Source organism: Carassius gibelio, chromosome B6 (genome assembly GCF_023724105.1).
Source record: "Carassius gibelio isolate Cgi1373 ecotype wild population from Czech Republic chromosome B6, carGib1.2-hapl.c, whole genome shotgun sequence".
Lineage (NCBI taxonomy): Eukaryota > Metazoa > Chordata > Actinopteri > Cypriniformes > Cyprinidae > Carassius > Carassius gibelio.
This window is the reverse complement of record NC_068401.1, coordinates 20242242-20364137: the sequence shown is the minus strand read 5'-3', so window position 1 is coordinate 20364137 and position 121896 is coordinate 20242242. Positions and strand designations below refer to the sequence as shown.

Sequence of the window (121896 nt, the reverse complement as noted above, 5' to 3'; positions counted from 1 at the left end):
ACGCGGCCACTCAGCAGTGGTACAGCAGCTGTGTTACCTCATTTAGGGAATGAAGACGTTCCCTTTCAGTCGGTCACTTTAAATGCAATGTTGATACCTAACAAATTGGGGATCCCTACCAAAGCACTATGAATGATGCCACTTCCAGTGTCCTGTTTGAGCCTTCTGTACCCATTTGGATGTAAGCTAGGGCTCACGGCAGGAAGAACAGTCACTGTTGTCTTAGCAATACCCACTCAGTGAGATTGAATAACACTGGGAAAATGTCCCCATTCCATTGCAGAAGCCCCATCCTTTCCAAAGGAGCTTTGCTCTTACACATAGGGGTAACTGGATAGATACATATGGAAGACTAAGAGATGGTTGTAACTCTCTTATAACCCACTTCTGGTAGAGTGAGCACACAACCTGAGTGGGCAGGGAACACCCTGTGTCTGATAAGCCAAGGTGATGGCATCCACTATCCAGTGGGCCTTTATCTGATTGTAAATGGCATTGCCCTTTTGCAGGCCTCCGTAAAAGACAAAGAGCTGTTCTGAGGTACTGAAGTGTCTGGTCCACGTACCATCTTAAGTTGTGAACCATATAGATCAAAGCTAGGGTTGGGTCTGCCTCCTCCGGGCCAGCGCTTGTAGGTTTACTACCTAATCTCTGAAGGCGGTAGCAGGAACTTTGGGCACATAGCCGGGCTGGGAACTCAGGGTTAACTGGGAGTCAGCCAAATTTGTCGACCAAAAATGCATGCAGGTCCCCTACCCTCTTGATGGAGGCCAATGCAACCAGGAGCAGAGTTTTCATTGAAAGAACCTTTAGCTCGACTGACTGCAAAGACTGCAAAGAATGGGCCCTGCTTTAGTGCTCTCACTGGGGGAAGGCATATTTGTGCAGGCCCTGCAGCCAGCTGTGTGCCATTGTGTCCATGATGAGTGTTCTCTCGGTAGAACACCTGGCACTGGGATGTTTCTAGAGAGGCAAGCAGGTCTACCTGAGTGGCTACAAAATGTCTCCAAATCAGCTTGATCATCTGTGGATGGAGTATCCATTCTTCTCCATGATTCTGACTCCAAAGGAGGAGGTTGCTGGTGTGTTGCAAAATGCGACAGGAGTACAGACCACCTTTTCGGTTGGTGTATGCAATGGTTGCAGTGTTTTCTACTCAGACCACTGCATGCTTGCCTCATAATCACCCTTTGAGACTGTTCAAGGCATGGTGCACAATTAACAACTATAAGAAATTGATATGCCACTGCAGTTGGGGGACTATCCACACCCCTGAGACTGCCCACCTCGGGACTCGGCCATGGAGTCAGTGCTGAAGCCATCTCATAAGAAGCAGCCCCAGCAGCCTGACTGCTGCTGCAGCTGTCATATGCTCCAGGAGCCTCTGAAATTGTTTCAGTGGGATCACTGTCCTGCCTTTGAATGAATTCAGGCATTTCAACATCGATTTCTCGATGCATCAATTACAAACCCTGACGATTCATATGCATCGTTCGTGAAACATGTTTTTTGAATCGTGAATCGCCGATCTTGGACGTAATCGATTCAAAATGCTAAGAATCGAATGAATCGCGATTTCTATAGCGATTCAATGCTTTCAAAATGTATACACATTAAATTACTACACGCACAAATTAATGGAAACCTTGAAGAGTGTTCATGAATCGTGCCTCTTATCTGTCCTTCACCCACTCCACTGTTTACCGCCTGTGAGACTGTCACAGGATTGGGCTCGTGCTCCGTTCGTCTCTGACGCAGCTGACATGTGATCTATTGGACTCGTGGCCAGTAATGCTAACGTGAAGTAGTTTTACTTTTCTGTAGTTTGTCAATGGCTCTCTGCATCTTACCGACGGAGTTACCGAAACCATCGACAGCTGTATTTAATGCATGGACGGAGCAGAAATGTAAGCGTCTAAATCATACGCACAGATCCACTGAATGATAAATGTTTTTAAACAATGCGGATCAACCGAATATATGAAGGAAACTTTTAAAATTAACCACAGCATTAACAATGACCTTGAAATAAGAGCGCGAGATTTATCTGATAATCAGATGCATGAAAGTAGCGTTTGTTTCATTAGCAAACAGACATCTGGCGCGGTTTCTCTCAGAATCATTCGCTAAAGAAGAGGAAAAGTTAAATAGAGATGAAGACGTTTTCACACTGAAAGAGAAGCGATCTCACTCTCATAGACGTGCCAGGCTATATCTGCAGCTAAGCTGAAAAAAAGCAGAATGAACTGATGAAACTAAAAAAAAACCACAAACAATTTATGAATGATGCAGTGTTAATTGACATTTATTACAGTACAGAAACTATAAAGTATTTTTTCTACCTAATTCTGTGCAGAAAATTTAAATAATTGCTAATTAAATGTAGCCTAGTATATAAAACAATCATAAAATTGCCATTAGGGAAAAAATATCGATTACAAATGATTGATTATTGTCCAGCAGTGTGTTTGATTTAATTAAAAGTAATTAAAAAATAAGATAATTCCTTGTAAAAAATAATAATAATAATTATAACATATAATTATTATTATTATTATTATTATTATTATTATTATTATTCTTTTTATTATTATTATTATATAGGCTACATACATAAAATGATTGTATTTGACATTTCTGTCACTTCTGAAATTATGGCTATGCCCCTGGTGTGAAAAAATTTTAGCTTATACATAATACTCTTTAAGCTCTTTTTTAAAAACTTGGCTTACATACATTTTTACGTATGCCATGTCGCATCATTGAACTAGCATTTAACAATGGACAAAAGTTTTTTGTTTTTTTTTCTCTAACCTATGGTTCTCTAACCATAAATGCTACTGTAATTTGCCCCCTGACTAAGCATTTAAAGAATTTAGTAGAAGCATTTAAATAATCCCGTGAATGCACTTAAAGAATGCAGAATCGAATCGTTATAATCGAATCTAATCGAATTTAATTGTGAATCGAATCGTTCTAAATTTGCAAAAATCGTTTTTGAATCGAATCGAAAACCTATGAATCGTAATTGAATCGAATCGCTGCCTTGCCAAAGATTCACAGACCTAATAGGTTCCTCTGTGAGGTTTGCTGTCTGTTCAACCAAATCCAACTCCATACTGAGAAAAGAGATCCTCTGCATCGGGGAGAATTTGCTCTTTTTCCAGTTGACACCAACACCCAACACCCAACTGGCTGAGGTGCCTGAGCACCATGTCCCTGTGTTTGCACAACTGATCCCGAGACTGTGCCAGTATAAGCCAGTTAAGGAATGCAAACACCTTGCTTTCTCAGGGGAACAAGAGCCCCCTACTAAAATTTTGTGAAGACACAGGTAGACAGGGATAGCCCAAAGGGCAGGGCCTTTTACTGATATGCTCGTCCTTCAAGTGTGAACTGCAGAAATGGTCTGTGACACTGAAGGATCGAGACATGAAAGTACATGACTTCCAGGTGATCGCTGCAAACCAATCTCGGGGATGGATGCAAACGAAGATGCGTTTCTGCATTATCTTGAACGGTAGACTGTGAAGAGACCAGTTCAAGATACGCAGGTCCAACATTGGTCGTAACTCACCACCTTTCTTGAGTATAATGAGGAAGGTGCTTTAAAACCCCAACTTCATATCGGTTGGTGGGGCCGACTCTATCACATCCTTCGCCAGAAGGACTGCAATCTCTGAATGCAAGAGTTGAGCATCAGCTTCCTTTACTGATGTGAAGTGGGCGCCCCTGAACATGGGGGGATGCTGGGTGAACTGAATCGCATAGCTGAGTCTGATGATCCAAAGAAGCCTGTGATACATGCAGGGCAGTGCTAGGTTGGATCCCAGAAACTGTGCAAGCGGTATCAGCGGAAACACCAATGTACCTGCAGTGGGGCAGTGAGGTGGAACGCAGGGACCCGACTTGGGCGGCTCGTGGGCAATTCAAAGCGGGGTCTGAGTAACACTTACCAGGTTCCATGTTTGGGCAGAGGGTACATGATTAGGGCCTTTAACAGTGCTCTTGAACTGCCCACTGATGCCCGCTCCCCACTGTGGCCGGTGGACGAGTGAAGGCAGCAACTGTAACCTCAGAGGGGTAGTCATCACTGTGATCCTCAGACAGCCCAAGCTAGTGCCAGAAGTAGTCCTCCCCTGACTTCTGCCAGGAAGAGAACTAGATTGAGGCAAAGGCACCACAAATCTGAGATGGCCGTGTGTCCGCAATGAGAACACGACTCATCTACGAGCGCAACCTAAGCATGCTTAATGGCCACAGGGGAAATGCCTGCAACAAAAACAGGGAGTAGTGCAGCCTGATGTGGGCAATCCACTCAGGGAAAACAACCACCACTGTAGCGCTGTTCCAACAACACAAAAGAAGCTCCCTTACAGCTTTTCACAGAAGAGGCTTGTAAGAACAGAACGATTGACACCGCTCGGCTTCAAAGTGAAGGTTGAGCATGATCTGCACCTGCTGCCTATTTATACTCGTACTGCAATCAAGTGGCAGCCAGATGCAATCATTGCATGACAATATGCATTGACTTGTTTAGTTTAGACTCAAAGTTGATTCTAATTCATTGTACATTGATTTGACGTCGAAAGTGACCAACTTTTGTTTTGCACAAACAAAATCAATAACTCTCATTTCAGAACTAAACCAAATTGATTGAGTAAAACTGTAAATAATTATAAATGTATCATGTAACTGCAAACTGCATTTTTACACAGGAGTAATCCTGCGATTCAGACTGTCCTTCACATCTTTAGAAACACGGTTGTGAACTTGCAGAAAGGTGGGATGTTCAAAATCAGTGTTATAGGAGGCCAAAGCACCTGCCTTTAATGGATGTTCTCTCCCCACCGTATACATTAAAATGTCCCCTAAAGGCAGTGAGGAGCCGGTGATGCTCAGTGTGGCAAGGGAAGTGTTTTTAGATGGCTCTCTGGACTGTGAACAGGACTGGGACCGTTGTTGTCTGTAATGGTAACTTTGAATGCTTGTGTAGGGAGAGGATGTAGGGGAAGGGACAGTTTTAACAAACTCAAAGTGTTTGAAATGAGCCTCTTTGTTCTTTTCAATGTAGATGTTGACGACCAACACACCAATGACCTCGGCCACAATGAAGGAGAGTACACCTGAGTAGAAGGACCATCCATAGCTGTACAGGCTTTTCTTATCTTCTCCTTTCTTATCACTAGGGTCTCCAGCATTACTGGAGATGTAAACGATGATGCCGATGATATTGCTAAGACCTGATGAAAAGTAACAAATACATAAATAAGCTTACATACATACATATATATATATATGACAATATGAGAATCTTGACAGTTCTCATAGAATGCACGTTCATGATGTCTACCACAGTCATGCGACAATTCTTTTACTGAAAATCTAGCATTTTACAGTTGTAAATATAAGTGAATAAATGTCAAATATATGGGTTTTTCAGTTGATTGAGTGAATCATTAATGAATTAATCAAGTTAAAAAAGTCATGTATATATGTGTGTGTGTGCATTATTTCAAAGATACTTTTGCAGAAAATTTAATTAGCAAAATTTAATTAATCTTAAACATGTATAATATATTTATTGTCTTGTTTCTTTACCTCCATGTATGTATGGCAATCCTGCTTTTTTCAATTAAAAATACATTGATATGCTATCATTACGAAACTTGTGATTTGCGATTGAAGACTCCTCCTAAAAGGTAAGGATACTGTTAATGGCAATTGCTGTACCTGCAGATACAAATAGGATCCCTGCACTCAAGAGAATGTTATTACTGCTTCTATAGATTTGGCCCACCCCAACACAAAGTCCCCCCAAAAGAAGCAGGATGGTACTCAGGATGGGGAAGAGACTGGATGCTCGCACTAATCCTGCAACACACAAAGGCATAGGCAACCATTATAGGCATTATACTCACACATTAGCTAAGATTATTATACATCATATTGAAACAAATGGCCTATTCAAGTAAATAAATTAAACTGTTCTTTAATTCTTTCTTTTTTCATACAGACCAGTGGTGGAATACCATTTTGAATAGTTCTTTATGATAAAGAAAATGGACTCACGGAGGAGATACTCTGAGCTTTCTGTGTCATAGTCATCATCCACAGAAAAATGATTGATCCAATAGCAGGTTCCATTGTTGATTCCTGTGCCAAACAAGTGATGCTGAATTTTATGTACTGAAACTATGATGTTTTACTTGAGTGTTTCACTCTTCTATGTATTCATACATTTACTATTAAAAGAATATCAGACACATTTGTCCCAAAAGCAATAAAATTTGTTTAGTCATGTTCTGATGGAACTGCTCCACACCAATTTATTTAAATTAAATTAAATTTATGCATTTAGCAGACACTTTTATCCAAAGTGACTTACAGTGCATTCAGGCTATACATTTTCATAATTTATTTCATTTAAAGATTGCACTGCAAGATAAACATAATTCCAGTTGTTTAGACCCCGCTTTTCAGAAGGAACATTCAGAAGCTATCTTAGCTCATATATTTTTCTTTTTTATATTAATTTTGTGTGACCTTACTTCAAAATGTCTCTTAATTTATTATTAAACTTTTGTTTAATCTTAATTAATATTAATATTACTTTATGCAAATATATGGCATTTTGTTAAATATCTATGCCAAATGTATTTTCTTGTTTCCATTTTCTTTACACTTTCTTTAAAGTCACATCTAGAACAGAATAAATGATCAACTATTACCATTAATTATCTCAAATAAACAACCAATATTGTGTGTGAAATGCATTGTCAAAATAGTTTTTCGGTATTTCTACCTGAAAAGTCATTTGATGCAATGTTGCCTTTTGAAGCTAGACTCTCATTAATGCACAAGAGAAGAAAGAATAGTTTTGTAGGTATTTCTGACTGAAATTTGTTTTGAAAAGTAAAAGGACTGATTTTCTGCAGCATGTAGAACTTAAAGGTTTTTAACTGGACTGCACTATCAACATTACTAAATACATTTTAGTATATTATATAAATATGAACATATAGCTTTGAAATTTACACATTACCAGTATTTTGAGGGTTTAGAGAATCTGCGATAATATGTACACTGTTAAAAAGAAAGGTTCTTTATTGGCATCAATGGTTCTGTGAAGAACCTGGAACATCCACTGAACCTTGAAATACAGGGGGAAAAAAATATATATATTTTTTTTTATTTTTTTATTTAAGGTTCTTTAGATGTTAAAATTGTTCTTCAAAAGTTTTTTTTTTTTTTTTTATGAACTTTTCACTAATAGGTTCTTTTGGGAACCAAAAATGGTTCTAGACATCAGTGCAAAAAAATAAAATAAATAAATAAAAAAAACACCTTTTGGAACATTTATTTTTAAGAGTGTAGGCTGCATGATGTCTGACAGAATGTATTTATTCAACACATTTTTCCTTCTTCTGTTCGTTTCTTAAATTTACAAAGCTTTTTTAATGAATTTAATAAGACCACTGCATTATGATAGAAATCACAACTTTTATTTCTATTTGCAACTACTAGTCTACATATTAAAATGTAGCCCATCCATTTACCTTCTATACAACAGATCCTCCAAAGTCCAGAATGCGTGAGATCTCCTCGTGTTTTCTTTGACTGCTGCATGGTGTGGGGTTCATCTGTTGCGTTGGTCGTGTTACAGATGTGAGCTCTAGAGTAAAGCCAGAAGTCGGTTCCGATCGCAACAGTCATCAGGCTGATCGCTGCGAACGCGCCCAGGCTCGTCAAAACAATCTGAACGCCACGATCACACCAAGCCATGACAGCGCTGGACTGAACTGAGCGCGTCGAGACATCTTCACAGTACATTTCACATACCTCTTATGCGTGTCTAAATTCAACCACGCATGATGAGCTCTTAAGTCAAACTTTTTTTTGTTGTCGTTATTTCATCCGCTCAAATGAACGCAGGCTTTATCGGAAAACTAAATTGTGAAACTGTACTTTTTTATTCTTCGTTATAATTATGTTTCTATTTATATTACAAACATTCCAAGCTTCCAAAATAAACGATTATGTTTAGCAACGCTGTGTTGGAAAAAAAAACTCTCTTTTAAACAGTACTTGAGAATTAATAAATGAAGTATTATATAGGGGACTAATAATTTTGTCTTCAACTGTATATAAATATTAATCCAGAAGGGTTTACCCCAATAGGGATCATCTTAGCTTTTATCCCTTTCATTTTTTAAGAGACATAGAGAACGCCCCCAATTGTTATTTGCAGTTTTTGTGTGTGTTATAACCATTGTAAACTTGTACTGTTCAAATACACCTGCATTGCTTAAATTGGAAGGTTATGTTGTAGACCGATCTCTACAGAGCTTAATTAATAAATTAAACTACATTTCATGAAACTACATGATAAACATGGTCAGGCTAGATGCGCAGAACGGAAAAAATGGGTCTCCACCAAAGACGTAAACTGAAAATTGACAATGCATTCAGTGGTTACAACAGTGTGTGTGTGTGTGTGTGTATATATATATATACACACACACACTTTTTCTCTATTGGAAATACTTTTTAAGTTGTGGAATCAAATAAACAAACAAATCTAGCATTCTTTAATTAAAAATGTTTATAAAAAATAAAGTATTGTTTGAAATAATAATAAAAAATTTAATAACCTTAATCACCTTACCTTGATTTTCTCTGAATGGTAAATGAACAAACCAAGTATTATTTTCAAAAAAGTTTAATGTGGATGCTGGAGCAACATCAGAATAATATTGTGCATTTTTCAATAATGTTTAAATGTAATACAAGCCATTTACTTAATACAATAGGGAGGGAGAATGAGGAATGGGAGGCTTCATATGGAGTTTAGAGTGATTTTTTTTTTTTGGACAAACTACAGCCAGCGGTCACAAACACAAAACGTAAGGGAAAACCTTAAATGCAGTGTAAAACATCTTATGGAAACAGACTAGCATTGTTCTCAGTCTGAGTGCAGGCCACGTTGTTGTTAATAACAGAATTTAAACAGAAGCAAAAGTTTATTTAACATTTGTTTAATCAAATGTTACTCAGTGAAAAAAAAAAGGTGTACCAAAGACTCCCTGACCATCTCTACTGGAGGTTGTGGATCATCTCTTCCTTGGCAATGAGATGGGTAGTTTTGTTAACAAGAGACATTAGAGAATTCAGTTTTTGAGACCAGTCATTCAGAAGATCGTTAGGGTCCTTAGGCCGCTGGAAATTAATGATACCAGCGAGGCGGTCCACTTTTGCATAGATGGTCTTATTGACCACCAGGTTAGATAGGAACTCTTCTGATTCCTACAAGAAGAATAAATATTTAAAGTTGTTAACGTGTTGGAATTTCTTACATTTTGATTAGCTATTATTTAGATCAGCCTTGATCAACAGCTTTAAAAGAAAGAAAGAAAGAAAGAATAACATCAAGTAAGTTACATATTATTTCAGTACAGAACTCACATCAATAGAGAGGTCGAGCAGGGCTGCCATTCTCCCCATCGTGATGCTTGTGTAATACTTTGCCATTATTCTGATGTTCTGGTAATGGAGAGACAGACAGTTATCAGTGGAATTAAACTGAAAACACAAATCATAGCTCAAAATACAACTAGATTGGTACATTTCCAGTTTTATTTCCCTTTTTGCCAAAAATGTATAACACTGAGATTAAGATATTAAAGTATTAATATTATTCTAAAAACTATTTGCAAACTATACAACCTTTAAATGTGTTTAATATCATTATACAGCTCTAACATGATGATCTTATTTTTTGGTCTCATCCTTATACAAAGCTACTGTATGGCTTATATTTATATAAAGACTCCATTAGTCCAAACATAATGATGCTTTATGTCTATTTGGAAGCTTGAAAGCCCCAGTGTCCATTCTGTGAAAATGCATGGAAAAGAACAACCAGTACAACACTTTACAATCATCCTTTTGTGTCCCATGGAAGTCAGTCATGGGATTTGAATAACTACAATAATAATTCATGAGAATTTACATTTGATGTTGAATTATTCTTTTAAGAGTGTGACAGGCTAATAATAGATATAAACAATTAGGCTTCCCATTTCAGCAAGAAATAACACCAACTCACGTGTTCTACCACTCTGTTTTTCAGATCTTTCCATCTCTTTTCTCCCTCTTCTGAGCAGGTGAAGACATCAGTGTCCGGAGTTCCCATGGAACCCTCCCTCAGTTCCTTTCCATAATCCTCCACTACAGATGACCAGCGCATCAGCTCCATGGTGGTGAACTGTTTCAGGAGATCCCTGCAAGGGAGAGATGAGAAAGGTAAACTCTTCTACCCAACATCCCTGAACTCTCGCAGGAACTACCAGTATGTTTTGGATCTTTTACCTATATTTGGGTATTTCCTCCAGTTTCTTGTCAATGCTGATTCGATGAACTAAATCAGACTGTTCATTGTCATATGGTGCCAAAATCACATAGAGCACTACACTCTTCAGAGCCTGAAAGATACATGGGACATTTTCAGTTTTAAATAAAACTAAATTGCAAATGAAGTGACAATGCTTTTTGTATTACTAAAGTAAACAGCAAAGCTAAAAAGAATAAGCAAGACAATGATTGTAATGTCAATATAAAGGTACCTGATGCCATTTGGAGGTGTCTTCCAGAATACAGGGAGTGTCATATATGGCTCTGTAATGTTTACATATGGATAGGTAGGAGCCCTCGTGCTGATCAACTTGAATCAGCAGATTATAATACTTCAGTTTCAAATCCTAAACATTAAAGAAAATCAAACTGTTATAAAAATGCAATAACGAACACCCACAAATATTTTAAACTTTTATAATATTATTAATATTTTAACGACCTCAGTGCCCTCTTCCTGGAAGAATTTAGTGTTGATCTTTTTGCTAATGATCTGTGTTCGAATGTAGTCCTTGACAGCAATGCACAGTCTCATCTGCTCCAGAATGAACTCCGCCTTCTCCTTCTTCTCCATTGATCCATATGTCTCCACCTGCAGAGGGTTAGCATGTTAAGAAATGTCTATTCAAACCAAGTGTGAATGTGGCAGGTTAAAGGAAACAAATCAAGGCTGAGAGAAAGTAAAAGATACACCAAAAGCACACTTTTAACATTAACATGATGATTACATAACAAGGTAACATAATCAACACATGGCATGCTCTTGTTCTTAAAATAAAATAAAAAATAACTTTTTAGTTCAAGATTATATATAAAAACATTAAATATTGCACATAAAGAAAAACGACATCATACTTAAAAATTTAATACAAATATTAAATGAAAGATTTAATCCGAAAATGTAAACCAGAAACGTTCACTATATATTCACTATGTTCAATATAATGAATATTCATGTTTAGTTTGAATAGGTACTTAAGAGATAGTACACCCAAAAATGAAAATTTTATGTTTATCTGCTTACCCCCAGGGCATCCAAGATGTAGGTGATTTAGTTTTTTCAGTAGAACACAAATTATAATTTTTAGCTCCAGTTGTTGGAGTCTCTCAGTCGTACAATGCATGGCAATGGTAACAAAATCTATGAAAGTAAAAAACAAAACATGCACAATTACAAATTAAACCCTGCGGCTCGTGATGATACACTGATGTGTTAAGACACAAAATGATCGGTCGGTGCAAAGAAACTGAACAGTATTTATATAGGTTTTTTTTTATACCTCTGATTCACGCAATGTCCGAACTATTAGAACTCTTGTGAACAAACAAAAAAAAATGATATAAATACTGTTCAGTTTCTTGCAAAGACCGATCGTTTTGTGTATTTACACATCAGTGTATCATCACGAGTCGCAGGGATAATTTGGATTTGTCTGTGGACTTGTCTTTTTTACTCTCATAGATTCTGTTACCATTTGCCATGCATTGTACGGTTGAGAGACTGCAACGACTGGAGCTAAAAATAATAATTTGTATTCTACTAATGAAACAAAGTCACCTACATCTTGGATGCCCTGGGATCAAGCAAATAAATGTAAAATTTTCATTTTTGGGTGAACTATCCCTTTAATAGTACAAAGACGAGGCAGATGAGCAAATCTCTCCCTAACACTCACCTGCAGTTCCTGCAGAATGGATGCAGCCTCTTTCACATCTCCATTTTGCTCTTTGATATGAGCCAATGTTTTAGTCAGCCTGGCACGCTCAATCTCCACATATATCTAAAAATACATACAACATGAATAAAGTGTAAAGCTGGCCATTACAGCAGAAAAGTGAACAAGCTCATAAGAAATAGAACTGGTACACAGATAAAGCTATAAAACAGTGGAAGTGGAGACCTTTCCAGCAGTGACGGTGCGTAGCGTGTCAATGAGTCGGAGTTTGATTGACAGGTCAGTCGCAGCATCAACATATGTATAACATTCCTGTACCATCTTTGCGACGGCCTGTAAAGGAAAATTAGGAGAATGTTTTAACCATCTATGTCAACCAATGACAAAATATATTTTTACTTGTCAATTTTTCTTAGTTAACCAACTACTGCATGTGGTTAAAATAATGGCAAGGAGAACTTGATATCAGTAGAAATGGGCTAAACATTACTATGAAAATATCACTGAGATTCTACATTTTTTGCCATCTCCTTCATCTTCACTACATCACTTTACCAAAAATGTTAAGATATTATTTTATATTTAATTTATATAATGTAAGATGAAATATGTTGCTTAAATATTATAATAGTAATAATAAAATATGTCAGCACACTGTATGGTCCAACAACATCCCTGAATATTATCCATACTACACAAATAATAATACAACACATTTTGTAGATTTTAAACTGACAGGCTGGTACAGGTGGTCAAAAGGACATTTTTATTAGGCATTATGAGCTCCATCACTGGCTCCATGATATGTTCAGAACAGTATTTCTACCTGCTTCAGCTGGCTTCTTCTCTTAGACAGTAGCATGATGTTTTCATTCAAGGCATCCCAGTCTTTGGCTTCATAGCATAACTGAACTATAGCCACCAAGATCCTGGAGGTGGACACCATATCTGAAGCCTGGTCAAAATTAACACATGCAAACAATGCAGAGCATTTTAATGGACAATAAATTAAATCTAGATAAAATTATCACAGTGAGACACTTACGGTTCTTGTTTGCTTCTCTAGTGACAGCAGGCTTTCGATGGCCTCCTGGAGTCGGCCATCCTTAAAATCAAAACATTACGTTAGGGATTTTCTTCGCATGTTAAAGCTAAAATTCAAATCACTGTGCATTTCGCAGTAACTTAATGTTTATAAGAAGTTAAATACGAATGGTGAAGTATCTATGGCGAAAAACCCAGTCAAATGTCTATTTAATACATACTTAGTGTATGTATAGTATACGTAACAAAAACAACTTTGTTTTCAATAAAACGTGATATAGAGGTTTATAATTAATACATAATTCATATAGTTTAATTCTGTAATGATCTGATGAACGTTAGCTTTAGCACTCAGCATGACTCAGCCGCTCATTCACACTTACTCTGGCCATTTTCTCACACTCAGGCAGTCGCTGATCTACAGTAGCACTGTAGTCAATCTCCATCTTCATCATACGTCCATCTGATCGTTCAGCTCTGTCCTCAGACATTATTACTGCTTGTAATAGGAAGAATTCACTGTGAATGTAATAACTAAAACCCGGCAGCTTGGTGTTAATCTACTTCTTCTACGCCTTGTCCTCTTCTTCTTCTTCTTTGACGCTAGATTGGTTGACAAACCCGGTACATATTCCGCCACCTACTGGTATGGAGTGTGGTGCATTGACGCTGGTGGGAAAAAAAATACATGATCTCTCTAAAATATTGTTTATTGATCCTGTGTCTTTAGATATTTTAACAGTATAATGAACATTCTTGCACCTTTATTTAACAGATTTTCCTGATTAAAGCTGTATTTCTAAGATCTCTAATCTCTAAGATCTCTATTAGTTGTTGTCTTTCATTCTCATATCCTTTACTTTTTTTTTCATATAATTTTATAACTTTTTTCATATGGAGTTTGTTTGGAAGTGGGCAAACCAACTATTTATTAGTTTATGCATAAATTAGTTTATGCATAAATGTAGTTGCATACTACACTGAATAAAATATATCAGATTAACATTATTTATTGTTTAACTTTAATTGTTGGATACAGCCAAAAAGGTCAAGATGAGGTAGGAAGGACCAAAAACATTTAAAGGATGTAAAATGTGCTTATTTTAAGTTAGATACAAATTAATCTAATATTTCTTCTAAGGCAAGATTTGAGCCTCTGAATAAAGAAATAACTACCAAAGTGTACCACATTTGTTAAATGTGCCAGTATCGCCTTCTAGTGGTTGGTTATTTGAACCACATGTGTATGTTCTGTATGTTTCACAGGAAGGAGTGATACTTGTAAAAGACAGAGGAAATGGATAAAAAAAGGGCTTTGTTCAAAGGGGAAGATCGTAGACCTGTTTCTATAATGAGCGACCCTTCTATATCCATTTTCCAAGAAAATTATAGTACTCAGCCAACATCATTGCTCCTCCACCTACCAGCACCCAGCCAACAAGGCTATAAGTGAAGACTTTTATAGGCTGTGACCACAGCTGAGATGTTATTATATTTTAAACCTTATTTACAATAGTTTGGTGCCATTTTATACAATTTCCAGCCTATAAGGGCACCTACTTTAGAATACCCCCTGTTCTATTATATGCTTGTGGAGGATCAAATATATATATATTTTTTTCAGTGTGGAATGGGTCATAAATGCAGATGGTATACAGTGTAGAGGAGAGAGAGGAGCAATTATATTAAACATACACCAGCGGTGAAGACTAGTTCCTCTCAAGGTTATTTTCATCACTCCTATCATCCTTGAAGAGTTTTGGTTCCTTCCTTGCCATGTCAAATTGAAACTCTAATTGAAACTATTGCAGCACTTATTTCACTAAAACTGTATCATCCTCTCTAGAGCTGATTTATTATACTTGGACTTGAAGTTTTTTAGTTTTTGGTGGCCTTTGTATTCTGAGTAAAGACCGTGATGTCACTGCATTAAATGCTAAACTAAATAAATTTTAAAGGTGTCATAAATAACAATTGAACTTGAACCATAATGAAGTTGACTTAAAATAATTTAACTTAAAATGTTTTACCTCATTTTAAACCACCAAATATCATATTTTTTTCTTCCTATGTCACCATGCATGCTTGTATTTAATTTTTAATGATACATCATCTTTTGTCCTCCTGATATCTCAGAAGTTGAGAGGTTATATAATTTCACAACAGAAATTAGTTGCTATGTCTGATTTTGAAGCAATTGATAGCGAACCCCGGAAGGAACAGTATGGTGTCAGTAACAGTGCTTACTGCATTGACATATCAGCAGCTTATAGAGAATTTTGACCAGAACCAAAAAATCTGAGCATTTTACTCCAGTCCTAAGGTGTTTACATTTGCTACCAATTACATTTGTAATTGATTTTAAAGTATTCTTACTTGTTTATAAATCACCCAGTAGCCAATGACCTAAATAAAATATACAGCTCACTGAATATCGACCTATACGATTTAGTCTATCAGTTATTTAAATATTGAATCCTTTCTTTAAAATGAAAAGTAATAAAATACATATAAACAAATAAATAAATTATGTATTAGGCAATGAATATACTTTAATGCAATGGTTGTACTAAAATTACTGAAAAACATTTTAAGCAAGGCTCTCTTAGTCTTTTGCTTTTGCCATTTGCCATGACTTTTATTTTGACAAGGAAATTATTGGGTCTAGACGCTTCTGTACACCAAATTCGTCAGTACACGTTACGCCTAAAAGAATATTTAACTGTCAGGCCATTGTCCTGCGTTTGACTATGTATCTTTCTTAAACCCGAATGTCGCAAATCAGAGTATCATTGGTGTCTCATTTTAAAAGACGGGCATTCAAGCCTTTAACTGAATTTGGAGTTTGACTCCATTGGTGTGTGCTGATTTTTTCTTTTTCTTCGGAGTAACGTTACGGTTAGACACGTACAGTCTGTTTACTTTGATCGAATGAGATCTTCTAGAATTCAGACAGCAGGATCGATCTAACTGTACCGGACAGAGACATGTTCAAGAGAGCCTCTCGTGAACTCTTGGGTCTTCATGTGTATTTCAGGAGCAGGCTTTAGGTGTGTGTGGAGATTTTGGAATCTCGATCATGGGCTCTCTAAAAGCTTTGCAGGACTGGTGCAGGAACCAATGTGAAAGTTACAGTAATGTGGACATTAAAAACATGTCTTCATCCTTCAGAGATGGACTGGCATTCTGTGCCATCATCCACAGACACAGACCTGATCTCATGTGAGCATTTTATTTTTACTCTTCGTCTTTAATTTGTTTTGTATTTCCCACTTCTCTGAAGATAACATACCTTACATACCATATAAAATGTCATAATCTCAACGATCTTAATTCAGGACAGCTTTAACTTATGGAAACACTGTTTCCTTACGTAATTAATGGGAATGAAGGTTGTGTTGTTCTATTGTTAGAAGTGACTTTAGGTAAACAGGAAGTGACACGCAGTTTGATTCACATCGGGAATAGTTAAACCCAAATGGACGCTCAGTCATCATTTACAAACCTTCATGCCAGTCCAATTTATTTATCGATCGTGCGATGGAAAGATATTATGAACATAATGAAGAATTTCAACAATACCCAGACCACCTCTGCTTTATTTCAGTGTGTATGTGAATTTAAATATGTCCACAATGAGAAAATAAAGATATAGTAATTGTAATAAATGTAGCTTCATTTTAAAACGTAAACCAAAAGTTTCGTATAATTTAAGATTTAATGACTTGTTCTAGACTCCTCAGACTATCTGTCATTATCTGATTGTTAGATCACCTTTTCTATGTTGTGTTGGGCATGTGGAGTCATGCTGGAGACAGTCACACTCTGTCACTCTGTTGAGTTCAAGAAAATTAGTCAGTATGCTGAGGACATGAATCTTAATTGAAGTTTTGTTGTACTAGTTTATACATTAATTCAAACTGTTCATTTTAAGATAAGAAAAAATATATATGTGAATTGGGATCAGATTACACCTACAGTAACATACACTGTATGTGTTACTTAAATATAGATGCCAAACAGGTGATTTCTGTAACAGTTGTTCTTTTCTTATCTCACTCAAAAAACCAACTTGAGCATTCTTCAAACAAAACACACCAAACTTTGCACTCTATTGTATAGGCGTGAATTTGAGCTTCCTTAAGCCAACCACATAATTTGTTTCACTCTTGATGTGAATAGACCATTCAGCGCCATTTTGCTTCTCTGCTGGTTGCTAAACCTTAAAATGTTGGATTAGGTGATAAAAAAGGTGTTTTGTAAATTAACAAACATACACTTTTCTGATACATCAGAGCAGGTTGCCAAAAAACCATACCTCATTCTTTAAGCTTGCTTTTTTTTAGATAAATCGTTTGGGTTTATGCAGTGAACTAGTGATTTATAAATAGACAGCACATTAGAAAAGAACACACACCGAACTGACACGAAACTGATAAGTACCTTATTTTGATGGAAATAATACCATTATTAAAACGATTTAAGCATCAATGGCAGCGCTGCCTTTGTGTGATTTTGTTAATTATCTGATCTCTGATTCACTGACATTTTCCAAATTGCATATAAAATGAGATTCACAAAAGGCACACACACACAAAACAAAATGGTTTGTGTTATGTAAAGGGTTACTGAACCCGAAAATGATAATTTTGTCATTAATCACTTACCCCCATGTCGTTCCAAACCCGTAAAAGCTTCGTTCATCTTCGGAACACAATTTAAGATCTTTTGGATGAAAACCAGGAGGCTTGTGACTGTCCCATAGACTGCAAAGTAAATTACACTGTCAAGGTCCAGAAAAGTATCAAATGCATTGTCAAATTTGTTCCTTCTGCCAGTGGTTCAAATGTAATGCTATGAAGGGGCAAGACATTTTTTTTGTACGCGAATAAAACAAAAATAACAATATAAATTGTCTCCTCTTTGTCTCTCAACATCACCATAGCGCCAATGTGCAGAATAATAGCTGAACGCAAGCAGTTTATGCTCTTCTGTGTCAGCCGCGCAACAAGTACACATTTTCTACTTGTATTTACACTTGAAAGAAAAGATTAAAAAAAACATTGCATTTTTCATTATTTTTGTTTTATTCATATAAAAAAAGTATTGTCGCTTCATAACATTACGGTTGGAACCACTGATGGCAGATGGAGTATTCTGACGATGCTTCTCATTGTTTCTGGACCTTGACAGTGTAATTTACTTGTTAGTTTTTGGGACAGTCACAACCCTCACGGTTTTTATGCAAAATATCTTAAATTGTGTTTTGAAGACAAATTAAGCTTCGGAATGACATGGGGGTAAGGGATTGATGACAAAATTTTAATTTTGTGGTGGAGTATCCCTAATGGAGTGAATTGGAATATATTTATATATATATATATATATATATATATATATATATATATATGTATATGTATAATAAAATGATTTGATGCATGACTCAGCACTTTTGAAAATGCTAAACAGTTTCTTTGTCCTCTAGAGATTTTGACTCCCTCTCAAAAGAAAATGTCTTTGAGAACAACCGTCTGGTGAGTATGACACAAACCATTGACCAAAAACAATTAAATATATGGAGGGAATGATTATAATTTAGATTGTTAATATGTACTATTAGAATCAACAGTTAACTGCTGTTAGTTCTTAAATTGTCTTCTTTTTCAGTACTTCTCTTGAAAGAGGAAGTGTTTGCAGCAAAATTCCTATGTGTTTGTGTCAGTCGCTTTTTGTTGGTTGTGCTTAAATCATGAATCACAATTTTTTTTGTCTGTTTGTGACTGCATAAACAGCAGTGGAAATGTGTATACTGACTTAACTTAGATTTTATATATATATATATATATATATATATATATATATGTGTGTGTGTGTGTGTGTGTGTGTGTATATATTATGGGTTGCACGACTATGGATTTCTGCTAGTCGATTTCTTGTTTAAAAAATACTCTAGTTGCTCGACTACTCGTGGTTCATGGCATGCTACTGTAAATGAAAAGAAAATGAATAGTTCTTATCAATAAATGCTTATTAATTCAAAGCCTATTGCAACAACTATATATGTAAATTAATAATTATGACATTACATATTAAAATTTTTATGTAACAGCCAGTATTTGTATTCTGTATTTGTATCTGTAGCAATCACAAAATTATTCGTATCTGCATTAAGATAAAACCAGGTAGAACATTGTACAGTTACTTGATATGATGTAATGACTATCTTTTTTTTCATAGTTATCACTGAACAAGTATGCAGTGTTAAACTAAAATAATTATTAATTTCTCGTGCAATCAGAGATGTCATGACAAACATTTAGTGATCATTTGAACATGACTGAATTATTTAAATGCGCATATTTTCATTAGAAAAAGTTTTAGAGAGTTTAGAGGTTTGTGTGTAATATTATGCTGATCCGCTGGTTTAACTGTTATCTAGCATATGCCAGACTGTGCCAGCCTCAGCCGAATATCCAGGCAGAATTATTCCTTGTGCGTTGTTCGTTTTTGAAGCCATTATAGGTGCCATTACGAATAAGGTATTCGGCTTCCGGCACACCCCTAATTACTACATTACATATTTTAATTTTACATGCAATATAGATAAAGTCATATAATGTAACAGCTACTGTACACACAAAATTGTAAAATTGCAAACTGTTTATGCATTATGGTTAATGCATGCTCGAGTAGTCGATTGTTTCTGACAGTATCGACTAGTGGTTGAAGTAATCGATCACTATATATATATATATATATATATATATGAGAACTGGTTTTGTACAGATGTCTAGACGTTCATAAAACCATCTTAAATGTAAGTTGACATTGACTATAGCTCAAAAATTAAAACTCACCTGCCTGTAGCTTCTGTAGGTTAGCTTCTGTAGGTTCTGTAGGTTATGCATGTAGTTCTATGTATTTTTATGTATAATAATTTTCTATTTTTAACTGTTTTAAATAAATTTTAAATAAATTTTAAAGTTTTTAAATTCTTTGTTTTATTGTTTTGATTATTTTTTTATATGATTATTTTACTTTTATGTAAATCACTTTGAATTACCATTGTATATTAAATGTGCTATATAAATAAACTTACCTTGCCTAAAACCGTTAAGCCCTTGATTAGCTTGTTCAGGTGTGTTTGATTAGGGTTGAAGCAAAACTCTGCAGGGCTGTGGCTCTCAAAGTAGGTCTTGTAGCTAGTGTATTATTAATAATCATGGTGGTTGTTATAATTGATAAAATAGATATTGATCACTGTCATCTGCTATTTTAAAAACATATGGGCAGCATCATGATGAAATACAATATATTTTTATTTTTATTTCATTTTTAAAGGCGTTTGAGGTTGCTGAAAGTGAGTTGGGTATTCCAGCCCTGCTGGATCCAGAAGACATGGTGTCCATGAGTGTGCCTGACCGATTGAGCATCATCACATATGTATCTCAGTATTACAACTACTTCACCAACAAATCTCACAGTGAGTATTGAGCACTGCAAATAATATGCTGACTTAAACTAACATTTTATTTACAAACACAGAGAGACAACAGCAATGCATTAAGGTCCTTTTTATAATCTTCCTCAATGCTTAGTAAATCAAAAACTTCCAGCACATTCTGTGAGAAGTATCAGTCACATACAAATTACTCATGAGCCAATCCATTGAGATTATATTCATGTCCATTTTGTACAACTCTTAGTCGCAGATGGGAAATGACTTCAGTGCTGCAGTGTTTTTCTCTGCAGTATATTTCTCTGCAGTATATTTCTGTATGCAGGAAATGCATGTGATGTCACAGAACATTGCAAGTGTGACTGAAAGTACAAGTGATTGGCTGAGGTATTTTAACACTTGATTAATTTAAGCATTCTCACATTGCAGTGCATAACGTACATTGGAAAAATGAGAAAAGAAGAGATCCAGTAAATACATAAACAACTAGGTTCTTTTTGACATAAAATTTTCAAACCTGATTGATTTGGTTTGCACTATGCCTCACACTGGGTTGCAATTTTAGGATTCATGGACTTTCATTGTTTAGCATGGCGTGGTTTGGATTGATTTACACTGTATTAACCATTGGGTGGTGCAAGTAAATAAACCAGTTTTGCTGTTCTAGCAAATTACTTGTCCAGATTTGTTTTTTTTTTTATATTTAGGGTTATGAACCTATTAATTTTTTTTTTTTTTTTATCAAGTTTGAATTGCTTTTAGCTTAGCTATTGTTCTGGTGTAACTGACAGTATGTCCTCTATGATGTCAATAAAACTTGAATTGTATTGTATATTCTTTGAATTACATTCGTTTAATGTAGAAAATCCTGGACACGTGCTACAAATTTTTTTTTTTTATCCTCTATTTAGCTGTCTCCACAAACATAAAGAGCCCTGGTGGTCCAGGTCACATCAAACCAGCCATAAAAAGGCCATTTGCTTCTCCAGAGGGCTGTGACACTCAGACTGAGGTAAAGAAATTAGCATTGTTTTTTTTTAAAACAGACGTTTTCTTGTTCTGGTTATCTGGCAGGTTGTAGACCTAACAACAGTCTATATGTGCACAGAAAAATGTAAAGATTAAACCACATTTATGGATTTGCTGTTGCACCCATGAGTGGAGTGGAATTTATTACTACAACACAAGATGGAGAGCAGTGAGATCTCATTTTGGCCTAGTTCCATGTAAACAGAGCAAAATACTCTGCTGTTGCCATATTTTCTAATTAATTTATGAAATCAGCCGTCAGAGCCAAATCACATATTTGGTTTTTGGTAGATATTGTGAGCTCTCTGAGTTCAGAGAATGTCACTTCTCCAGAAATGTTCCCCTGTCCTCCTTATACCTCCCATTCAAATAATTCCCCTCCTTTTCTTTATTGTTTGCTTTGCATTCCTCTCTCGGACTATGTTTCTAGTTACTCAAATTGGTGGTTCAGTAAATGACATCAGTAAAATTAGTTTCCCATTGCATTACTTTTGACATAAGCATCTGTATTATCATACTGTATTTTCAAAGTAATTTTTTTTAATTGCTTGTTGAAGAAATTTGTGCAAATATTCTTATGCCATAATGTTAAGTATGTAGTTGGTCTTGTATACATATTTACACAGTCCAAAGTATTAGCAAAGTACAAAAAATATGAAATATGGTCCCAAATAAAAATCAGTAGTTCTTACCATTTTTTCCTCTACCTTTCCATGTTTTTTTTATTACCTTCCATTCTCAACCTGGTTTTTGGTGCTACGTAGTCTGGTGTAGATAACCAACCAAAACGCAGTATTCTGAGCAGCACCTGTTCAATCTGTGGAACGCATGTTCACTTGGTTCAGAGGATCCTTGTTGATGGCAAACTTTATCATCGGAACTGCTTCAGGTGACTGGTCAACTGCCTAGTGTAACATCTGTATCTGTATTGTTCTATTATTAAAAGCGTAAAAATAACATTACTTATTATTCCCTCTGCTGTTTTCAATGTTTTTGTGAGAATTTCTGATTTTATCTCAGATGTAGGGAATGCAGTAGAACTTTATTGCCTGGATCTTACAAGTTCACAGAGGATCCTGGATCATTAGTTTGCACACACCACTTCACCAGATCTGCCTCAGATGCCAATCAGAATTGTCATTCAGATATGAGCAATAAACTAGCCAAACTAACCTCAACAAGCCCAGAAGACCCAAACAATAGGAGTTTAGAATCTAAAGCATCACACAACAATGCTGAGATCACCGAGGAGAGAGATGAAGAGGAAATACCTGAAAAAGAAAAAGTAACAAATAAGCAGCCAGATAGCAGATCAGAAGTCGAGACAGAGCACAGAGCGCCTTGTCCTTCTAGTCCAGCAAATCCCTTTGATGAATCTGAAGAGGAGGATCAGGACACACAACAAGAAGACCACAAGCCAGCCACTGGTGGGGCCAATGGTGATGAGCCAACAATGCCAGTGAAGAGTACAGCACCAGAGGGTCGACCAGTTCCAGCACCTAGACGAGTAATTGAGCCCACCCCTGCTCCTCGCCCTGTCCCCAGACCACGCCCACCCAGACCCTCTGAAAGCCCTATTGTCAATGGTGAGCACTGATGCTGATCTCGTCTGCATTCATAACACTACACAGGCCATACTATTACATACTAAACATACATTTTTTTGCTAAATTTTTTAATCATCTGATAATTGTGGCTGTAGGAAATTCTGAAGCTCAAATTTCTCAAGTTCCTGTTCCAAGAGAAAGATTGCACTCACCTGCTCGGTAAGATAATTGCTGCCGTGTTCTCTACTAATCTGAACCCTAACCATAAAATAAGTACATGTAGATAATTGATATTACTCGGTGCTTAAATGTATAATTATAAATGTAACAAAGACACCTTAAAATAAAGTATAACTGATTTTCTTCCTAAAAACCCTCAAGCTATATCTTAACTTTTGATCAGTCTTTGATCTCTTTGTGAATTCCTCTCAGTGGTTGTAATGTATTCCTTTCCCAGCTCTAACAAGGCCAATGGCACTCCTAAACCAAAAGACCCACCCTGGCTGGCTCTTGTCCAATCAGAAACCAAGAAGAAACCAGCACCTCGCCCACCCACAGGTATAACCATACCTCCCTGCACTGGTTCATCTCCTTCTCGCAAGGAGGAGGAATCAAGACCATCCTCTCCTCCAAATCCCTTTGATGATGAGGAAGAGGAGCCAGAAACGGCTCCTGAAGATCCCCCTGATCCTGTGGTGGCTAGTCACCCTTGGTATAGGATTACCCAGGCTGCTGAAATCACAGCTGAGGACACAAAAAGACAAAGTCCTGCCCCTTCTGAAAGTCCTGTAAGTGTCCGAAGGAAGAAGCGACCAGCACCCAAAGCCCCAAATTCTTCTCTATCAGGTTAGTTGCTTACATTGTCTAATACATTGATTGCTTTACACAACTGAAGAGCTGGTGAAGACTGAATTTGAATTGTCCAACCTAATATTCAAAGGTGCCCCCCCACTAATATTATTGACTACAGTACTTCCTATATTTCTGCTATATGTGCACATTCAGATGTGTTTTAATTAACAGGAATTTGGAGTATTTCTATATTAAATTATTGAATGGTAAAAATATTAAATTATGCAGCCACACTGGTGGAAACATATTTCTTATTAATTTAGAGTTATAATATTGTAATATATTAATAATAATTTAGTCCTCTCGAATGTTTGGGGCTCCATTGTGTTGTGTTACACTACGTTGTATTTGTGCAACTACTCACATGTCTCACATATTTTTGTTATACATTTTTTTCTGGGTTGTCTCTTTCCTGCTGTTCTTTAGCTTTTCCTTCATCTCAGACTTCCTCTCCTGCTTCATCTTTAGCTCTGAGCACAGAGAGCCTGTCCTCCTCTTCCTCAGACCACAGCGCAGTCCCCCAGCAACCTGCTGCTAATGAACAGGACCATTTGTTCACCAAGAGTGTGTCTGAACCATCAATCAACGCTCCTGCACTGTCCCCCCAAAAAAAGCTTCAACCTCACTCTTCTCCAAACCTGCCTCCTCCACCACCACCTACCAATACCAGCTCAGCACCAGCTACTCCCCAAACCAACCGCAGTGTGAGACCACCAATGTTCCCCTCTTCACAGACACCCAGCACTCCAGGCAAGGTTAGACTCACTGTCAAGATCACACTGCTGTTCAAAAGGTTGAATCAGTCAAGACATTTTTGTTGTTTTGTGTTGTCTGTTCTGTTCACCAACAATGTACAGTATATCTACTTGATCAAAATTAGTCAAAAATTATTTTAATTAAAATAACTTATATTATAATTAAAATGGTAAATTCTTCCACTGATACCAGTTACCACATCAAAACATTATTTCTCCTAAAAATGTGGCTCTTATCCAAACTCCTATTAATAATTCAAAGGCTAATTCATAAGTGGTGTTGTAGGACTAATAACGGATACTGGGCATGTTTTATGCAGTTATTAGACTATGCCAAAGAAAGGAAGTGTAATTAACTTTGTATAATTACCTTCTTAAAGTGCTTTTAGTAGCAAAATATTTAAAGAGGCCATGACATGGAGAATCAAAATGTGTATGTACACATAAAAGAGGTTACTCTACTATAAAACATTCTTATAAATAATAATAATAAAAAAAAGAAAAAAAAAAAAAAAATATATATATATATATATATATATATATATATATATATATATATATATATATATATATATATATATATATATATATATATAATTTTTTTTTTGTTTGTTTGGTTTTTTTTTTTTTTTTTTACAAAGATTGGACCTTTATTTCTGCAAAAACCTCTGAAACTGCAGTTCATTAAGTAAGGGTAGCAGTAACATCAAGAGTGTTTGTGAGAGATTTCATTTAAAGTTTCCACATCTTTGTTCCAGGAAATCATCCCGAGTCCGGGAGCTTTCTTTTATTAATCTTTATTCAGTATCTTTGATTAATGCTCTTTCATCACTGTCATCTTCAGCGCACTTGTAAAGAGAATCCATTTAATCGGAAGACAACCACCTCTGCCGGCTCTTCTGTATCCAGACCCCCAAAAGGGTCCCGTCCTGCACGACCTCCTGCTCCTGGATATGGATTTCCTCTCATTAAGCGAAAAGTGAGGCACAGAAACATCCTCTTGCTGCTTTGATTTTTCTTTTTTCTTTTTTTAAATCATGAATATTGTTGTTTTGATTGCTTTTAGAAAGGAACTGTAACTATGGCACATTTGTTGTCTTAATGTAATGTCTCACATGAAAAGTAGTAATAGGATTTGAAAATGTTATTTAATCTATATACAAGGTCATAAATTTGTTTGGTTGTAGCCATTCAGCTTCATCATCAGACATTTGTCTTTTACCACCAATATATTAGTGAGAGCATGCTTATAATTCCATGTCCTGACATTGTATTTGGTAGGTACAGTCAGACCAGTATATCCCAGTTGAAGACATCCATGTAGAAATGAGTGATCTGGAGAAACGGTTGGATGAATTAGAGCATAGAGGGGTGGATCTGGAAAAGAGCTTACGAGAATGTTCAAATGGTAAGAGAACTACATGCTACAGAAGAACTGCCAAGATTGTCTCTGCTGATAAGATATTAATTAGTCAGGGATCAGATGTTTCCACAAGTAGCTCATGATCCAGTTTCCTCGAGTGGCTCAATTTACAGTAAATGCTGTTTCACACAAATGTATTGTCTGCAAACACAGCGAGTTTGGCTCACTTACATTTACTTTTATCCAAAGCGACTTACAAATGACGACAATGGAAGCAATCAATATCAACAAAAGACCAATGATATGCAATTCTGTAACAAGTATCAGTTTAGCTTAATGCAGTACACATAGCAAGGTTTTTTTAAATATATAATCAAAAAATAATAATACAAATAAATAAAATAAAATGATCAGATTAGGAAAAGAATAAAGCTTCTGTTAGAGGCATTTTTTTGCTTTTGTTAATTGTATAATAAATGAAAAATAAAATAAATAGAATACAAAAAGATTAGAGAAGCTAGTGTTAGTTTTGTTTTATTTTTTTATAACCAGGGTTATAGCTCACTTGTACATAAATATTTAAATTTTACTTTTGTTCTATAACATTCAATTATTAAATTAATCTTAATTTTTCTTTATTGATTTGTTTTTAATCATGTAAATAATAATAAAATATTATTTTTTTTTTTAATAATGATTCAAATGATTATTATTTTGGCCATTTATATATTAAATGGTGGGAAAAAAAACGTTTTTCCTTTGTTTTCAGTGAAATTGTTTCTTGGTGTATTATTACCATTTGTCATCTTGTGAACAGTAATTTCACTCAGCCAGGTAAACTAAAGTTTTCTTACTTTTGACTCCCCTGAAGAGAGAAGAAGATTGTGTAGTTTGTAGAGGTTGATTAATATGAGACTGAGCCACAAACTAAAACCTCTAAATTTGGGCTAAGCTTCATAAAATAGACGATGTTATAACAGACTGTCCCATTTCTGGTTAGAATAAAACAATGTGTGCGATCTTGGGCATGGCTGCGTTTGAAATACTGGATTGAGTGACTCAGTGTTTTGTCATTTTAGATGATGAGGAAGAACATCTACTTGTTGACTGGTTCACTCTGATTCATGAAAAGCACTTACTGGTACGGAGAGAGGCTGAACTGGTCTACACGTAAGTGCGCTATTACATTTGAAATGCTGTAACGTCTGTAACAACTACATTGCCCCCCCCCCCCCCCAAAAAAAAAAACCTTTCATTTATAGTTGAATAATACATATCATTAAAGAATGTTGGAACGTCAATTTAATGATACTACAAATGCTCACAGCTGGTCCTAGAGAGAAGCTTGAGACTCTCTTTACCTTATTTGCACACCCTAGATGAGATATTATTGAGTTTGCATGGTTTTTAATAGCTTACAGGTTAGGCTCTTCTGCTATTTATTTATTTTGTAATCTATTGAGTGTATCTATATATATATCTATATATATCTGTATAGAGTGTATCTATCAGTATATCTGATATCTGTTTAATGAAGTTTCCGTTTAGGCTTGTTTTGAAATATAGTTCATAAGTTGTCACCTTAGACAGAATGCATGAGCGTCAAGTGAACGTTTAAATTTTTGGCACCATTATTAATAGATCCAAGTAGCATTAAGAAGCATCCAGTACCAAAGCAGCAGTATGCACTTTAAGTTTCGGCATTCACACAGAAGTCGGCAGCTCTGACCACTCTAGAAAATAAAAATGGCATGAGACTAGAAAAAAAAACTTTGAACTCTGAATGTATTCAATTCAACTGAAACAACCAACACTCTGCTGGTTGCAGATTCAGGAAAACCATTATAAGTTAATTCAATCCTCATTTTTGTGTACATAAGATTCCACAACAGTCATGTTTCAAATAGTTATGTACATGTATAATTTTTGTGCAGCCACACTGGTGCCAGATTTGCTGCCCATAATTTAACAGTCAGCCTCTTGCCAGTTTCTGTTCATCGAGCAGTCAATATAATAATATACAGTATGTCAACCTGATATTTTCAGGATCTCTGCACAGAACAATGGGGGTCAGTTGCATTAAAGTTAAATATGAAACAGGAATAAATCTGTCTGATTATCATCTGGATTTTAGAGCCAAGCAGCAGAACCTGGAGGAGAGGCAGGCTGATGTGGAATATGAGCTTAGATGTTTACTTAACAAGCCAGGTATGAAACAACACAAAAGCCTTTTCTTTTGACTAAATCCTCTTCCTTTCTTTTAAATGACAGCCAATTTTATGCCATCTCTCCTTTTATACCTCTCCCAATTGCTTACATCTCTGATAGAGAAAGAATGGACAGCTGAAGACAAAGACAGGGAAAAGCAATTGATGGCAGAACTTGTCACGATAATTGAGCAGAGGAACCAGATTGTTAACAGCATGGATCTGGACAGACAGAGGTAATCACTCATTGTAAATGCACTCTGATTCAGAGCTTGAGTGTGTCTGCTAAAATGGGTTTCTGTAAATTTAATACGAAATGGGAAGTAATCGTGTCATTAGTATCAAGTATAGATTCTTTCTTTTTTTTAAATTCATCAATTTCTTCTTTAGGGAGGAGGAGGAAGACAAACTAGTAGCTGCTATGCTAAAGAAAAAAGGTCAGTGTTATTTCTCTTTTTACTGACTCTCACACTTTACACCTCATTCATGTTTTGATTCTTGAATTTCTTTTCAGAGTTTCATGGCCATGGTGAGCAGAAGAAGAAAGCAGGGAAGTTTAAGCCCATGAAGGTTTTGAAGAGACTGAGCACCAAGAATGAAGGAGTAAAGGACAACAGTCCCAGAAAAGAGAACAGCTGAAGCGTAAACTTACTGAAGGAAAAAGAAACAAAAAAGATACTAAAAAGATTTACTAAATGTTTTCAGTCTAATTGACGCTTTTGAATATATTGCTATTCAACAGAGCCATTTGAGTTAAATTTGCCTTTGAGGTACCTGTAGTAGCAGCTGAACTGATATAAAAGTAAAAAAAGTAACACTGTCTTAGTCAGATATGAAAAAAATATAAATAAATATATATATATATATATATAAGTATATATATATATATATATATATATATATATATATATATATATATATATATATATATATATATATATATATATAGATAGATAGATAGATAGATAGATAGATAGAAAAAAACATTTCGAAAGGACTAATATATATTCTCACTTTAATCTCTACATTTTTAAGTGAAAGAAAACTGTGTTTTGAGCAAATTTTAACACAAACCTTTCTTTTAAACTCATTATTAGTCATAGGAAGTGCTCAACAGGAAGCCCATTAGATGGTATGACATTTATTCAATCATTTTTGCCAAACTTAATTTAATCCTGTTCTCTTGAGTTTTTTTTTTTTTTTTTTTTTTTTTTATAAATGGCATGGCGGAATTGTTTCTGTTCACACTGAAAAGTGAACAAAAAGCACTTTTAGTGAATCTTTTCAGGCCACAAATCAGAAATTAATAACACTTATCACAGTATATAATATTGGTAAGAGAATAAATGTAAAGCATTTATATCTCATGAATGCTTTGTGATTTTCTTGAGTAACAGGGATTTGGTGTTTTGTCTGCCTGGGTTTGGTTACACCAGCTGTTCTTAATAATAAAAAAATAAAAAAAGAAGTATTAGCAGAAGTAGCAGCCTTGTTTAAAATGGACATTGAGTTACAGTTTACGCAGTATTATATATTCGAAAATTGCACCATTAAACTTGGTTCAAACATAACTGAACATACAGATAGAATATACACTGAATAATGATGGAAGCATTCGACTACGTAGCAGATTTTTATGTTGCATCAATAAGCTCATGTTTTATCTGACAAAATACAATGCTTTAGACATGTTTGTGTTGACATTTACATTTGTTTTCTTATTTAAAAAAAAGATAATGTTATGTGAATAACTGACTTGCAGCCCTCCAGCACTTAACCAGATCTAAACAGCGCAACTGTGTGCATTGCTCTGTGCCAAAAAAACAGTATTGCCTCCATATTTATTTATTGCTTCTTATTTTGTCATTTACAGTGTTACGTACAATGTTATTTACAGACTAGTCTTAGAAACATAATTTAAGCATTAGGTACACGAGGCAAAAGAAGTTGGAATCAGTCTTAAGACGATAAACTGAAGTTGACGCAGACAGCCTTGTGGGCAGCACGCCAACATTTAGCGCTATTGTGTTACTGGCATCCCGAGTTCAAATCCCAGCTCGAGGACCTTTTCAGATCCCGCCCCCTTCATTGTCCCCCACTTAACTTCCTGTCACTTCTGCACTGTCCTATAGTAATAAAGTAAAAAACTCACTTCTGCTCTGATGTTGATTAATTTAAGGTAAACAATGTATTACTTTTTTGGATAGTTTAAAATTTACTAGCATCTGCTTTAAGAACCAAAGTACAAAGAGAGTGTGGACTTTATGTTCCAGTTTAATCAAGAACACATGAACAGCTGGTGCAACCCTACCCTGGACAACATTTTAATATAAAAATAAATTTTAATATGATTAATATTGGTTTTATACACCACCTGGCTTTGATTACTGTGTGCATTCGTTGTGGCATTGTTTCAACAACCTTATGCAACATTCCAATTTTGGCAGGCAATTTATTATTATTTAGTAGCATTATTCATATAAAAATTAAACTTCTAAAATATTGTTAAATTATATCATTATAACCCTATGATGAGAAATGTTTTTTACTGACAGTGTATTATTTCATAGAATTACTTCATACTAGCAAAATCTTAGTGTCAAATTGAGGTTAACCTAAGTGTAAGAAACCATCAGACTTGTAAACTGCTTGTAGACAGCTGTTCAGTCTGAAGAACTGATGACAGATATACAAAAAAAAAAAAAAAATATATATATATATATATATATATATATATATATATATATATATATATATATATATATATATAAACTATAACTCAATGCAAACGCAAAATGTTAACTGTAAGGTTTTTCATGTTAAGCAGTAATAGATATCAGTCACACTTCAGACACCCTGGAAGAAGATTATGCAATATTACGTTTTAATTTAAAAACGGTCTATTTTCACTGTAGAATGTCACATGTTGTGTGTTGGGCCTTAATCTCTGTAAAACCAAGCAGGAGTGTATTTCTGAAGGAGTGCCTTTTATCTGTTTAATTTATGCATACGTCTTAGCATTGGCTGTTAAGTGTCTTTGTTTGTTTTTGTTGATATTTTAGTTTGTGTCTTCTCCAAGTATTTGGGTGTTTAATTGTATTTATCAGATTTCAGTATTGTGCTTGTTCTGTCAGGGTTTATGTGTGCATGATCAACTCCAAGGGCTTTCTGTTTTCTCTAAAACAGTCTGTGCTTTTAGGATGGAGGACACATTAAAAATAAACCTACTTAATAAAAGAAAACCCTCTGAAGTTTTGACCTTTTTTGAAAGTAATTTTAATACTCATTGATGTCTAACAACTCATATTTTCACCTTCTCTATCCCTCGCTTTGTTTTGTTCCTTTTTTCCATCTAGCTTGAATGTGGTTAGTTCTTCACTGCGTTTCTTGTCAATCTTTTCAAGTTCACGGATTTTCTGTAAAAAATAAAAAATATCACACAGTTATTCCAAATGTTGTGTGAGAAAATCAGCAATCCTAAGGCTTTGAAAATCAGGCAGTGTGTTCCCGGGATTAGAAACATCTTATGACCACACAAAAATATAAAGATAAAATAAAAAATGTGGACATTTAAGTGTGGTACCATAAAACATTAATGAATAACTTGCAAATTTCTCAGGTTTTTAAACTGAAAAAGCAGGTGCATGTAAAAACTGATGAAGGTTGATGTTGCATGATAGTATTGACTTCTACTGGTTAGCGTATGTGTTTGTATCTTCACCTGGGAAATCTCTGTGTTGATGAGTTGTTGGTATTGGTGACCTTTTCCCAATGCCGTCATGTCCTCTAAAAACTGCTTCCTCTCCTCAATCTCATCCAGGACTGTTGGTAAGAAATTACATCATTATAGTTTCCATGTTACCATGATATGCTTATACTGAGCTCCCTTTAAAATGTCTTCATAAACACAACTCTCTCCAAACCCCTCTAAATTATAATAAACTGAAAGCACATCAATTTGTGGCCACCACAAAAAGGAAAGGAGAACATAAGAACATTACTTACAAAATTATTTAAATATTCAATCACTATAAGTAAAATATATACATTTAGGTCCCTTAGATGAGATGCATTCGAAAGAACTACATCTACTATATACTGTCTCACCCTCTTGGAATCGATCATCTATCTGTTTCTCTTTTCTCTCTGTGGAATCTCTTTGGGAGTGAGTTGGCCCAACATCCTTTTGACCAGTAGAAAAAAGATTTTGTAGCTGTCTCTTCTCTTTCTCTTGATCTCCTAAAAATATAGACAAATCATCAGAGATGAATAGAAAAGTATGTCCTGTTACATTTAAAAACACTTGCATAAAACACAAGTGAAATGGACAAGGCACACTTGATAGCTCACACTGATGATGACCATGGATACATTTTAATATACTGTAATACAAAGGGACTGTTGTTTTCTATTTAGTTCTTATGTTGTTGGTGAATATGGGTAAAGTAGGACATATTTATACAAATGTACTTAAATAGTTATGTCATTATTACTAAATTTATCTTTGGGAAGTATTTTGTTACATTGCTATGTTTGTATGTTAATGATCTCATATCTAGATGCTGTGGCAAAGCTAACCACAGACAGCAAAAGCAATAGTACAAAAATGGACAACCTCTCACACACCTAAGAATAAAAGACGTTGTTGTTTTTAAACTAATGAAATGTGTTACATGCTGATTTAAGTAAATATATTCATAATTATTTAAGCCTGTTGCAAACAAAAACAAAATCAACTACATTTTTAAGAACAGGCCCCCATCTAACTTAAGAGAGAGAGAGAGAAAAAACACCCCACTTTGACACTAAATGTGTTGTAAATTATTGTATTGTCTTAAAAGAAATGCAGGTTTTGATCAATGGAGATCTTTCAAAGTTTTTTTCCCCCCAGTTACTATAATTTATAAATGTTTACCTTTGATAAGGTAATAACATTTTCCATTTATCTATATTCACATTTTTTTTTTTTTTTTATGGAAATAATTGTTGTTGTTTTTTTTTTTTTGTTTTTTTATTGCACTTACGTATAGCTCTAGGCTTGAACTGTTCTCGTTTATAATTATCTCCAGCACTGCATTTCTCTGCACTGCGTCTCTTCTGGTGACCAATCAGCGCGGCCACTTTATTGACTCTTGGCTCTGACTGAACACTGGGCTCGAGCGGCTTGAGATTAAATGTTAGTGGAAGAGCGCCGCCATCTGCTCGATAAGGAAAATATTGTACTAGGCATTAAATATGAAGTCAGCTGTCATGACATTTGTATATTATAAAATCTGTCACCTAAACTCACTTTTCAGCTGATTATTGATCTGCCTCTGCTGAAAGTCTGTTAGACGAGACTCCTGCATCATCACTGCAATGAAACAAAACAAACCCACAGGTGGAGCCACAGAAAAGATAAGCTAAAAGAAGACATGCATTAGTGCTGACATGCATTACCACACACACACACACACACACACACACACACACTTTGTATTAATTGTCGTGTCTCTGTTCTGTAGTGATTGACTCTGTCCTCCCTATATTTGGATCCGCTGGCCATCATTCCTGCAAAACAAAATTAAATTTTATGTATTATAGACAAAGAAATCTGACGTTGGTATTTTGGGCATCAATATAGTACAAGCGGATTATTCACGTTAACGTTACCTCACTTAAACGAGAAGTAAGCAGTGAACGCAAAAGAAGCCGAGTAATTTAGTTGCTATGGTAACACAAGCGAAACATACAAAACAATCAATCCAGTAAAGTAGTCTCACAAAAACAAAAACCCACAAATGCTTAGAGTGTTTAGAGTTGCTTTTGAGTTGAGAAATTAAAATAGATTTCGATTTGGTGCAGCAGTTTTGTAAGGCTCCATATGTTCTCTGTTAACTCATGTTGGTTTCGATCAGGTTTCGATCCTGTGATGTTCTTCTTCGCTTTATAATCCATGGTTGGGGACGTGTGCACAAAAGTGTGACGATTCCGGCAAACATCCAATCACGTGAAACGGTGACAGAGAGCAAGAACTATTTAAAAATATATAAACTGTAAATAAATTCTATTTTACTCATTCAAAATATTAAAACAGAAAAAGTTGTCAAAATCCGTTTGTGGCATGGGCTCTGGGCTAAAAGGCACACACACACACACACACACACACACACACACAAAAAACTAAATTCTTTTATTATTCACTTACTCTCATGTCCTTCCAAACCTATGATTCCATTTTCCAGTAGTATAATCATGTACCTGTTTATTTATTTACATAAGTTAAGTTTTTCCCTTTATTAAATCTAATATAGTAAACTCAAAAAGTAAATTTAAAATCAATAGCGTAAACACTTATAATTGAATATAGTCCTATGAATTAGTATAAACTGCAATTTCATACAAAAACTATGGTTCTGAAAAAAATTTTTACAGCAATGTTTCTTGGGCACTTTTCCATTAAGAAAGGGTAACACATTTTTATCTGGATACTATAGATCGGTTGTGGGTCCTGTGTCTCTCCTGTTTGCCCATTGACAGTAACATTGCCTAAAGCTGTACACAAAAGGTTGCCCCCATGTATCATCACATTTAGGAGTTGAGGGAAGGATGTAAGGAAAGGGGGAATAGAAGGAAAAAAATTGTAGTCTATATTGGTATATTCTTGATTGCTCAAGCACCACTTCAAAGCTTCATCATATGTTATTATGTTATATTGAGGGAACATTTATTTATTTACAATAAAGTTTGGCCTAAGCAGCTTCACAGAAAAAAAGAAGAAAAAAAAAACAGGAAACTATCAGAATCAATTTTGGAAACTCAACTATAGAGACAATTCCAATTATGCTGGAAAGCAGCTGTAAAAGAGACAATGCACTCATTCAACTCATGCAAGTCAGTGTTGGTTCGGTTCAGTTCAGATCAATAACAGTGTGAAGTTTATTCATTTGAAACAAATTCAGTTTAGCTATAAGCAGTTCTTCAAAAGCAGTAATGTTGCAATGCAATTCAGCTATAAAGAAATTCTACAGTAGACAATAGTACCATCATCCAGTTTATTACAGTTTTAGTTCAGTTTTGTCCTCATCCGATGGTGTCAGTCTCTGCGGTCATATTGATAAATTACTGAACCTGAAGTGTCTTTCAGACCCCAACTTAACAAGCTTGTTCAGTTCAGTGTTGGTTCAGTTAAGATCAAAAACTATGTGAAGTTCTTCAGTTTGAAGCGAGTTTAATTCAGCTATAAGTGGGGCACTTTTAATGAGAAGCGTGTGATGGGTGCTAAGGCCATAGTATCTGGCTATCTTCATGCACAAACACTCAGGGGTGCTGGACTGGGGGTAAAACCACTGATCTATAATACAGAACATATATATATATATATAGATCAGTGGGTAAAACCAGTACTAATTACCAGGGCCCCAAAGGAAGAGAGGGCCCTTGAAAAGTCTGGAATATATATTTTCAAGGGGAGGGGTGACCATTAGAACTGCCTATGCATAGGGCCTTGGATCTTGTGCAGCGCCCCTGCAAACACTGCCTGCATAATCATTAGCTGATAGGGCAGCAAGGCAACTATTCAGCTAGCTTTCACATGCAGCCTAAATATAAATAAACCAATTCCCGCTGCCAAAGGGATGTTTAAGAAGAGCTTCAAGAACACTTACTAGAGGGTGCAACTTGAATTGTCTTTCCCTCAGAGAAATAAGGTTACAGTGGGTAACATGATATTTTTTTATAATGTGCTGTAGAAATAATTATGATTGATTGATCCCTAATCAAATATACCTACCTTAAATCATCACCTTGTTAGTAGAAGCTCCCTGATTTAAAATGGGCACATCAAAATGCAATTATAAATGCCATTTTGCACCCTTAAAGAGCACTGTGGGAAGGGAATAAATTGAACTTACAAATAAAAGTGAACAAATTTACACTTTTATAAGGCCCCTCCCACAAGGCCATATAAGTAATGGTCACTTCAAAAAAGTAATTTTATTATTTATGTGCACGTTGTTTTTAAAAGATTAATTTAACAATTAATCCAGAGCGCGGCAGCATGATACATTCTTAATGAGCCAAAAAGAATGCACGTCACACCTCCGTTTTTCAATTTGCACTGGCTACCAATACCTGCTCACATAAAATTCAAGGCATTGATGTTTGCCTACAAAACCACCACTGGCTCTGCACCCCTTTACCTAAATTCATTACTTCAGACTTATCTCTGCCCTTTAGAAGCTTGCGTTCTGAAAGTGAACGTCGCTTGATTGTGCCATCCCAAAGAAGCACAGTCACTTTACGGACTTTGAAATGAAATGTTCCCTCCTGGTGGAATGACCTGCTCAACTCAATCCGAGCAGCTAAGTCCTTAGCCAGCAGCTGGTTCTTGACTCGTGAACGAGTCCTTATCTGGCTCGGCTCGGTGTTCATCTTCAGTTCTCTCTTCACAGCAGGTCCTTAAAATAAAGTGTTTAAAAAAAACTTTATTGCAAAATATTTATTTGCAACAACATTAACAGACATTAACTGGCCTAGGAAAAGCTAATGTAGTAACTGAGACTGCATTATACTCATGACATTCAAACCGGTGAGATAACTCAATGATGTGGTCAGCATGTCACATTATGAGACACAATTCCCACCTTCTCTCAAGAGTTCTCATTTCATGTGCTCTGACTTTTGGAGTGAGTAGGGCATACTCATGCATTATTGTCACTTCACATATTAATGCTCACTTCCGATTGGAATTGACCTAAAATGTGTACTGTCAGGGGTACTCTAGGACCGTGGCTGGGATACACTTTGCAAAGTGAACCTAAAAAGTGACAAATTGTCATTTAAAATATTTTTATATTAATATTACATTTACAGTGTACAGTTTTTATATAGTAAATGTTGAAAATAAATATCTATAATGAGCTACTGTGTATACAAATTATTGTCTGTTAAATCAGTTCAGTCCAAAACATTCTAAAAGTAATAAGAGCCAATAAATAAATCCACTAATAATGTGTGTAGATTACCATGTTATAGTTTAACTGGAGGACAGGTAAAATGTCTTCAGAATATATTATTTAATTTTACCATTCATTTCTTTACAATAAAAATATATTTGACATCTAAGAATCAAACAGAAACTAGAAAAACACCATTAGCCATATTTTAAGTTTGTAATAGAACTCGGTAAAGACTGGCATTTTCCTGTGATGTTACCCAGGTGGAAATGTTATGAATTAAACTCTTTTGTCAACTTCTTATGTTTCATTTAATTTTCCTACCACTGCCAATAATGGGAAATCAGACCAGGAAATAATTATATCTAGCAAGACATTATTTATTTATGCAAGAGATAAAAGCACTTGTGCACAGATTGCTTTAATGGTTGTTTCCCAACCATTTGCAATGATCTTTATTGGTCAGAGAGAATAACTGACTCAATATTTTTAACAAAGCAACAGAGACATATTCTATCTATCTATCTATCTATCTATCTATCTATCTATCTATCTATCTATCTATCTATCTATCTATCTATCTATCTATCTATCTATCTATCTATCTATCTATCTATCTATCTATCTATCTATCTAAATATATATAGAAAGGCACATTTTTTTTGGCAAAATACACTTGCTGGATGAACAAATGCCTAAGTCCTGTAAGCAATAATTTTAGAGAAAAAAACACACACAAATAAACAGTGGTAAACCTTTAAAAGCTTTGACCTATGGCACCAGTTTGGTTTAGGACAAAACTCATAGTCACAGTAAAAAAGAAAAACTTGTGTGTCTCTTTATAATAAAAAAAAAAAAATTACACCACTGGCAAAACACATCAGCATAAAAATTCATCATATATAATATATTCATAAATATGCAATGATAGAGAAATATATCCATACTAATGCCTGTTTGGTCCAAAGAACAGTAGTCAGCTAAAGTACAGTGTTAATCCAGATACATAATGAGAAAGAGACACATTACCCCAAGACCTTCTACTGTCTCACTAAGAGACCCCTGAGCATGCCGTTACAGTTTGGCACATTTGTTCTTACTTTTTTTGCTTACCATTTCAAGAAATATTACAATAATTTTTTAAGCTAAAATTATAATGACATTGCCATGGCATTAAAAAGCACAATTTAAATATTAAGTCTGCAATTTCAATATACACTGCAATTTCAGTAATAAGCTTTAAACAAATATTAGATACTTCTTAACAGTGCTTTATGTACATTCAAATATGAACGTAGATGAAAATATATTAAAACTTAATTTCTATTTCAACGTACATTAACCCTGTTCTGTTAACACTGCATATCTATGATCTGTGATATATCATTTTTGTTATTAATGAACAATATTCTATATTCTGTATATTATATAATCTTAATTGATCTATTTTGCAGGTTTCTAGAGGTACCTGCTGAAAGGCAAAGATTGCAATAGTAGCTGTCTTTAAGTGAAACTGAACAGTGAATCTGAACTGAAACTTCAAATTACTCAAAATTCTCATAAGTGCAGCACAGTCTAGGGCTTAATAAGGGCATTAACTAAGTGAATTTTAAGGAACATTAAAGCTATAAGCCTTATCTGTGCTATAAAAAAAAAAAAAAAAAAAAAAACAGTAAGCACACTGCGCAAAAGAAATTACAAAGGTTACAAGAGCACCCTGAATCAGAGCTGAACACAATAATCTAGAGCAGCTGAACAGCAGATGGATTTGAGTTGTGTCATCGGAAATTACAGTTTTGATGAGTCTAGAGTGGCAGCTAAACAAGGCCTTACATATGTACATATCCTTTTAAACAACAGTAGTTTATCCACCCCAGGCATGGGGCATATGTCCCAGAGATGAGAGAGGGAAAGAAACATGCTGTGCAGTTCTTTGGGCAGAAAATGGGACGGCAACTTTCCCTAGGAATTCAGGGGGAAAAAAATCCAAAGAACCCAGAGATTCATTTAGACAGCTTACTAATGACACGAATGAGAGCTGCATTTTCATCTTTCAGTCTCTGGTTGTCAGCACGCAAATCCACAAGCACCTAGGAGGAGGACGATACACAGTGAGATGAACAGGGCCACATGGAACCGATTCCATGCATATGCATGGAAATTTGTAGAAAGTTTTGCAGATCTCACATTTCCATCATACACAATGTTCTAAACAACTCTTACTTCTTACATGTTTACTAATTTGTATTTTCAGTTATCAAAAGAGTAGTAATCACAGCTCTGTTTAACTAATTTAACTTCATTTAAATCTATTCTGAAATTCTAAACAGTTCTAAATACTGTAAAGCACAAGCTCTTACTTTGAGTTCATCTTCTAACTCAGAAGCTCTCCGCTGAAGAAGTTTCTTTTCCTGAAGAAAAACAGAGCAGAATTACAGAAACAACAACAACAACAACATTTTACAATAGGGTTCAATTTGTTAACATGATAACTAGGTGAAATAACATTTATTAATCTAGGTTATATTACAGGGATGTTGAATGCTTGCTTCTGATTGGTTGATGAACATTCTATGGTGAGCAATTTTTTTCAGGAAGGTCTTGTCTGCATTGCAGCTAAATATGCAATGAAAATGATTCCAGTTGAGGTCCAGAATGTGAAGGCAAAAGAACCAAGCAATTAAATACATTACTTAACATTAAAAAAAAGTCAATAAAAATAAACCATTTTCTCAAAATAAATTTTTAGATTTCAGTTTTGCGATAAGTAGACACTGTTGTTGAGATGATACTGGTCAAAGACACCTCCATTATTAGCCTAAATGTTTATATTATTAGCTAAAATTATCTAAAACAGGTGCTTGAGAATTTTGGTCCTACGTACAAGAGTGTTTAGTCTACTAAATCTGACAAAGACTGTTGAATTGTAAACAAATTGCAGAATTGTTACCACTAAAACCTAAAACACACAAACCGTGACGAGGCATGAAAATGTGGCAACTTACAAATCTCTCCAACTCTAGCAGGGCTGGTCTGTTTGATCCATTCTCCTGATTCTGTGTGCATGCAAACAAATACAACGATATGTAAATAAATCTAACTTACTTTAATGGTTCAACATTGTTTTCCTATACCAAGGTCTCAGGACAAGAAAACAACACTTCCCACCTGTTTGAGTTTCTCCAGCTGAACTTTACTCTCATTTAACTGCATCTGAGTTTCTTGAAGTTTCTCTTTTAGATCTCCATTCTCTTGCAACACCTGCAGATACAACTGAGAAAACACATATTACATAAGAGTGTGAACAAGCTGAATGTTCAATGTTTGTTAAAAAAAAAAAAAAAAACAATGATTACCTTACTATAATCCGGAGAAGAGTGTCTGGAATAGTTCAACTGGGGATCACTACAAAAACAAAGAATACTCTTTAAAAAAATAACATTACAAAAGTCTCAATATTACTCTCTCAACATGAGCTTATAAGCAGCTAATTTAAAATATTTCTCAAATTAATCCCTTGATTAGAGACAGGCAAATGTGAATGCATCCATATCTACAGAGAAAGGCAACAAAGAACAAAAACACAAGACAGTGACACAAAGAAATGTTGAACCACTAAGTACATATTGGATATACCTCTCAAACAAAGTGCCACACCAGGCGATGTACAAAACCTTGATAAAACAGACACAAACCTGGTTCTGTTGTCTTGTTCAGCATCTTCATTTGCATCCATATCATCCATCTGAACAAAAGAAACATTAATTGTCAATAACTGTCCATTTCAAAGTCAGCCATTTAAAATTCCTGAATTATGTAATTTCTTTACTACTACTTGGTACTAAACACAACTGCAAAAATAAGTAGAAATTAGAGGTAATAAAAAACATTAATATAATTAGCCTACATATTTTAGTTGCTGGTTCATTAAAATGTCCCTAACAATGTGCAAATCTATGATGTATATTCAACAGTCCACTACAAAACATGTTTTATTTCTAATAGTGCCAATGTATGATTTGATTCATTATTTTGCCATTATTTGACTACAGTGCAAACTGTCTCTCGTATTAAAGAGCCACACAGATGGGAAATCAAAAATTACCTGTATTACAGTGTATGATGTAGCTGTCCTTCAGTATAAACAATGTGCAAAGTAATTAAACCAAAAAGAACACGATTTATAAAGTTATTGGCTTCTAAAGTAAGGAGTCGACTCTGAATCGCTGAAACGAGTCGTTATAGATTTCAAATCTTTTGCCCATCTCTATGTACGTCACTAGAACACTTTGCATAATAATCTCCGCCTACCGTCTTGGGAGAAACGGAACTCTGACCTGCCCCACCCCCCGCACAGACGCTCTGCGGCTCTGGTGGGTGTGATAGCATCATGTCGAGGAGACCGTTTGTTTTATTTTCACTGCCAAAGAATGAAGATCAGAAGAACCAATGGCTAAAATTCATTTTCACCACAATACCAGAGCAGTACAACAAATCCCTTTTGTTGTGTTCTCAACATTTCACTGATGACTGCTTTTCAAAGTACAGCGGGATTTTCCAAGCGTTTGGCCATAAAAGATGGTTCATTACCAACTTAATTTAGAACAACGAACATCTCCGAATCACAACGCGAAGTATGATTAAGTTTTGTGTCTGTTTTCTCCCGAGCGTCTTATCAGTATGTGTGCTGTCTGCAGCCTGTCTGCCCTGATCGTCATGTACAAACACGTCATTAAAATGAAGTGTAACTCCGTGAATACTCAACGAAGAGACATGACAGAGATATCTATAGAAAGCTTGACATGTCTACTTTAAAACTAAACCATTGCTGCCGAAAACAGATATTCTGTGATAAAGTAATCATGTCTCCCTTCGTTATATGTAATGTGACCACGCCACCGCGCTGAACGCGCTATTCAGATTCAAACTGAAGCGTGCGGCTTGAATACACCCACACAGAAGAAAAAGCAGCAAGACTGTTCAAGTTTTTTATTTTACTGTTTGCTTCGCGGTGAGAGGAATAAGACATAATTCACCCCAAACAGATGCTAACACATAGTTTACCATGGAGGTGTGTGCGGAACAATCAATCAAACCTGACTATGTTAGTTGACCAATCAGAACACAGTATGCTACCGAAAGGTGGGGTTTAAGGAAACTCAATCTTTTGAACAGCTTCGCGCGAACCGTTTGGGGATCTCTGAGAATTGAGGTAATTTTAAAATGATATTTTGACAAATTGACAATGTTTTTTAACCTTGGATGGATTTAAACATAATGTACAGGACTTATAAACTGTGGTAGGAAGCTTAGAATTTTCATCTTACTGGCTCTTTAAATTAATGCCTTTTTTGGAAACAGTTATGAATTGTACACTGAATCATGACCCAATTTCATGATGCATCACATCACCCTGATTAATATGTAAGAAAGAAAAAAAAAATGTAGAGATGATTTTTCCAAAGTACTAGGTGATGCATATTTTAAAGAAGTCTGTCAAGGAAATATTGTAAAACAAATCACATGCCAGTTTTGGGACAAATATCTCATTATAGTGTTAAGGTCTACTTTATTGAACCTTTGTCATGTACTGTATGTGTCTGCATATGAATGTTGCTAAATTCATTATCATAAAATAGGGAACCTCCACAAACTCCCCCGTTCTACTGTGGAAACCTGGTTTTGGGCAACATTTGCTTAAAATGTAAATTCATGTGCATCATCATCCTTTATTATTCTTTGTAATATACAGGTGTGAAGCTGCAAAGAAGTGTACTTCCAAAAGTCAGTTTGTAATGAAAATGCCTAGTGTGAACGAGAATGCCCTGGGTTTTTTAAGAATGCTTGTAGCACACCTCTCCAGCCAGCTGAACGATACCAGTTGAGCGTCTCTCTTTCCTCCCTTTCCTGCGATCTCTCACTCCCAGTCTTGTCTCTGCATCTCCCAATTCCTTCACAGGCTCTGTGTCTAGTGCAGAGAGAAAACTCTCAATAACTATACAGAATTCACGCTGAATTAAAAACACCAAAGAATAATTAGCGTCAACTGAAACAAAAGTATCAACTCCAGGTGCTTCAGACACACTGGATGTTAATGAGACTCACCTCTCTCAGCTGGAGTTAGTGTGATGTTGGGGCTCACAGGCTGAACACTGAGGTGCTGAGGTTCATTGCTCTTAACAATAATCCGTTCTGCTTCCTTAAGATCTGTCAATGTTACTCCCTGACAATCAAAATCCCAAAGAAAAATGTAATAATAATAATGATTTTTAATATTTATTAATATTATTTTAATAGTAATAATCATACATTTTTTGGGCACGTTATTAACATGTTGTTAAAAAAATATTAAGCAAAACTATTTTTTTTTTTTTTCTTTGAATGAGTTTTATTCAGGGTTGTGAATACACACCTGTGTTGATCGCCGTGACTGCCGCATGAGACGCGAGCGAGCTTTCCTCTGAAACTCTGACTCCTCGTCTCTCACTGGAGCCTGATACCTGTAAAACACAATTTCAGCAACAGATCTTAAATCTAGTTTATAAAATAGATAGTCCTTCATTATGTATGGAGTCAATAAAACATTCTGAATTATGTAACTTCTTTACTACTACTGGCACCAAACACAACTGCAAAAATTATTAGTCATTAGGTGTAAAAAATATTCTCAAATGTACAAAACAATTCAGCCTAGCAAACAAAACAAATACTGCAACAATACTACAAAAACGGAATGTCATTACTGACAGATCAGAACCAGTAACAATGTTATAAATGGCATTAATGTATAGTTAATAATTAATTTATAATATACACATACAGCTGTGACCTCATAACATTAGTATTACTGCACTAAAGAAACTGTTTCGAAATGTGAGACTTCATTGTAGCCGTGGTTTACAATGTATATATACTGTATAGCTAAGGGGGTTTAGGCACTCCACTCCGCTTTGTGACTAGCGAGTAGGCTTATTTCATTAAACCGTAACATTTATATATATATATATATATATATATATATATATATATATATATATATATATATATATATATATATATATATTACTTTACATACTGCTTAGAAATATAATAATAGTAATATATTATTATATATTAAAATTTAATAAATTATTATAAATTATTATATATATTATAATAAATTATTCTCAATACAAACTTCAATACCAAAAGACAGTAAAACACTCCTTTATAAGTTTACCTGCTGTAGAGATTTAATTAATAGTTTTAATTATAAAATTACCATTGAATAATAAACTAAAACTATGTTCTATGTAGTTCACTCGCCAGGTGTTTGTGTTAGAGTTTAGCACGGATATGTTTTCACTCATTTGGAATTATACAGCCTTTAAAACAAGTCTAAGTCTAGCAAATAAACAAAAGAAATGACTTGCCAATGGCAATTCTAGTGCCAAGGCATCCATAGAGGGTTGTGATATTTTTGTTATAAATTTTTATTTCAGTATTAAAAAGTCTTTACTTGGTAATACTGCTACGTTATGCCATCACTAATACTTCCTAATCATGGAGACTTACATAAAATAACATAAGATGAGTACAACAGTAACATAAAATCAATAAAATAAATAAAAGTGTAATTTTTTAAGCATTTAATACTTGGGATCAAACTTACTTCCTTCCATCACTAGAGGCGTTAGTGGGGCTCTCAGCAGGTGACTCTTGCCTCTGAGGGGTGGGCTGCACAACTGCTGTGCGACTCGCTCTCTCCTGATCATTCACCTTGACTTCTTTATCCTCTATGGTCTGAAGAACACAAACATACAGTGATTAAATCACATGTACCAGCAGAGAGATTCTGACATTAAAAGCTGAGGCAGAAGACTGTGTGTCTGACCCCTGAAGAGGGAACAATGCTCTCTGGTGTCGACACTGTTGAACTTTCTAGAACAGACAACAAAACAAACATCATCAAACAGACTGTAATCTTGTACATGTATGTTTCATATATGTGAATATTTTGAATGCTGCTGTATAAGAGAGAGAGAGAGAGAGAGAGAGAGAGAGAGAGAGAGAGAAATATACAAAGACAAACCTGAGCTGCTTTCTCTCTTATCGTTGAGTGCCAGGCCTCCTGAGATCCCTCGTTCCTTAGACTGGTCCTGTACATATATTTTGTCCCTGCTGCTCATTCGGCACACAGAGCTCCTTAAGAGAAAGAAAATTATGAGTGAAGATGTTTGTGACTGCAAAGACTGAAAGACTAATAACTTTTCTAACCTGTGTTTCTTGTTTGCAGTGTTGGCATTTGAAATCTGTGAATTTTGTTGCTCAATAAGTGCCTGTTCAGTCCTCCACTAAAATAAACAGATCCAAAAAAATTATTTAATCATCATACTTCATTTAGAATGGATCTAAATAGCCCAGATTTAATTATTGTGCTGATTAATAGTTAAAACAGTATAGTATGAACTAAATGGTTAATATTAGTATCTTTAAGGTACATATTATTGTTTAAAAGTAAATATTAGCACATAAAGTGTACATATTGGTACCCTTTTGAAAGAGAACCTCCACATTGTCAGTTCCCAGATAGGCACAGGTATGTCTCTATTTTGTCTGCTAACTAGTGAGTAAAAACATCTGATTAAAGACATCTACATAATGTATGTCTGCTTTCAAGGTTTGTCTTTTTTCTGAGAGTGTGTGTTTATAGGTTAAAGGCCTTGAACACTGAATTAACTTCATATTTTCAAATTCAGCAAACATTTACAGATAATAGAGTACTGAATGGACGACATATTTTTGTAGGCCAAAACCTAGGAAAAAGATGGCATTTTAACACTTCCATTTCCAGCATCCCGAAGTCAATGGGTTTTGTGTTAAATGCCTGAAATAAGATCTGTGGTTAACACAAGAACAAGATATAAGTTTTATTCTATGACATAAAATTGGTAATACCCCTTGGGATTGTTTTATTTTATTGCGTTTGCTAACAAATGACTAAATGAGACCACAGAGGTTGTTGTTTGAGAGCATGTTAAACATCATAACACCAAACTTAAAAACTCATCTACTCACTAGTCCATTTTTTACAGCCTCATTTTGTTATTAATTACACTCAGATAATAATTATAATTTTTTTAAATATAGACTGAAAGAGTTCCAGGAAACTTGGTGATGTTGATGCTGAAATCAGGTGACTGTGGTGTAGTTATAGCCTTTGTTTAGCAATTGTTAATACCCAAATACACAGACGTCTGTGTATTTGGGTATTAACAATTGCTAAACAAAGGCTATAACTACACCACAGTCACCTGATTTCAGCTGTATGTATTCTACAACTGTATGTAGGCTTCAGAAATTCACAAATGTTCTGTCCATTTGAGAAGAATATAATGATGTTCATGATGAACAAATTTTTATGAATCATACATTTTGGTCATAGAGAGGATTTTCCCCCGCAATGATCCAAAAGAACTAAATGGTTTCCCTTTGCTAAGGTATGTGTTTAAGGGATTATATGCAACAACCTTAAGTCATTCCCTTTGGTAAGGGGAAATCACGCCTTCAGTCTCATTCTTAAGGCAAAAGCTAATTCTTACGGTGCATTATGCAACCGGGCACTGGATCGTTGCTCAGTTGTCCAAAGTCCTCTTTTCAGATAAAAGTCCATTTGCATTTCATTTGCAAATCAAGGTGTGGAGTCTGGAGGAAGACTGGAGAGGCACAGAATCCAAGCTGCTTGAAATCCAGTGAGAAGTTTCCAAAGTCAGTGATGAATTGGGGGTGCCATGACATCTGCTGGTGTTTTATCAAGTCTAAAGCCAATGCAGCCATCTACCAGGAGATTTTGGAGCACTCTATGCTTCCATCTGCTGACAAGCTTATATCATGGAAGATGCTGATTTCCTTTTCCAGTAGGACTTTAGCCCGCAGTGCCAAAACCACTTCTAAATGGTTTGCTGACTATGATATTACTATGCTTGATCAGCCAGCCAACATACCCGACCTGAAACCCATATGGAATCTATGGGATATTTTCAAGAGAAAAATGAGAAACAGTCGATCCAACAATAGAGACGAGCTGAAGGCTCAATAGTGCCTCAGCAGTTCCACAGGCTGATCGCTTCCATTCTATACCTCACTGATGTTGGAATTTTACTAAAGGAGCCCCGACCAAGCATTGAGTGCATAAATAAATATACTTTAAAGAACTTGAACTTGATACTGGATTTTTGACTTTCATGAACTGTAAGCTCTAATCATGAAAATTAAAACAAAAAATCTTTTGAAATATTTTACTTTACATGTACTGAATCTAGAATATATGAATGTTTCACTTTTTGAAATGGGTTACAAAAAATGAATTTTTAAATTTTTTTGAGATGCACCTGTCTGTGTGTGTGTGTGTGTGTGCGTGCGTGTGTGTGTGTGTGTGTGTATGTATATATATATATATATATATATATATATATATATATATATATATAAATCACTTAAAAAAAAGTTATTTGAGAAATAACTGACAACCTTTTTCAAAATGTCTAGATTCAGCCTGCAGGCCACTAGTTAAATAGGTCGGCTTCATTACATACAGTAAGCAGTGAATTTCTTCCTTGTGTGGCTAAAATGACAGATTGGTTTAGATAAAGGTGTGTGTTTTCTCACATTAGCCTGTCTTTGAGACAGTTCTTCCAGTAAAGACGCAACACTGTCATCCGCCACATCAAATGGAGTCTGACCCTTAAAAAAAAAAAAAAACAACAGTTTCAGTTATTATAATTTCCCAAACATGCACGCAAACACACATCCACCCACCCACATTGAAAGAGCTATGGCTAACTGCAGTGCTGCTGTTGGCTGCAGAACTGTGGTGCATTTTGACACAGAACAGAAGCTCCACACTTCCTCTTGCTTTAAGAGTGCATGACTCCTGCTGTGCACTTATTCCTCTAACATATCAGGCCTCATCTTTTGCCTTTATATTCCAATTTACAAGTACAGTGCATTTATTTTATTTATACTTGCAGTATATTGGCTATTGCTACCATATTTCTTTTATCCTGTATTTTCTTTTTTTTTTTTTTCAGAATCAACTGATTACACGACATTTTATTTTTTCTACAGTCTAGATAAAATAAGATAAAATTGTCCTGAAATATAAATGTGGCCCTACAGAGGATAAGGCTCTTAAAGATGTAGTTTATCTGAAATTGATTTTCTAACCTGTTTGACTTACATTTTATACCGAAAACAAAAGGAAGATATTTTTAACAATGTTGAAGATACAAAAAAATAATAATAATACATTCACAAAATATCTTATGTACCACAGAAGAAAGTCATACTGGTTTGGAATTTTCATTTTTCACTGAAATATTACTTCAGGTTGTTAAACACATGCCTAAGGAAGACTGCTTTGTTACTGGACAACAGAATTTGGTGCTAAATGTTTAGCACATTTTTTTTCTCTCTCACTCACCCCATTACTATGGGCCTCCATGTCACACAGTTGCTCAGCAAGTAGACGACAGGCTTCACTTTGACCCCAATGAGCCGCAGCATGGAGAGGAGTCCAGCCATCATAGTCTTTAGCACTCACATCCAGACCACACTGACACAACAATCTGACAGACAAAAAAAAACTACATGAAGTCATTCGTACAAGTGTTCAGTACTAGGGCTGTATTTACAGTATTGTTCAAAATAATAGCAGTACAATGTGACTAACCAGAATAATCAAGGTTTTTAGTATATTTTTTATTGCTACGTGGCAAACAAGTTACCAGTAGGTTCAGTAGATTGTCAGAAAACAAACAAGACCCAGCATTCATGATATGCACGCTCTTAAGGCTGTGCAATTGGGCAATTAGTTGAAAGGGGTGTGTTCAAAAAAATAGCAGTGTCTACCTTTGACTGTACAAACTCAAAACTATTTTGTACAAACATTTTTTTTTTCTGGGATTTAGCAATCCTGTGAATCACTAAACTAATATTTAGTTGTATGACCACAGTTTTTTAAAACTGCTTGACATCTGTGTGGCATGGAGTCAACCAACTTGTGGCACCTCTCAGCTGTTATTCCACTCCATGATTCTTTAACAACATTCCACAATTCATTCACATTTCTTGGTTTTGCTTCAGAAACAGCATTTTTGATATCACCCCACAAGTTCTCAATTGGATTAAGGTCTGGAGATTGGGCTGGCCACTCCATAACATTAATTTTGTTGGTTTGGAACCAAGACTTTGCCCGTTTACTAGTGTGTTTTGGGTCATTGTCTTGTTGAAACAACCATTTCAAGCGCATGTCCTCTTCAGCATAGGGCAACATGACCTCTTCAAGTATTTTAACATATGCAAACTGATCCATGATCCCTGGTATGCGATAAATAGGCCCAACACCATAGTAGGAGAAACATGCCCATATCATGATGCTTGCACCTCCATGCTTCACTGTGTACTGTGGCTTGAATTCAGAGTTTGGGGGTCGTCTCACAAACTGCCTGTGGCCCTTGGACCCAAAAAGAACAATTTTACTCTCATCAGTCCACAAAATGTTCCTCCATTTCTCTTTAGGCCAGTTGATGTGTTCTTTGGCAAATTGTAACCTCTTCTGCACATGCCTTTTTTTTAACAGAGGGACTTTGCGGGGGATTCTTGAAAATAGATTAGCTTCACACAGACGTCTTCTAATTGTCACAGTACTTACAGGTAACTCCAGACTGTCTTTGATCATCCCGGAGGTGATCATTGGCTGAGCCTTTGCCATTCTGGTTATTCTTCTATCCATTTTGATGGTTGTCTTCCGTTTTCTTCCACGTCTCTCTGGTTTTGCTCTCCATTTTAAGGCATTGGAGATCATTTTAGCTGAACACCCTATCATTTTTTGCACCTCTTTATAGGTTTTCCCCTCTCTAATCAACTTTTTAATCAAAGTACGCTGTTCTTCTGAACAATGTCTTGAACGACCCATTTTCCTCAGCTTTCAAATGCATGTTCAACAAGTGTTGGCTTCATCCTTAAATAGGGGCCACCTGATTCACACCTGTTTCTTCACAAAATTGATGACCTCAGTGATTGAATGCCACACTGCTATTTTTTTGAACACACCCCTTTCAACTAATTCAACTAATTGCCCAATTGCACAGCCTTAAGAGCGTGCATATCATGAATGCTGGGTCTCATTTGTTTTCTGAGAATCTACTGAACCTACTGGTAACTTGTTTGCCACGTAGCAATAAAAAAATATACGAAAAACCTTGATTATTCTGGTTAGTCACATTGTACTGCTATTATTTTGAACAATACTGTATCACCTGCAAAGTCATGATACGATACATATCCCAATACAGAAGCCAAGATATGCATCATGATACAGGACTGTACTGAATTTGACCTCAGTAAAAGTTAATATAACAGCTGTTTAATAAACACTGCATACTATAGGGCTGTTGCTATCTATAGGCAGAGCAGGCAGCTGAACTCTGCATTATGAAGGGCCTCCATAACTGTGCCACAGTACAATATAGATAATGGCATATGTTTCATGTTTACTTTGGGCATTCCCCACCAGATACAATATTCTGATTGTTTGCAGGTTGTTTTTAAGCCCATAAATAATAATGTGCTCATTCTAATAAAATTATATTGTAATGTACTCATACTAATATATAAAAGGGGTCATATAATGCTATTATTGACTTTCATTGAAAGTAACAAGTTTCATTATTTAAAGAGTTATTCTATTATTTCTTAAGAGTAAGAAACTGAAGCCTTTGCCTTCTTTTTCTTGAGTATCAAGAACACAGGAACACTTAACAATTGTAATATTGTAAAGTAACATTGTAAATTAGAAAATATTTTATGGCTTTACTTTCCAAAATAACAAGTGTTATTGGTGTTTGGTCACAATATTCTTACACCCACAGGCAGGGCCGTAGCTGGGGTTTGCGGGGCCCCGCTGAAGGTTGTACCAGTGGGCCCTGTTTGAAATTGTTTAATTTGTATGTTCGTTCAATTTTATTTATTTTTACTATTTACACAATGTTTAAGTTTTTTTCAAGTTTGTAGGTGTCCAGGTACAGAAACCGAATAATTAAGTGTAAAATAGCACTGGATAGTCTTCAATGTAAAAATGAAATATACAATCAAACCAAAATTTATTCAGACACCTTGAACATTTCTCACATTATTACAGTTTATTTGCTATTGCTTCTAAAATGGTTCTAAAATATGACAAGAATTTAGAGTTAAATTATGTCAGAACAAATTCGTCTTGATAATGTCATAACTTTGATAGAAATGTATGTAATGGATTACAATCAACCAAAACTACAGATTGTTATTATGACAATATTTACACAACTATTACTACTTTGTTGACCAATTACCAAGCAATGCTTCATTTTTTTCAGACTGTGGTGTGAAAAGGTTGCATTAGCAATTCAGAATGATGCTAACCCTGAATCAACAACAGAAACTAACAAATATTGCTACAAGTGTGACTGGATCATATAATAATTATTAATTATTAATAATATTAATAATGTTCATCATCTGGCTGACTATGTCTTGTATTAATTTTTCTACAAATCCTGTCATACGTGCACAAACTGACAGTCACCACTTATAAGCCATTACTAAATACTGTAGAAACATAATTTTCTGTAAAGTTGCTTTGTAACGATTTGTATTGTAAAAAGCGCTATACAAATAAAATTTGAATTGAATAAGAGTTGTACTTTCCAGTTTAATAATGTTGATGAGCCGGAAGTAAAAAAGTTGTTGAAGTCTCTGCCCGAACACAGCTCAGTAGGTACTGATATGCTTGACAGTAAAGTACTTAGCCTGGCAGTTGACTATGTTTGCAGTCCATTATGTCAAATATTAAATGCATGCTTAATATAAGTTGTTTTTCCCACTATTTGGAAAGAAATTAAATTATTCCCTTACCTAAAGATGGCAGACTAGAACTTACTGGGAAGAACAGCAGACCTATTACTATTCTCCCAGTTCTTAGTAAGCTGATGGAGAGAATAGTTCACTCACAAGTAAAGGAATATTTTGAATCTAATGGTTTGAACACAGATTTCCAACATGCTTATAGACAAAACCACTCAACTTGTTCTGCCCTTACAGTAATGACAGATGACTGGCTCAAGGAAAGGGATAATTTAAAGATGACTGGTGCTGTATTGCTTGATTTTAGTGCGGCATTTGATGTTATAGATCACAATCTACTCATTGATAAATTAGAATGCTATGGATTTAGTCCAACTGCTATTGATTTTATGAAGAGTTATCTCACATGTAGGATGCAGCGGGTTTATTACACTGGCAGCTGGTCTCACTATAAGGTCTTGGACTGAGGGGTTCCGCAAGGGAGCTGCCTGGGACCACTTTTATACGCCATCTTCACAAAATGATTTACCATCTGTTTTGTGTAAAGCAACTGTACAAATGTATGCTGATGATTCCATATTGCATTATGCTGCAAAAACTGTCAGTGAACTGGATTATGTTTTATCAGCTGAGTTAAATAAGGTTTCTGATTGGATAAAACAGAATAAGTAGGTGCTGAATATCTCAAAAACCAAATCAATTATTTTTGGATCGAGTCATAAATTGTCATTAATTCCAAAGATGAGTTTAAACTTGTCTGGGGAACCTATAGAACAGGTAGATAAAGTAAAATTACTGGGCACAATAGTGGACAGTAAGTGGTCATGGGTAGAACATATTGATACCATAGTGAAGAAGATGGGTTGTGGTATCTCTATGGTGAGGAAAAGTCTTTCTTATGTCCCCACACACAATGTGGAGCAGCTGGCTAAATCTTTAATTTTTTGTCATTTGGATTATTGTGCCCCTGTATGGTCATCTATATCTAAAGGTCAACTAAAGAAATTGCAAACAACCCAAAACAGAGCTGCTAGGTTAGTATTACATTGTCCCATTAGAACAAATAGTATTAGTATGCACTGTCAGCTCTCATGGTTAACAGTGGAGAAGAGGGTGGTTTTTAATACAATTAAGTTTTTTTAGAAAAATTGTCTATTCTTCTCAACCAGTTTTTTTATATAACCAAATTGTTAGGTGTGATCAGGTACATTCTCATGTGACTAGGTCTGTGGATGATGGCCTGATGATGTAACCACGCCCACAATCAAATGCTTTAAAGAGAACTGTTATTTATCGTCCCATCAATCATTGGAATAATTGCCCATTGAATATACGTAAAATGAATGGCAAAAACTCTTTTAGGTACCATCTGAGAATGCACTATTTAAAATTGTGAGTAAGGACATATTTATTTTATGAATGTAATACTGTAATCATTTATTCAGACTAATTTATGATGATGTGTATTGATGTATATAATGTTGTAGTGCTATATTGTTTTTATATTAACGTTATGTGATATCTTTTTGTTGTGGACCCCAGGAAGACTAGCTCGTTCACTTTGGTGACAGCTAATGGGGATCCATTTTACAATAAACAATAAACATGGTTAAAAAATGTGTGGTTAAGTTGTATTTACAACACTGTTCCGGAACAGTTCAAACCTAATATTCAGATGTGAATGCCAGTGTCTATTTCTAAAAGGTGGGGCAATAACAACTTAGCAAGGACAGTCTGGCACTTTTGACACACAGTCTGTAAGTCTGCAAGTAAGTTTTCATATTTAAAGAATTTGCCACTGATCAGTGTAGAGCAATGCTTGTTGTTTGTTATTTCTCAGATCACAAATGCAGACATGGTTTTATGTTTACGCTGGGCGATACACAACGCAATGGTAAAGACACAATATAAGGGGCCGTTCAAATATCGTGCCTAAAAACGCATGGAAAACGCTAGGCGTCTGCTGTTGCTAAGCAACCATATCCTGCTCTCTCCATGAAAACGCGAACATTTCAGCAATGGATAAATGGATTTGCAGCACTAAAAATTGCTTGCAGTAGCTCTGCTACTAAAGTCATTTTAAAATTGCAATCCATATACAGCTATGATCAGCTGTTCCTCATCTTGGCTGAGCTTTCAACATTGTTACGAGAAAAGTTAGGAGGCTACATGATGTGCGGTGCGCTTGCAATGTTTTTCACACCGCGTGCGCGTCGCTTCCATTATGAGCGTGCATACCGCGCATCTACATTTGACATAACAAACTTGAGTGCGCAAAAGACGCAATATGTGAACGGCCCCCAAGTCATTATAATCATTAATAATGTCCCCACTGAACTCGTTTATAATGGGTTTTAGTGGTTTGGTCTCGTCTTGTGGGGGACACATTACAGTATGGTAAGGGGCATAACATTTCAGTCACACGCTTGAGGTATTTGGCCAATCATTATGCACTTGATATCTGGCCAATCAGCGTGCACCTCACTTTTCAGATTGAAGAGCTTTGTAAAAAATCGACGTTTCAGAAAGGCGGGGCATAGAGGAAAAACAATAATGTACATTATGTGGAAAATAATGTGTTTTTTGAAGTGGAGATAGCTAAACTGCTAGCTTAACTGTGTTTTCAGAAAGCCAGGGAGTTTATCCATAGTGGATAGTGCGCGCATACACATGGTTGCCAGGTTGACAAAGAAAAGATCACCTTTATCAGATATTTCCATATTGCGCAAGTGGGTAGCTCTGTTTCAGGGATTATGACTCTGTATATCAGGCAACCCAGTTGTGCTCCTCCGCGGAGGATATTTTTCTTATAAAAACGCATCGATTCGCTACAGGAGGCCTTTGATCACCGGGGAGCCATGTGAGACACTTTTTTTTTAATGGATTTTATGGATATCGGCTAGTTTTCATTTTTGGGTGAACTAACCCTTTAACTCTTTTGTCTCTGTCTTCGCTCATATTTTCAAGTTAGACATTGAGATTCTGATACATTGCAACATTCCATAAAAAAATCAACATTCCATAAAAATAAAAAATAAAACATTTTCACAGCATTACATTCATCTATATGTTGATCTCTAGGGATATTTTTAAATCTAGAGAACAACCAGTGATAAATAGGTTGGGGTGGAGGGGACTCTCAAACACTGACAAACTATTTGTTTTTCCCTTCTGTCAAGTTGTGAAATATCATGCATTGTAGAGGAAGCTGATGTGACTTCAGCTCTAAACAACTCAATGGGATGGAAACTGTGCTGAAAAAACATCGGCACAGGCCTCCACTCCTTTTCCACTTTGCAAAGAGACAGGAAGTAAACAATGGTTGCTTTGTGCTCAGAGAACTGCCCAATGGCGTAGCGGAACATTCTGCATGAGCATGGGGTGTTAACCTGGTTGAATAATGGTGGAATGGTCTCTAGGGTTTAATCACTGAGATACCAGAAGTCTGGGGTAAAACTATCTGCTGAGAAAGAGACTAAATAGATTTGCTTTATATGATGTTAATGTTATCATATTAGTAAACATTTTGTGAAAGCCAAGAGGAAACTCGTGAGGAAACATTTCTCTTTTTGCATTCACACTTACTTAATGGCCTCCAAATATCCTTTAGCTGCTGCTACATGTAACGGAGTAGCACCAGTCCGGGGGTGGCAAAGATTAGCAGGCAGCCCCCTTGTGAGCCAGTGGCGGGCATCACGCATGATCCACTCCTCTTCTGCCCGCTTAGCTGCTTCCACATCTGATGAGAGATGGACTAATTATAAGGTCCCATACAGTTTTGCAGAGAATCACTTTTAAAAATGTATCTAACTATGAATATAAATGAATGAATATAAATGAAAATTAAGGTATGTGAGAAGGTAAATCTGTATTATGTACTGTAAAAAAATAATAGAATGTGTGTAAAAACCTTTTGTTAACTTTGTCTGACTTAAAAAAAAGTTCAAACTGTTTTGAGTCCACATACTAAATGGATATTATGCCCAACAATGAAAATTCGGTCATTGATTACTTACCCTCATGTTGTTTTAAATCTATATCCTGTAATAAGATATTTTGAATAATGTTGGTAACCAGACAGTTTTGGTTATCATTGACTTCCGATGTATGTACAGAAAGTCATACCATTTTCAAAGGGCATCATGACAGAGTTTACATTTTTGGGTGAACTATCCCTTAATGTTATTAATGCAATAACATTTAAGTCTTCATCAGGTAATTTTTTTTTTTTTTTTTTACTTTCAAGTTGTTTAATAAAATCAGTATGTGGACATTTGTACTTTTATATTTACCACATTCTGTCCTGCACCTGTACTCAAACTAACTTGGGCTGGGTGATATTTCTGAGTAAATATAGCATACTTTAATTTCTGATACCTCTAAATTTAATTGATTTACATGTAAGTGTATTTATGATGTGACATTTCAGATGTTCTGTTGACTAACCCTGTGTCAATGTGTGTTCTTGCAGCAGTGTCTCTGTGGCCTCATCCTCTGCAATATCCATTGGCACATCACCATCACAGTTCACCGAGCAGAGAGATGCACCATGCTTGAGCAGAAATCTAATAGTGACAGCACCAGAAAATAAGCACAGTAAAATACATACTAACTGGGAAAATATCATTCACAGCAGTGTATGTATTTCTAGCACTTGTTGAGGCAGAAATATTTGAAAAAAAAAATGTAAACCCTTCAAAATCACACAATTCTGTCCAAAAAAAATAAAAATAAAAAATAAATAAATTATATATATATATATATATATATATATATATATATATATATATATATATATATATATATATATATATATATTTCAAGACTGTCACAACACAAGCAACTTATAAAAAAATAATTATGCTGGTACAACTCAGAGTCATTACAACCCTTAAAATGCTGAAGTACTCTTAAATAGTAGTAGAATACAAAAAAAGCAGTGCTGAGGTGCAGTAACTGCTGACATATGTTCACCATATAACTGCACACCAAAGAATATTATTTTCACTGCACAGTATTGTTCTTGCATGTCAGTAATTATATACAGAAAGATGATGTCACTTAAGAAATTTGTTAAGTAAAATGTTTCAATCAAAATATGTGTATTTAATATATAGAGGACTGGGAAAAATGATGCATTTCATACAATAAATTGTATTGAAAGGATTTTGCTTATGTAAAATTAATTTGGGGAATGAATGTGCAAATTTTTTACAACAACAAATGTTAATATTAGGTGCAGTTTTTCATGAATCACAGAATACTGTGCAATTAAATAGTTACATTTAGCTGATTATAGCCATAGTAATAACAGACTAATACAACTAATAATGGCCTTGAGGCTGTGCTACATTGTGAATTAATCTCAGAACAGAACAATCACATTTGAAACAGCCAGGAACTTCAAAGCCAGCTAAAAAAAAAACATATTAGACATTTTCAACACATATCATTAATTTAAATATATTGTTGATTAAATACAGTTAGGGCTGAACGATAAATCGCATGTAATATTTAATGCGCATCTCATCAGTAAAGTCAGTTCTGTAATCAGCTGTAAATCTCCATCACATGCGTGCTATCACATGGAGCAGCATTAACTACACATAGCAATTGTTCACTGACAAGGATAAGGAAACCAGTATGACACCATGGTATATTTTTATATTTTAGAAGAAAACAAACATAATCCCAAATATTTATTCAATACAGTGGCTAAATTAACAAAAAATAAAGCCTCAACAAGTGTTGACATTTCCCAACATCACAGCAGTAATGACTTTATGAACTACTTTACTTCTAAAATCGATACTATTAGAGATAAAATTGTAACCATTCAGCCGTCAGCTACAGTATCGCATCAGACATTGCACTATAGACCCCCTGAGGAACAGTTCCACTCATTCTCTACTATAGGCGAGGAAGAATTGTATAAACTTGTTAAATCATCTAAACTTACAACATGTATGTTAGACTCTATACCATCTAAGCTCCTAAAAGAGGTGCTTCCAGAAGTCATACATCCTCTTCTGACTATTATTAATTCCTCATTGTCATTAGGATATGTCCCCAAAACCTCCAAACTGACTGTTATTATGCCTGTCATCAAAAAACCACAACTTGACCCCAAAGAACTAGTTAATTATAGACAAATCTCGAATCTCCCTTTTCTGTCCAAGATACTAGAAAAGGTGGTATCCTCACAATTATATTCCTTCTTAGAGAAAAATGGTATATGTGAGGATTTTCAGTCAGGATTTAGACCGTATCATAGTACTGAGACTGCTCTCCTTAGAGTTACAAATGACCTGCTCTTATCATCTGATCGTGGTTGTATCTCTCTGTTAGTTCTATTGGATCTTAGGGCTGCGTTTGACACATTTGACCACAACATTCTTTTGCATAGACTTGAACCCTTTGTTGGCATTAATGGAAGTGCATTAGCATGGTTTAAATCATACTTATATGACCGCCATCAATTCGTAGCAGTGAATGAAGAGGTATCATATCGATCACAAGTGCAGTTTGGAGTACCTCAAGGCTCAGTACTAGGGCCGCTACTCTTCACGCTTTATATGTTACCCTTTGGAGATATCATCAGGAAACATGGTGTTAGCTTTCACTGTTATGATGATGATACTCAGCTCTATATTTCTTCGTGTCCTGGTGAAACACACCAATTTGAACAACTAATGGATTACATACTGTAGTCAATATAAAAAAACTGGATGACTAATCATTTCTTACTGCTAAATTTTGAAAAAACAGAGGAGTTAATTATAGGACCTAAAAACTCTGCATGTAATAGACTAGAGCACTGTCTAAGACTTGATGGCTGCTCTGTCAATTCTTCGTCATCAGTTAGGAACCTAGGTGTGCTATTTGATCGCAATCTTTCCTTAGAAAGCCACGTTTCTAGCATTTTTAAAACTGCATTTTTCCATCTCAAAAATATATCTAAATGACGGCCTATGCTCTCAATGTCAAATGCAGAAATGTTAATCCATGCATTTATGACCTCAAGGTTAGATTATTGTAATGCTTTATTGGGTGGTTGTTCTGCACGCTTAGTAAACAAACTACAGCTAGTCCAAAATGCAGCAGCAAGAGTTCTTACTAGAACCAGGAAGTATGACCATATTAGCCCGGTCCTGTCCACACTGCACTGGCTCCCTATCAAACATCATATCAGTTTAAAAATATTGCTTATTACTTATAAAGCCCTGAATGGTTTAGCACCTCAGTATTTGAGGGAGCTCCTTTTACATTATAATCCTTTACGTCCGCTACGTTCTCAAAACTCAATGCAATTTTAGAATATCAAAACTTAGAATATCAAAATCAACTGCGGGGGGCAGATAATTTTCCTATTTGGCGCCTAAACTCTGGAATAACCTACCTAACATTGTTCATGAGGCAGACACACTCTTGCAGTTTAAATCTAGATTAAATACCCATCTCTTTAACCTGGCTTACACATAACATACTAACACTCTCAAGGCAGGTGTTGCTGATTTGCAACAGTTAAAAACTAACTACCTTATTACTCCAGATACATATTTTATGTATCTGGAATACTAAAAACTTGTTACTAAAACGTAATTTGAGCCTGAGAGGGCTAATATGCTTTTAATATGCAAATCCGTTAAAGGATTTTTAGGCTGCATTAATTAGGTAAACCGGAACCGGGAACACTTCCCATAACTTCCCATATCATTCTGTAAGCGATTCAAATGATATTGTTTCTCTGTGCCTTTATCATTATAGCTGTAGTGTGGACTCTGCTATTATTTAATATGACATCACTGAATTCAATAATGAACTGCCTTTAACTGTGATTTTGCATTATTGACACACTGTATTCCTAATGAATGTTGTTCAGGTGCTTTGACGCAATGTATTTTGTTTAAAGCGCTATATAAATAAAGGTGACTTGACTTGACTTGACTGACAAGATGCACATTACATATCGCATGCGATTGTGCATCCCTAAATTCAGTCATAACATACTCTGTTATCTCCAGGTTTCCACATGATGCAGCCACATGAAGAGGAGTCCAACCCTCACTGTCCACCTGGTTAACATTGGCACCCCGAGACAGAAGAAATTCCACCATCTCCATACTGCCATCAATACAGGCCTGGAAAAGAACACCACGTACAATCCATCAGATTTTTTATAGAAATGCACCACAATTAAAATACTACATTTACAGCCATGTTATGGCTGATTGGTTATAAATAAATGGTCATACGTGCAAAATCAAAAACTAATTCAAACAGCAAAAACTAAAATTTAAAGTAAAACATTTAAAGTAAATGTAAGTATTATAATATGGGTCAATGACAAATAAAACAAATAACAAATTTTTTTTAAACCAAATTTAAACACATATGCCAAGCTCTCTGAGTCTCTATATTTTTTTACTTTTATCGTTCACACCAAGAACGATAACTACAAAGATACCTATATTAACATCCACACAAGCAGACGATATCATTGGTTTATTCTAAGCACATGCTCGTCTGTCCCTCTAAATTTGAGCTCGTTATAGCAGGATGGATTCTGATTTGGTATCAATGTTTGTATAGTTCATCATATGGAGAAAAATCATTCTGTAAGCGATTCAAATGATATTGTTTCTCTGTGCCTTTATCATTATAGCTGTAGTGTGGACTCTGCTATTATTTAATATTGAGAATGACTTTTAAAACTCTCTTTATAGTTATCATTCTGGCTTTACGGACCTTGACAGTTGAGGCACACAAGGTTGCCAAAAATGCACATTACCCCATTGTATTTACAGTTTTCTAATATTTAATGCACACGGTTTTTTATGTTTCTGAAAAAATAAGACTTATGTTAATCAATGCTGCATATTTAAAAAATACATGTAAATATATATATTGTGAAATAAATTTTTAATTTAATAAATGTTTCTTATTTCTCTAATGTGAAAGCTCCATTTTCAGTGGGCGTATGTCACATCATCAATAACAAATAATTTGAATATGCTGATTTTGTACTGAAGGATTCTTTTTAGAATTAGAGAATTATTTATTAAGAATTATTATTTGTTAAAAATGGTTGTGCTTCTTAAAAATCTTACTAACCCCAAACTATTGAACGGTAGTGTAATAGCTATGTGATCTTTTATGAGTTGTACCAAAATATAAAGATTACGATCAAAATCAAAGACCACCTTTTCAATAGTTTTTTTTTTTTAACAGGGTGTGATAATTGAGAGGGAATCTTGAATACGTCTGATCACAAAAGATCCATTTGAGACAAAAATTAATACAAGCTGAAAACAACAATGCTTCTCCACTAACCACCTTTGATCGGATCACTGAAAACACATCCAGTTCCAGTTTCCAGGGGAAATGGAGCATGCCATACCCAATATCTTCAAATACACAAAAATCCTCTAATAACAGCCAATCAACCAATTATTACCCAGTATAGTACCAATACACTGAGCATACTTATATATATATATATATATATATATATATATATATATATATATATAAGAGACTATGAAGTTATTTAAAGTTCCTGAAAACATTTGAGCAAAATAACAGTGTGGCATGCATGTGGAGACATCAGACAAATTATATGTTCAGTAAATGGATTAAAAATGCAGTAAGATTCTGACCTGGTGTAAAGCTGTTATTCCATCTGTGTTGGCACAGTTAACCATATCATCCTCTCCATTCTGCACTCTTGCTTCTCCCAGCATCACCTTCGCCTCCTCGGTGTCACCACTAGCACAGACTGCTAGGAACTCTGCAGTCTTCTCAAATCTCACTCGCCACCTGAGTGAGGGAGAGACAGGCTGTCTAGAATGGTATTTAGCATCAGACACCTCAAAAACTAATTAGTAACATATACAGACTCTAACATAATATATGAAACATCAGAAGCAAGATAGAATAAGTATTGGAGGCTTTGGATGCACATTCCTACTCAAATAGTTTAATTCGTTTTCAACAGTCTCAACTGCAACCTTCATCTTTAGCAACCATCAATTCTAGGAACAATATTTTCAATTTGTATTGGTTCTTTAATGCTTTATAAATTAAAACTAATCACTAAATACATTCTAGCGGGATAGTAATCCAATGCATGGCAGATGGTCCTTGACAGCCAAAATAGCAAACTAAATCTAGAGATCTTCAGTAAAGAGTTAAGCTGAGAAACAAATAAACTTCTTTATTCGGACATGATCGTTTACATCGAGGAACTATTTATTAACTAATTCATGCTGAAACGTTCTCTTTGTGTTGGTTGTCATTATTGTGGTCATGAATCTCAAAACCTGTTTTTTTTCTGCTGCTCATTGGTGTCTGTTCTGCCTCCATCAAGAGCCCCGGTGCTCGTCTCTCCTCTCCAGCGACTCCGAGGCACCGCCGGCTCTCTATCCGTACTTGAGCCCGACCAACGAGTCAGCTGCTCCCGACGCTTCGCTACCGCCGCATCCCCCATAATCCAGCACTAAAGACACATATTTTTAAGAGAAATCCCCATGATCACAACAGCTAACGTTACAGGAACATATATCAGAGACACGCCCTCCATGTCTGCTGTTTACACTTCCTCATCACACTCACAGGAAGTTACTAAAAACATCCAACCAGTCATTAACGTTCATTTCTGTCCTCTTAAAAAATACCTGCCGATCGGAGATTTAGATGACCAGTACAGTTCAAGAACCAGACAAAGATTTTATGTAATTGCCATGACGTTAAAGGCTTCAGGTAAGAGATCAAAACTGCAGTTCCACCTCCAGGCTGAAGAGGGCACAGTAGAGCTCCTTACCAGCTTCCGGGGGTTGTGTAGCCACCCCAAATGAGGTTTCAGCTCCTTGGGGTACACTATTTAAGTGTTTTATTTTTTTAATTAAAGTTTAATATTATGCCACCAAAATGTAATCTTTTAGCACTTCCCTTTTCAAACGTATTTTACATTTTAATTATTATGCTGCAGTTAAGAGTCATGGGGCAAAAAATTTGGTAGACTAAATTGTATAAGATTGTACATCATATATGTTGCCCTAGTTATGGAGACTAAAGAAATAAAAAAATAAAATAAAATACAATTTTATATTCTGTGTATATATATATATATATATATATATATATATATATATATATATATATATATATATATATATATATATATATATATATATATATATGACACACATATACACACACACAATCCCCACCAGAAGAAGTTTGGCCAATTCCAGACTGAAAACATTTGGGTTTGAAATCAAAAGTTGAATATGAGACTTTTATTTCCAGGTATTTTCATCTGGATCTGATAAACACAACTTAGAAGATAGCACCTTTTTGAACCGACCCATTGCTCGTGTGACTGGTGACAAGTATTGGAATAGACTGAATTAAACTAGATTAAAGTGAATAATATAAATTATAACATTTCTAGTTATTATTTATAAAATGTTTGCTTGCAATAACTGCATCAAACCTGTGACCCATTGACCTCACCAAACTTTTGCATTTTTCTTTTGTGATGCTTTTACATTTACATTTACATTTATTCATTTAGCAGATGCTTTTATCCAAAGCGACTTACAGATAAAGACAGTGGAAGCAATCAAAAACAACAAAAAGAGCAATGATATATAAGTGCTATAACAAGTCTCAGTTAGGTTAACACAGTACACGCAGCATGGGATTTTAAATAATATAATAAATTAAAAGAAAACAAATAGAATAAAAAATTAAAAATAAAAGAATAGAGCAAGCTAGTTAGAGGTCTTTACACATACACACACACATATTCAATTACATAATAAATTAAAAGAAAATAGAATACAAAAAGATTAGAAAGGTAGTTCGATTTTTTAAAGAATAGAATTAGAATAGTGAGTGTTAAAGTTAGAGGGTCAAATAAAGGTGGAAGAGATGGGTTTTAAGCCGGTTCTTGAAGATGGCTAAGGACTCAGCTGCTCGGATTGAGTTGGGGAGGCCCTTCCACCAGAAGGGAACATTTAATTTAAAAGTCCGTAAAAGTGACTTTGTGCTTCTTTGGGATGGCACAATCAAGCGACGTTCACTTACAGAACGCAAGCTTCTAGAGGGCACATAAGTCTGAATTAACAAATGTAGGTAAATTGGTGCAGAGCCAGTGGTAGTTTTGTAGGCAAACATCAATGCCTTGAATTTTATGCGAGCAGCTATTGGAAGCCAGTGCAAATTGATAAACAGAGGTGTGACGTGTATTCTTTTTGGCTCATTAAAAATTAATCTTGCTTGCTTTTCCAGGCTTTCGCAGCAGCATCTTTCAGTTTTGGGGGGTTACTCCTTTTGGTCTCTCTTTAGCAGGTAAAATGCATACTCTATAGAGTTTAAGTCTGGAGACTGACCTGGCCAGTCTAAAAACCTTCCACTTTTTGCCCTTGATGAACTCCTTTGTTGCTTTTGCACTATTTTATGGGTTATTATCTTGCTGCATTATGAAGGATCTCGCAATCAGTTTGGTTGCCTCTTTATGTACTTTATTTAAATTGTGGCCCAGTGGTTAGAGATTTTGACTCCTAACCCTAGGGTTGTGGGTTTGAATCTCGGGCCAGCAATACCACCTTAAGTGCCCTTGATCAAGGCATCGAACTCCCAATTGCTCCCTGGGCGCCGCAGCAATAATGGCTGCCTACTGTTCCAGGTGTGTGTTCACGTTGTGTGGGTTCACTGCTCTGTGTGTGTGCATTTTGGTTGGGTTAAATGCAGAGCACAAATTCTGAGTATGGGTCATCATACTTGGCTGAATGTCACTTCACTTCACTTTCCATCATTTGGTAAAGATTAATTTTTGTCTCATCAGTACATAAACTTTGCCGCAGAATGTTTTAGGCTTGTCTCCTATTCTTCTTGCTAATGAGTGATTTGCATCTTCTGGTGTACCCTCTGTACTTTAGTTCATGAAGTCTTCTGCGAACAGTATATTGTGATACAGTACCTTCATTCCTGCCCTCTGGAGATTGTTGCTGATGTCACTAACAGTTGTTTTAGGGTCTTACTTTACAGCTGCCACAATGTTTCTGTCCTCAACTGCTGATGTTTTCCTTGGTCTACTGTCACACTAGTGGTTTCTTTCTACCTCAGAACATTCCAAATGGTTGTACTGGCTATAGCCAATGTTTGTGCAATGGCTCTTATGGATTTTCAATCTTCTCTCAGCTTCACATTTCTTTGATTTTGACCTACAGACAGCTCACTGGTTTTCAGAATCAGAATCACATTTATTGCCAAGTATTGTATGTATACATGTACGAGGAATTTGTCTTGGTAAATTGGTGCTTGACAAAGAATAAAAAAAACAATAAATAAATAAATAATAGAACAGTGAGATAAGCAATTTTAAAATAAGACAAGAAAAAGCTAAACAATAAAAGAGGGAGAGAAGAAAAAATAGGAATATAAAAACATAAAATACAAAATAAACATGAACATGAACATGAACATTAACTCTACATTTGTGCAGTATAGGTAATGTGTGGGAGTGCAAATGTTTAGTGCTGAAACATAAATTGTACATTCCTGAGCATTGTGCAAAATTTGCAGTGAGGAGCCAGTGCAAAGCTTACAGGCTGTAATGTGAGAATATAAGAAATACCAGCTGGAGTTGTGTGTGTTGATGTAACACGTAAAACAACGTGTGTGTATGGTGAGGTCCTGGTCCTGATGGACCGCAGTCTTCAGCCAGATGGGAGTGCTTCAAGAAGTTTGTGTCCTGGGTGAGAAGTGTCAGGCACAATCTTAAAGGGGTCATTTGATGCAATATAAATTTTTTCCTCTCTCTTTGTAGTGTTAAGCTCTTGGTGCATAAAGAAGATCTGTAAAATTAAAAGACTAAAGTCTCAGATCCAAAGAGATATTCTTTATCAAAGTTAAGACTCTCCCACACCCTCCTAAAATGGCTCATTTAAACAAGCAATCACATGCCCATGTCACTATGTGGAAATATCTGCATAATGCTGCCCAAATGTTCACGCAAAGAAAGAAGGTGTGGTTTCAGGAACCGCAGTAGTGTTGAAGCAGCCATGTCAGGGAGATGCTGTGTGTATCTAGGCAAAAGCAATAGCACTATATTTGGCCTTCCGAAAGTAGACGCATTTAGGAATCTTTAAGATTACTTATAACAGAACAGCAACGCATTTTATGGACGACCGTTTCATGAACCTAGGAGAGGAGGTTATTCTGACTTTGCAATCTGGTGCTTCTGAATCAGCTGCTGTAAGTATGTTTAGTTAATAGTTCAAGTATTTGCAGCTGAATGTTAAAATGCGGTTTTGCGTGTCTCATTTGTGTGCGTGCGTGTGTGTGTGTGTGCGTGCGTGCCTGTGTGCGTGTGTCTGTGTGAGAGACACAGAGAGAGACAGGGTCACATAGTGGAGTCAGCTGTCTTAACCGTCCATAGCTTTTGTACTGCAAACACATACAAGCTTCATAACTGTGTCTGTCACGCCACTCTGTTCCCCTTTGAGCTTGAAGTGATGGTAAAACTAAGGACATTAATAACTGTCTTTACATTTATTTTGAAAGATGAAGCTTGTGATTATGGAACGAGGCATTACATTAATGTACAGTATTTGAAAAATAATGTGTTTATCTATTTCATTAAAGTATGCCAACAGATTCTGTTAGAACTAGATGAGCCCCAGATATAGATCCCCTGGACAACCACAGGAACAGATCACAGGAAACAGATGATTCTTCTGCACAATGTATTGTCTTAATTATGAACAAACTGGTGTTAGTGCAAACAGTTTTACCATTTACTGCATTTTATTATTCGCCTTGGTATTTACCTATAGAGGTTAATAGACCGGAATTCTCATCCATAGGCTTACTTTCACGTTGAAGAAAAAGTTGGATACTTATGAATAAATGGGAGAAACTGCAACACACAATATGGCGGGATAGTCCCAGCTTCTGAATGAAAGAGCCAATCATTGATTGGTAAAGTCATTGTGTCACTGCAGTGGTAGTTAGAAGCTTGGGTGCCCATAGAATCCTGAGACTGGACCAGCCGACGCGCATGCACAGTCATAAGCGCGTTGGAACGACAAATGCGTATTGGCTTGTATAGCCTGAAAAATACGCTTTTTAAACACTATTTGAGCATAAGAAACAACATTCATGGGGCAGTTCATTTTGGATTTTGTTGCTGATTTGAAAAATGCAATTAAATCGTGAGTTTAGCAAGCAGTTTTGGAGATTTAAGGATTCCCCTATACATTTTTTGAGCTGCCCGGAGGCGTTGCAAAAATGGCCACCAAGTGAACAGATTTTCATTGAAAGAGACTTTGGTTACATGCCAGTATGTGAAGAAGAGTTCACTACATGGAAGGCATATGGTTTCAGCTGTGCCCAATGAAAAGCATCACAATCATATACAATGTATATGAAATTATATTTTTAAGAGTCCTCACACGTTGAAATATAATGTAAACTTTCTGGTTTGGAGAATAAGTATCTGCATTATCACTATAGCCAGAAAACACACAGTCCATATAACAAATTTTCAAATAAATATGAAAGTCATTCATATAGACTTAAGCTGCCTTGAAATCTTCCAGCAGCTCCTGAGTAGAATTTACGAGCATTGCTATTTATTGCAGCGGTCAATATGGTAAAAATAGATCCATTTCCTAACCTTGCTTAGTTAAAGAATACCATCTTTCTTAACCATATTTCTCTGTCATTGAAATCTACTAAACATATACCGTCCCCTTGGAATTATAAGGTTCTATCTGACATTTTTGTCAAAATTGAGTTATTCACATATTCTTATTCTGTGACAATTTATTTACATTATGTGATGTTTTATTTTAAGTTGTGTACATTTTGGGATTTTTTATTGAAAAAACAAAAAGGTTGTATCTACAGAAGTCTATGGAACACAAAAACTTTAAAGCTCAATATCTCAAAACTACTCAGAACGCAGATAGAACCTTATAATTCCAAGGGGACGATACTATATAGCAGAAAGACAAACACAATCTATGGTAAAGACAATGGAAAATAAATATGGTAGAAGGCAAACAGAAGAATGAGTTATTAAGTTTGTCATATACACAACAAAGTCTCTATATATAGTAAACGATTTTACAACCCATATCATATTTATGTGTATTTCAAATGGGAACATAGAGTAAGATCATCTTTCATTGCATCGTGGAGGCAGAACTATGTGTCATGGATATTTCTACTCTCCAGACTGCAGCAGTGTTTCTACCAATATCATTAATAATTCAAATAGTGTTTTGCTTTAGCTTTTGATGGGGTTATATTTCTCACTTGTCTGCAGATTAGCTGCTCAAGGTCACAGCAATATAATTCGATTCTTCAAAAATCATAAATAGCACATAATGCAGCTACTATTGAGTTTACATTTTAAGCACCATGTCTATGGAGTTAGAATTGTGTCTTTATTGCATGCGAGAAAATAAAAGATCTGAGAGAAAAAAAAAAGTTTGAGAGAAAAAGTTATCACACTGATAGCAAAAAAACATTTCATGAGAGAAAAAAGAATATTTGAGAGAAAAAGTTTTCATGCCAATAGCAAAAAATAATAATATTTGAGACTAAAAAAAGTTTTGAGAGAAAGTATTTTCTCATAGAACATAAAAAAATATACATTTGAAATTTTTTAAATTATTTCTGAGAAAAAAAATCTCTCTCAAAATACTTTGAAAACAACTCTCAAATATATATTTTTTGCTATCAGTGTGAAAATATTTTCTCTAAAAAAAAAAGTGTTTCTCTCGAAACGCTTTTCTTTGCTCTTGATGCAATTTCTTGCTCTCCTGTCAGGATTTTGCTTTCACTGTGAGAATTGTGTCATGGGCGGGGCCACGTTCCTATTGGCCAGTCGGGTGAGCATCGTCTTGTCTTGGGAGTCGAACTGAATCATTACACCATTGTTCGGTTCACCTGCATAGATGCCGCCTCTGCCTTATGGCTAGTTAAGTTGAGCACGGACACTCCAATGTTTGGGTAAGATGATGACACACAGCTGGCTGAGCAAGTTCAGTATCACTGAAGATTAAACATTAAAAAAAATAGCACTCATATTCATGAATTTATGTGTATTATATTATTTGCTTGCTAATCGCCAGTGCTTTAAGTGGCCCAAAAGAGGTGCCGGTACTCTATTATAGCATATATATATATATATATGTTTTTTTTATGACTCCCCTCATCCCCATTGTAAAAAGAAAAAAAACATAAAAAACAATGACAGTTGTAACAGTGCATAAATCAGATGTTAACTCTAATGAGCTTAAACTTATTTTTGTACACAGTGCCCGAACTGTCAATCACTCCTGTACGCGTGCGTCACTGACTGTCCTCATCGCAGCTGCAGCTGCAGCAACTTGCGCTCTCTTCATCAAGCTTTAAAACAAAAAGGGGAAAAACGGTCGTATTGTCTTTGTGCATATGGATTAATTAGATAAATAAATAAATCAATTCGTGCCTAGCCGCCTACGGTATTTTTGTTTAGAACTTAAAGAAAAGATGCTGCAGCCAATGAGCAGCCGGCGGGGGCTGGTTGCAGGACGACTCAACCTCCGCAGACAGTTTTTATTGTTTATCAGACAATAACTACTCAAGATTTTGCTTTAGTGTCATTTTCGGGACAATTAGGGCCAGATTCGGGATTCTGGACAACAGTTTAGATTTCGGGACTGTCCCGAATTTTTCGGGATGTCTGGTCACCCTTCCTGAAAGAGCTGCTGCATTACTTCATTAGCTTGCGTCTGACCTGCAACGATATCACACAGACTTGTTAAATATTCAGTCAGTGAGTCATCTGATTCTGACAGTTCTGTTCTAATAATAATCAGAGTCTGAAGCCAGGAGAGCATTGATATTGTTCACTGTCTTTGAGTATCATAAAACTGAGTGTTCGCGTATCACACAATTTCTCCTGCCACGTTGAGATGTAATTGCCAGCGGGAGAAGCGATGCAATCGCATGTGCTTTTCACTAGTGAAACTCAAGGGTTTGTGGGTAAATGTAGTCTCTGCTCTCGGTGAGACGAAATATGAAGCTTGCATTGTGAAGGGCGCTCTGAAAAGCGGCATCGCAGGCAAAAGATTAAAACCTTTATTAAAACAGATGTCCAAATGAGCGTACCGGTACGCTACAAGCACGTTCTGGGCGCACGGAGAGGTGGTGGTACGCTCAAGAGCTATATTTGGAAGTGGCAGTACTGAGTACCGGTGCTTACCGGCCCACTTAAAGCACTGCTAATCCCTAGTAAAGCTAACCAGCCATCATGCTAGGTAAACTTGCAAACTCACCTGGTTTATATTATGTTTAAATCAAATGCCAAATTAATGTTTTGATTTAGATAGTTTCACGCCTTATTTAGTGAGTAGTGAGCAGTGATTGATATACCGTTTGAAAGTGTCCCACCTAGTTTTGTTTAAAATAGTATTTGTATGGTTGTTGCATATGTTTAGCTACACTGCATGTATAGCTCACAAACTCAGCTACACGGGGCTTATTCTAAATATTTTTTTACCATCTAGCTGAGGTCTAGAGCTGACAAGGTAAATTGCAGGTCTAGGACTAACTCTTACATTAGCAACCAACAAATATGTTTGTGCCTGTACTGTCATGGTAATTATTTTTTCTTTTAAATCTTTCAAACGGTATATCAATCACTGTCTAACGTTAGCTAGTTGTAGGGTTGCCACCTTCCATGCATACTAACGTTAGTTGAAAGTTGTACGGGAGGTTGTATGAACAAGCAGTTACTCTTCAGGTGTTTTGAGGCTAGCAAGTGCAAAGGTAGAAACTAGCTCACTACTCACTAAACTCACTTCCAAATATAGCTCTTGAGCGTACCACCACCTCTCCGTGCGCCCAGAACGTGCTTGTAGCGTACCGGTACGCTCATTTGGACATCTGTTTTAATAAAGGTTTTAATCTTTTGCCTGCGATGCCGCTTTTCAGAGCGCCCTTCACAATGCAAGCTTCATATTTCGTCTCACCGAGAGCAGAGACTACATTTACCCACAAACCCTTGAGTTTCACTAGTGAAAAGCACATGCGATTGCATCGCTTCTCCCGCTGGCAATTACATCTCAACGTGGCAGGAGAAATTGTGTGATACGCGAACACTCAGTTTTATGATACTCAAAGACAGTGGACAATATCAATACTCTCCTGGCTTCAGACTCTGATTATTATTAGAACAGAACTGTCAGAATCAGATGACTCACTGACTGAATATTTAACTAGTCTGTGTGATATCGTTGCAGGTCAGACGCAAGCTAATGAAGTAATGCAGCAGCTCTTTCAGGAAGGGTGACCAGACATCCCGAAAAATTCGGGACAGTCCCGAAATCTAAACTGTTGTCCAGAATCCCGAATCTGGCCCTAATTGTCCCGAAAATGATACTAAAGCAAAATCTTGAGTAGTTATTGTCTGATAAACAATAAAAACTGTCTGCGGAGGTTGAGTCGTCCTGCAACCAGCCCCCGCCGGCTGCTCATTGGCTGCAGCATCTTTTCTTTAAGTTCTAAACAAAAATACCGTAGGCGGCTAGGCACGAATTGATTTATTTATTTATCTAATTAATCCATATGCACAAAGACAATACGACCGTTTTTCCCCTTTTTGTTTTAAAGCTTGATGAAGAGAGCGCAAGTTGCTGCAGCTGCAGCTGCGATGAGGACAGTCAGTGACGCACGCGTACAGGAGTGATTGACAGTTCGGGCACTGTGTACAAAAATAAGTTTAAGCTCATTAAAGTTAACATCTGATTTATGCACTGTTACAACTGTCATTGTTTTTTATGTTTTTTTTCTTTTTACAATGGGGATGAGGGGAGTCATAAAAAAAACATATATATATATATATGCTATAATAGAGTACCGGCACCTCTTTTGGGCCACTTAAAGCACTGGCGATTAGCAAGCAAATAATATAATACACATAAATTCATGAATATGAGTGCTATTTTTTAATGTTTAATCTTCAGTGATACTGAACTTGCTCAGCCAGCTGTGTGTCATCATCTTACCCAAACATTGGAGTGTCCGTGCTCAACTTAACTAGCCATAAGGCAGAGGCGGCATCTATGCAGGTGAACCGAACAATGGTGTAATGATTCAGTTCGACTCCCAAGACAAGACGATGCTCACCCGACTGGCCAATAGGAACGTGGCCCCGCCCATGACACAATTCTCACAGTGAAAGCAAAATCCTGACACGAGAGCAAGAAATTGCATCAAGAGCAAAGAAAAGCGTTTCGAGAGAAACACTTTTTTTTTTTAGAGAAAATATTTTCACACAGATAGCAAAAAATATATATTTGAGAGTTGTTTTCAAAGTATTTTGAGAGAGATTTTTTTTCTCAGAAATAATTTTAAAAAATTCAAATGTATATTTTTTATGTTCTATGAGAAAATACTTTCTCTCAAAACTTTTTTTTAGTCTCAAATATTATTATTTTTTGCTATTGGCATGAAAACTTTTTCTCTCAAATATTCTTTTTTCTCTCATGAAATGTTTTTTGCTATCAGTGTGATAACTTTTTCTCTCAAACTTTTTTTTTTCTCTCAGATCTTTTATTTTCTCGCATGAAATAAAGACACAATTCTAACTCCATACATGTCCACTTCATAAATTTAGACATTGTTTATATTTATGCTTTGCATTTTTATGTGAAAAATGGTCTTTAAGTTTTAAGCCAGCACCATACTGTATGTCCCTCCCTGATCCCATTGTGCAGCAGCTGAAACTATGAATATCTTTATAGACAGTGGGAAACTGTCAGATCAACTACTTCAACATTACAGGGATGGAGAATAAGACCCGCTGTAATTCTGGCCAATGCAAGAATAAACCATGCCACTGAACTCTTTAAATATCAGGTTTTATTTGTTTCATAGTCTCAGGTTAGAAGATACGTAGTATACTTTGGCTGTCCATGTGCTGCAACACTCCCACACTGTCTGCATAATGTAATTTTCATAATTGAGGGGTCCACGGATGTCTGCACAGACTAAATACAAGCTATCTGCTAAAACACTGACTTTTTCCTTCTTAAATGTACAATTCCTGAACGATCACCACCCAGGGTATTATGCATTCCATAAAAATTAATTTCATGTAAAAAAAAAGCATGTAAATGGTAAAACATTGTAAAGAGCATTTTTGGATATTCATCCCAATTGTACAAATACACATATGATATTGTCATACTTACAATAATGTTTAAGTATGAAAATAAAGCTTGGAAAGCTTGCCAGATGCCAAATGCTGAAACATTATGTTTTGCAATTTCAAAAGCCGTCACACTGAAGCAGGTTGTTCATGTGTAACGTGGCTCTTCAGGTTCAGTCACGGAGGGCCAGTCTCTAGCAGACTTAAAGGGGGAGGGGGGGGATGCTCGTTTTCACTCAATATCCTGTTAATCTTGAGTACCTATAGAGTAGTACTGCATCCTTCATAACTCCAAAAAGTCTTTAGTTTTATTATATTCATAAGAGAAAGATAGTCTGTACCGATTTTTCCCGGAAAAACACGACCGACTGGAGGCGTGACGTGTGGGCGGAGCTAAAGAATCACGAGCGCCAGTAGGCTTTTGCATTGAGAGCGTTTGGAAGCTGTGACATTACCTTGAGGAAAAAACCATCATCCAAAACAAACCATGGCTAACAGTCAGATTCAGCCGTTTATTTATGATCCAGAATCAGATCCCGAGGCTGAAACTGAATGAGAGCAGCAGCAGCAACGACTCGCTCTGAGCGGGGCTCGAACCCGGGTCTCCGGCATGGGAGGCGGAAGCACTAACAAGGAGGCAGAGATATTTTAAGCAGTTTTACTCACCGCTTGCGTTTCCAACACACGATCGTAACCCTTTTTCGTTGGGATTGCATCATCCTTAAGAAATAAACGATACGCAAATCCGTCGTCAAACTGGGCCTTGTTTGTAAAACAAGCATCTTCGAAATGCAGGGAACAAACACAAACACTTGCACAACTCCGTTGATGCTCTCTAAAAATAAACTCCATCCACTGGCCCCTTAATGCTGTTTATTCTTTGGTAATCTGTGCAGGGTTGTCTTGCCCTGGCAACCAAAAACAAACTCCTTTTGTGATATTTTGTGACGCTCTCGCTCTGATCAGTGATTGTCTGTGCTCAGCCTCTCAGTACTCTGCTATACGGCAGACGTGCCCTTAGGACCCATATAAGGAAATTCCGCTCCATCTAACGTCACACAGAGCCATACTCGAGAAAAACTTTCCGAAACTTGTGACAAACCAGAAGGAGTATTTTTGGAACAGAAATACTACTTCTGTCAGGAGTCCGGACTCTGTGGTCTCACCAACAGAGGGCACCATTTCCATTCTCCCGGACTCATCACCTTGTAAGGGAAGCAGGTCAATTTAGCTCAAAGGGAATCATTTAAGATTTTAAAGGGAAATTGAACAGAATCACTGTTTCACGGCTGTTCACGGAGACGCGCCTGCGGTTCAGTGAATGGACCGTTTAACATCAAATCTGCGCTGGATACTAATATCCAAACTATAGTGAAAACACTATCAATTAGCACAGTAACAAGATCGGCAGTTTAAGACATTAACTTGTAAGCACAAAACACAATATACTTCTCTTTTCAATATGAATAAGGCTTTATTAGATAAATCTAAGACATATAAACTACTCTAACACATAAACGCACGCACTCACACATTCACACAAGTTGCAGGAAGATCGACAGTTAGGAAAAGATGAGTTTAAGAGAATGGAAATATGGAATCCCAAGTTTACAGCAATACGTTAAATTGCATAGACATGAACAACCATCAATCACGTAATTAGCGCTCACATTGAGTTCCTCAATGGGGTTAAAATTATATTAGATACACCAGCACAACAAATATCTGGGAATACGTTGCCTTCGTTTGCTGTGAAAGGGACTCCCGCTGAAAGGGGTATCCCGGTGTCGCTGATTGGCTGGAAGTTCAGTTGGCTGAAGTGACGTCTTGGGGAGCCCGTGCTTGGGCGTTGGCTGAAGCTGGAGTTGTGTGGCTGGTTTGAGTTCAAACGCGCAGACGAGGTCGACGTTACAAAACTTAACTCAGAACACGAAACTCTCAAACGGAAAAGAAAAGAAATAAAGTTTGACGAGACTAGGTTGTGTTCCTTCTCATCGTGGCATAGTAGCAGCAGGCAGGCCGAAGCACGCAGGAACCGCGCTCAAACAGTGATGACTAAACCGCATGGCTACAAGCTACAAGCTAGCAGAAGCATAGCTAGAGACTAGAAACAGACATGGCTAATAGCAGCAGCAAGGGACTAAAAGCAGACTAAAAGCAGATTAAAAGCAAGGCATGACTGATAGCACAAGCAATGCTAGAACTAAAAGCAAAATTTCATGGTGTCCAAAGTATTTAAACTTCCTTGTTGGCCACCCCTCAAATGTTGCCTTGACCAATCAGATATGGTCTTGGGTCTGGGATATCATAAATCATTTGTTTATCTTACCAAGCATGTGGTTCTTGCCTCACAGGGTCTAATTTTGGACATGATTCCTCGACTTTTCTGTGGAGACAAAGGTTTAAAGCCCTTCCCCCTTAGGAATTTCAGTCTGGTTCTGCTGGCTGGGGGGAAGTCAATGCAAGTATTTAACTTGATCTCCTGGGTTTACATGTGATGTCCAGCGTTGCATTTCAATCACGAACAATAAATTTGACAATCTCTTCTTCAAATTAAAACTGTCAATAATTGTTCTATTGGTGTTAATGTTGAAAGCTGTTGTGTGAACAAGTTGGTTGGTTGGTTATCTTGCTTGGTTCTTGTGGCACTAGAACTGATTTATGACTTCCTGAGGAGTTCGGCTCTCGTTTCAATGCACACAGCTCTGATAGACTCTTTGATTTGTCTGGTTCAACTCATTTCTGCTACATATATCCCCCTTTCGATCGGCGAGGTGTTTAGGTGAAGACATCGTCGATCGCTGGAGAAACAAAGGCAGAAGAAGCAGACAAACACAGCAAACAGCAAGACAACACCTCCATGACAGTTACTGTACTGGTGCAGGCATCAGGTTATTTAGGTACACGTGGTTAAGTTCAATTAGTCAATGTAGTTTAGCACATTGAGGATAGTTTAGATCGTCTTGGAAATTGTTTTTATTTTGATTCATCAATCAAATTTGTTTGGTTCTTCTAGGTTGTCTTACTTTACATGTTTACCATTAGTTTTCTAGTAATTTCATTTTCAATTCAATGGATTGACCTATCATGCATGGAGCTTTCTGGCTTCCATTCAGTTTAGAGTGGCTGGCGGATATTAGGTGTTGCGAGTCAATCCTAATATCAGACCTTCGACCCTCGCAGGGTGTCTAGGCGTTTCACCTACTCAGGAAAGAGGGGAATGAGAAGGATAGGTAAAAGAAGAACAAAACAAAACAAGGCTGCTGTGGGTTTTCCTAGCATGTGTTACAACTACTATTGAGCTAGGATGTCAGGTGCGGCTAGTGTGTTGTGAACCTTAACTTAGTGTCAGGTGTTCTACCTATTGTGAGGATGGCTGCACGTTTCTTCATGGTGGGTATTTGTAACTTTGTTACGCTAAAAGTTGGATATTCTACCTGTGGGAAGAATATGTTTGTTGACTGTGTTATCAGTAGATGTGTTTACCTCTGGGTGTAGGTAATGTTGTGTGTTACTGGTGTAGTGCATGTGTGGTCAGATCTGTTCAAGTCTGTGTTGTCTCCCCCTTTTTCTAACATGTCACTGAAGACTGGCTCTCAGCATCCTTGGCTTGGATGAGGGCGTGTCCATGGTCTAATGAGGGTCAGTCCAGCAAGGCAGGAAGTTCTTTAGCAGACAGTCGGAGGCAGTTTGGCATGGCTGTGTGAAGCTGAGTTGCAAAACTTTGTCTCCTATGTTGCATTCTTCTTGTGATGCTTTCTGGCTGTAGCAGACTTTCTGACCTTCTGTGCTCTGGTGGTTGCTGTTGCACAGACAGGGAGTTTGGTACTTGGAGTTGGAGTTAATTTGACAGTTTGTTAGTGACTGTGTTAGGTGTCTGAGGTGATGTCCTTTAGTACCTCAGATTTTTCACCAACAGTTGGCCATGAGAGACTTGTTCGTTCTGGGTCGTTGTTGAACAGGTGCTTGTCATCTCTGATGTGGTGCACCAGGTGATCAATGGCCTTCCGTTCTGTCGCTGGTCACAGCAAGCATGACTCAAATTTGTGGTCACCTGCATGTAAATTGTCTTGAAGGAACTCTCTTAGTTGTTCCATGACTTGTTCCGTGTCTTCTAATGGTAAGCGGTTATGTTCTTGTGCATACTCAGCACTGTGCATGTCTGAGTGGTGCTGAGGTGGGTTTTGTTGTCGCTTACCCACACAAGTTGCTCTTGGATGAGTCAGCTGATTACCTTTGGATATCTGGTTAGGTTTCCAGATGTTCTTATCCTTTTGGTTTCTTGAGAAGCGTGGCTGGTCCCATGGATTTTTCCAGCAGTTGGGCTGAAAGCGGTCGTGGATATGGGCGTCACGTTCTCTGTGCTCTTGATGGAAGACTCTGGTGTTGTGATGCCACTGGGTGTTGTCCAGTGCAAGGCTTGAGTTTTTGTTGACAGAGTTCAAGAGTGTGGATGTTTTGTTACCTTTCTTTGAGGCCAACTTCTGCTTGTTATAGGCCTTCTGTGTTAGGTCACGCAACTGTTGGATGGTCATGGAGTTCGGACAGGCCATGACACCTAGATGGTGGCTGACTCCAGGGTGCAGATTTCTTAGAAAGAGGCTTTTGAAGTTCAAATCCTCTTCAAGGTCAGGGCTGTTGTGTGCACCAAAGTAGGCTTGTCGGAGTCGGTTGTAATAAGCTTGTGGAGTCTCTTGACGACCTTGTTTGGTTTCCAAGGCAGTTAACAGTCCATGTTCAGACTCCGGGTCTGTAAACTCTTTAATCAGGACCTCACGAAGTCGCTGGTAGTTTGACTTGGTTTGACTGGGCTGTCGATCTAGAAAGTTTCGTACCTCGGGACTGGAAGTGGCTCTAAGGAGGTATAACCAGTCTCTGTCAGTCACATGAGGTCTCACTTCCAGGTGAAATTCTATATCTCGCAGGTAAGCTTGGATGTCGGGGCTCTTTGTGGAGTCCCGGTTGAACCTGCTGATGTTTTTAGACAGCTTGTTGAGGTCTTTGATTGTCATCCCGTGGGCAGCTCCAAGGCCTTGGATGGGAGGTTTTCTTTCGTTGGCAGGAACGGGTTGTGTGGCGAAGGCAGGTGAGGTTTTGGGTTGTGGCCCTTCGCTCCTTTCGTCATATGCCAGTTCTTGGACGTGGGACTCTGCTCTGCTCAGCAGTGATGAGGCTAAGAGAGGTTTCTCTTTCCTTGGCTCTTGTTTGTGCTTGTAAGCATTTTGGAGTTCTTTTCTGACCATGTAGAGCACATCGTTGGTATCGTCTAGTTGTTGGGTCAGATTGTCCATTTCAGTTCTGTACCTTTCAAGGTGGTCTTTCAAAGCACTGATTTCAGAGTTCTTGTTTCTGATGTCTAGCTTGGCTTTCTCTAGTAGCTGTTCGGCATACTGGAGTCTGTTTACCAGGTCTTTCTGAGCAGCTGTTGCATGTTGCTGGTCGAGCTGAGCTGCTGCCAGGGCTGCTTGGAGCTTCATAACTTGTTCTGTTGTATCCTGCTCCCTCTCGCTGGGTGCTTTGAGTTGATTTTGAACTTTCACTTCCAGCTTGTCTATGCGACGTTGAGCACGTGTCAGCTCCTCTTGAAGGTGGGTGATGTGCTTGTCGCTCAGTTTCAGCTAGGTTGTGAAGGCATAGCTTAGTGAGCTCGTGATCTTGACTAGCTCCTTGTGGTTGTTGTTCTGGCTTGAATCTTGTGTCAGGAATCTTCTCAGGATTAGGATTATTATTAAAAATAATAACAGTTCAAATGTCTTTGGAGTGAGGCTGTCTGTCATGCCTCTCAGCCACATGTTCACATCTTCCCCATGGGAAATGGGGTCTGCAGTCTGCGGCATGTTGGCACGCTGGGGAGAAGAGAGACTGACACAGATCTGTGTGGAGTAAAAGCCTATGTGTGGTGGGACAACTAAGTGTTGTATCAGTGATTGTGAACCACTAGTGAAATGTGGTGATGACTGTGTTGGTCTCAGGGTGTCTAAGTAGACTAGAGATGCGAAGACTTTGTCACTCTAATGAGGAAGAGGAAAAGAGAGATAGAGGTGAAAAACAAATTCAAATGACAAGCAAAATTTCTGTTTTTCAAATGAGGAAAATTTTTTTTTCCAATTAAATGTTATCAAAAACGTAAACAATATTATTATATTTCTTGCTTTGGACAAAAGAATACAATAATAATTCTGATATCTCTTTTCTTAGTCTGACAGGATTGACACCGTACACCTTTCAGTTGGACCACTCACCAGGGAGGCTGCGAAGGCGACAGTTGTTCAACACGTATCTCTATTAAATTGATCTCAACCTTGGATGAGATGCTAAAACTTGGATTGCGTTTCCAAATGTAGGGAGGTTAGGAAGAACAAAGGAGAGGATGATTACAATCAAATTCATAAGGATGATTCGTCGTCTTTGGCACGATTGTGTATTTAATTCACTTAGAATTGATTGATGGTTCTTACATGTCCTACAAATGTAAAAAGAGAAGAGGAAAGTAAAGGAAAGAGAGGACGGAGATGGTAAGTCTCAGTAGCGGTTATCTGAACTACAAGGAGAGCGTTGTGTTAGTTGCTGCACAACTTATCAAACAAAATAAACTTTAAGTGAAAGAGAGTTGTCTTTCTAATTTATTTGAACTCGTAGTGAGGGATAACAATGTCTCCTTTTAGGGCTCAGGTTTTTTCGTTCCCAGGCTAGGATACACAAAGTAAAGAAATGGTAAGAAAAAGTAAAATTAAAAAATTAATAAATGGGCAAAATATGCAAAAATGAAATTAAGTGTATAACCAAAATAGGAAGAGGGGTAAAACGCATTCAAATAAGTAAAGGTCTGAATAGCATGTATTCAGATGGGTAATAAATAAATTAGGAAGAATAAGTTTACTTAACTTCCAAAGTTCAAGGCTTATTCATTCCTAAAATAATTAGGCCCAAAAGAGAATACTAGAAATAAAAGATCATATGAAATGATCTGAGAGGGAAATTTTAAATGATTCAAAATAAATTTAATGTTTCAATTAAATTTCAATTTGACAATTAATAATTGTGAGTCAGTATTTCCCTTTCTAGTAAAATGAAAATAAGTGGTCTAGTGAGAAAAGAGAGCGATAAAAAGAAAGAGACTAACAAGTGTTAGTTAAGATGTTTAAAATGGTTAAATCACGTCAGCGTTGCCCAAACACACATTATTCTACCACTGGATGGTAATGCTAACGGCTAACCTTTGAGGCTAGTGGCTTTAGTATAGACTTCAATGTAAATGCAATGGTTTCGTTAGCTTAGCGACACCGCGGAGTTTGTGCGCTGCGCGTGCACAGTTCAGAGTTGCTCCGGAAGTATGTTAAGGCTTCCGGGTCACGGTCGTCACTATGGCAACCAAAACACATTCTAGTGGATTAGCACATGAATCGTTGCATTGTTGCAAATACAGTTAAGCATGTTACATGAAATGTCGGCTCATTTCAACACTGTACAAATAACAACACCGCCTTTCAGTTGGTTTTGTGATGTGGCACTTAAACTCTCAGATTGCATTCACTTTGTGAACGGATACAAATGGGCAAACATTGTTCTCTAATGTTTAACGTTAACTTAGGGGAGTCGAATATCAAATTTGATTTGGCAGTGGAACACGCACTGGCAATCAAACTATATGAAATATGAATACGGGGGCTTTGATAAATAGATTGAGGAACACGCTCAAAACTATTCTTTATTCACCGATTTATATCCCTTTTGAAACACTAACAGTTTAGCTCCGTTCAGCAAACAGTGACTGAGATAGCGTTTGAGACACTGGAACTCGCAGTGAAATCAAATCAGCTATAAAACAAGGCATTACACAAATGAGGAACACGCTCAATTTCTACCTTATTGTACGATCTCAGATGTTTACTTTTAAGTTCACTTACTGCTGTTAACATTGTCTCCTCTAGCTCCTTTCATTCAAGCGGGAGGGCGTGCGCTGCTTACGTCACGGGTCACACAAACACACTCACGTCTCACTATCTTCTCATCTTCCATTCCTTTAGCAAAATCAAAGATTAAATAACTTGGTTTATGCTCACAATTTAGATTAAACTGCCCGCATTCTCCACCATTCATGTAAGGGAAACAGGTCAATTTAGCTCAAAGGGAATCATTTAAGATTTTAAAGGGAATTTGAACAGAATCACTGTTTCACGGCTGTTCACGGAGACGCGCCTGCGGTTCAGTGAACGAGCCGTTTAACATCAAATCTGCGCTGGATACTAATATCCAAACTATAGTGAAAACACTATCAATTAGCACAGTAACAAGATCGGCAGTTTAAGACATTAACTTGTAAGCACAAAACACAATATACTTCTCTTTTCAATATATATAAGGCTTTATTAGATAAATCTAAGACATATAAACTAATCTAACACATAAACGCACGCACTCACACATTCACACAAGTTGCAGGAAGATCAACAGTTAGGAAAAGATGAGTTTAAGAGAATGGAAATATGGAGTCCCAAGTTTACAGCAATACGTTAAATTGCATAGACATGAACAACCATCAATCACGTAATTAGCGCTCGCATTGAGTTCCTCAATGGGGTTAAAATTATATTAGATACACCAGCACAACAAATATCTGGGAATACGTTGCCTTTGTTTGCTGTGAAAGGGACTCCCGTTGAAAGGGGTATCCCGGTGTCGCTGATTGGCTGGAAGTTCAGTTGGCTGAAGTGACGTCTTGGGGAGCCCGTGCTTGGGCGTTGGCTGAAGCTGGAGTTGTGTGGCTGGTTTGAGTTCAAACGCGCAGACGAGGTCGACGTTACAAAACTTAACTCAGAACACGAAACTCTCAAACGGAAAAGAAAAGAAATAAAGTTTGACGAGACTAGGTTGTGTTCCTTCTCATCGTGGCATAGTAGCAGCAGGCAGGCCGAAGCACGCAGGAACCGCGCTCAAACAGTGATGACTAAACCGCATGGCTACAAGCTACAAGCTAGCAGAAGCATAGCTAGAGACTAGAAACAGACATGGCTAATAGCAGCAGCAAGGGACTAAAAGCAGACTAAAAGCAAGGCATGACTGATAGCACAAGCAATGCTAGAACTAAAAGCAAAATTTCATGGTGTCCAAAGTATTTAAACTTCCTTGTTGGCCACCCCTCAAATGTTGCCTTGACCAATCAGATATGGTCTTGGGTCTGGGGTATCATAAATCATTTGTTTATCTTACCAAGCATGTGGTTCTTGCCTCACAGGGTCTAATTTTGGACATGATTCCTATAACATGATTATGATATATTTTACAAATAAATGATTGTCAGGACAACATCAAGCAAGAAAATTCGATTATATCAATACTAGACATTACTATGTATCCTATAGTTATCAAAAGACATACACAATAAGTGATTATACATGATAGTCAAATGTGTGGGTTACACATAAATGAATATGGAGTTAAGCAATGGAACGGTTCATTTATAAGTCTTTTTGAGTTCATTCTGGTCCATATATAATGTACAAAAAGCAGTTTCTTTTGCCATTCTCTGGCAAAGGGACTTTTCTGTGGAGACAAAGGTTTAAAGCCCTTCCCCCTTAGGAATTTCAGTCTGGTTCTGCTGGCTGGGGGGAAGTCAATGCAAGTATTTAACTTGATCTCCTGGGTTTACATGTGATGTCCAGCGTTGCATTTCAATCACGAACAATAAATTTGACAATGTCTTCTTCGAATTAAAATTGTCAATAATTGTTCTATTGGTGTTAATGTTGAAAGCTGTTGTGTGAACAAGTTGGTTGGTTGGTTATCTTGCTTGGTTCTTGTGGCACTAGAACTGATTTATGACTTCCTGAGGAGTTCTGCTCTCGTTTCAATGCACTCAGCTCTGATAGACTCTTTGATTTGTCTGGTTCGAATCACTTCTGCTACAACCTTCACCCACTCACACATTCATATACACACCTGGTTTACTCGGTACACCTGTTTTGCATCCGCTCACTCACTCAGACACACACAGCTGATTCCCATTTGTTCACCCACATATATTCTCCTCTCTCCCACCACTCGGCCTGCCTGGATTAATTGTACTTGCAAATGTTGATCTGTGTTTCTTTAGTGTTTGTTCCTCGAGTTGTGTGTGGCTTCCTAGTGATCGTGTTTATGCCAGTTTTGTTTTGCCTTGTTGGCCTTTTTGTTCTTTTTATAATAAAGTGTCTCTTCCCTGCATTTGGACCCAGTATTTGCTCTTTCCACGGTGCTGTCCCTACCGCGCCGTGACAGAATCCAGGCAGCAAAGATGGGTCCAGCAGGGAGGATCCTCGATGTCCGCCTGGGAGTTTGGAGTATCGAGGATTATGCTTGGGACTTTGTGGGGTCGGCTCGGCAGTCAGCGACAGAGAAGACCTGTCTAATGGTCTTCTTCTGGGGAGGACTGGCCGAGCCCTTTAAATCTTCCATGCCATACTGGCACCCCGACGAGACGCTGGAGGACTATCTGAACCTGGCTCTGGAGTTGAGTGGCTCAGCTGTCAGGGTGGGGGTGCTGACCCAGGAAGTTCCCAGCGAGGCGGCGGGTGCCGTTCACAAGTCCCCAGTGGATGCGGGGCTTGCCGCTCACGAGTCCCTCGAGGAGGAGGCGCAGGGTGCCGCTCACGAGTCCCCCGAGGAGGAGGCGGCGGGTGCCGCTCATGAGTCCCTCGAGGAGGAGGCGCAGGGTGCCGTCCACAAGTCCCTCGAGGAGGAGGCGGCGGGTGCCACTTCCATTCTCCCGGACTCATCACCTTCACCCACTCACACATTCATTTACACACCTGGTTCACTCGGTACACCTGTTTTACATCCGCTCACTCACTCAGACACACACAGCTGATTCCCATTTGTTCACCCACATATATTCTCCTCTCTCCCACCACTCGGCCTGCCTGGATTAATTGTACTTGCAAATGTTGATCTGTGTTTCTTTAGTGTTTGTTCCTCGAGTTGTGTGTGGTTTCCTAGTGATCGTGTTTATGCCAGTTTTGTTTTGCCTTGTTGGCCTTTTTGTTCTTTTTATAATAAAGTGTCTCTTCCCTGCATTTGGACCCAGAATTTGCTCTTTCCACGGCGCTGTCCCTACAGCGCCGTGACACCTTCAAACATACAACTTAATTTTTGAAACTTTGTCCATGTTTAGCATGGGAATCCTTTAACAGTGTAAAAAACTCAGTATGCATGAAATAGCATTTCACCCCCCCCCCTTTCACAGTCAATTTAACCCAGCTGTTTAACACATGGTTTAGCTTGTTTTGGTGTGTTTGGTTAACTTTAGATCTAAAATGAGTGAGACACTGGCCTGTCTGTACTGGAGTTGAAGAGCCTTTGTGTAACAAAAGCAGATTTTGCAGCTGTATGGGAGGGTTAAGACTGAGATTGTATGCCAGTAGCCCTTATCTAAGTCAAGTTTCTAAATGAAAAGTAGCAGATGCCACCCTATCTATTCAGTCCTCCAAATGAGGAAAAGGAAAGGGAATCTTTTTAACTGCATTGACCTTTCTATAGAAAGTGCAGAAAGAAGTCATGTCATTAGTCTTCGGAACAAAGAGCCAGCCCTGTTAAAAAAAAAACGGCATATGATGGTTATGTAGGTTTTAAATATATTACATTACATTACATTTATTCATTTAGCAGACGCTTTTATCCAAAGCGACTTACAGATGAAGACAGTGGAAGCAATCAAAAACAACAAAAAGAGCAATGATATATATAAGTGCTATAACAATTCTCAGTTAGGGTAACACAGTACACGTAGCATGGGATTTTAAATAATATAATAAATAAAAAGAAAACGGATATAATAAAAAATAAAAAAGAATAGAACAAGCTAGTTAGAGGTCTTTACACATACACACACACACACACACACACACACACACATACAATTGCATAATAAATGAAAAGAAAATAGAATACAAAAAGATTAGAAAGGTAGTTAGATTTTTTTTTTTTTTAAAGAATATAATTAGAATAGTGAGTGTTAAAGTTAGAGGGTCAAATAAAGATGGAAGAGATGTGTTCAAGCTGATTCTTGAAGATGGCTAAGGACTCAGCTGCTCGGATTGAGTTGGGGAGGTCCTTCCACCAGGAGGGAACATTTAATTTAAAAGTCCGTAAAAGTGACTTTGTGCTTCTTTGGGATAGCACAATCAAGCGACGTTCACTTGCAGAATGCAAGCTTCTAGAGGGCACATAAGCCTGAATTAACAAATTTAGGTAAATGGGTGCAGAGCCAATGGTAGTTTTGTAGGCAAACATCGATGCCTTGAATTTTATGCGAGCAGCTATTGGAAGCCAGTGCAAATTGATAAACAGAGGTGTGAAGTGTATTCTTTTTGGCTCATTAAAAATTAATCTTGCTGCCGCGTTCTGAATTAATTGTAAAGATTTTATAGAATTGGCTGGAAGACCTGCCAAGAGGACATTGCAATAATCCAGCCTGGACAGAACAAGAGCTTGAACAAGGAGTTGTGCAGCATGTTCCAAAAGAAAGGGCTTGATCTTCTTGATGTTGAATAAAGCAAATCTGCAGGATCAGACAGTTTTAGCAATGTGGTCTGAGAAAGTCAGCTGATCATCAATCATAACTCCAAGGCTTCTAGCTGTTTTTGAATGAGTTATGGTTGATGTGCCTAACTTGATGGTGAAATTGTGATGAAACGATAGGTTTGCTGGAATCACAAGCAGTTCTGTCTTGGCAAGGTTGAGTTGAAGGTGATGGTCCATCATCCAGGAAGAAATGTCTGTTAGACAAGCTGAGATTCGAATAGCTACCGTCGGATCCTCAGGATGGAATGAGAGGTAGAGTTGAGTGTCATCAGCATAGCAGTGGTATGAAAAGCCATGTTTCTGAACTACAGAACCTAATGATGCCATGTAGACAGAGAAGAGAAGTGGTCCAAGAACTGAGCCCTGAGCCACCCCAGTAGTTAGATGTTGAGATCTGGACACCTCACATCTCCAAGATACTTTGAAGGACCTGTCTGATAGGTAAGACTCAAACCATTGAAGTGTGGTTCCTGAGATGCCATTTGCCAGTAGGGTTGATAGGAGGATCTGGTGGTTAACCATGTCGAAAGCAGCGGACAGATCAAGCAGGATAAGTTGTGAAGACTTAGAGCTTCAAAAACCGAGAGCAAGGCCGTCTCAGTTGAATGTCCACTTTTGAAGCCAGATTGGTTGCTGTCAAGGAGATTGTTGTGTGTGAGAAATGTAGAGACTTGTTTGAACACAGCTCGTTCAAGTGTTTTTGCAATGAAAGGAAAAAGGGAAACTGGTATGTAGTTCTCTAAAAGAAATGGGTTGAGGTTGGGTTTCTTAAGCAGTGGAGTTATACGTGCCTGTCTAAATGATGAGGGGAAAACACCAGTGTGGAGGGAAGTGTTGATGTTGTGAGTGAGTGCAGGTACAACTGAAGGAGTAATGGCTTGAAGGAGATGAGATGGAATAGGATCAAGCGGGCAAGTAGTAGGGTGATTAGAAAGGATGAGTTTTGAGACTTCTGCCTCAGAGAGTGAAGAGAAGGATGTAAATGAATGTAAGTTTGCTGGTGATAAGAGCTTGACTGATTGTGGTGTGGAAAATTGTGCACTAATGTGTTTAATTTTATTAATGAAAAACGTTGCAAAGTCATCAGCTATTAGAGATGAAGCAGGAGGGGGAGTAAGAGGACAAAGAAGTGAGGAAAATGTTTTAAAAAGCATGAAAGAGTTAGATGAATTGTTCATTTTGTTATGGTAGTATGTCATTTTAGCAGTGGAGACATTAGCAGAGAAAGAAGATAGGAGGGACTGATACACAATAAGGTCAGTAGTATTTTTGGACTTGTGCCACCCCTTTCAGCAGCTCTAAGCTTAGAACGGTGTTCGCGTAGAACATCAGATAACCATAAAAATAAAATATAAATATATATATATATATATATATATATATATATATATATATATATATGTTATTTTAGCATTTTTATATGACACATTATTTGTCGACTTGTGATCTTGTGTATAAACTGCATAATCAGTTTGTTAGTTATCCTTTCCATCTGTTCTCCAGTTGTTTTTGTTTTCATTTCTTCATGAGGCAGCTGCTCATTGTTTTTATACCTCTCTCCCTGTCAGTCTGTCATGTCTTGTGATAACCTTTGTATCCTGAGCTCATGCCATCTCTCTCTGCAGAGGTTTGCTTGAGAGCCATCATTTTCCAGTCTGCTCTGCCTTAGCTTCAAACCTGTCTGGTGAGTAAAGTGTGTGGCTTGATTTGGTAATGTTTCCTTTTTCTCCAACATAGAGTAATGAAACAGTTGTTGAAAAAATATCTGATTATAATGCAGACTTTTTAAATATTTCTGTTTCTGTAGAGAAAAAAAATTGTACAGTAAACTTGTGGAAGCAGGCATTAGGAAAAGCAGGTTCCAATAGAGGACAGTTCAGACTGTGATCCTGATTGTGTTTGGTATTAAAGACCTGGAGCTGAAGCAACAGGAACATGAGACTGGAGCTAGATAGAGGCAGACTGAGATATTAAGCTGGAGAGGTTACATCACAGTGTCCAGGTGCTAAGGTGCTTCCGGTACCTCAGTCTTGCTCTCCCTCTGCTAGTGTTCCTGTTTCAGTTGAGCCAGATTTTGACGTAAGTATTTAAAATTGGTACTGATTTTTTTTTTTTTTTTTTTTTTTTTTTTTTTTGTGAAGGGAAGGTTGATGCATATTACATTGCTTTCGAGTGTATTGTAACTAAATTAAACTTACCATAAGATATATGGTCCAGTGCAATATTGCTGGCAACCCTCATGAAACAAAAATATATTGCAGTATATTGGAAAATATCATGTAATATATTAGGCATATATTCTTATATATATATTTTTTTTTTCCAATATATTGCAATATATTGAAAGCAGCAATCATTTGTATATTTTGCAATATATTATATAATATATGTATCATCAATATATTATTAAATGTATTCAAATATATAAAATATTAGAAAATAAAAAGGGAAAATAATATATTACAATATATCACAATATATTTTAAAGGGGGGGTGAAATGCTCGTTTTCTGTGGGCAGAGCGAAAGAGGCAATGATGTTGACATAGGCATTCTGCAGAGACAGTGTTGGCACCACTGACTGTAGTTATTCAGGTAATTGCGCCCTCATCCAGTGCTCATGGCTTTGGAAAATACATCAGTAGTATATGGTTCTGGGGGTTGTATCTGGTCTGTCTGGACTGACAGTCTAGTCAACAGTTATGTAATGTATGGTCAAGCTCATATATAGTATCACATTTAAGCTTGACCAAAGAGTAGTGGCAGAGTAAAAGGAGATGTCTTTTATCTCCTTCAGAATATCATCTTTCACTTTGTCATACAAGGCTAGAATGTACATTTGTTTGAGGCATATTTGTAAATAATGTTTCTTTTTAAACAGTGTTGAATGGCAGAATTTCTTTGGCTATGCTATCTGTGAACATGCGCCACTTCATGTTACCACTTTCATTCATATTTGCACAGTCAGGCAAAGGCATCCATAATAATTCACTGTCTGGAAGACCTGTCTCCATCTCCCATTGTGTTTTTTGTTCCCTGTTTAAAAGCCGTTGTGGGATATGTTTTAAACCAAATTTTAGGTTAGCTGTATTTACACATTTCTTTGCTTATCTTTCCTGGCAATGCCACTTGAGACCAAATAACTGATTAGACTGAATGGTCACTCTGACTCCATGATCACATCTGAACCATGATACCAATCTTATTTGAATGGTAAAATGTCACTAAGCACTTACAACTGGGCCACATATCTTGCAGAATGGGGCTTTGTTTTTTCTCTTGACCAGTAAGAAAAACTACAAAATTACAAACAAACACAACAAAGCCAACCCTGCCGTAGTGTTTTAAGCACTAGAAACAAGTCCCAAGAGGGTATGGAGGGGGGCCGGGAAGGTTTTAACTTCCTGGCCCCTCTAAGGAACCTGATGACCAGGCCATGCTTACCCATCTAATTCCTTTCTATGGGGCCATGGTTTGCAGCTATTACAAAGTAAATTATGACCCTGGTTGGGCATCTCCGGGGAATCTCACATGAAGAACACCACTCGACAAACAGGCTCCACTTCAAGGCGTAAGCATGTCTCATAGACAGTGTTCTCGCTGAAGTGATGGTGTCCACTTCCTCTTGGGGTAGGTCACCAAGAACCTCCCCGGCCTGTCCAGGGACCAGACATGAAGTTTCCATAGAGTGCCCCGTCTCTGAGTCAGAAGATCCTTCTTCAGAGAAATCCTCCAGGGAAGAGTTGACAGTAGTTCAGGGAACCAGGTCCGACTTGTCGGTTGATGTACGAAAAGGTCGGTGTGTTGTCCGTTCAGACCAGCACGTGATTGCCATATAAAGAAGCACCCTCTGAGATGGTTCAAAGCAAGGCGCACTGTTAACAACTCTAGGCAATTGATATGCCAGTGCAGATGGGGGCCTGTCCATACCCCCGACACTGTGTGCTCATTGTACATGCCCCCCCCCCCCCCCCAGCCATTGGGATCTGTTTAAACCACAGCATGCCTGGAGACCTGTTCCAGGGTCAAACCTGCCCGCAGAAATGTAAGATATGACCACGGAGTGAAGATTTGGTGACAGGCCGGTGTAACTTTGACCCAGTGAGTGCCGTGCTTCCGCGCCAACCTCAGGACTCGGCCACAAAGCCAGTGCTGAAGCAGTCTCATATGCAATAGCCCTAGCCGTGTAAGTGCAGCTGCAGCTACCATATGCCCCAGGAGCTTCTGAAATAGTTTCAGTGGGATTGAAGTGACCGACTGAAAGGGAACTACTGCATGTCCCTTTAAGTATATTAAGTGTTGTCAATTCATACCAATTATTGAACATATTAAAGGTATAAAAATTAAATGAAATATGACAAAAAATAATTAGCTCATTGATTCATATATTTATGCATTTATTTTTTTCATTTTTGCATATTTGATCCTTCATACATTTTTCAATAAATAAATAAAATGTATAAATTATTTTCTCTAAGCACTACACATATATTTCCCCAACCTAAAGTTTACATAGAATAGATGGTGTAGCAGTAGTAACTTGTGAATATTCAGAGCAAAGAAAGAAACAATGGCTGACTGTGAATAAACTGTAAAAACAAGGTGGACTTATAAAAACACTTGTAAAAAGAGATAAGACTTAAAAGAGGTAGAGTGGGTAGAGGAAGCGCAGTAGAAGAAAGGAGTGGAGAGAAGAGCAGGTGAACAAGATGTAGCAGGTTAAATAGAGAGTTAAAGCAGAAAGAGAGGAGATTAGGGAAAGAACAAGTAATGATAACCATTGGCAGATTTGGGGAAAACTGTTCATGATGGAATGGAATATGAGGAGAGCTAAGAAGAAGGAAGAGCAGGGATGTCAAGTTCTGTTCATGGATGCCAACCTTTCAGCAGAGTTTAGCTTTAAACCTATTTAAACAAATTGAACTAGCTAATCAAAGTCTTCAGGATCACTAGAAACTTCCAATCAGGTGTTACTACCAGCAAATGAGACCCTGGACCACAAAACCAGTCAAAAGGGTCTATCTTTTGAAAGTGAGATTGCATTGAGGTACATCTTCTGCTGAATAAATAAGCTTTCCATTGATGTATGGTTTGGTAGGATAGGACAATATTTGGTTTAGATACACCTATTTGAATATCTAGAATATGGGTGCAAAAAATAATAATTATAATCAAAATATAAAATATTGAGAAACTCATTTTTAAAGCTGCCCAAATTAAGTCATTAGCAATGCATATTACTAAGCAAAAATTAAGTTTTGAAATATTTACGATGGGAAATTGACAAAGTATCTTCATGGAACATGATCTTTTAGAATGCGTTTAGATGTGTACCCAAATTCAAAATTTTAAAACAAGTATATTTGTATACAAGTAAACTTAGCATAAAGTACTTGAAGTGCTATATTTTTTATGTGAAAAAGTGCTACTAATGACATAGTAATAGTGTACTTGATTGTACTATATAAAGCCACCATAAATATGTAAGTATATCATATAAAATGTTAACATAATTACAATTGAAATTAATTATTTAATCTATAAAAGTATGTGAGTAATACATTATAAATACATTTTGTATATATTAATTATATACAGGTGCATCTAAAAAAATTGAATATCATGGAAAAGGTCTTTATTTTTGTAATTTAATAAAAAATATATATATAACTTTCTTATATACTAGATTCATTGCACACAAACTGAAATATTTCAAAATATTTTTGTATTAATCTTGATGGTTACAATTTACAGCTTAGTAATAATAAAAAAAAAAATCAGTTTAAATGTAAATATTTTAAATATAATAACATTTAAATATTCAAGCTTGATTCGTTTGATTAATTTTGAGTATAAATACTGGGTACCTTTCGGGCTAGTTTAGAAGATGCAACCACAATTATGAGAAAGACTACTGATTGGCAATGGTCCAGAAGACAATCATCAACACCCTCCACAAGGAGGGTAAGCAACAGAAGGTCATTGGTGAAAGGGCTGGCTGTTCACAGAGAGCTGTATCACAATATATTCACAGAAAGTTAACTAGAAGGAAAAATTGTGGTAGGAAAAGGTGCACAAGCAACAGGGATGACCACAGCCTTGTGGAGATTGTCAGGAAAAGCTGATTCAAGAACTTGGGAGAACTTCACAAGAAGTGGACTGAAGCCGGAGTCAGTGCATCAAGAGTCACCACACTCAGACATCTTCAGGAAAACTATCAGAAGCATTTCACCTGGGGTAAGCAGAAAAAGAACTGGACTGTTACTCAGTGGTTCAAAGTCCTCTTTTCAGATGAAAGTAAATTTAGCATTTCATTTGGAAATCAAGGTCTGGAGTTTGGAGGAAGACTCGAGAGGCACAGAATTCCAAAGTCCAGTGTGAAATGTCAGAAGTCAGTGATTTGGGGTGCATTGATCAAGTCAAAAGTCAATGCAGCCATCTACCAGGAGATTTTGGAGCAGCTTTCATTTGCTGACAAGCTTTATAGAGATGCTGATTTTATTTTGAAGCAGGAATTTATCACCTACCCACAGTGCCAGTACTTTTTTTAATTGATCTTTGAGAAAATATTCAGATTTTTTGAGATACTGAGTTTTTAATTTTCCTAAGCTGTAAAGTATAACCATCTGAATTAATACAGATGCACCTGAATTATTCTAATATTTTAAATAATTAGTAAGTGCATTTTCTATGTATGATGAGTATATTTAAAATGTATGAAAGATGCTTTCAATTGTACTGCAAGTGGTAACTAAATGTATGTATTTATTTATTTTACAGCAAAAGTATGTTGAAAGCACATTTTAATTCATATTCATGGTCTCCAAAAGAACAGCTGAGCTAAGTACACTTAGATGTACTTAAGTTTATCTTAAATAAGTACTAAATAATCAGTTTTGGTATACTAAGTACAAAATTAAAGCACTTTAAGTACATTAAGGAAGTGTACTAAGTGTACTGAAATAAAGTTGTATTTTTTTCAACTGGGAATAGTAAGACAATCTCTGCTAGAAACTTCCAGGTGGGTGTTTTGGAGCTGCTTGGAGCTACTCTCTGCAGGACAGTGACGTGCTCTAGGAGAAGGACTAGACACCCCTGAGGTTCCCTCTACCTTAGAGAATTAAATGAATGACTCTGATTTGTTATGAATCAACTATTCTTCATGGTAGAGCAATGGCCTTTATATGTGTGTGTATATATATATATATATATATATATATATATATATATATATATATATATATATATAAAGGCCATTGTTGCTCTACCATGAAGAATAGTTGATTCATAACAAATCAGAGTCATTCGTTATATTCATATATTGAAAAACTGGTTGTTTAGAGGTACCTTACATCAGCTTCTATGCCATGTTGTCTTAGGACTATACAATACTAAACTGCTATTTTTATTGTAAACCTCTATTTAGCAGAAGAGCATGAACAGCTGAAGCAAAGCTTTACTTGTGGTTTGGGACATCATGCACAGCAAGTGTTAAAACCACTATCACAACCGCAATGCTGAGGTCATGGGTTCCATTTCCAAGAAATGCTAGTATTGCTGAGGTCATGGGTTTGCACTGTCTAAGATGCTAAAAAGTTGGGTTGAGACCTGGTGACTATGTCGGTCATGTGGATAATTTAATTTTCATACTTATCAACCCATCACGTGACCCATATATATATATGATATTGTCTATCAAAAATAGTCTGATACCATTTGCATGGTTTGTTCACCTCTTTTTTCTCTTTCATTTCATATTTTACAAGTCTTTCAAACAGCTGTTTTAAATCAGAATCAATTTACAAACACTGTGAGTCATGGCATGTATCAGAATTAGGCTATTAATCTATTTACTCGCACACGAGCAGCTCTGTTTCATCTCAGAGACACGTTCTGTCTTTGCGCTTGCCAAATTCCACTGTGTAAATAGCCAATCCGTCATGGCACAAGCACAACTGGCTCTTAAAGGGAATGGAAGATAAGACTCTGATTGGTTTATTGCACATTACGCCCAAAAAAACACCCATTACTCATAAAGAGAATAGGGACAACCCATTTAGACCATGCGCCCTGGCGTGCCAACCGTTTTTCCGTTGTCAAATAGCAAAATTGGATTTGGACACACCCTGAGTGCACCTGCGCCGTGTGCTTTACACTTTGCGTTTAGATCATTAAAATAGGGCCCATAGTGTTTGATCATTTAAGGCCAGAAGAAAACCAGACCCCTGCCTGTGTCTGTTTTCTCACAAGGAAGACTTTGAGTGCCTAGAAAAGCACTACATAAATGTAATGAATTCTTGTTATTATTCTTGTTAGTTTCTTCACTACTGTTGTCTGATGGAGATTTGGTTGCTCAGTTGGGGTTTAAAACACAATTACTATATTGTTTCAGAAATTGATTTGACTGCACTAAGGCTATTCAGTCTTAAATTGAGCTGAATAATGATACTATTTTCTTTTGTATAGTTTCCTTTGAAGTAGTTTTTTAACTGATCAACTTTACAAAACTGACAGTCACTGAATTGAATCAACAGTAAACTCACTTGAGCTGAATAATGTCACTATTTGAAACTACGTTATGTAGAGCTTACTTATATTTATAACTAAAGTTTTTCCTAATTGTGCACTTCATAACACTGTCAGTGTTATTTTCCTGTTTATTACTATGAAGCTGCTTTGAAACTATTTGTACTGAATAATGCATTATATAAATATTATATTAATATGAGTTGACTTCAGCATTATTGCTTACATTCCAATTTATAATAAAATAAAATAAAAAACACTGACAGTTGTTGTTCACTGTATTGCATTAAAAGAAAGTTGGATAATATAAAGACTGTCAATATAGTTTTCCCCCAAAATTAATTTTTCATAGTATTTTCATGCTGTGACTGCAGCGGAGCCATGCCAACTTAATAGACTGTCTCATTCTGTTGTTTAATGCTGAGGATAACTCTAGTCTAAAAGCCTCAGAAGGAAAAAAAAAACATCCTTCTGGTTAATAAACACTCTTTCCTCAAAGGGAGATAGTGGACCCAAAGCATAGCAGCAAAATGCCTCCCACAGCATAGTGGAACAACTGGATTGTACAAATTTTCCTTCAATTTGTCCCCCTATTTTCAGCCAGGATATGATGTTTGATATTAGTATATATTCCTTTTCTTGCATAGTGGAGACATCAGACTCTATACGTCAGTGGATGGTCTTCATAGCAAAAGTTGACAACTCCTCTCTCATAATTCACATCTTCATCCTTCTCTTCATCCTCCAAACAGTGGTTATGACCATGTATTGCGCTGTCTTCACTATTACTCTGTTGTCTTATAATAAGCCTCTTGTTGTTGCTGTTTCGCACTGAAGCCTCAAGAGCTTTTTGTTTGCGGTAAAAATGTGAGAACTTGTTAAAAATGATGGTGATGGGTAATGCCACAACTAAGGTACCGCTTAGGATGCAGCCAGATGCTGCAAGCTTTCCTGCCACTGTCACTGGCACTACATCTCCATATCCCACTGTTGTCATACTAACAGTCCCCCACCACCAGCAGGCTGGGATCGTGTCCAAACCAACATCTTCTTCATATTCTGCAGTGTAAGCTATTCCGGAGAACACTGATACGCCGACTGCCAGGTACAGTAATAAGATTCCAACCTCTCTGTAGCTGTGCTACACAAAGAAACAAAAACATGATTTTTGACATGGTAAATATAAGTAGAAGCACTTAAAAGCTATGGAGTTGCCTGAACTGGTTCAGGAATAATTTGTTGTATCCCATTATTTTGTATTTTTTTGTACTCCATTTTTTTAATAATTGGAAGGACTTTCAGGTTTTATAGAATTTTTAATAAAAGGAGGTCAAATATATGCTATTCATGGATTATTTGCTACTGGTGTCATGGATTAATTTTGTTGAATAAAGCATAATAAAAACATTTACAGTTCGTACTAATCAATATGGCAGTGGTTTTCAATCCTGATCCTGGGGACCCACAGAACTGCATCTCCCTTTATATAGCACACCTGATTCAGATGATCAGCCTTATGTTATGATGTTCTACCTGTTTATTGGATTGGCATTTTTGTCTTGATTGTCCATCGGACTGTTTGCCTGTTATCTGACCACTGCCTTTTTGTGCCTACTGTTTTGAATTTATGAAACTGGATAATTGGATCATTGTTGTTTGCTACTGTTGTGAGTGAGAAGTTGGTGGAGTGGTGAGGTTATTTTTATTCCATTTTTTTTTTTTTTTTTTTTTTGTCTAGCCTTACAAAAATTTGTAATTATTTTTATTGTAATCAAGCATTAAACCTAATTGATTTCTTTTTTTTAAAGTAAGGAACATATGTACATAAATTAAATTCTCATATGCCAAGTTTATAGTTTAAATCAGGAGGGCTTTTGGACAATATTAGCTGATAGACTTTGCATGGATGTATGCTTAAAAAATCCACTGGAAATAGTAGATCAACCAGGTATCTTTGGATTCCCATTTCAACAAACTGTATATTGGGACAAATTCATTCTAATCTTGGATATACTTATGGTGAGTATGCATTATTGGGAAGCATAGTGGGTTTTTAAACATACAAAATGTGAATTGCTGGGGGTTTCACTCCAAGTGCAGGTTTGAACACCACTTCAATATACAGCTTGTAAATGCACTTGAACAGTAGCAGTATATTCTCACCCGTAGTGTAGCACCTAGGGACCTTAACCCTGTTGAATGCCTAGCCAACTTCAGCACCCTGAAGATTCTCATCAGCCGCAAAACCTGGACCAGTTTTCCCAAGTTGTCCAGCTCAGACTCACTCCCAATGATGAGATCAAAAAAGACAGTGATGTAAATTGGCATCACTGAGATGATATCAATCAGGTTTAGTGGTAGCAGGAAGAACTTACGATGGTTTGGTGCAAGAAGCATACGTGTTACTACCTCAAAGGTAAACCAGCAGATGCAGAACACTTCTAAAACATGCATAGTTGGGTCTTCGGTTGGATTACCATTTTCATCAAATATCTGGTACTCTGGAGTGCTATTGATACACATGGTGACAATTGATATTAAAACCACACAAATTGAAAGCAAGCTGAAAAGTTTGCTAGGAATTGAATAACCTGGATTTTCCAGGGTTAGCCACAGACACTTTCGAATGTTTCCAAAACGCATTTCCTCAAAGTGCTCGATATCTTTGTTCAGATCAGAAATCTCATCAACTGATGTATCCACACTGCTAACATCACTCTCTTCATCCCATGATTTATGATGTCTCTCTAGTTTACGATCAAGGTAACGGTAACTACAGCAGCTGTCCAGAAAAAATTCACTGATGCCCCAGTACTCTATTTCCTGAGAGAAGGAGAAAATGCACAGCTCTTCCATAATGTGCAGCTTGCCAGTCTGGTAGAAGTGCAGGACATAAGGGAAAAGGCCAGGGTTACGGTCGAAGTAAAACTCTTTCTGTTGAACATCAAAATCATCACAGAGCTGTAGAATGTCCTCTTCTGAGTCACAGGACAAGAGCTGGCCAAGACGCGTGTCTGGAAACTTCTTCAGAATGCTTGAACATAGAGTGTGCCTTAACCCACCCACATTGATGTGTAAAAGGTTGTCCTTCGGATTCAAAAACCACCAAGTGTGTCTTTCCTTCACCATGATCAACCTACACACTGTAATAGAAAAAGAGGACAACATTTGTTTTAGTATAGCTGGATTTCATAATGGGTTCATTCATTTTAACATTAAAAATATTAATATAATTAAAGCACCCTAATTTTTGCCTACTTCCTGAGACATTTAATGCATGCTGATGTTACTGTATATGCATGCCATTCAGCTCAAAAAATAAAATAAAACTTGTGATGTATGAGACTCTCAGCTTAGCCCGTGATTCTTAACATAAAATACATTTAACTCTTTATATTTAAAATGTTATCCTTTTAATAATTTATTTATTATGTTTTTTTTTTTTTTTTGTGTGTTTTTTTTTTACATAGGCCTATAGTAGTGGTGGATGCACAATCATGTACTTTTTACAGTACATATTTCTGTAAAAGTAATGATTAATGGACCATTATTTATAAAATAAAAATTCTTCTTCTTTTTTTTCTTTTTTTTTTTTGATACGTTTGATATTTATAACTTGGGCCCCAAACTGATCTGCCAAATGAATGTAGCATGACACTCCAATTGTCCATTTGAGTGATGCTGACCTATGTATTTAAATATGATGATTAGATTAATTACAATGATATGGCTTCAAAATGTAAACAACACGGGTCAGCTCTACCCTTACGAAAAAGAAGTTTATTCAAGTGTGCTATTAGTATACTTCTTTTTAACAAAAAATAGGAAAGTATACTTTTAGTTTACTTTTTATGTACTTCTCAGAAATATACTTAAAATTACGTTTAAGTATACTTGACTTATACTTAAAAAAAGTATAAATATATTTGAACTATACTCCTAGAATCTGTGTTTTCATTGTTTTATGGTAGAGGGTGCTAGTATGCATCTTCTGTACAAAATAAAAAAAAAAAATACACAAGTGAAGAAGAAAAAGAAACACCAACCAGCAGGCACAGTACATCAATGTGACGTCAGGAAGACGTTGGACTCCAACTAATCCAACGTCAGTCTGACGTCATATTTTGGTTGAAAATCAAAGTCGAGTGACATCTAAACCCAACTTTGTTTGATGTCAAACTCCAACATCAGACAGACATTGAATTTTGGTTGGAATAATCACCACACTGCAACAATGGGTGAAATGCACATTAAATATCTCAAGATCCCAGCAGAGGAGGATTAAACAACCCCACAAACAGCATTACCAGCTTCACGCATTACTAACCAGACTGGGTTTAACTCTAGTGTGTTTAATTTCCATAACAGCATAACAGTTAAACACCATAACAGTGATTAGTGTTTCCATTAGTTGAGCTCTTAACACTTATTATATGTTTGGGCTTTTGTGGCTGCTATGACAGTTTGTTTGTCGAGCACATTTGCATCATCAAAGAAAGCTAAAGTGACATGAGATCAGATGATGGCTGTTACCTGTTAATGGTTTTATAATCGTCATGAAATAACCTGATTTGCTGATTATTTATAATCTAACAATTGTGTGGTTCCATTAGTACATTCATATTACAAACCATGTTTTTCTACCACATGAGATCCAGCAGTATTATAACAATCAGTTAAAATCTTTTAACAAACATGAGCTCAAAAAACACACACAGACATCAACAATCAGCACATGAATCTCAACAATGGTGACATGCTTCATGCAGCAATGCATGCTGGGAGCCATGCGTTTTATACTATGGTGGCTCCCAGCATGCATTGCTGCATGAATCATGTCACCATTGTTGAGATTCATATACTGATTATTCATGTCTATGTGTCTCGAAAACTTTTTCTCCCAAAATGAATTTAAAGATAAAAATTCTGACATTCTGTCGGAGAATGTCATGATGATGAAAACGATATCATCTTACCTTTGTTTATGGCTCCTTTTATAACAAATTATGTGTTTTGGTAAACATTATTTCAGGAACCACAAACTTACTAAACCAAGTAAGTTGTCAAAGAGTCAAACTACCCAACTAAAGCAAACACTGATCACAATAATGGTGACCAAACATTTTCAAATAAAACATCAACATCTAAACCTCTGTTAATTCTCAAAAAGAACTTCTGTTGACGTCTGACAGAAATAAAGTCAAACTGGTTTGTAATAAGTGAAGCTGGTAATACGTGTACTGCCATGCATTTCACTGTTTTTTTTTTTGGGGGGGGGGGGTATTCCAGCCAAAATTCTGCATCTGCCCAACATTGGAGCTTGACGTCAAACAGTCGTTGGATTTAGAAGTCAACCTGATTTTCATTTTCAACCAAAATCCAACGCCTAACCGCTATTATTATGTTTGAGATATCAATCACTGGTCGATGACCATAATGTTTGTATAAATTGTAGGTAACAACTGGTAAAATGTACAGCTAGGTCATAAAAACCATAATAATACCTACACTTAAATATTTTCTTCTCAGCCATGTCATTAATTGCTCTTGAGCGAAATCTCCTCATCCGTTGTCTGATTGGAATTTTGCAAGGATTTCTGTGTAGTTAAAGTGTGCATAGCCTGCATCTATCAACTTTCTTTTTTTTTTTTACTTACCCACATTAAAGTGTTAAAAAAAAGAATGCATGAAGCTAGAATGAAATGTTTTTGTTTACAAGCAGATACACTGTTCTTTCTTTGCATGTTTTGCATGCTCAGATATTCATGAAACAAAATTTATACAAATTCAAACCTAAATAGGGACATAGTAGTCTTAAAGTATGATATAAATTTCACTTAAAGAAAACTTATGAGTATACTTGCAGTATAAGTGTACAAAGTAATTATTTAATTATAAAAGTAATTAATGAACTATCAGCAAATCAAGTTCACTTTTATTATAATTGCAGTACAAACTACAAACATAGAGGTAAACTAGTTGTGTACTCAAAGTTTGCTAAAAGTATATTTTATATACAAGAAAGTGTGCCGATTTAGTCCCAAGGAGTATTGAAACAGTACACTTACAAGTATACTACTAGAACACTAGAACACTTTGTATACTTGCTACATAAAGTATACTTAAAAGTATACTTGAAACTTTACTTAAGTAAACTTAATAAAATAAACTTGAAGTATACTACTTTTTGCTAAGGGTAGGCATGACAAAGCAGCTATTGTCCTCTTTTGGAAGGCCAAACAAAGTAGCTTCGCTTTTGTGAAGGACATGAAGAAAGGGGAATCTGCCATATCAGGCCTTGTATTTTTCATTTTCCCCTATCCTGTCACTTTTGGCTGCAAAAATGAGGAAATTAATACTCTCCAAAAGTGAGGTCTTGTCACAATCAGATAAGTTTCTTTCAGAATCTCTCCTCAGTGGGGTTGGAGAAATGGGGTAAAACTGGTGTCTGACTTTGGCATTGGACATTGCCATTTGAAATGGGTATCTACCCCAACCGTCAACAAGGCTTTGTCTGCCCGCTTGCACTTATGTGCAGCATGCTAGTTTTCCACCAAAGTTGTGCAGGCTCATGCGCTTTTTGGTTGGTAAGACTTATGCAGTGGTGAGTCAAGATTAATGGTGGTCTTGCACACCTATCAGGCAGACCTTCTGAAAAACATGGATAAATGTTGGAGAGCTTTAAGGACCACTGATTTGTCACTATTTGTCTTAAAGGGGTCATCACATGAGAAATCTAATTTGGCTTGATCTTTTGGCAAATAAATAAATAGTATTTGGCAATTTAAAACATCCTGCAAGTTTAATAGTTTAAAATGTTCTCATTATAATAATATTTTGGCAATTTAAAACATCCTGCAAGTTTAATAGTTTAGAACGTTCTCATTATAATAATATTATGGCCATTTAAAACATCATATCATTATAAACATAGCATTTATTTAAAAATGCTCCAAAAATGGCTCATTCAGATATGAGAGGACATGATGACATCATGAGGGAATAAATATTTGCATCACACTGCCCCCACAACAAGACATTGACAAACAGTGATCTTCTCACCATAGGCCACACCCACTGGCATCAAGATATGCCAAAAGTATCTGGATTCAGTGTACAGATGGACGAGATGGATTTTTATTTTATGCCATCCCGGATCATGTCAGAGGACTGTTTAGAGCATTTTGTTTTGTAAATGAAGCACAGTGTCATGGAGAGTTCACAAAGGAACATGAACATTGAAAGATGAAGTGGTACTAGATCTGACCGCAGCTGCATCACAAACCGTAAGTAAATTACTTCATAATGTTTTGTCTGTTTTTGTCACAGAAACTGGTACAGTATGTCCCAATCTTCTTGAAAGCAGCTGATTCCACATTTTAGTTCATGGTTTATGAAAAGATTTATTCATGAGAAATGTACAGTTATCTAGCACATTTTAGGACTTTCAGTTGAATATTTCAGAATATTTCCACGCCTTTTTATGAAAACAAATCTACTTTTGAACACACATTTCTAACAGACTTTGGGAACTAGGCAGCAACATATATCTACACATACCTAATTTGTCTGTACCAAACATGTCAACCATCTTGGAGCAGTCAACAATATAAGGCTACTCATCACTCATACTAGCAAAACCAATAATTTTTCATGTAAATGCCATAGCATTGTGGACTCTATGCTTGTAAGAACTAAAGAAATATATGGTTCTCTGATGATCAACTGTTTTATATTTATAGGAGTTTTAACCAGTATTTTTTGCCATTCTATTTACTGTAACAGAAATGAGTCGAACCAGACAAATTAAAGAGTCTATCAAAGCGATGTTCGAAACACGAGAGCCGAATTCCTCAGGAAGTCATAAATCAGTTCTAGTGCCACAAGAACCAAGCAAGATGACCAACCAACTTGTTCACACAACAGCTTTCAACATGAACACCACTAGAGCAATTATTTACAATTTCAATTCGAAGAAGAGATTGTCAAATTTGTTGTTCGTAATTGAAATGCAATGCTGGACATCACATGAAAACCCATGAGAGTACTGCACAAGTCCCATTGATGTTTTTTTTTTATAACTATGGCATAGCTTAACGATTTATAATTGTGTTTGGTATGTCTGTGGTTGAATTTTCTTGCTTGATATTGTCCTGACAATAATTTATTTGTCCCATGTATCGTATTCGTGTTATAGAAATCATATACCATATACATAAATGATAAATTATATCCTGCGAAAATCATCTGCTGAATATTAGCACATATAGTTATTCATACATGTTGCTCTCAATTGAGCATTCAGACAGCTTATGCATAATGGCCCAAAGAAAGAGCTGCTAATGCAGGGCAAGTAAGTGACCTCTATATATATAAGGAGATGCTGACCTCCACAGCTCTACAGTTGGAGAAAGTATAATCACCATCTTGGATCACGTGTCCCTTGCAAACCAATCACACTGCATCATAAAATCACTTTATTGGTTTTAGGACTCTCAGTAACTATTTGAGGATACCATAAAAATAAATGCTTACTGTCATAAATACATTCCTGTAGCTCAATCAGTCCAGCATACTGTAGTGCCAAGGTCATGGGTTTGATCACCAAGAAAAGCAAGAATTTATAAATAACTGTTTTTTCAAGTGTGCTTTTAGTATACTTCTTTTAAACTAAAACTCGAAAAGTATACTTTTAGTCTACTTTTGTACTTCTCAGAAATGTGCTTAATGTACGTCTCAGAAAAATACTTAAAGTCTAAATATATTTGAGTATCTATCCACAGATACTGTTTTCATTGTTAAGGTAGGGGGCACTATAACACATCCTCTGAACAGAATTTCCAAAATACAAGCTAAGAAGAAACCGAAACAACAGTTGCTTCTACATGTACTCTAAGATGAGTATCTGACATGTTATGGAATGGAATAAAATGTTGACCCATGAAGAGTCAAGCTTCGGGGTGTGATCAACTCCATCTATGTTTTAATTATCATTCTGAATCCTTTTATTTTCTTCAGATTTTTGTTTAAAATTTTGTTAACTTATTTATTTATTTACTTATGAAACCTACCCAGTAAAAAAGAATGCATAGAGCTAGAATAAAATGTTTTTTACTTCAAATTGTACTTTATTAGTAAAAAAATTAAAAACTTAAAGTATTTAATTATTAAACTAGCAGTATACCTATAAGTTCACTTTTAGTATAGTGGCAGTACAAACTAAAAGCACAGAGGTAAACCAGTTAAAAAAAGTTTACTGCTGGAATACTTAAGGTATACTTAAAAGTAAACTTTTATAAACTAGACAGTGGGCCAATTTAGTCCCAAGGAGTATTGAAATAGTACACTAGTATACTATAAAACTATACTACTACGTCAGCTACAGTATCACATCAGACAGTGCACTATAGACCCCCTGAGGAACAGTTCCACTCATTCTTATAGGAGAGGAAGAATTGTATAAACTTGTTAAATAATCTAAACCAACAACATGTATGTTAGACCCTATACCATCTAAGCTCTTAAAAGAGGTGCTTCCAGAAGTCATAGATCCTCTTCTGACTATTATTAATTCCTCATTGTCATATAGGATATGTCCCAAAAAACCTTCAAATTGGATGTTATTAAGCCTCTCATCAAAAAACCACAACTTGACCCCAAAGAACTAGTTAATTATAGACCAATCTCGAATCTCCCTTTTCTGTCCAAGATACTAGAAAAGGTGGTATCCTTACAATTATATTCCTTCTTAGAGAAAAATGGTATATGTGAGGATTTCCAGTCAGGATTTAGACTGTATCACAGTACAGAGACTACTCTCCTTAGAGTTACAAATGATCTGCTCTTATCATCTGATCGTGGGTGTATCTCTCTATTAGTTTTATTGGATCTTAGTGCTGCGTTTGACACAATTGACCACAGCATTCTTTTGCATAGACTTGAACACTTTGTTGGCATCAGTTTAAGTGCATTAGCATGGTTTAAATCATACTTATATGACTGCCATCAGTTCGTAGCAGTGAATGAAGATGTATCATATCGATCACAAGTGCAGTATGGAGTACCTCAAGGCTCAGTACTAGGGCCGCTACTCTTCACGCTTTATATGTTACCCTTGGGAGATATCATCAGGAAACATGGTTTTAGCTTTCACTGTTATGCTGATGATACTCAGCTCTATATTTCTTCGCGGCCCGGTGAAACACACCAATTTGAAAAACTAATGGAATGCATAGTCGATATAAAAAACTGGATGACGAGTAATTTCTTACTGCTAAATTCAGAAAAAAACAGAGGTGTTAATCATAGGACCTAAAAACTCCGCTTGTAATAACCTAGAACACTGTCTAAGACTTGATGGTTGCTCTGTCAATTCTTCGTCATCAGTTAGGAACCTAGGTGTGCTATTTGATCGCAATTAGGACTGTGAATCTTTGGCAAGGCAGCGATTCAATTCGATTACGATTAATAGGTTTTCGATTCGATTCAAGAATGATTTTTGCAAATTTAGAACGATTCAATTCGATTCGATTCACAATTAAATTTGATTCGATTCGATTATAACGATTCGATTCTGCATTCTTTAAGTGCATTCACAGGATTATTTAAATGCTTCTACTAAATTCTTTAAATGCTTAATCAGGGGGCAAATTACAGTAGAATTTATGGTTAGAGAACCACAGGTTAAAAAAAAAAAAAAAAAAAAAAACTTTTGTCCATTGTTACATGCTAGTTTAATGATGCGACATGGCATACGTAAAAATGTATGTAAGCCAAGTTTTTAAAAAAGAGCTTAAAGAGTATTATGTATAAGCTAACATTTTGTCACACCAGGGGCATAGCCATAATTTCAGAAGTGACAGAAATGTCAAATACAATCATTTTATGTATGTAGCCTATATAATAATAATAATAATAATAATAATAATAATAATAATTATTATTATTATTATTATTATTATTATTATTATTATTATTATTATTATTTACAAGGAATTATCTTCTTTTTTAATTACTTTTAATTAGCTGTAATAAATCAAATACACTGCTGGACAATAATCAATCGTTTGTAATCAATATTTTTTTCCTAATGGCAATTTTATGATTGTTTTATATACTAGGCTACATTCAATTAACAATTATTTAAATTTTCTGCACAGAATAAGGTAGAAAATATACTTTATAGTTTCTGTACTGTAATAAATGTAAATTAGCACTGCATCATTCATAAATTGTTTGTGGGTTTTTTTGTTTTTTTGTTTTTTGTTTCATCAGTTCATTCTGCTTTTATTCAGTTTAGCTGCAGATATAGCCTGGCACGTCTATGAGAGCGAGATCGTTTCTCTTTCAGTGTGAAAACGTCTTCATCTCTATTTAACTTTTCCTCTCCATCAGCGAATGATTCTGAGAGAAAACGAGCCAGATGTCTGTTTGCTAATGAAACAAACGCTACGTTCATGCATCTGATTATCAGATAAATCTTGCGCTCCGTCCATGCAATAAACACAGCTCTCGACGGCTCCGGTAACTCCGTCGGTAAGATGCAGAGAGCCATTGACAAACTACAGAAAAGTAAAACTACTTCACGTTAGTATTACTGGCCACGAGTCCTATAGATCCAACCCGTTCTCATCAGTCTGCGTATAAATAACACGACTTTACACTTTACACGCAAATAGAAAGTGTAAAGTCGTGTTATTTATACGCAGACTGATGAGAACGGGTTGATAGATCACACGTCAGCTGCGTCAGAGACGAACGGAGCGCGAGCGCAATCCTGTGACAGTCTCATCAGGCAGTAAACAGTGGAGCGCGTGAAGGACAGATAAGAGGCATGATTCACGAACACTCTTCAAGGTCTCCATTAATTTGTGCATGTAGTAATTTAATGTGTATACATTTTGAATGCATTGAATCGCTATAGAAATCGCGATTCATTCGATTCTTAGCATTTTGAATCGATTGCTGTTCAAGATCGGGCTATTCACGATTCAAAAATCATGTTTCATGATCGATGCATACGAATCGAAAGGGTTTGTAATCGATGCATCGAGAAAACGAGTGAATCGTTACACCCCTAATCGCAATCTTTCCTCAGAACGCCACGTTTCTAGCATTTGTAAAACTGCATTTTTCCATCTCAAAAATATATCTAAATTACGGCCTATGCTCTCTAATCGACCTCAAGGTTAGATTATTGTAATGCTTTATTGGGTGGTTGTTCTGCACGCTTAGTAAACAAACTACAGCTAGTCCAAAATGCAGCAGCAAGAGTTCTTACTAGAACCAGGAAGTATGACTATGTTAGCCCGGTCCTGTCATCGCTGCACTGGCTCCCTATCAAACATCGTTTAGATTTTAAAATATTGCTTATTACTTATAAAGCCCTGAATGGTTTAGCACCTCAGTATTTGAATGAGCTCCTTTTACATTATACTCCTCTACGTCCGCTACGTTCTCAAAACTCAGGCAATTTGATAATACCTAGAATATCAAAATCAACTGCGGGCGGCAGATCCTTTTCCTTTTTGGCGCCTAAACTCTGGAATAACCTACCTAACATTGTTCGGGAGGCAGTAACACTCTTGCAGTTTAAATCTAGATTAAAGACCCATCTCTTTAACCTGGCATACACATAACATACTAATATGCTTTTAATATCCAAATCCGTTAAAGGATTTTTAGGCTGCATTAATTAGGTAAACCGGAACCGGAAACACTTCACATAACACCGTATGTACTTGCTATATCATTAGAAGAATGGCATCTACGCTAATATTTGTCTGTTTCTCTCTTGTTCCGAGGTCACCGTGGCCACCAGATCCAGTCTGTGTCCAGATCAGAGGATCACTGCAGTCACTCGGATCCAGTACGTATCCAGACCAGATGGTGGATCAGCACCTAGAAAGGACCTCTACTGCCCTGAAAGACAGCGGAGACCAGGACAACTAGAGCCCCAGATACAGATCCCCTGTAAAGACCTTGTCTCAGAGGACCACCAGGACAAGACCACAGGAAACAGATGATTCTTCTGCACAATCTGACTATGCTGCAGCCTGGAATTCAACTACTGGTTTCATCTGGTCAGAGGAGAACTGGCCCCCCAACTGAGCCTGGTTTCGGTTCCTTGCCGCTGTCGCCTCTGGCTTGTTTAGTTTGGGTCACTTCATCTACAGCGATATCATTGACTTGATTGCAAATAAATGCACAGACGCTATTTAAACTGAACAGAGATGACATAACTGAATTCAATGATGAACTGCCTTTAACTATCATTTTGCATTATTGAGACACTGTTTTCCAAATGAATGTTGTTCAGTTGCTTTGACGCAATGTATTTTGTTTAAAGCGCTATATAAATAAAGGTGACTTTGACTTTGACTTTGTGTCACGCATTGCTGATTGTACAGTTGAATATTGATAGACCTATTTGCCCATATCACATGAGTTAAAATTAATGAAAAAAATAATTTATTGTGGTTTAGTGATTCAATCATAACAGATGCAATCTGATATCAACAAAATAATTCTTTATCAAAAATAAACTAATCTGTTTTTCACAGACATCAATATCCTGTATCAAGCGCCATTGAAGCCAGTGATTAGGCCTACTAGAAATAGGTTAACTCTAATTAAAACAAGAGAATTGTGTCTTAATGCCATCCATTGGGCATCTGGAATCAGTAGTGCGTAGTCAACTTTCATGTAGGCTACACCAGTAATAACAATATAATCTAGAGAATTTATAAATAGTTTATAAAAAGCATCCTGTAGAAAAGTTTTATATACATTACACAGCAGTTGCTGACATTATTTGAATAGTCTACTTTATTCATTTGTACAGCCAGGTGATACAAGCTTTCAGTTTGCTTACATTAAATATGGTACAGCTCAACTTGGCAGTGGTCAAAGGATAAATCAAAATCAAAGGACAGCTTTTACTCTTTTTAAACTCTGAGACCTCAAAACCAAGCTGTAAAGAGCCAGTTCAATAGCCTACAGGACTTAAAAGGTCACACACACACAGACTAAATAGGCTATATAGCTTACATTCAAAATAAATAAAATAATAATTATAAATACGCAGGATCTGTCCTAGACATTTGCAAGCACTGTATTAAATTTAAAGCGTTCCAGTAGCCACTACTGTTCTTAAAACCCGCATATTGCTATGCTCTTATTAAACACAATAAATCGTCCAGGTTCCATTTAATCAATAGCCTACAATTTGTTCCTTTGTCATTATACTGGATATGCGCTTCTCTTTAACCTTATTTATTTATTTATTTTATGTAGCATACTTCCTGAAAATAGAAAATAAAAATGTTTATCCATTAGGCTATTTTGCGTTTTGATAGAAATCAACATGATATTTAAAGCAAAATGCATCTCCGTTTTTAATTCGTTTTCCCCTAAATATCAGCTTATGATTCAACAATTAAAAAGAAAACCTACCATACAGATGTCACTGTTTGTTCTCCACTTGTTTTCTTTGCACGTTTGTTTATTTTATTTCTCTAATATCAGTTTATCTTTTCGCTTCGCAATAAATTGCTCCTCTGACTCCCCTATAGCTCATTTCCCCTCCGCTCCTACTGCTTCGGTGTGAAATGATGCGCAGTTGTCCAGTAAGGCGCGGAAAGTACACACCCTAGCAGTCAAACACCGCAGTTCACATGAACGTCAATTCTTAAATTACCGTAAGCTATTTGGATATTCGTTTAATCTTTTTCGGTCAAGTTTAGGGGAAGAAACAAGTTTGTTATGGATTTTTTTTTTCTATGGTTGAAATCTTGCTTCTTGCATTGTCTAAGAAATGTTTGTATATCCTTGTCTGTCACTCACAATGGGTCAGTCAGCCCTGTCAGATGCAAAAACAATTAATGTGTCAAATAATTGTTATACTGAAAAATATAGTAGGCCTTTTCTCCTCCATGAATTAATTAGGATAACTATTCTTAAACTGATTTTTCACATTAATATTTTGCATTATAATCACAGTAAGAAAATATTTCATTATAAATTAAACAAAATTGCCTGATTCAAATTTATCAACATGTTTTGATAATCCTGGATTAACATTATTGCCCAAAAAATATAGATTTAAAGGGTTAGTTCACCTCAAAAATGAAAATGATGTCATTAATGACATAAAAACCCGTTCCAAAGCGTAAGACCTCTGTTCATCTTCAGAACACAGTTTAAGATATTTTAGATTTAGTCCGAGAGCTTTCTGTCCCTCCATTGAAAATGTATATCTCAATTCTAATTGGTTGATTGGAATGTTGTTCCAGGATCAACAAGAATGTTGATTCAGGAACATGTTGTACTTGGTGAAATCATGCTCACCATTAGGGACCACATGGCATATGCTGTATGCTTACTTTTTCTCCTGTGCTGTTTGCATATAACGGCTTAATCTGTCTTTTCCTATACCCTCGTACACTTGTTTTGCTGCTTTGGAAGTCCATAACATACTTTCCTAATGTTAGCTTGACATGTAACTTTATCCTAATTAGATTTTTATGTTGTAATTAGTACATTGAATTGTACCATTACATACCCTTGACCACCGTCATCAATTGAGGGAAGGCAGTGTGGTGAGTGGACTAGACACTTTCATTGTTAAAGCCATTCTATCAACACTGAAGATTTTTTTGCAAAGAAAATTCTCAAAGATCTAAATTTTCTTTACAGAATCCATTGGAGCTTAGTAACCTATACTTTATAGTGAAGCAGAGATTTGTAGACTCTGTACACATTTTAGTTTATGCTCTGCCCAAGGCATTAGGAGATTGCAAGACTTAATTGAATCTCCTCATACTGAGTGCCAAGATTTGAAACCCCTCAGGAACTCTACGCAGACCTTTCCTGTCAGACAGCAGAATGTAGCAGGGCTTTTAGTCCTATGAATATCAATGTCTGACAGGAGGTATGCATAAATGTTTTAAATTTAATGATGGTCAACCTTAATGGCTCACTGCTCACTCTAAGAGATATTTATAAAGTGAAAGGGAAAAAGTAAGATATCATCCCATAAATGACCCACAGTCATGACAGTGTAACTCATTAGTCTCATGTAGCCAGACCTTCAGACTGACGGCTGATGGTTTAGAATCCATGGCAGCTTTCTTTGGCCAAGGCCCATCACTATAGTATAACTGTCACAGTGTCTGGTCCGTGTTTCCCTGGGTGTCTACTAGTGGTCTCCCTTCCCCATAGGCACCTCACCGCAGGCACTACATTTCCCACAAAGCCTTGTCCCTTCATCACAGTAATTGCACACCTGTTAATTGCACTCAGCTGTCTCCACTTTCATCGTCATTATCCTGTATATATAACCGGCTTGTTTTCTGTCTGTGTGATGGATTCCTTTTTTTCATTCACCTGGTTTCCTTGCATTCTCTCTAGTTTCAAGGTTCTTGTTCCTGTTTGTTTGTTTCTAGACTGATTGTTGGTTATGACCCCCTGCTTTTTTGGATTCAGATTTTTGGATTGTCCAATAAACACACACTGCTCTTGGATCTCTCGTCTCCTGTGTCCCGATCATTAAATAAGGACTCCATCCAGATCAGATCCAGCGGTGTGGGAATTTGTGTCCGTTCCCCAGCCAGCATGGAGGAGCGGAGGAGAAAATTCCTTAAATTAACCACCCTCCGTCAAAGGGGGAATGTGGTGAGTGGTGTGGCACAAGAGTTCTGGACCTTGGCGATGGGGTTGGGATATAATTATGCGGCCTTGAAAGACTTTTTTAACGTCTGTTTGGACAACTCTGTGCCCGAGAGTGAGATGAATGAGCTGGAGGTCTTTGATATTTGGGGGTTCATACTGTACCTGCAACATCAGTCTCAGTGGGATACCCCAGCCACACCTGTCTCTCCAGGTGGGATGGCCGACTCTAGACCAGGGTCTACAGACAGGAGAACCGCCAGCCCAGCGACACTGCACAAGATGGCCGCCAGCCCAGCACCACTGCACAATATGGCCACCAGCCCAGCGCCATAGCACAAGGTTGTCTCCAGCCCAGTGCCACTGCACAAGATGGCCGCCAGCCCAGCGCCACAGCACAAGTTGGCCGACGGCCCAGCGCTACTGCACAAAATGGCCACTGGCCCAGAGCCATGGCACAAGATGGCCACTGGTCCAGTGCCTTTGCACAAGATGACAGCCACAGGTGACCCTCCAGATTCGAGTCAGGTTCCTGTTGACCCTCCAGAGTCGAGTCAGATTCCTGTTGACCCTCCGGAGTTAGGTCAAGTCACCAATTAACACTTATGAGTTAAGCACTACCACAGTTAGACCTAAGGAGTCAAGTCAAGTCACCGTTGATCTTCATGGGAAAAGTCAAGTCACCAGTGTTCTTCATGGGCAAAGTCAAGTTACTGTTGATCTTCATGAGCAAAGTCAAGTCACCAGTGTTCTTCATGTGCAAAGTCAAGTCACCGTTGATCTTCATGAGCAAGGGCAAGTCACCGTTGATCTTCATGAGGTAAAGGCAAGTCACCGTTGATCTCCATTAGCAAAGGCAAGTCACCATTGATTTTCATTAGCAAAGGCAAGTCACCATTGATCTTCATGAGCAAAGTCAAGTCACCATTGATCTTCATGAGCAAAGTCAAGTCACCATTGATCTTCATGAGCAAAGTCAAGTCACCAATGATCTTCATGAGCAAAGTCAAGTCACCATTGGTCTTCATGAGTAGAGTCAAGTCACAGTTGATCTTCCTGAATCCAGTCAAAACACCACGGATCTACCAGAGTCTCTCCATGTCTCTGCTAAACTACCAGAGGGTCTCCACATCTCTGCTGAACTACCAGAGCCTCTCCACGTTCCTGCTGAATTACCAGAGCCTCTCCACGTCTCTGCTGAACTACCAGAGCTTCTTCATGTCTCTGCTGAACTTCCAGAGTCTCGTCAAGTCTCAGCCGAACTCTCTGAGTGCTCAACTTATCCTGTCGTGGCCACAGACAAATCCAGGAAATCACCGCCTGTCCTGTCATGGCTTTGGAGACCATCTACCATCTCCTCAGGGCCACGGAGGCCACCCTTAACCTGTTCATGTTCTCTATTTCAGACTTACCTAACCAGACTTGCTCTCCTGTGCCATCAATCCCACTGTGGTGGTCTTCGGCGCAGCCCTGGTGGGCTCCTATCCCAACCGCACGGCTGTGGTGGTCTTCTGCGCGGTGGTATCCACCCTGGATACTTGCCCTGTCAGCTCGGCTCTGAGCCCCTGAACTCTCTGTTCCCTCCTGGTTTTGTGTTTTGTTTCTTGTTGTGTTTTTTTTTTTCTCTCTGTTTCCTTCTATGGACCTGGCCCTCCGTCCCTCCCCCTTATCCTCCGCCAGTCCTCCTCCCTCCTGGTCTCCTTGTTGTTTTTTATTTTTTGTTTTTTGCACTTCCTGTCTCTGTTTCCCTCTATTACCTGGCCCTCCATCCCTCCTCCTGGTCCTCCGCCGGTCCACCTCCCTCCTGGTCTCTGTGTTCCTTGGTTTGTTCTTGTGTTCAGGTGGAGCATCTGGTAGCTGCTCCGTAGAGCAGGGGGTAATGTCACGGTGTCTGATCTGTGTTTCCCTGGGTGTCCACTAGTGGTCTCACTTCCCCATAGGCACCTCACCGCAGGCACTACATTTCCCACAAAGCCTTGTCCCTTCCCATTCAATTGCACTCTGCTGTCTTCACTTTCATCGTCATTATCCTGTCTATATAACCGGTCTGTTTTCTGTCTGTGTGATGAAGTTCTTATTTTCCATCATCTGGTTTCCTCGCGTTCCCTCTAGTTTCAAGTTTCTTGTTCCTGTTTGTTTGTTTCTGGACTGATATTTGGTTATGACCCCCTGCTTGTTTGGATTCTGATTTTTGGATTACCCAATAAACACACACTGCTCTTGGATCTCTCGTCTCCTGTGTCCCGATCGTTACAATAACTAAACAATGAAGGCATTAATGCACAAGTTTGTCGTTTTTAGAACTGAGTGCTGGCAGTGAGCTGATATACATGTAACGATAAAGGCAAGGACAAGCATCTTAGTGTTGGAATTTATTGATGCAACTGCAAACACAGGTGCTGGGTGCAAAAATACACAGATACAATGAAAAATAACATAACATCAAACAACTGACAGAGCATAAGAGAAACACAAAGCTGAGTTGAAACAATGAACGAATGAGTAACTAAGGAAAGTAACAAGGAGATGGGTGTGGTCCAATGAGTGTCCATGTCAACAAACAAGGAAACAGAGCAGCAGGCAAACATAAGGTGAACAAAGCAACAATGAAGACACAGAACTACAAAACAACAGTCCATGACCACTGACACAGACAGGGATCATGATATAGCCCCCTACTAAGGTCTTCCTAACAAGATCACAATGCTAGATGGTGATGGAGCAGAGGTGAAACAGGGGAAGGATGGAGGCCCAGGACCATGTGGTGCAAAGAGGGTCTGAAGACAGTGATGGAGCAAGTGACCAGAGTGGCATAGGCAGAGCGAGAGATCAGGGCAGAGCAGGTGACCAGGTAGACAGGATGGAGCTAGAGACCAGAGACCAGAGTTCGGTATCTCACTATGGGATATAGACCAGTGTTAATTTTCGTCATTATTTTCGTCACAAATATATTTTTGCGGACGAAAACGAAATGAAAACTAAAAAAGAAGTCACTGATAGAGACTAAAATTGACTAAATTGATTGACATTATCGTCAACGAATAAAGGATGCGACGAAAATAGACTGTAACAAAAATCAAATCAGCAGACAAGAGAGAATGCGAGGAATGAACAAAAGAACCGGCAAAACGTAACAGGCGAGACTGCATGAGAGAAGAGAACCAATCAGAGCCTGACTTATTGAGATGTGAAGTGAAGGTATTCAGTTTTTGATTGAGCTCCCGGGAAGACGACATTCGAAGAGGCGATGTCTAAAAAAGTGACAGAATGTCCACAGCTCACTTCACGTTTGACGACAAACAAAACAAAACTAAGTGTAAAGCATGCAGAGTGATCATTCGTGGCAAGAACACAACCAATTTGAAAAGACATTTACAGAAGAGCCACCCGGACATTTTCTCAAAGGTAAATTCACAACGATGTTCTTTTGATTATTGAGCTAAGCAAAATTGGAAGACTGCAGTGCGTAGATGTTGTAGCATTAAATATTACGAACTGAAAAGTACTGTAAAATAGCCCCTTCTTCAAGTTAGATGAGAGCACCATACTAATACGTAATATTATGCTACATACATTTGATTAATACTAATGTTTAGTATATTTTATAATGTTCTACTTGTTGACAATATCACAAATATTTCTAGATTAGTCATGTGAAACATGAATTTTCACATCCTATCATTATACATACTAATCTAGCAATATTGTAGTATTTAAAACATACAATATTGCTAGACAAATGAATACCTTATAAAATCTTGTAAATTTTTTTATCCACCTAGATGCCAACTTATTAAATATATACTTTAAATTAAAAATGTTTGCACTTCTTGTTCAACTCAGCTGTAAGCTTTAAGGTCCTGGACCTAACTTTATTTTTCTTTTATTGATGGTGAATTGGTGTGACGATGGATTAAGGAAAGTCTGGAAGTGGTGGTGAGGAGGTGAGGAATCCTGATGATGGCGGAGAGAAGGTGAGTAATCCGGATGATGACGGCGTGTAGGCAGCAGAAGAGGATGGCACAGGAACTTCGGGGAATAGAGCCGGAGGTAAGTGTCCGTGGCTGAGTGAACATGCGGAGAGTGGATGAGGTTCAAGGGAAACCACAGACATCCAAACGCATACAACACTAAAGCCAAACGAACAGGGTAACCTGTTAAACGAATAACAACGATGTCACAAACACAAGACGTGAGACAAGCCAATATATAGTGGATGAGTAATGAGTGGCAGCTGGTGCTGTTGCCAACAAGCTAATCAGTGCAGAGTGCAGACGCAAAACACACAGATTTCACCACAAAGTGCAAACACCCCGAGATCACAATTTACCAACCATGACAATTGGCAGCTAGATATTGTTTACATTATCATGACAGTGTTTGTTGCTGAATAAAAGCTTTTGAATTGAAATAAAGACACAGTTGTGTTGAAATATAGTTGAATTTGTGTTTTATATATTTTGGTTAAGTTTGTTTCCTATACCAGCGGTAAAAAATTGTCTAGTAAATCTGTTATTGATTTTAGTCTTATTTTAGTCGATTAAAATACCAAGCAATTTTAGTCGACTACAATAAGACTAAAATTAAAACAAATCAGATGACTAAAACTTGACTAAAACTAAAAATAATTATAGTCAAAAGACTAAGACTAAAACTAAATTCATATTTTGTGTCAAAATTAACACTGATATAGACAACTCCCATATTGCAGCTATGCTGTCCGAAGCAGACATGCCAACCAACTCAGTAATGTGTGATAACAATAACACAAGCCCTCCATGTATTATTCACAGAATAGGATGGAGACATGTGAAATAAAAACAACATCTGAATGAGTGTTTTTTTATTTTTTTATTTTTTTATTTTTTTTACACACTTAGGACCGAATGAGCCAATGAAGGCTCTGTAACATCCAGCCTATAAAACTTGACAAAAGTGTGTGGCGAAGCCCAACTCACCGCCGCACAAATGTCCTGAATTGAAACTCCCTTAAACAACGTTCACGAGGTGGCTAACCCAAGGGCACTATGAGCCCTCAGCCCCTCTGGAGGACTTAGACCCCATGCTATTATAATTAAAATATAATAGCTTCTGCCAGCCACTAGGACAGGCGCTGATGAGAAATAGGTTTACCCTTATGAGAATCAGTCCTTAAAACAAATAACTGATTACTCTTTCTTAATCCCTTCATCCTGTGACACAACGCACGGAGAGGGCACAAATGATGAAGCTGCTGGTCTTGCAATGAGGAAAAAGGGGGACGTTGAAAAGCCACTAAATCCACCTGTCTACAGGCAAAAGTTGACTTGCTCACCTTAGGCCCAAATGCTGGATTAGTCTTGAGAGATACCATACAACCATACAAGAGTTATGAACCAACAAAGCATGACATTCACAAATTTTTTTTGCGGTCGTTAGAGCCAGTAACAGAAACCTTTAGCGAAAATAGCTTCAAATCGATATTTTTACTCGGGCACTTGCGGGAAAGGATGAAGCTGATTGGTTAGTTCTTGTCACATGACCCGTGGTGCATTTGCAGCATTTTTAAAAGTTCAGATGTTTTTAACTCGATGCGGTGCGGACGCGCCTGGATGCTTCCATTATGAGTGACCATATCGTGCACCTACATACAAAATAACTAAATTGAGCACACAAAAGACGCGATATTTGAATGGCCCTTATCGTTACACGTTGCTTTCTGACCAGTCGCGTGCCGTCACACACACACATTCACTTGAACACATACAAACGCACTCACGCTAAATCACCCGGTCACTCATACACAAACGCTCTCTCTCTCTCTCTCTCTCTCTCTCTCTCTCTCACACACACACACACACACACACTCACACTCTCTCTCACACACACACTCACTCACTCTCTCTCTCTCTCTCTGCATATTGTAACAGATATGCAGGTCAGCGATTCATGGGTTAAATTCTGTTTTATAAATTCAGACTGTTGGTACTAAATGCCAGCCTGGCTGGACTTAAATTACTTTACGATACCCATGCGAGCCTCAAAGGATACCTGAAACCAAATTCCTTAACACACACACACACACACACACACACAAAGAAACCTTTCTTTTTGTTCCTTACTTTTGTAAGTCCTTTATTAAATATGTATTTTATATGTTTGTGTATTGCATAAAATGGTTAATCCTGGGTAAATGGTTAAAGTGCTGACTTATAAGTGGAAATGCTTGATTTCAATCTTATACTTTCTCAAAAAGAAATGTTCTGCAACCCCCACACTCCTTGGTAGCTCGTAAAATTTTACGACCACACAGGACCACAGGACAGGAAACCTAATCCTTACAAAAGAATGATAGAATGTACTCAAATGTAGTCTTAATGTGTATAGTATTGTTTTTGCGGTACATTAGAGGTTTCCCATATAAATTGGGAATATCTGCAGTGTTATCATGTGTTAAACAAATCTTTAAATGTGTAATTCGATCTAAAAATTAGATCTTTGGTCATATATATATTATGTCTAGTCTTGTTCTAATCGTCATGCTTTGACAGACCCACTTATCTAAAGTGAAGTAATGAAAAATGTATTATTCTGGAATTACGAACGTGCTAGAATATCCCTGATGAAATCGGACAAGTCCTAAATCATTAGGGTGGGTTGTTCCCAGAGACAAAGGAACTTTCCCGCCGCTTCAGATCGCGGATGTTCATTGGGTGGTTCACGCGAAAAGAGGCGTGAACATCTCAAGCTATAAGAGTCGACCGAACAAGGTCCGCCTCTCTTCTTGCTCTTTTTCCCGTTCTCCGTTCTTGGACACGTCGCTCCGCCCCCCTCAGCACACGGACTGAGGAGAGGAAAGCCATTTTCATGGCTCATTTGGAAACTTTCATTTTCGTTGTTTTCTTTTCTTTTCTTTACTAAGTTTATTCAACTATTCGCCTCTCCACACAATGAAGACGAATTCTGGAACATTGTTTGTTGAACCTTTCAAATACCGCGCGAAGATGAACGAACACCTCTTTGCAACAAAGGAACACGTGACTCCACGCTCACGCCAAGATCCAGCGCAGCTTGCACGCGCGTCACACGGCCTCCGGCCCACGCGCGCAGTTTTCAAAGGACCACGTGACATCACACGTGCGTCGCCGGTACCACGCTCACCCACTGGGCCATGCAAGTATCGTTTTCTATGGAGATTTAAATGCTGCTTTAAAGTGTTGCTATTATTTGATTCGTTGTTGGTTCCACTAAGGTTTACTGACTGATTTTCATACCTGAGCTCATTCTGTGATCTCTCTCACTTTCTCCACTTCTCTCTCTCTCTCTCTCTCTCTCTCTCTTTTATTTGGATTCCGTTATGTCTTGTAAATGTTTATTGTCTGTATTTTCGTACGCATATTTACTCTGTGTGATTTGTAGTTTGATGTATTACTAGTTGAATTATTAAAAACCCATATATAAAATGATTGGCCTGGACTCCACCCCACTCACATTACGAGTCACTGAAATGTTCTGGTCTTTAGCTACAAGCTCTAAATTTAGAAACTAAATTTATCATAAGGATAGGATAATATTTTCATGGCCAGAGAATACTTTTCCTTGAATTATAAGGCGTGATAACTTTATTGAAAATTGATAGGTCTACAGTGGTGTGCTGGACATACCATGGTTTGATCTGCAGTAATTTACAGTAAGAGATCACAATAATTGATATGAAGAATGTAATATTGACATATTAATGAGTAAATTACAGTGCCCTGTGATTAGTATTGGTATTGGCAATTGAGCTATTTTTCATAATCAATAAAATTAAATGTAACTGTCATCTGAGATATATATTAATCAAATTCTTGATTAATTATTCAAATTCCCTATATATCATTTGAGTTAATTACTATGTAAAACTCATTGTTGTTACATTTTGGTGGAGAATGCGGGCATTTCAAACTTCGTTTTGTGAGCAATCAATCTGTGTATATGGTTTTTAATAATTTCTGCACGTGCGCTATGAAATTATGTAACGTTACTGGTGAGATAAGTCGCAAGACGCGAACTCACTCAACTGACTGAGGCAAAAAGCTGGTCAGTCAGCGCGCTAGGTATTTGTAGAAACTTAACAGTATAGTCACTGTTATTTTTAATGAAAGTAAACTGCAGTATAATGTTAAAAGTATCCTGTTAAGAAAGACCAAAATCTTTTTACAGTGAGAACATTTTAATATGAATAATTAAAAGATAAAGAAATCTTTTATTAGTTGCAACATGTAAATCTGAACATGAGCGATGTTCCTCTGATTCAGTTAAAAAGGCCTTATTAAATATCGTTATTGAATTCATGGTAAATCACATGATATTCAAAAAAATAAACGATAAAAACTCCTGGTCTAGAATTGGCTTAGCTACCCGATTTTAAACCTAAAACATTTAAATCATAAGTGCTATTTTGATAAATGTCTATTGGAGTCAACAGTTGGAAAATTCCTGTTTTTATTACAGTTGTGTTTTGGAAGTGAACGGATCCTTCTTCAACCTATGTTAATATAGCACCTCAGAGATTAAAACCTTTGGTTTGTTACTTGTGATTTTTGATGCAGAAAATCAGCCTGACAAACGATCAGATAATTTCTAAGTCATATTGAAACTGTAATTCCTCTATCTAAACACCAGAGGGAAGGCGTGGATTAGAAATTTCAGGGTACACCCTGCTTTCTGATTCCAGCTTGCGTGAGTGCAAAGCTGCCAACCTGTGGCCATTTCAGATAATGCGCTCTGATTGCTAATTTATAATCCCCTGTGATGTATATTTGAATTGGATGTCTAAATTCTCGATAATTATTTGCATTTACACTCTTGCTCGTGCGAATATTATTACAGGGAAACAAAAGAATGTTCCCTGCCTTTGACTGTTTACATTTACTTTGAGTTTAGTTCAAACATGATTTGAATTAAAATGTAATTGTTAATAGTGGAAATCTAGATGTGTCAGGTCAACCACTGATTGACCCACTTAGAAGGTAAGCCATCTAGTGGCAGTCTCCTGTTAAATCGACTAACAGACCTCTGTCTTTTCCATTCTGTTTTGAAATTGCATGTCCACTTTTACCCTCTTTGATTAATCTCACACTGTTTGATTAATTTCATGATCATTAATGATGACTTACAAGCTATCAATGGTTATTATAGGATATTATTCAGATTTTCCTTTTTAATTCATACATGCTTATTTTAAATTTTGATTTAAACCAGTTTTGAATTTTTAATTTGAATTAAGTTTTCTGCTCAGCAGGTTAAAGACAGAGAACCAGTACTCCCCCCCCCCTTGTGGTGAAAACCAGCTACTCCTTCTCTCTTGTTTCATTCCTTTTTTTTTATTTTATGTTTATTATTTTGCTTCTCTCTTTTGACTTAGGTTATTTTGATAATTACCATTATTATCATAATTCATTTGTTTTGTTTTATCATGATTAGGTAAAGCTGTTACCTTTCCTCTCTACATATAGTTACTCAATTGATGTTAAACAAACCAAACCTTAATTAACTTTAAGTTTCCTTTGTTCATCCTTTGTGTATTTGATTGTAGAACTCCCTCGGTGATTGGACAGTCATCTCAGGTTTCCAGTGAGCAAGACTGCCCGACCGGTGTTACCGATACTGGCTGCGAGTAAAACTCGGTCCCTCTTGTCTCAAGAGACATCAGCAATTTTGGCACTCCAAAGATTGTGCTAAAAGTCACAAACCGTGCTGTCCTGCGACACGCCAGAGTAACGGAGGACCAGGGACACTGCGGTTCAGTGTTTGGGGAGCACCGGGGAGGTTGACCAAGCCACTGGTTCCCACCTGAATGACTTCAATTCACCCAGGTGAACCAAAAGTGATAAAACCTATCCACTTATTATAAGCCACAGAATATTAGATATTCCCCCGGATATATTTTAAGTGTTCTGACCCTTTTGCTTCTTTAAGCCACACCATATTTCTAGGTTTCCTACCCAGATAGCCCACTCACCTGTTGGCCCTATCTTAAAACCTAGCAGTAGGCTTAGGCCTCCTTATTCTCACTAACACGTTGTGTTTCTATTGTTTTCATCTCATTTCAAGTGTTGTGTTTCACTTTGATCTTTTTCTACCACCTGTTCTGTTGTGATTTGTTTCTTTCATTTCACATAGAGACAGTAACCTGGGAGCCACCAACGAAGTTAAATAGTAGAGCGACAACCAGCAGCCGGTGTCATCACACGACCCGCTAGGCTACTGCCTGTCAAATCTCCATTTCAGGTCCTTCGTTGACCCAAGTTAATTGGCTACTTAACTGTCTGACTGTTTGCATCAGTCAGCCCCAAAATTCTCATAAACGGCACAGCCCGTATGAATATAGCTCGTTAAATGTAGAACGAACTTGCATTGGTCTTTTTGTGTGTGTGTGCTGTGCTTCTCTCGCCGACAGAGAATCAGGATGTTCCAGGCATCCAGTCCAGCAGTCCACGGGGGCCACCTCTCGACATGGTTGAAAGCAGTGACGACCCCCTTCCTGCCCAAGGACGCCAGTAACCTGCAGCACCCAGAGCAACTAGACACCGAGCTAGATGAACTGATGGCACGCGATCCAAACCAAAGCGACTACTACAGAGAACTCGCCAGGATCTTCGGAAGCCCAGTTCCCATTCTCGTCGCCCAGGCACGGCTCAGTGAACGGAGCAACATCGCGGAGGAGGCCTGGAAGGACCAGGCCCCAACCCAGAGTCATCTTGATCAGCTTCTCCTCGAGACCCAGAACCAGCGCAAGAAA

General features: G+C 37.0%; 6 protein-coding genes across 8 annotated transcripts; 1 reads left to right on the top strand and 5 right to left on the bottom strand.

The window, feature by feature from the left end:
- Positions 1-4537: 4537 nt before the first annotated feature.
- cacng4a (calcium channel, voltage-dependent, gamma subunit 4a) lies at positions 4538-7830 on the bottom strand. The gene is made up of 4 exons (XM_052559625.1): positions 7560-7830; positions 6073-6156; positions 5734-5874; positions 4538-5243 (listed from the first exon to the last, which is right to left on the bottom strand). Exons 1-4 carry the CDS (start codon positions 7783-7785, stop codon positions 4711-4713), a joined length of 984 nt encoding a protein of 327 aa, XP_052415585.1. The 5' UTR covers positions 7786-7830; the 3' UTR covers positions 4538-4710.
- An 876-nt stretch (positions 7831-8706) lies between these two features.
- Positions 8707-13742, bottom strand: psmd12 (proteasome 26S subunit, non-ATPase 12). Its single transcript, XM_052559624.1, has 11 exons — positions 13517-13742; positions 13135-13194; positions 12916-13044; positions 12315-12422; positions 12090-12194; positions 10856-11005; positions 10626-10760; positions 10372-10484; positions 10109-10283; positions 9466-9543; positions 8707-9306 (listed from the first exon to the last, which is right to left on the bottom strand). The coding sequence occupies exons 1-11, from the start codon at positions 13622-13624 to the stop codon at positions 9097-9099; spliced, it is 1371 nt and encodes a 456-aa protein (XP_052415584.1). The 5' UTR covers positions 13625-13742; the 3' UTR covers positions 8707-9096.
- Positions 13743-15792: 2050 nt separating this feature from the next.
- Positions 15793-31587, top strand: micall1a (MICAL-like 1a). 2 transcript variants are annotated; one of them, XM_052559620.1, is made up of 16 exons: positions 15793-16355; positions 18619-18667; positions 20475-20616; positions 21504-21604; positions 22386-22510; positions 22642-23207; positions 23324-23387; positions 23626-24014; positions 24489-24775; positions 25620-25754; positions 26057-26183; positions 27218-27308; positions 28273-28346; positions 28467-28581; positions 28736-28782; positions 28860-31587. In XM_052559620.1, exons 1-16 carry the CDS (start codon positions 16213-16215, stop codon positions 28982-28984), a joined length of 2580 nt encoding a protein of 859 aa, XP_052415580.1. In that variant the 5' UTR covers positions 15793-16212; the 3' UTR covers positions 28985-31587. The 2 variants fall into 2 exon arrangements, with proteins under 2 accessions (XP_052415580.1, XP_052415579.1); XM_052559619.1 differs by having other exon boundaries at positions 15794-16355; positions 24447-24775.
- A 6-nt stretch (positions 31588-31593) lies between these two features.
- cb6h22orf23 (chromosome B6 C22orf23 homolog) lies at positions 31594-34338 on the bottom strand. Its single transcript, XM_052559628.1, has 7 exons — positions 33998-34338; positions 33818-33895; positions 33636-33698; positions 33370-33543; positions 32453-32584; positions 32067-32167; positions 31594-31761 (listed from the first exon to the last, which is right to left on the bottom strand). The coding sequence occupies exons 2-7, from the start codon at positions 33891-33893 to the stop codon at positions 31639-31641; spliced, it is 669 nt and encodes a 222-aa protein (XP_052415588.1). The 5' UTR covers positions 33894-33895; positions 33998-34338; the 3' UTR covers positions 31594-31638.
- Positions 34339-37637: 3299 nt separating this feature from the next.
- On the bottom strand, positions 37638-62979 carry LOC127960072 (protein phosphatase 1 regulatory subunit 12C). Of its 2 annotated transcripts, XM_052559622.1 has the most exons (21): positions 62841-62979; positions 62487-62662; positions 61824-61983; positions 60175-60305; positions 56611-56729; positions 55750-55903; positions 48743-48887; positions 47929-48003; positions 45538-45614; positions 45353-45465; positions 45155-45201; positions 44933-45063; positions 43694-43781; positions 43387-43504; positions 43137-43249; positions 40977-41026; positions 40638-40686; positions 40450-40554; positions 40287-40337; positions 39642-39692; positions 37638-39371 (listed from the first exon to the last, which is right to left on the bottom strand). In XM_052559622.1, the coding sequence occupies exons 2-21, from the start codon at positions 62651-62653 to the stop codon at positions 39285-39287; spliced, it is 2031 nt and encodes a 676-aa protein (XP_052415582.1). In that variant the 5' UTR covers positions 62654-62662; positions 62841-62979; the 3' UTR covers positions 37638-39284. The 2 variants fall into 2 exon arrangements, with proteins under 2 accessions (XP_052415582.1, XP_052415581.1); XM_052559621.1 differs by lacking the exon at positions 62841-62979 and having other exon boundaries at positions 62487-62763.
- A 32139-nt stretch (positions 62980-95118) lies between these two features.
- Positions 95119-97711, bottom strand: LOC127960073 (potassium voltage-gated channel subfamily S member 2-like). The gene is made up of 2 exons (XM_052559623.1): positions 96627-97711; positions 95119-95604 (listed from the first exon to the last, which is right to left on the bottom strand). The coding sequence occupies exons 1-2, from the start codon at positions 97629-97631 to the stop codon at positions 95119-95121; spliced, it is 1491 nt and encodes a 496-aa protein (XP_052415583.1). The 5' UTR covers positions 97632-97711.
- Between the last annotated feature and the right edge of the window lie 24185 nt (positions 97712-121896).

Bases quoted from the DNA above. Each gene is read 5' to 3' on its own strand.
- cacng4a (XM_052559625.1), bottom strand. From the start codon at position 7,785: ATGGCTTGGTGTGATCGTGGCGTTCAGATTGTTTTGACGAGCCTGGGC. The intron at 6,157-7,559 runs GTAAATGGATGG...TGTTTGGCACAG, and splicing joins GAGGATCTGTTGTATAGAAG to GAATCAACAATGGAACCTGC. The intron at 5,875-6,072 runs GTGAGTCCATTT...TGTGTGTTGCAG, and splicing joins AAGCTCAGAGTATCTCCTCC to GATTAGTGCGAGCATCCAGT.
- psmd12 (XM_052559624.1), bottom strand. From the start codon at position 13,624: ATGTCTGAGGACAGAGCTGAACGATCAGATGGACGTATGATGAAGATG. The intron at 12,423-12,915 runs GTAGAAATACTG...TTTCCTTTACAG, and splicing joins GAAGAAGCCAGCTGAAGCAG to GCCGTCGCAAAGATGGTACA. The intron at 11,006-12,089 runs GTGAGTGTTAGG...AACCCTCTGCAG, and splicing joins CCATTCTGCAGGAACTGCAG to GTGGAGACATATGGATCAAT.
- micall1a (XM_052559619.1), top strand. From the start codon at position 16,213: ATGGGCTCTCTAAAAGCTTTGCAGGACTGGTGCAGGAACCAATGTGAA. The intron at 25,755-26,056 runs GTGAGGCACAGA...TGTATTTGGTAG, and splicing joins TTCCTCTCATTAAGCGAAAA to GTACAGTCAGACCAGTATAT. The intron at 28,347-28,466 runs GTATGAAACAAC...CATCTCTGATAG, and splicing joins ATGTTTACTTAACAAGCCAG to AGAAAGAATGGACAGCTGAA.
- cb6h22orf23 (XM_052559628.1), bottom strand. From the start codon at position 33,893: ATGATGGCCAGCGGATCCAAATATAGGGAGGACAGAGTCAATCACTAC. The intron at 33,544-33,635 runs GTGAGTTTAGGT...CTTATCGAGCAG, and splicing joins GATCAATAATCAGCTGAAAA to ATGGCGGCGCTCTTCCACTA. The intron at 31,762-32,066 runs GTGAAGATACAA...TATTTTTTACAG, and splicing joins TCAACACAGAGATTTCCCAG to AAAATCCGTGAACTTGAAAA.
- LOC127960072 (XM_052559622.1), bottom strand. From the start codon at position 62,653: ATGGGGGATGCGGCGGTAGCGAAGCGTCGGGAGCAGCTGACTCGTTGG. The intron at 45,466-45,537 runs GTTAGAAAAGTT...CTTTCTCTTAAG, and splicing joins ACTGCAAACAAGAAACACAG to GAGCTCTGTGTGCCGAATGA. The intron at 39,372-39,641 runs GTAAGAGCTTGT...TCCTCCTCCTAG, and splicing joins AGTTAGAAGATGAACTCAAA to GTGCTTGTGGATTTGCGTGC.
- LOC127960073 (XM_052559623.1), bottom strand. From the start codon at position 97,631: ATGTTGTCCTCTTTTTCTATTACAGTGTGTAGGTTGATCATGGTGAAG. The intron at 95,605-96,626 runs GTGAGAATATAC...TTCTTTGTGTAG, and splicing joins CCCTAGGTGCTACACTACGG to CACAGCTACAGAGAGGTTGG.